The sequence below is a fragment of the Periophthalmus magnuspinnatus genome, chromosome 3 (assembly GCF_009829125.3).
Source record: "Periophthalmus magnuspinnatus isolate fPerMag1 chromosome 3, fPerMag1.2.pri, whole genome shotgun sequence".
Taxonomy (NCBI): Eukaryota; Metazoa; Chordata; class Actinopteri; order Gobiiformes; family Gobiidae; genus Periophthalmus; species Periophthalmus magnuspinnatus.
Genome location: NC_047128.1, coordinates 34,529,406 through 34,648,650, shown reverse-complemented (window position 1 = coordinate 34,648,650; position 119,245 = coordinate 34,529,406). Strand labels below are relative to the sequence as shown.

The following is a 119,245-nucleotide window of genomic DNA, read 5'->3' as shown; positions in this document are numbered from 1 at the left end:
CGTGCACCTCAAACATGATGAGGCAGTGGTCTTCTCCAGCCTTGTGTTTCCATTGGTCTGGGCGGTGCTCGTCTTTTGTCACGCTGGTGTTACGCAGAGATCCTTCACTGAGCACCGTGGACAGCTCACGTGTGGAGCTGTGTGACTGTGGACACGGAGACTGTCAGATGTTGAGAAAACACACAGTTTACTCCTGGATATCGAAAGGAGCATTAACATTTGAGTGAAGACTGTGACATGACATTGGATAATTGTGACTGTTAGGTATTTTCTTTGTTCAAATTGTTCAACTCTACTTTTTCAGCCCTACTGCATCATAATATTTCCTTAATTTAGTAAAAGAATATGCTTAATTAATCATTGTCTAGATCATTCTCACTGAAACACGCTGCAAACGAGAAGCTCTGGGCTGAAAATCCAGTTTGAACAGATGATTTATCGTCCATTAATGTTCATTTTCATCCATGTATTTTTGATGAGCGTTTCCTTCACCTTCTGACATTGTGGAGGAAAAGATGGAGGAGAGGAAAGAAGGGAGAAAGAGGTGGAGGAGGGTGAGGCTCTGTGCAAATCAGGACTTTATTTATGAGCCACAAACATCATCCTCTGGGGGGCGAACCCAAACAGCAGCAGCTCAGCCTGGAGTCATTAACGAGAGGTTTTTAGTCATGTTTTCCCCCCCATCCCCGTCCACTCCCCACGGGCTGTGACACACCTGCCCCACACCTCCATCTAAGACCGCAAACGTATGCATCCACACGCTATATTTGTCCCCGCTAATTCAAACGGACACATTAAATAGTGTTTAAGGAGCGGTCTGCTGACGTCTTTGCTGAGGATCATGGGATAAAATGTCGTGCTGTGAGATCTCGCGAGACAGAACTGCTTCACGGTTGTGCACACGGGAGGAAAATGATCTTGGGAGATTTATTTTCCAGGTTTTTTGCATTTGGGGTGGACAAAAATTGGTGGAGAGTTGCAGTTTTTGAGAAGATATAGTTCCAAAAAACTGCAAAATAGTGAATAAAGCAGTAGATAAAGCAAAATTGTCCTTATACATCCTGTTTCGTCCCACTCCCAGGAGTCTTTGCACACATGCCATGGCTTTCATCAGGCTAAAGGAGGGGTAGGTTTAGAGGTTTAGTATTGTAATATCACGCTGACGGTCACGGCGAGGGCTATGGGTCACCGCCCTCGCTCGCACTTGCGTTCGGAGGCCGGTTATGGCTGGTTGACTGTGAGAAAATAACATTTACGGGGTGGGCTGGGGGGGCGCGTTTATTGAGCCTGTCAAATTAACAAAAGCAATGAGCTGGCCCGAGACAAGAGTCAAAATAACAAGCGTAGAGAAAGGAGGGGGCAGGAAACATGTTTGGAACGGCACATCCACAAGTCGGGCATCAATCAAACTCTGCTCCGTGTCACCTCGGGTTTGACGTCAGCGAGGATGGAAAAGACAGAGTGTGGTGCAATCGAAGAAAACACAGGGGCGGGAAGGTCAGGATCAATGTGGAAATGTGTTTTTTTTGAAGTGTGTGTTAAGAAAATGCAATAAAAACAGATTTTTGTATTGAAATCACACTGAATTGTTGTATCCTGTGTATCTTCTGTCGTTCTGATCAACTTTGTGCTTTACACCAGATGTCACGGGATGAAGGGTCGACTCCTAAATCAGAATTACACCTCCAAATAGCTCAATAAGTGCTCCTCCTCCTCTTCCTCCCCTCGTCTCCATTAAGAGGTTAGAGAAGCCGAAAGGTCCTGGCCAATCCTGGAAACTCACCTCATTGATTTTACTGACAGCAAACGAGAGCTGTCATTAACTGTGCGTTTCCTCCTCTCTTTCTGGGATTTTTGTAGTAAAAGTAGGTTTTTTTTACACCTCATTTGCACTTTTCCTGTGTAATTGAAACCTGGAATCAACAAAAGAGTCAAACGATGGTTTTCTTTTCTCTTTTTTTATCAAAAGGGGATATAGAGTATTTCATTTTGACATCAACAAACCTCTCAATTTACACAGCAACAGAAGCCATAAAATCACACTGTAACTCCAGAGGCACAAAACAGGAAACTTTGAACTACTTTAAGTTGCACAATTGTTGAAAATGGACAATGGCCGGTTTGAGGATAGTGAGCGTCGAGGTCGTGAAGGGGAAAAGTGGGAACATTTGGTTAAGTCAGGAGCTCGAGATGTAAAACCTAAAGTGTGATGATGATGGAGGAGGTGAGGGGCGAGTGAGGGGGGAGTGGAAAACAGAAACAAGAACATGAAGAAGAGCAGCCGTTTTCACACGGAGCTCTTTTTATCATTCTCATCTGGTGAGCAGCCCTGTCGCAAAGTCAAAGACCTGGTCTGAGAGCTTTGTCTAGGGCTCTATTACTATATATTTTACATATATTTTTATCTTTACAAGTGTCTTTTCTACATTTGTTTTACACAAAACACCACATTTAAACAAATGCTTCAAAGACATAATAATCATTCATGATGTTTGACCAGAACTGTTACTGTAGGTTTATTGCTTTGTACACTGAGTTATGTTCAGAGTCTTCTGCTCATGGAGACTCCACACTGACCACATTCTGTTAAAACCAGCTGAACTCTACACCTTTGGTAAATTGTGCAAAGAAATCGAAGCATAAGTAACAGTTTCTGAGACAAAGACCAAAAAAATATAATGCAAAATAATAATGTTGAAAATAAACATAAAGACACACGTTTCACTTTGTTCCATGCATAAATACACACACATTTACATTGTGAAGTGCTGAATGAAAGTCTGCACAGACAGTGGAAATGACATTTGGCCCCTTTAGACCTTAAGTGCACGATTCGTGTGAAGATGTGACTTCACAAACCCACGGCTGCGTTCATCAGCTCTTGTTGTGATTGCCCTTTGTGCTCAGTGTCTCTGTAGAGAAATGTTCATGACACAAGTACAGACACATGTAAACATTCAAATACTCTATGCTTTTCATTTTTGTTTTTTAAATCTGAAGCAATGTTTCTGCAGTACTTTTGCATATAAAATCATATACATCTAATATTCTAGATTATTTAATGACGTTATCTTCTTTTTTCTCTAGAAGCTAAGCTGCCATGATGAATTTAAAATCCTGGTAAAATTGTCATTATTTATTCATTCCCACTAGATTGTTTGGAAAACATTGATTGATAAATAAAATAGGCTAGTATTTAAATAAGATATAAAGAGAGGCATCGTTTTAAAGGTTAAATGTGGGATTCTTCATACTGTCGGGTTACTCTGTCACGTCTGAATTGCACAATCCCCTCATAAGGTGGTGAGTGAGTAACAAGCATTTATCTATAAATCTATGTCATTTATGTGCTTTCTATCTTTATATTTGCTTCATATATATATGTATATAAGTATATATAGTATATTTTATTTAAGAATGCATTGGTACAGCTAGACAGTGGACTGGATGGCTTTTCTCCACACACTGTGTGACGGATGAGACTCTCACTGGAGGAGGTCTGTGTGTCATGGAGCAGATATTTGTCAAACTTCCTTTTTACTCTTGATGCTTTTCTCAACATTAAACACAGCTCAAAACAAAACATGTCAAAGTGTGAAAAGCTCCAGACCTGAACATGTCTGGACACAAAGTGATAAAGTCAAAGTAAAGACCATATTGTGCATTTAAAGGACATGACTCCAGTGCATTCAGGAGTCCAGTAGAATCTACCACGACAGTGTCTAGGTTCTGTTTACGATGCTGTGCAGTGACATATTTAGTATTATACATTGGGTTAGCTGGCTCGTACGATGCACTGTCACAAGAACCACATCTTTTATACGGTTTGGCGCTTATGAACTGTTTCTAACCTCCAGGCTTCACAGCCGCGCTGATGAAGTGGAAAGATTCACATTTACACACAACTGCACTCCAAGTAATTATACCTATTATCAATATTAATACATGTACAGACTGCCAATCGGATATGCATTATACTGCCATGAACTGGTATATTTTTATATGATTTAGCCATTTTACATCGAGTTGATCATTTTTTGTGATTTTTTTCGTTTGTGCAAAGAACACAAAAATGGATTGGAGTTTGTACTTTTCATTTGCTGATGTACAACTAAATCGGTACACGCACTCATGAAAAAAGTCTACGTTTGTGCTAGTGATGTGTGCTTTTCTGTTTTGGTCTAGGAGTATCCTTTGTCCCGGCTGTAGCCGTAGCCTCCTTCCTGCGCTCCCTCTTGGACGTACTCCTCCGTCTTCTCCCAGTTGGCCTGCCAGCCTCCGTTCACCTGCGTGGTCGCGCCGTACGACTTGCCCGCGGCTCCCCCGAAGGCGCCGTAGTTCTGGGTGATGTCCCCGGTCTCTTCCGCCAGCTCGTCTTCATCGATGAAACCGCACTTCTCCTCGCTGGTCTGCTCCGGGTCGGCCCACGGCTGCTTCTCTCCAGAGGCAAAGATCCCGTAGAACACCACCCCTCCGTAATGCACCAGGGAGGCTATGAGAAACACATACTGCCACTCCTCCCGGGTCTACGGCGGGAACGGGAGGCAACAACAACAACAACTGATGAGTAATTTACTTTAATTTACTTCATATTCAAACTATGCAAACATTTAATTACACTGGACTGTTTCTAAATCTCTATTAATCTGAATAAACATCCCCAAACACTGTACAAACGTGTAATCTTTATTTACCTTGTGTTTTGTCATAGCGCCGACGATGAGCGGACACACCATCCCCGACAGCGTCCCCACGCCGTTGGAGATCCCCATCAAGATACTGGCGTAACGAGGAGCGATGTCCAGGTGATTCACATTGAAACCTGCAAACAAAAACATGCAGAATTTTACTACTTTGTCTGTAAAACTGCGTGATATTTCCTTGGTTTATGGCGGCTCATGAAAGAAACAGAAATGAGAGCCATGTTCAGCCTCCTCCCCCACTCCGCCTCTGACAGCCTGAATGAGGAGTGCCCTCTCTGGCCGCGGCTGCCTGCTGCCTGCTGGCACGTCCCTGGAGACAGCCAGCACTGAATTATTGAACACTCCACAAGAAAGAGCAGGGACAATAGGAAATAGGATTTGGAGCGCAGACATGATCCCTGCCCGATAACAGCGGCAGAGTGTGTCTTTCAACGACTCGGATCTATCTGTTGAATGAGGATTAGACACGATAAACATGTTTTTTTTTAGTTACGTTAAAGAGGTTTGACTGGAAATAACAGAATTTACACTCAACATAAATACACAGGACTGTTTTTGACCAGATTAACTAAATGTTTCGACTAACCTGATATAGCAAATCCACTGAAGCCGACAGCCAGCACCAGGAAAGAGATGGCCACGCCTTTACTGTGTGAATATCCGACCACCAGCAGCAGCGTGGCCTCCATGCCAAACCCTGACGGAGACAGACACAAGGTCACAGGACCAGCTCGGCGCAGCGCAAAAAACCCCACGGCTGTTGGCCAAAGCTCAGTGCCAATTGAATTAGAGATGATTCGTGGACCGCACTCAATTACGCCAGTGTCAGATACGAGATCAATGCTCACAATCACGGGGCTCTAAACATTTTTAAATCAGTTTTGTAAAAAGCTGTTGGTGCACATTGTTTCAGAGTCTCCACACGCGTCTCGAAAACAAAAACAGTATGGATTTTAACACCTCTCGATTGGGCAAAACGAGAGGTGTGGAAATGTGATTTGATCTGGAGTTCCAGCCTCTCACCTCCACAGTTCATCATTTTCCTGACGGTGGTGGTCGACAGGATGTTCTTGCTGCGCAGGTGGTCCGCCAACTGTCCGCCGATGGGCACGATGATGGTCATTACCAAATGTGGCAGCGCAGAAAGCACACCGACCTAAACCAGACGAGATTTAAAGGGAGTATTTCAAACTCTCTGCCGTCAGATGAAATGTTTTTGAAAAGAGATGTTCACCTTGCTAATCTCAAACCCAAAGACCTCCTCAAAGTACGCGGGCTGACTGATAAGCAGCAGGTAAAATGTCCAGCTCCTACAGAAGTTGGCCACAATGATTGCATAGACGGGCATAGAGGTGAAGAACTTTTTCCATGGGGTTTTGAATTTCTACAACGAGAAATGAGTGTAAGTCGGATCTGATGTGTTTTGGATCCTGTGCTTTTTTTTTTTTTAGGGCCTCACCTCAGAAGGCCCCATTAGCTTGGCACTTTCTCCAATGCTCTCCTCTATGTAGCAGCGTTCCTCATCACTAATAGACGGATGGTCAGCAGGGCTCTCATAAGACACAAAGATCCAGAAACAATACCAGAACATGCCAAAGCATCCTGCAAACACAAATTAGGATCAGTCGCAAACCGAGAAACGACAGTCGCTTCAATCTATGCAACTTATATTTCAAAACAAGTCATTTCAAGTTAAATTTCAGTAGTGAGGCTAAGTTTATCCAGTACAGAGAGACAGACGGGGCTTTAATTAATGCCACAGCAAAACATTAGATGGAGAAAATCAATACAGCCTCCCTCCCCGGATAAATCCATTTGACTTTCACTGGATTTCACTGGACGTTCAACCCAAAGCTCCAGAACACGACGGCTCAACGACGTATAGAGACTGTAAACATATAAAACACATTCTTACCATAAACATAGAAGACTGAGGACCAGCCTGTATACTGCACCAGGATCCCAGCCAGCGGCATGGCGATCACAGCTCCAGCATAAGAACCTGCAGCACACACAGACTCTGAGGAACTGCACAGGAACACACCATTTATACATGAACGTGACGATATTATGAACATTTACCACAGAAAGAAATGGTGGCGAGACGACTTCTCTCCAGCGGAGGAGCCCATTTACTCCAGATGCCGTGGCACGCTGGGTAAGTCACTCCCTAAAGAAGAAAAACACAGATTGAACCGTTTGAACAAATGACACAAAGGCCTTTTCCTGAGCTGTTCTTAAAGAAAATCATCCAGGCAAAACTCAAACACCTGCTGTAAAATGAAATCATGTGGACAAATTCATCTAAAAACTATGTGTAGAATCTATGTTGAATATTTCATTGGATAAAAATCATTTCTTGTATTGTCTGGAGCTGCTGTTTGTCCACAAATCTATAGACCTTTGGTGATGATGTGCTCAGATCGATTAATGTCTTCGGTTTCACTCTCTACAAACAGACTTTACATTTCAGCATCAACAAAATGTAACACAATCCCAGGAGCTGTCCCACTCACCTCCACCAGGCCTTGTAATATTCGCACAAAAATGACACAGCCGTAATGGACTCGAGCGGCAGACGGGATGAACATGTTGAGGGTTGATGTTAAGAAAATGGCTGCACCAAAAACCCTGTGGTGCAGATTTAGATTTAAAAACATTTACAAAACACAATGTGTAAAACTGTCTGGACCATCACTGTGTCCATTTCACTGTGTCCATTTCACTGTGTCCATTTCACTGTGTCCCACATGTTTGAGTCCTCTCATGTCCAGACTCAGACTCATGTTTGCTCTAAATGTCTCCTCCTTCTGTGTCTAAGGCTCTGAATCAAACTAATAATTCTGTTTTCTATTTGGCTTGTTTTTTATTTTTTATTTTTATTTAAACTTAATCATTTTGCTGGAGACAGAGGCCTGGACAGTCTACATCACAGCAGCAAACCCAATGAGACAGGCCTACAGTGTCCTACAGTGTCCTACAGTGTCCTACAGTGTCCTACAGTGTCCTACAGTGTCCTACAGTGTCCTACAGTGTCCTACACGACGCTTAATCTGCCCATTTTAGAAAAGACGCGCTGATGGATTGAACTGAATACATTTTCTTGGCGACACCTCAGGCCCCGCGGTTTAAGCCCCGAGAGACACAGATTAAAGTCCCGCGGGATCTCATTAACAGGTGGCACAGAGCCCGAGGACAAAGACCGAGGACAAAGACCGAGGACAAAGAGAGAGTCCAAGACCGAGCCAAGGACTGAGCCCCGGAGCAGCGTGTGCGCCCCGCCCACAGCCCCACGGCTCCGCAGAGACTCGACTCTCCTCCAGCGGCTCCGCAGAGACTCGACTCTCCTCCAGCGGCTCCGCAGAGACTCGACTCTCCTCCAGCGGCTCCGCAGAGACTCGAGGGCGTGGCTGTGGAGAGAAGGCCCCGCCTCCTCTGGGCCTTTCTCCAGCAGAGATTTAAAAACGGGTTTATTTTTTATTTTTCGCCGAATTCGTTTGACTTTTGCTCCTCAAAAAGACACATGAACTATCAGACTGAGACACTGTAGGCCTACCCGAGAGAAACATGAGTCCTACCTGTTTAATCATGAGTCCTACATGAGTCCTACCTGTGTAATCATTAGTCCTACATTAGCTCTACATGAGTCCTACCTGTTTGAACATTAGTACTACATGAGTCCTAGTCCTACATGAGTCCTACATGAGTCCTACCTGTTCGCTGCCAGGCGGGAGCAGATGTATCCTCCGGGGATCTGCGTCACGATGTAGCCCCAAAAAAAAGACCCGTGGATCATCCCCACGGTCTCAGGATCCCAACTGAACTTGGCCTTCTACAAAACAACAACAATAAACAACAATAAACAACAATAAACAACAAATAACAACATCACAATGTTCACATCGAGGACTGAGTTTGTTTGGTAAAAAGGCTCATTATAATATTTTATCACCGCAGTTATTTCATTTATATGATTCATCTTGTATTTTCGGACGGTATCTGTTTATATCTGTTTATATTTGTTCATTTTTGTTCATTTTTGTTCATTTTTGTTCATTTTTGTTCATATTTGTTCATTTTTGTTCATATTTGTTCATTTTTGTTCATATTTCTTCATATTTCTTCATATTTGTTCATATTTTTTCATATTTGTTCGTTCATTTGTTCGATATATTTGTGTAAATGTTTTTACATAATCGACTCTAACTCATTTCATGATGTGAATATTTTGAATCTCACTTTTATCCGCTCTGTCTGACGCTGTGACTTTGGGCCTTTTCTTTATTTTGTCTTTTTAAAATGTTAAACTGGGCCTTTGTTTTTCAGAGTTAAAGTCTGAACAAACTAAAGGCCCTGGACTCTCCGCTCAGGTCTGATTCTGTTTAGACTCAGTGAAAAATCATCTGTTTATTTCACTCATTTTATTCATCAGACTGAGCGCGTGTGTGAGCGCGTGTGTGAGCGCGTGTGTGAGCGCGTGTGTGAGGTTTGTGCGCGGAGTGGAGACGGAGGGTGGAGGCTCAGACTAGAGGCATGCTGTGTGTGTGTGCTGTATACTGGATGTGTGCTCTGTGTGTTGTGTGTGTTGTGCTGTGTGTTGTGTGTTGTGTGTTGTGTGTTGTGTGTTGTCTGTTGTGTGCTGTATACTGGATGTGTGCTCTGTGTGTTGTGTGTGTTGTGCTGTGTGTTGTGTGTTGTGTGTTGTCTGTTGTGTGTTGTATACTGGATGCTGGTTGCTGTACGTGCTCCGTGCGTCACGGCGCACGGCGGGGCCACACCTCTTTGACGATGATCTTTCCGTTCTGATGGATGGTGCTGTTGTTGACCATGCTCACGATGGCCACGCCCAGATTACAGCGGATACCGAAGGAGATGCAGAAGCCCAGGCCGCTCATCATGGCGATGATGTAGCGGCGGGGCGCCCCGAAGCACGTGCAGTCAAAGATGGGAGGCTTCTTCTCCGCGGCCTCTTTAGGCCGGCCATCTTCTGTCAGCTCGATCACATCTCCAGTGTTCTGCTTCTTCTCCATGGCCCTGTGGACAGAGCAGAGGTGTGTGTGGAGGGTGTGTGTGTGGAGGGTGTGTGTGGAGGGTGTGTGTGGAGGGTGTGTGTGTGTGTGTGTGTGTGTGTGACTCTGTACAGTGAAATCACCTGTGCACATTTTTATTCTTGAGTCAAAGCCTCAGGAGGCCGCGCTTCATCAGAGACATTTTTAAAAAGTAAAAATGAATGAATCAAACATCAGCAGCTCCAAACATCTCTGTACAAATATAAAGACTCCAGCAGACCCTGGAGCAGTGACGCGGCGCGTCCCGGGCCATGTGTTTGTCTAAATCCACGGACATCAGGCCCGTTTATTTTATTTTGACGCGTCTAAAGTGAAAAGCCCAGAGCTGCTTGTACCGCCGCATTGCAGCAGCGTCTTCCTCTCATTAACATTCACACAGCTGCTCCACACTCTGGGCTTTCCTCAAACTCTTCCTCCTTTTGAGGAAAGTCACACTCGATGTGTCCACCTCAGGATCAGACACGTTTAGACTGAGAGAAAAGGACGCGCACGTGTGAGAAGCAACACAACTGGACAAAATCACAACAAAAGAGACAAAACAGAAACATGAGACTAAAAGAATAAAACAGCCTCATTTCATCTGAGTCCAGCGGCTCTGTGGGCCTCACCAAAACAACAAACAGAACAGAACACGCCCTGAACCCTGGAACATGAGCAGTTTAATGTGTGAATGTAAAACAGGTTTGTAAAAAAAAAACACAAAACACAAAACACAAAACACATTCTGACATAAAGACACAGCTTTTTATTTATTTTTTTATAAACTCAGGGTCTCAGCGCGCGCATTAGAGGATCATAAATGTGATAAATGTGATTTAAATGTGTTTTAAATCAGATGTTGGCTGAACTTGAGGCTGCAGAGGGTCGCGTGGCCTCCAGGTCCAGGTCCAGGTCCAGGTCCAGGTCCAGGTCCAGGTCTCTGCTCTGAGACCCACGAGGCCCGTGTCTGGACGTGGACTGTCCCTGTCCCTGTTCTACTGTGGAGCATCTGGACAGAACCGCGCCACAGCTCCACGCACTGCACGCGCTCACACCTGCACGCGCTCACACACACATGCACACACACACACACGCGCGCCTCAAGGCCAGTGCGCGCGTGCTTTATATGATTGCATAATTCCCGTTCAGCGCAGTGACCAGTTTGATTCTCTGTTTCTTTAAACGTGTCTGATCTTTATTATATTTATTTATTTTTTCCATGTTCTCATAAAATCCCGCACATTTCCAAAAGCGGCTGCGGTAATAATCCTGAAGCAGCCCTGTCCCCCCGCAGAGGTCAGCTGAGGAGACCGTGAGAACCCCGTGTTCTTACCTGTAAACATGGCCCAGGGTCTTCCCCGCAAACTCCTTCACCCCCGCGGCGGCTCTGCTCTTCACTGACTCCATGTTCGTGCGCGTCGGGCCTCGTGTCTAAAGCCTGAGAGTCATGATCCGAGCGCGGCACCGACTAAAACAACGACCCTGATTTCAACTAAACGCGCCTCAGTCTGGACCAAAAGTCTGGATGATCCGCAAAAAAAAGAAAAAAAAAGAAAAGCCTCGGTTCAGCGCGAATCAAACGAGCAGCGCGCGTCCGTCCCGCAGCAGCAGCCCAGCTCGTGCGTCGCGTGCAGTGGCATCACCAGCACCAAAAAAAAAAAAACAAGCACCAAAAAAAAGCACCAAGAAACAAAAACGTCGATGTGGAAAAGGCACTGGACGTGAAACGACACGAGAAACGCGTAAAGAAAAGGCCCAGTTTTACAGACGTGGCGTTTGGAGAAGCGTGAGTAAAAATCAAAGAGGAGTGAGGCGGGCTGTGTCTCCCGTGGCGCGCGCAGGTTTATCTGACGTCGTTCAGCACCGAGGTCAGCTCCACGCGCCACATCTGGACCGTGCACGGGCCACTGCGGGCCACGCGGGACATTTATCTGTCTGTGATCTCAAATAAACACAGTAGACTTATTTAAGAGACGTGTTTTTACGCGCGGAGGAAAGAAATAATCCAAACTGCAGCGTTTCACAGCGGATTTTCGTGGTTTTTATTCAAGTAAACTCATTTATTTAAGGGCGAGTTTGTTTTTAAATGTGTATGTGTGTTTTTTAATGCATAAGTAAAGCGTTAAAGGGGAATCTAAAAAGGCTGCAGATCTCTGGAGGGCGGTGCTATGGAAACCAAGTGAGCGGGAGTGGATTCCTCCTTCAGCATCAGCCCCTCTCCACAACTCAGGAATCCATCAATAATTCAGTCTCCCACAGTCTCTCCATCCACAGCCTCCACCCACAGTCTCTCCATCCACAGCCTCCACCCACAGTCTCTCCATCCACAGCCTCCACCCACAGTCTCTCCATCCACAGCCTCCACCCACAGTCTCTCCATCCACAGCCATTTAGGAAACAATCACGTGATTATTTAGATACAGAATATATGACATTTTAAAGGCTTTTTTTTGTCTTTCTCTTCTCCCTTTTCTTAATAAAAATAAATAAATAAATAAATAAATAAATAGTATTAATAATAATAATAATAATAAAATAATAATAATAATAATAATAATAATAATGTACATTTTTTATAATTATATTTTGTTGTTGTTTTTTTTTTACATTGTTAAAAAAGCAGATTGTGCAGACTTGAGCTGTCACATTTTATTTGTGGGTTCCGTACGCCACCTGGTGTTCAGAACAAGAACAGCAGCTCAAACGTTCTGTTGTTTTCCTCTCACTGTGAGTACTTTAAACTTATACTTTACACAGTATTTGTTAAGTAATAAGGTGAGTTGTATCTGATTTTGTATAAACCAATGTGTTCAGCAAATGAGAATGTCACTGTTTGGGGAAAAGTGTTTCTTACTGAAGTTATGAAAAGATTTGAATCTCTTAAATCTTTTGCATCTAACTCTAGCTCATTGTTTATTATTTTCATTTTAAAGATCTTTGCTCTAAATATGTTTGTGAGTTAACATTTCCAGTTCATTTAAAACACAGATAAGTTGTAATTTGTGTTTCATGGAGGATGTTTTTGTTTTTTTTTGCATTTGAACAGATAAAAAAACAACAAAAAACAACACGATTCTTTTTGGCATAAATTTAATTCAAATATTCCACATGTACATTACACTTGGCAGCAGGGAGATTTACTTCTGACAGATTTTTTTCATGCTCGACACAAACAGCTGCAACAGTTTTTAATAAAGACTCAATACAAAATGATATAAATACAAGTAAACAAGGACGTTTAAGGCATCGGTTTAAAGATTTCATGCCACATCCGTGACCTGAGGTATGAGCGGATCACACTTTTGATTCTGGATCTGGGAATATCCTAAAAAATATGGTTTATTTTCAGCATTAAACTGTTCAAATTAGTCCCAAACTCTGATAAAAAATAACAAAAAATAAAAAAAAGAACTGTAGCCCGTGTACAGTGAAGCTTTTATAACGAGCAGGAGCCTTCACACTGACAGACCGGCTCATGTCAAACCCACAGCAACTATAATGTCACGCTCCAACACGCACAACAAACACAACAAAACGCACAACAAACACACAACAAACACACAGAGCTGTCAGATCTGAGAGTCTGAATGAACAAAACACGGTCGTCCTCACAGTCCTTCTCACCTCACATCATTAGTTTGCGCAGTAATCTTTAATGTACTGACACAAATTTAGTTTAAATAAGTCTAGAAACAGTCCATAAATGAATTATAACATTGACAAACAACCAAACAATAAGCTGTTTTAAGCCAAAAGCGCCACATCAACTGAAATAAATAAGAAAATTCAGTTGCACATGATAAAACCTTTGACTGTGTTTCATCGTAATTATAAATATGTTGTTTATTTTGACATCTCTGCGGCAGAACACACTTATATTTTTAGTAATTACTCATTTTGAGGTATATTCCGGTGAGTGAAATGGGCAAATTTGCTGTTTGTATGACATAAAAAAGCAGTAGAGTCTTTGAAATCTAAAGTTTAAGTAAGTGTTTAAAACTTTGCAGACTTTAAACATAACCATAGTATTTGTTTTAACATGTTAAACATCAACTTTTTTACAATGATATGACCTTTTTTCACCACAAGGATCCAGCATATTCGGACCAGTTCACACGTACATGTACATTTAGCTTCATTTTCAGCAGTTTAGTCCTTCATTTTGCAAGCGTTTAAAGCAACTGCATGCAAGGAACAAAGTACAACGACGATCTTAAAATGAAAAGTGGGTAAAGGGATATGAAAACTCACTGTGGCTCACCTTTTTCAGTTTAGATACGTCTTACCGTTCCGTTTCTTACATGTAAAAGTGCATCTCAAAATGAAAAATATGTAGATTATGTAGTTTCTGTAAAAATTATGCAGGATACAGTACTGAAATATGATCATTTATTTGCAGAAAAAGGATTTAAATGATGTAAAATCCTATATTTATCATAACTACAGCAACTAAAACGAGCAACTTCTGCAAAGACAGTATTGATATTGTGGGAAAAGGTAAATAATTTCAGTCGTTCAACTCAAAATTATTGACTTTTTCCATGATATTCTACGATTTTGAGACGCACCGATACGAGACATTCACAGATATGAAATGTAAAACTAAACACGAATGATCCTCACGTCCTAATGTAGGATTATGATCACGGCGGTTAGTTTTGGAGAATGCCGTTATTTAAGTTTAGTTTGTTATTTTTCTACAGGCCCTCAGACAGGATCTCGTGTTTGTCCATAGACGATGACATTTCCGAGGGAGGTTCCGTGATGAAACTGGCGCTGAGCTGCAGTTTGAGCCGCTCGACTTCGTAGTTATGGAGGTACTCTTGGACCAGGTAGCGCTCTCTTTTGATACGGGCTTTCACATCTGATGGGACGTCCGGGATCATCCAGGCCACAAAGAACTTTACGACAAACACGACATGCTGCGGGGGCGAAAAATACACGTCAGATTCATGCACATATGTTTTAAAATCAAGTAAAAAACAAAACAAAGGTGAAACAAACCTCCATGATGATGATAAACGCCATTTTAGCTGCTAAAATATGCCAGAACTGCATCGTGTGAGTGTACTCTTTCTCGTGTCCTGGGGGATAACGGTAATCTCGGTATCTGAAAAAACATCAGAATGAACTGAATGTACAAGACAAAATGTATATAAGTATTTGAAGTACTACGATACGATAAGAAATGCCAAGCTCAGGTTAATGAAAATGTCTACATCTGTCATTTATTCCCAAATTTTGCAGCATCTCAACACCTTTTTCCACGTGGCGCTCCGAAAATAATCTGCACTTTATCTTTTTCCTTTTAGACGCACGGTTGTCCCTCGTTATATCGCGGTTCAGTACAGAATGTGTTCAGACAAATTTACATAAACGTTGGAACGCAGTGTGACTCTGAAGTGCTGTACGTTTGCGATTTGTTTTACTCCCCGACAAAACCCACAATGTCGATGAAACGTTCTGCACCGACGAAAAGCGCCAAAGGTCGAGGAAGACGCTGACCATCGCAGAAAGAGTTGGACTTCTGGACACGCTGAGGGAAGGTAGAAGTTCCGCGGCTGTAGGGGGCGCCATTACGGAATAAATGAATCTTCGGTTTGAGGAAAATAACACAAAGACGACAGCAGGAATAAGTTTGAACGAGGAGCAAAAAGGGTTGAAACTGCAAGAAAACGTAAAGATGGAGTCTGATTTAGCTTTGAGGATCAGTAACTGCAGGAAAAAGAACATTACAGGACATTACAGCGGAGACAGGACGAAGAGGCGGAGTCAGAGGAAGAGGCGGGGTCAGGGGAAGAGGCGGAGTCAGAGGAAGAGGCAGAGTCAGAGGAAGAGGCAGAGTCAGAAGAAGAGGTGCGAAATTTGTTAGTGTTTCTAAAAGCTGTCATTTTTATTTGCTTTTTTTTTAAATCTACGAAGGTTTGAACTTTGAGAGAGTTTAAACGAGAGAGAAATGTGAGAAAATGTTAACGCCTGTGTGAGAAAAGTGTATAAAGTGTGTGGTGAGGGGTTTTACAGACAAAAACATAGAGAATAATGTAAAAAATAAAGCTGATACTGCGCAGATTTCACCTCTTGCGGGTTATTTTTGGAGGAGGTAGATTTTAAAAAGTACTGAAAGTTTAGATGACATATTGATACTGGAGTCACACAAATATATTTTAAGTATTTTGAACTTACTGCAGAAAAACTCCCTCCTCGTCGTCTCTGATTTACGCATCATCCTAGTCTTTTTTCACATTTCGTACCTGCAGTTGGTGGAGTTGTCGAACCAGCCGCTGTGCTCGTCTGGCATGTTTGAATCTGGGATCTCAGAGACTTGATACACGGACAGACTGTTGTTAATGTAGCCCCTCATCGACGCCTCTCCGCTGTAGGCGTAAAGGTAAACCATCCGAGGAATCATGTCCGAGGTGAACGCCATGATGAAAGCCTGAGGAGCAACAGAAGACGTGTTTGTTTTATTGTTACTCTGATGTCTACAGGTTTTTTCGACACGTTTTTGCTCCATATTTGCACACGAGCTAGTCCTTTTGTTTTCCTTCAGTTGGTTTGGGGCTGAGGATATTTATAAAACTCCATCCTCAGACCCAAATCGAGTAGTTATCTCCTCCATTCAGACACATATGAGGCAGTGTCCAGCAGTGATCTGACCAGAACGTCCACAAAGTCGTTTAAAGTGGTTTACAGAATAAGAAAGACATTAAAATAACACAACTCAAAACAGAAATAATCACAAATAATCATAAAATTAACAATAAAGTTTTAGTCCCAGTTTAGTCCCGGTTTAGTCCCAGTTTAGTCGCGGTTTAGCCCTGGTTTAGTCCCAGTTTAGTCCCGGTTTAGTCCTTGTTTAGTCCCAGTTTAGTCCCAGTTTAGTCCCGTTTTAGTCCTTGTTTAGTCCTCGTTTAGTCCTGGTTTAGCCCTGGTTTAGTCCCAGTTTAGTCCCAGTTTAGTCCTGGTTTAGTCCTGGTTTAGTCCTGGTTTAGTCCTGGTTTAGTCCCAGTTTAGTCCCGGTTTAGTCCTGGTTTAGTCCTGGTTTAGTCCTGGTTTAGTCCTGGTTTAGTCCTGGTTTAGTCCCAGTTTAGTCCTGGTTTAGTCCTGGTTTAGTCCTGGTTTAGTCCTGGTTTAGTCCCAGTTTAGTCCTGGTTTAGCCCTGGTTTAATCCCAGTTTAGTCCCGTTTTAGCCCTGGTTTAGTCCCAGTTTAGTCCGGTTTTAGTCCTTGTTTAGCCCTGGTTTAGCCCTGGTTTAGCCCTGGTTTAGTCCTTGTTTAGTCCTGGTTTAGCAATGGTTTAGTCCCAGTTTAGTCCTGGTTTAGTCCTGGTTTAGTCTCCAGATAGTGCACATATACTGTATTTAGTAGTTTATTGTGTAATTGTTAAACTATTTCTTATACAGTTTGGCCCAAAAGTCACTGACAGTTGAAAAAAACCCATAACTCTTTTGTTTTTAAAAATTTTTCTTTTCTTTTTCCAGAGCATTTAGAACGACTCTTCCCACATTAATCTGAGTAAATCCAGCCCCGAGGAACGAACCCTCATTGTCCAGTGGAACTTTGAGTCACACGGGTCAAACTCGACATTTTAACACCAGAGACGCCCCGAGCGTAAACGCCATTAAAGGAATAATACGTGTTTTTCACAGACAGGGGGCAGTATGTGATCTCCACAGACCTGACTCGTCCTGATTTCTTCCTGTGGGTCGATCTTAAAGAAAAGGTGTTTGTGAATAAACCTCAGACGACTTAATAAACGACTTAAAACGTGATATCGAGGATCAAATAAGAGAAATACGCCGGAAATGATTTAAATGTGACGCAAAGTGTGTGGGATCGGGCTGTTCAGGGACAAACACAAAATGGTGGACACTTAAAAAACATAGTGATAAGTTCAACAATTATAACCGTTTATATCGCCAAACATCTCGGGAGGTTCAGTTTATCTTCTGCTAAAATTTGGTGAGTTTAATTTAAGAATTGTAAGAGATATTAAAGATTTAAAAGTGTCAGTGACTTTTGGGACACGCAGTATAATTCAGAGTTTGGTGCCTGTATTGACCAAAATTACACCGTTTTTAATTTAGAACATCACGAGAAATATTCAAGCTGGTGTTTCTGAGCCTTTCTACATATCGTGTTATTCCGTAGGTGAGATTAATGCATCATAAAAACCTCAAATTAATTAAAATAAAACAGTGAAATGTTCAGAAACAGCTCAGAGAAACAGTCTGTGTTTAAATGTAAAACGATCACATCCACTTACATTTGTGACAACGGACAAAATGGCCACCGCGTTGAGAATCTCTTGCCACGATCCGATGTTTCGGGCTTTCGTGGCCACCGGGCGTTTGAACTGAGTCGTAAACTTCCACGCGTCCACTCGGATTTCCAGGATGTTGTTGAAAAGAGCGAGAAGCGGAGCCAAAGGGAACGACGCCACGAAAAGAGTGATGAAACCGAACTGTATGACTGTGGGAAAAAGAGGAGTCAGGGTCGTTTATGTGAGAAGAACAGGGTAAAGGAGACACATTATACATTTATGGAGGATTTAGAGTTAAACTAGAATATATTTAACTATTTTATTTACATTTTGATCATTCTAAACCGTAATATTCATCTAAAACTGCTCAGCTACAGAAATAGACTCTTGATTTTCTGTTGGAGATTTCCCACCTCACAGACCTCACCCCTTCAGTTTAATTTATGTGTTTTTATTCAATTAAATTCATTTTTCTTAATATTAATCATTCTTCAAACGGACGAGGACAGCGACAAATCAGAAATAAACAAAAACAGTAAATATTTATGTTTTAAAAAGACGACCAGTGTCTCAAATTTTACACTGAATTTTATGTTTGTGACGTTATTTTATTTTCTCAATTATCCAGCTGCAAAATAAAACGTCTCGGCTGCACTGGACCTTCAAGAGCACCCACAAAGAGCACCCGCAAAGAGCACCCACAAAGAGCACCCACAAAGAGCACCCGTAAATAGAGGAGCACCCCTAAAATCATCATTATTATCCATGTGCAGCTGTAATAAGTGCAGAGGTGGAAAACGATGCACAAAATCAGAATAATATAATATAATATAATATAATATAATATAATATAATATACTGTTTTTTTAACCTACACAAAGTACTATTTTTTTTTTTTTGAACAATCACAAGCGCAGAGAAGTGGGCGTAGACAGGGGGTAGGTGAAAACGGTAATTTTCTGAGCCCTCAAACGCAGGAATATACAGGATTATTCAAAGATCAATGTGAATACGATGAGAAAACGCTGTTATAAAAAGTTAAATGTTTCTAAAACGTCTCCTTTAGTGAAAATAACGTCTTTGGTCCTGACCCATCTCCAGATACTCGTAGAAAAGTCCGAGTTGACTGAAGTTCAGGAGCACGTGGTCCTGTTCCCACCGACTGTAGTGCGTCTCCGGGTGGCGCCGTGTTTTACGACTGTTCCACCAGTTTCTCATCACCCTGAAGAACGACAAAACAACCGGAATAATCAGGAACTGGAAATGTACAGTTTTATTCTTTTTACTCATTTTATTTTATTTTCATTCTGTAAAAACGAGACAAACTAAACATAGAAATTGTGTTGAGAAATTTTGAGCAAATATCGGGATTAAACGTGTAAAAAATGAAAAATAATAAGGACTAAACCAGGACTAAACTGGGACTAAACCAGGTCTAAAACAAGTCTAAACCAGGACTAAACCAGGACTAAACCAGGACTAAAGCAGGACTAAAACAGGACTAAACCAGGACTAAACCAGGACTAAACCAGGACTAAACCAGGACTAAACCAGCACTAAAGCAGGACTAAAGCAGGACTAAACAAGGACTAAACCAGGACTAAACCAGGACTTAACCAGGACTTAACCAGGACTAAACCAGGACTAAAGCAGGACTAAACCAGCACTAAAGCAGGACTAAAGCAGGACTAAACAAGGACTAAACCAGGACTAAACCAGGACTTAACCAGGACTTAACCAGGACTAAACCAGGACTAAAGCAGGACTAAACCAGCACTAAACCAGGACTAAACCAGGACTAAACCAGGACTAAACCAGGACTAAACCAGGACTAAACCAGGACTAACCATTACCCATAACCATGAATGATTTTAACGGTTTAATCCGAGCAGTGGGACGACACTCACGGCAGAAGAGCTTCCTGAATGTTCCCACACATTTGTTTTCCTGCCATGACGATGACCAGCTGAGTCGTGAGCTCGATCAGGCAGCCCCCGGGGTCGCACTGTCGCACACAACACGACACACAACACGACACACAACACAACACACAACACAAGTTTAACACAAACAGCACCTTTTAAATGTATCTGTACAAATGTGAGGAAAACACACACCTCTTCATTTCTCAGTTTGCTGCTTCGGCCAAACATGTAAGTGTAGTGTCCAGGATATCCCACGAACTTTCCCTTGAAGAACGCCACGTAGAAGCAGGACGAGTAGTAGTTTACGAACTGAAACAGGAACATCTTGGTGGTCAGGCGGTTCTCGTACTCCAGGTGAGTCTTTGGGATTTCTGAAAAAGTACACGAATATTTGAGTTTGAACAGATCGATGACGTATGAAATTTACACGAGTTTGGATTTTAGTTAGAAAAGGTAGAGCCAGGACTAAACCAGGACTAAACCTGGACTAAACCTGGACTAAAACAGGACTAAAACAGGTCTAAACCAGGACTAAACCTGGACTAAAACAGGACTAAAACAGGTCTAAAACAGGACTAAACAAGGACTAAACCTGGACTAAAACAGGACTAAAACAGGTCTAAAACAGGACTAAACAAGGACTAAACCTGGACTAAAACAGGACTGAACCAGGACTAAACCTGGACTAAAACAGGACTAAAACAGGACTAAACCTGGACTAAAACAGGACTAAAACAGGACTAAAACAGGACTAAACCTGGACTAAAACAGGTCTAAACCAGGACTAAACCTGGACTAAAACAGGACTAAAACAGGTCTAAAACAGGACTAAACAAGGACTAAACCTGGACTAAAACAGGACTGAACCAGGACTAAACCTGGACTAAAACAGGACTAAAACAGGACTAAAACAGGACTAAACCTGGACTAAAACAGGTCTAAACCAGGACTAAACCTGGACTAAAACAGGACTAAAACAGGTCTAAACCAGGACTAAACAAGGACTAAACCTGGACTAAAACAGGACTAAAACAGGTCTAAAACAGGACTAAACAAGGACTAAACCTGGACTAAAACAGGACTGAACCAGGACTAAACCTGGACTAAAACAGGACTAAACCAGGACTAAACCTGGACTAAAACAGGACTAAACCTGGACTAAAACAGGACTAAAACAGGACTAAAACAGGACTAAACCTGGACTAAAACAGGACTAAAACAGGTCTAAAACAGGACTAAACAAGGACTAAACCTGGACTAAAACAGGACTAAAACAGGTCTAAAACAGGACTAAACAAGGACTAAACCTGGACTAAAACAGGACTGAACCAGGACTAAACCTGGACTAAAACAGGACTAAAACAGGACTAAACCTGGACTAAAACAGGACTAAAACAGGACTGAACCAGGACTAAACCTGGACTAAAACAGGTCTAAACCAGGACTAAACCTGGACTAAAACAGGACTAAAACAGGTCTAAAACAGGACTAAACAAGGACTAAACCTGGACTAAAACAGGACTGAACCAGGACTAAACCTGGACTAAAACAGGACTAAAACAGGACTAAAACAGGACTAAACCTGGACTAAAACAGGTCTAAACCAGGACTAAACCTGGACTAAAACAGGACTAAAACAGGTCTAAACCAGGACTAAACAAGGACTAAACCTGGACTAAAACAGGACTAAAACAGGTCTAAAACAGGACTAAACAAGGACTAAACCTGGACTAAAACAGGACTAAAACAGGTCTAAAACAGGACTAAACAAGGACTAAACCTGGACTAAAACAGGACTGAACCAGGACTAAACCTGGACTAAAACAGGACAAAAACAGGACTAAACCAGGACTAAACCAGGACTGAACCAGGACTAAAACAGGAATAAACCAGGACTGAAACAGGACTAAACCAAATCAACCCGTCGCGATCTGCCTCAGCGCTGCGTCTAAGTCTGTTTTTAATCCTTTTTGACATCGTTTCATCCGTACTCTACAGTCTCACATCCAAACCCCGCACTCGTCAGCGTCTTTACCCATATCAGTGATCCACACCGCCACCCGCTCGTACAGGAAGTTGAGGATCATGATGATGACGAAGTTGATGCAGGAGGCGGTGACAGACGTGGCGAGCTGCGGAGTGATGAATCTGCCCACGAACTGGATCTTCCTCATGGGGTCTTTGATGATACTGGCGAAGGCGGCGTACACGGCCAGACGATAGGCGATGACTCCGATGATGCACGCCACGATCAACGACATCTGTGTGTATAAGAGGTACGCACACACACACAGAGGTAAATATAATGATTACGACGAAGACGAGGCGCTTTATAATCTTTGAATCGGTAAATATAATTTACCCAGAAGAGAACAGTGGCACCGGAGAGGCAGAAACGAGCGCACTTTGTGGTGAGAGGAAGATATGGCTCCATTTCCTACAAAAAACTCAAAAATATCACTTCTGCCAAACAAGTATAGACAAAAACAACCTTTAATCGTACACTTAATAATAAAACATCATCAGGATTAGTGTTTTTTGTGTGTTTTTGTGTGTTTTTTGTGTGTTTTTTGTGTGTTTTTGTGTGTTTTTTGTGTGTTTTTTGTGCTCTTCCCTTCTGTGTCTGAGCCAGGAGATGGGCGGAGACTGAACCAGGACTGAACCAGGACTGAACCAGGACTGAACCAGGACTGAACCAGGACTAAACCAGGACTAAACCAGGACTGAACCAGGACTAAACCAGGACTAAACCAGGAATAAACCAGGACTAAACCAGGACTGAACCAGGACTTAACCTGGACTAAACCAGGACTGAACCAGGACTAAACCAGGACTAAACCAGGACTAAAACACTTAATAATAAAACATCGTCAGGATTAGCGGTTTTTGTGTGTTTTTTGTGTGTTTTTTGTGTGTTTTTTGTGCTCTTCCCTTCTGTGTCTGAGCCTGGAGATGGGCGGAGACTTTGGCCACACCCCCGCACACCTGATCAAGCAACCACAGCTCCACCCGCGGAGGACTAAGAGGCGGAGGATTCTTTCTTTCACTCGGGGTCAGAACGTTTTGTCGTCTTCGGTATTTCCACAAGTCGTCCTTAGCGTCGTGTTCTGGCCAGATCGTCCGCCGACCCCGCCCTCCATCTCGTATAATCCTAACTCATAATCGTACCTGAGTGATTTTGTTGAGTCTGCGTCCTGTGCACTGGATCTCAAACTCGGGCCTGGTCTGAAGTTGCTGCTGCTCCTCCTCGAAGTCGACCAGGTCCCACTCGTACTCGAGCCGGGCCTGGCGCCGCTTCCAGAACTCGAGGAACAGCGTCACTGCGGCGGACGGGACAAGGTAAGTACAGTTTTTACACACGTATGAGGTTAAAAGCAGAGATTTCATTATTATCCAGGTCACATTAAGGATTATATTGTGATTTTTAGAAGATTATGACACTTTAACTTTACTTTATCATTCAGAAAGTTTGATTTCGTAAAGATAATAACAGATAAAACGAATGACAGTCTATTAAACGATGTGAATGAAGTGGATTCTCTCAATAATTATAACACAAAAATGTATAAAAGTCCCACTGTTTTATGAAAATCCTTTGGACATTTTTGATAATTTCACCTCTGAATCATTACAATCTTTAAAAAAATCATTTGTTTTTAGGTTTTAGCTCACGACACTTACCCCAGATCCCCATAAATATGGCAAAGAAAACCGTCCCCTCGTTGTCAAAAAGATGCGATTGCTGAAAGAAACAGGACGACAAGACAAACTGACAACATCCTGCAGCCATTTTACATCTATAGTATTTATTTTGGACTTTTTAACGTTCATTTTTCAGTATGAAACGCTCGTCTTACCCAAGAAGAAAGACACGTGGAGTTGAGTTTCCAGAAAGGACACTTTTTATCGCACAGTGGACACATGAGGATGCTGCCCCCGATATTTGGATCACATATTTCTTTACTAAAACACAAGAATAAATCGATGTTTATGTAAATATCTGTGATTATTCAGTCAGTTTAATCCGCACTGACCTCGTTATGTTGTCGTCGTAACTGAGGAGTCCATAGACAAAACAGATAACTCCCATAACGGCCGCAAAAAACAGCATTTCTGTGTAAAACCCCAGCCACGCGAAGTAGATCCCAGTCTTCTCTCCGTAGTACTTCCTGCCAGAGCAAATACTATTAACAATGTGCGTTTTTTTAGTAATATTTTGTGTATTTGAAGCTGACCTGATGAGGTTGAGGGGCTGCTCTTTGTAAAAACTCAGAAACCTCGCCCAGTTTCGGTATAAGTTGTATCGTTCACTCTCACAATCGGGATTTCGGCCTCTTTTCCAGTAACGGCACTAAAAAAAAAAAACACAGAAGCACAAGTTTGTCGTTTGCAGATTCGAAAGTTGGATGTTTTTGAAGTTCGTTGGCGTAGTGTCGACTTACATCGTGAAGTGGAAACGCGGCGGTGTAGGTGCCGTTACTTAACAGACGTTTGATCCCGGTTTTGTCTTTGTCTTTTATCTCTTTATAATATGGACATCGAGACAAGATGTAGTAGACCTGAAGGGAAAAACAGGAAGAAAACTGGGTCATTTTCGATGCTGTGGTTTTGAGATCGGCCTGTTGTTATTGTTGACAGGTTTTGTGGTTGTTTCACTTTAATTTATGTGCATATTTTTAGTTTTTCTGTTTGTTTAGACGATGAAAAAGGGGTAAATAACAAACATTTTGCGCTAAAAAACCTTATAAATCTGCTGCAATTTGAAGTGGGTCAAGACGAGAACATAATTTAAAGGCAAAAGAAAAAAAATAATGTGTCAACTGGGCAAAACGTTGTAAAAGTGAAGACTAGTTTTGGTCTGTTGAGCTGCTTTAAGTGTGCACTGTGTCCAACTTCACATAGTCATTCAAGCCCCTAATGAGTGATTTCACACCTATTCCGACGTTTTGTCCAGTTGACAGATTCAGTTTTGTTCTTTTGTCATGGATTCGACCTGAACGACCGAGAGATTACACAGAAAAGTTAAACAATGGCCCTTAACCTCCAAGGACAAGGACATATTGCACATTTTTTAGAAGAAGAAAAACAGCGACGATGCAAAACAGTTCAATTCAGAATGTTTTTAAGAGTTTAGAATGTTCAGAATGTTTCTTTTTTGTAAAGGCGCCTGTCTGCAGCACTTCACATTCTTCTCATTTTGTTTTTTTTGTCTTAATAAATAGTTTTTGCAAATCATTATTCAAATAACCAACATCCTCACGTGTGGACATCATTTTTCTCATAATGTAAAACGATAATCCTTTGTTTTTTTACTCTCATCAGGTCCAATTAACCCAAAAAGCAAAGAGAAATGAATAAAGTCATGAAAGAACTCAAGTCTTAGGAGGTTAAAGAAGTAGTAGTATTAATATTTAGACGTGTTTTATTGTTACCTACTCATTTTTCTGTCCCTAAACAAATCAAAACCAAAATATCATAAATGTAATATCTCGTGTTCTTATTAAAACTCTTACAATTCTGTTTCTCGTTGACGGTGAAAAGAAAGTGTCTTTGTCCTGGATGAGGAAGAAATCCGCCTTATCTTTGTTAAAGGGGTAGGTGAAATAATCAGGGACCGGGTGCATGATGTTGTCCGGGAGTCGGAACGGGAAGGACAGCCAGTCGAACGCAGCATCACGTCCGTGCGGGATGTCGCTGTCTTTGAAGGGAACTTTGACTTTTAAAATGTCTGCGTACTTCGCCAGCACTTCCCAAGGAGCGTGGACCTTTAAGAAGTAGGTTTTTTGGTCTTTTGACTCCTGGAAAACAGTTTAAAACAAAATATTATAGCTTTGGAATGAGAAATGTCAGGCTTTAGTGACAGCACATCCCTTTAAGATGTGGTCAAGCTGCATGTTGTGATTGCGTGTCAAATCCACTAGATGGCAGAATAGGTTTGATTTCTTACAGATTTGTCTTCAGTCTCCAACTCAAGGCCAATTTTTTCCAGGTTGGCTTCAAACTCTCGCCTCCTTTCCTGGGAAAAACACACACACGACATCATTCTGAGTCCAACCGTGAGTCACAAAACACTCAGACGCGTAATTCAGTCCTGACTTCATGACGAGGAAACTTAAACACGCTTCACTTTGTAGCAGAGTCGTACAGTTTTATCTGTGGCTGTGGTGAAACAATGACGTGGAAACATAAAGTAGCAGTGCAGCAGAAGTGCAGTAGGTGCGGCAGAGGGCACTGACACAACGGCTAAATTTAGAAATACCCACATAAGGCATTAATCCGTAATAATGAACACAACGGACTCCGTGGACCCGCTAGGTAGAGAAATATCATCACTAAATGCAACGTAAAAGGCAATTCATACGACAAAATGGGACGTTTAGGGTGAAAAGTGAAGGTAAAACATCCTCGACTACAAAACAACAGCGTTTTATAGGATTAGGATTACTCATCAACAGTTATATTAATGAACTAATTCTTCTACTATTCCTATTCTGCTATAAATTCACTCACAGTTCTTACTTTTTCATATAGTTATTTTTAATTTCTCATCTTCGATCGACAAGATGCTTAGTTTTATTCATCGTTTGGGTCTGAAAACATGAGCAGACGCAGTGGCTCTTGTGCAGTTTAGATTAAAGGTTAAAAATCAGACACTCACAGCGTTTTCTCATTTCTCCAAAAGATATAAAAGTATGTACTAATGCGCAAACTGTAATAATGTTTCAGGCGAACATTTATCTACATTTTCCTGCCTCACATAAACAGACGCCTGGTGCTGCGCGATGAAAACAGACAGATAAAAGCACAGATTATCTCTTCACTGTGGATTGAAATTATGATTAAGAACATTTTATCTTTGACTTTGATTTGTTAAAGCGGGAGAAATGTTAGAATGTGTCTAACAAGGGTAAAAGTGCAAAACTAGACAACTCTCTCTTTTGAAACGCCTGTTCTGTCATCGTTTATACTGTAAAAACACACAAAACGATGTCAAAATTTGTGAGATTAACCTGGATTATGACCAAAACAAGTCTAAATCAGGATTAAATTTGGCTCAAACTTGGACTAAACCAGGAAATAATCAAAATGCGTGAGGTAAAGACGTGCAAAAGAGCTCAAAACTAAAATATAAAGTGTTTGAACTATAATAAAAATACAAAAACTCAACACAATGCCTCATTTGTGAAAGAGAAAACGTAGTTATTACTATAAAAAAAGGGAAACAGTTATAGCTCCCTACGTTTATGGAAAAATAATTGAGCTCATTTCCTCTTTTCATTTCTGTTGTGGATTCATCTTGTGTAATAACGTCCTGCCCGTGTCTGGAAACGTCACAAACACAAACGCTGACCGAGTTATTATTATTATTTTTGCACCAACCTGTTTCTTCTCTCCGTCTTTATCGTCCACGTAAGACAAAACAAAGTCGATTCTCCTCAGCCCGTCCCTGAAGAACACCGTGTCTTTGTTTGGGTGTAGCTTTTCAGTCTGTGGACAAAGATTATAAATATTTGATCAGGGCTGGAGACACAGAAATAAGACTTTACGTGACCAAAAGTGTTTGAAAGTTATAAAAAATGGACGGGATGATGCTATATTTTCAAACATAACCACAAAACTACTTTAAATACTCGTTTTATTATTGATTTTTGGGGATTTTATGCACTTAAATCCAACTTTTTAGACATTTTTTTACTTATATTTTTGCTTCTTTTGCACGATTCGCCTTATAGAAGTGTCAAGTTCGTGCACAATTGTGTTTAATGCCACTGGAGAAGATAAAGACGTGTTTTTGTGTCGTAAACTCCACCCATTTTGTTTATCTGACTCGTGCATTCAACTACCAAACGTCCTGTGACAAAAAACAACGGTTAAACATCAGCGAGCGCGTAATGGATGCAATTTGGCACTAATGAGAGCGAAGTGCATCCTCTTTGTCGTCTCTGCTGCGATAAAACTTGTAGATTTGATGTTAAAAGTCCAGTTTATATGAATCTACAGTTCTGACATTTGCATTTCTTGTTGTAGTTCGCTGAGATTGCACTTTATGGTCACGTGATGCACCATTTCAAAACGATGAGTCAACAAAAGAGGTCAGAGCTTTACTCCTACGAAAGCTTTTAAAACTAAAAAACCCGACACGTTTCACTTTCTGTAACACGTACCTCTCCGGGCAGCGTCCGGTCAGACATGGAGCTGAGGCCGTTCCCGTTGTTTTCATCTGCAAAAACGAATAAACACAAGAGAAAATGGTGTTTATTGAATAATTTGAAACGTGGACTGTGTTTTTTTATAGGTTAAAACAATACAGGAAATGGGAAACAGCGAATGTGGAGTGAAAAAAGGGTCAGTCTGAGGGGAAAAAGCTGCTTTGCCAAGTACAATAACGTCTCTCGAACTCATTTAACGCAGGTTTAGCTGAATATAAAGCTCGTTATTGCAAATCTGTACAGTTAAAATCATTAAACCAGTACCGTCTTTTTAACTTTAAACCTGAAACACTATTTAAATAACACACCGGACTAAACGTGTGACCGTTGTCCGTCTCGCATTATCACCACTTCAGCTGTAAAAGGACGAAAACGTAAGATCTCAGGAGCCATTAGCGCGTCCCCAGAGGTCGTTTAACGGACTGGACTGTGCTTTTTATGAGAGACACGGCAGGATCTTCCTCAGAAAAGAGAAGAAACCATCAGACCAGTCCACGTCCTCACATCTGCCAGCGCACGGTTAGTGAAATGAAGCTTCGGGTGACGCTATTCAGTCATTTTTCTGCGTTTTTTCAATCACAATTAGAGCTCGTTAAGTCATTTTTAAAGTTATAAAATGAAGTTTCAGCTGAACTACACGCTGTAAAACTCCTGACTTATCATTTATTAACTTCGTCTGACACTTGACACTGAACGTTTCTCTCTTTTATCACCTCGTTTAGATATTAACATTATAATTTTGCATGTTCTTTGCGTATAATTTAAATATTACCGTGCACAAACTCCAAGTCTGACTGCAAGAAACAGACACAGGAGTAAAACAAATGTGATATGTCCGAGCGAGAGTCAAAAATGTGTCTTCTGAGCTAATCATTTTACCAGCTGAGCCTCCGGAGTTTTTGTTAGAATGATCAGCAAAACGGTCGCTCTTAAAGGGCCACACGTAAAATAAATGCAACTACCGGTACTTTTTTTAACTCGTTCATTAACCATCTCTGTATTTATTTTCTTATACATGTCCCTAGATGTTAAAAAAAACGCTCTACAACTGTATTTCCAGATAAACTGACATTTTAAGACAGTCAGGACAGTTAATTTATCTCGTTGTGGGCCACATAAAATGACGCGGAGGGCCACATTCAGCCCGGGAGCCTTGAGTTTGACACATGTGGAGTAAGTCAAACAACAAAGCGCCATATTGTGTGGGAAGTGTGGGAAAAAAAGCACATTATGGCGTCTCTTTGCACCACGTTTTGGCACCGAACACACGAGCAGATGCCGTGAATGTTAAGTTTGAGCTCAGATTTAGTCTTGAGTTTAAAAAAAAGACAAAACTGGGGTTATTTCCAGTCCTGCGTAAAGTAAAACACAACAACACAACAAGTAATAATCACGTTTTTCATCGTTAACGCCACAGAAATCTTATATTGACAGTTCATACACGCTGTTGTGATGTAACTGGATGTAATTGGCTGTTTTTTAGCTGAATAATGAATAAATCCTTCATGTTTTTTCCCATGTACCTGGTCCTGAGTACATTTCCGTGCAGAGTATATGTGGTATGCAACATAATAACCAGGTTTGCAAAGATACTGCCCCTTTAAGAGTAATTAGCAAAGCTCTACAGTTACAGCCACATGGTTTTGAGACCAAATCCGACTCGAGTCCAGTAAAACCCGTCTGTTCATCCGCACATCTCCGTGTCGGTGATTAGATCTGCGGGAGATAAAAGTCCCGACTACAATAACGACACACCACATTCCTTTATTTCCCAGCGTGCCGAGCTTTGCCAAAGGGAATGTGCACCGCTATGCTCCTCTTTTATTCGTGAGCGGTGGGAGGGTGGCACTTCCTGTGGGGGAGGCTGCGGAATGAAGTGAAGGAGGAAAAGAAAGGGGCGGAGTCTGGAGCTGGAGACTGAGGCTGAGGCTAAAGACGGAGGTTAAAATAAAACAATAAATGGTTGTAATTAGGAAAGTGCATTGTCCAAATATAATTATATGTCTCTGTAAAGTTTTATTATGTGTTTAGAGCTCTACAAACATGTTTGTTTCTCTCTTGTGTTCAAAATGAGCACCATAAACTTAATATTTACTAAATTAAACAATAAAATAAAAGAAAACAAAATGAATAATAAATAAATAAATAAATAAATAAATACATAATAATAATAATAATAATAATAATAATAATAATAAATAAAATAAAATAACAAAATAATAATAATAAAATAAAACAATTAAGCTGTTTGTTTCTCTCTTGTTTTCAAAATTAAACAATAAAATAAAAGAAAACAAAATGAATAATAAATAAATAAATACATAAATACATAATAATGATAATAATAATAATAATAATAATAATAAAATAAAATAACAAAATAATAAAATAAAACAATTTAGCTGTTTGTTTCTCTCTTGTTTTCAAAATGAGCACCGTAAACTTAATATTTACAAAATTAAACAATAAAATAAAATAAAACAAAATAATAAAATAAAATAACAAAATAATAAATACATAATAAATTATTATTATTATTATTATTATTATTATTATTATTATTATTATTATTATTATTATTATTATTAATAATAATAATAATAATAATAATAATAATAATAATAATAATAATAAAACAATAAATGGTTGTAATTAGGAAAGTGTAATGTCTAAATATAATTCTATGTGTCCCTGAAGTTTGATTATGTGTTTACTCTACAAACACATGCTCTTAGCTGTTTGTGTTTCTCTCTTGTTCAAAATGAGCACCATAAACTTAATATTTACTAAATTAATTGCAGCGTAAAAGCCTTTTCCATTTGTGCAGAGATGGAGACGTGCTGGGCTGATGCAGAAAGTGCTTAGACTCTTATGAAACACACACTGAAAGAGCCGTTACACAAACCATATCTCAAAAATATAATTACAACTAAACACGGAAAGCCATAAATGTAATAATGTGTTTACTTTGTGTTCGCTGAGAGCTCCGTGTCTCTGTGTCTCTGAGTCTCTGTGTCTCTGTGTCTCTGAGTCTCTGAGTCTCTGTGTCTCTGTGTCTCTGTGTCTCTGTGTCTCTGTATTTTAAACACTTTTATGGTAAAGTCTTGATTTAGGGGCTTCATTTGTGCCTTTTATTTGCCCCGGGACAATGAAGCGCCTCTAATTACACAGTGCACTTGACAGACAGCTGCGTGAGCCAATCAGAGAGCGGCGTGGGGGTATGTGGGCGTGTCCAGGACGTGTTTGAACAGTCACTGCAGAGGAATTTCAAAGTGCTGTATCAGAGCTGAGGAATCTCAGAGGAGAAATGTCTGTGTCATTTCTCCACCGGGATCGTGGGAAGAGAGAGTCGTTACAAATCTGTGTGTGCAGCCCCTCCGCAGAGTCGACTCGGCCTCGTTTGACTCCACGGATGAGTAAATAGACGGATATCACAGAGAGGGCTGAGCAAACGACTGGAAAAGACACACAGTCAGTGGTGATACAAGAGAGAGTGAGACAGGGAGAGAGTGAGACGAGGAGAGAGAGACAGGGAGAGAGTGAGACAGGGAGAGAGTGAGACGAGGAGAGAGAGACAGGGAGAGAGTGAGACAGGGAGAGAGTGAGACGAGGAGAGAGTGAGACAGGGAGAGAGAGAGACAGGGAGAGAGTGAGACGAGGAGAGAGTGAGACAGGGAGAGAGTGAGACAGGGAGAGAGTGAGACAGGGAGAGAGTGAGACAGGGAGAGAGAGAGACAGGGAGAGAGTGAGACAGGGAGAGAGTGAGACAGGGAGAGACAGGGAGAAGCAGAGTGAGACAAGGAGAGACAGGGAGAAGCAGAGTGAGACAAGGAGAGACAGAGTGAGACAGGGAGAGACAGAGTGAGACAAGGAGAGACAGAGTGAGACAAGTAGAGACAGAGTGAGACAAGGAGAGAGAGACGGAGAGAGAGAGAGAGAGAGAGACAGAGTGAGACGGGGGCTACTCTTTTCTAAGTTGGATGTTTTTTTTGCTCCTCGTCAGATCCTGCTCAGCTCCTCTGCCTCTGACCCAGTTCAGCTCGACAGGTACGAATGACCTCATCTCTGACCCCGCTGCCCACGATCTACTCGAGTACTACTGCAAACAACCCCGCTCTGATCCACCCACCTTCATCTGCACATGTCAATCTGTAAATAACCTGTTAAACTTTCCCGAGTTCTGAATCTTTGGTGTCAATCGTTACAACAGAGACGTCATTTTCACACCAGTCCAGACCTTAACCCCAGTGAGAATCTTTGTTCTGGAGAAGCTTTGAGCAGCGTCAGACTCGACCAGCATCAATGCAACAGGTGAAAAATTAATGCAACACTGGATGGAAATGAATCTGTGACGTTGCAGAAGCGAAATCGAAACAACGCCACAGCGAATTCAAGCTAAACACGGTCAAACGAAGTATTAGAGTGTGGGACCTTCTGGTTTTGGTGGTGGCTTTTTTCCTGACCTGGCAGTGTATTTTGTTTTTGTTCAGGGAAGTTCATGTTCATATGGACGAAGACACATCCCCTGCATCATATAAATATAAACTGGTGTTGGTTTCTCATGTTAGACCCACGATTTAGGAGAGTTTAAGAAGAATAAACCAGCCTCAGCTCTGGTTCTAACGCTCCGTACGACTCCCGTTGTGTTTGATATCCTCACAGCGGCGGAAACGCATTTAACCAGAGCCGAGGTCAGAATCGTGCAAGGATCGTTTGCAACTTAACTCTAAAGAATCACACGTGAAGCCGACAGTGTGAAAACTGTAGAGCTTTTCCTGAACGTTCCAGTCCTTACTCAATACGGCAGAGAGATTAGGTTTGACCAGTTGCGTTGAGTTTATGTGACGCACAAATTCTCTCATGACAACAATTATTCCATCTGAACCGACTTGTTGTTGTTCTAAGTGCCTAAAGAAAGTGTGCGTGTCCAGCGTCGATACGATTAAATGAAACCTCCGTCCAGTGCAGAGCTACAGTTTATGGTTATCGATTATGTGTCCACTTCCTGCTCGTCTTTCACGGTCCAGGCTTTGTGGGTTTAAGCTCAAACAGTGTCAGCTCTTCACAGTAGAAAAGCTTTTGAGTTCTTTTATGCGTCATGTTCTGCAGGAGAACACGTGCTGCTAACGTGCACAGGTAATGACTTCATTTAGAAACTACAATACCCTCCTGAGACCTGGTGTCCTCATCTGTGGACACATTTTGGGTTGTTTAGGCCACAGTGTAAATTTTTAGAAGAACAGCAACAAAAACATGTTCAATTTTGAATATTTCTAGGAGTTTAGAATATTAATTTTTATTTTTTTATTTTTATTTATTTTTATTATTTATATTTAATATTATTTTTTGTATTGTATTTAAATTTATTTATTTATTTTATGTATTATTTTGTATTTTTTTATTATTTTTTTTATTTAATTTAGTTTTTATTTAAATTTTTATTATTTTGTATTTAATATTATTTTTGTATTGTATTTAAATTTATTTATTTTATGTATTATTTTTTATTTTTTTATTATAATTTTTTTTATTTTTTTATTTAATTTAGTTTTTATTTAAATTTTTATTATTTTGTATTTAATATTTTTGTATTGTATTTAAATTTATTTATTTATTTTATGTATTATTATTTTTTTAATTATTATTATTTTGTTATTTTTTTATTAAATTTAGTTTTTATTTAAAGGCATATGTCAGCAGCACAAATGAGACACATTGTTCCTAGAGGCACAATTGTTTCTCATTTTGTTTCTTTACACCAAACGTATGTGTTCAAGCACTTAATAGGTTTTGCAGATAAAGTCCTGCAAGAGCTCGGGTCTCAGGAGGATATATAAAGAAAACGGAGGAACATGTGCCCGATCTGAGGCCAAAGTGTGAGAGATTCCCACTGCAAACAGCACCTGCCCCGGGAGACCAAACATTACAGCTAATCAGAGGCTCAATAGTCCAACTGTATGATGCAACGTGTATTTGTGTTGTTTGTTCAGACAGTTTTATAACTTTATTTCTAAACAGAGCTGCAATCGAACTGAAATCGCAGTTTGATTCATTACAATCATCAATCGCAAAGGCTGGAATGTATTAAACCTCTTAAAAACAACGAAATATCTGGTCTTATTGTCTAAAAAAACTGCTTTCTCTGGACTTGAGACCTCTACAGATTTGCTCTGAAACTGTATCTTGTTTGTTTAGCACTGTTTTTTTAAGTTAATGCTCCTGGACTTGTTTAAAATGTGCACTTTACAACTATTTAAAAACAAATTTATCATCCAAAAATCGTTTAGCCCGATCAGTTTACCTTCAAAAGTCACATTTCATAGCCGGTAAATCTAACAAAAAGTGATATAAATGTATAATTAAACACACGGCTCACTTATTACAGTTTAACACATGTAACTCTGCTCAGATCACACCTCCATAAATATAGATCAGAGCTTCATTTGGAAAAGACTCTGGAGACACAATCAGAGGAGATGCACGAGGGCAGACTGGGACGAATCACAAATACACAGAAATGATACAACAGAAGAACATGCAAACAGAACAGAGACTCAAGGACAGAGTCTTTGTGGATTATCCTCATGATCATCTTTAAGTGAGCTATAGAACATTTACTAAACGTGGCACATATCACAAACAGTCCTTTATGCCCTTAATATGTGTTTGTTTCATTTGTTTTTGTCACATTTTTCATCTTCTTGGCAGCCTGATATTAAAATTTTGCATATTTTCAAAACAATAATGTTGATGAGATCATTTTAAATGTGTTTTTCCCTCGATTCAAGGATGTTTTCATGTAAACACAGCAGGATGTTCATCTGCAGCCGTTGCCTTGAGCTGCATCAGTCGAGACGAAACAAAAGTGGCTTTAAAGTTTCTAAATGTCTCCTTCAGCTTTTCATTTCCAAACACAGAGCAAACTACACACAAGTTTCTCATGACTGATTCTTTGTTTCTCTCCAAATTTCTCCATAAAAAAACATTTTGAATCATGTAAATACTCCCTATAATGAATATGTTATATTTTCTTTTAGTTATGCGTCTGTGGCACTTATGTTTTTTTCTGCTTCATAACAACAAACCCACAACATCCTGGACACGGTTGCCGCCAACATCACGTTGTTTCTGTCTGGCTTCCTGCAGATCTACAGTTTGCTGTGAACTGATACAGACATTTAATCTCAAATGTACAGAGTTTACAAAGGGACAATGTGTCACAAATGGACTTCCCTGTTATCTGGACATGTGCAGATCCAACGGGAAACAGCTGAGGCTAAAGGGAAGGGCGTCTAAAAATACTTAAACCGTCTGATGTCATCACATGATATTAAAGTTTTGGCGTTACATGATATTAAAGTTTTGACGTCGTTACATGATATTAAAGTTTTGGCGTTACATGATATTAAAGTTTTGGCGTTACATGATATTAAAGTTTTGGCGTTACATGATATTAAAGTTTTGACGTTACATGATATTAAAGTTTTGGCGTTACATGATATTAAAGTTTTGACGTCGTTACATGATATTAAAGTTTTGGCGTTACATGATATTAAAGTTTTGGCGTTACATGATATTAAAGTTTTGACGTTACATGATATTAAAGTTTTGGCGTTACATGATATTAAAGTTTTGGCGTTACATGATATTAAAGTTTTGGCGTTACATGATATTAAAGTTTTGACGTTACATGATATTAAAGTTTTGACGTTACATGATATTAACGTTTTGACGTTACATGATATTAAAGTTTTGGCGTTACATGATATTAAAGTTTTGGCGTTACATGATATTAAAGTTTTGGCGTCGTTACACAGTATTAAAGTTTTTACGTGCTGTTCTGAAAAAGACACTACAGGAGCCTAGAACTTTCAGGAAACTATGAACTGTGCACGTACAAAACTTGGCAGTGGTGGGAGAACTTTTTTAAAAGACAAAAGTCTTTGAGTATGTAAACCTCTGCCAAGAACATGGCCTTATCTGACAATGGTGCAGATAAAGAGCAAGGGCAAATACTTTTCACATTTAATCTCAAAACATGAGCGTGTTTTATGTGTGGACTTATTTTGTGTCCATTATAAAAAATATAAACAAAGAGAAGTTCATCTTTGCTTCGCTCTAGTCAGAACTAAAATGATCTATGTCTGATTTCAAGTCTTTGGTCAGACTTTACTCAGACTTTAGTGATTCTGATGAGCCATGAGCCTTAAAATCGAGATCAATCAGTGAAATCTCCTGAGTCTTTTTCACGTCTTCAGTCTGAGCTGCAGACTCAGACACTGAACAACCAGCGGCCTGGAACACATCAATAAAAGATTATTTAATGTTTTATTATTTACTTTCCTATGCGTTGAGGTCAAATCTCTGGCCTGTGGATTCTAGGATCGCGCGTCTCTCAAGGCACTAATGGCGTCATGTGACTGCGTCTCCATAGAAACCCTTTGGCTCCGGTTCAAGTCAGTGAAAGATGACTTCATGATCTGCAGATACTGGAGCGATACTGCCTTAATATGGACACAGTCTTATTAAATTATGTCTGACCATATCCGGCCTCAGTACCTGGACCTGTTTGTCAAAGCCAGACACAGATTTCACCCAAAGTGCGACACAAAACACAGCCTCAGTCCATCTGTGGAGCGAGCGCTGCATCAGGCCAGTGCAGCCTGTCCATAAATCAGTGTTTGAGCAGCTGGGAACAATACTTGGCTCCGATATAACGAGGTGAGGAAAGACCTTTTCCTCAAGTGTCAATACTTCCTCCTCTTTGTCGTGAAACCACAGGACAGAGCAGATAAAAGCCTAATGAAGCCACAGGCAAAGAACAGACTGAGCCTGCGCCGAGCAACAAACGACAAGACAAGACACTGGACACGTGATGAAGAATAATCTGATAAATCTGGGGTTTTATACAATTTCTGAGATAAAGAATTAGAGGAACGTTCTTTAAATCAGTGTGTTATTATCTATTATCTATATTTCTCATTAGAAAAAAAAAGAAAATCCCATGTCAAGTGACCCAACAAAAAACAACAAGCACATTTATGACAACAAACCAAGTGCCTGGTTCAATTACATAATACAGTTCAGTGTCCCTAATGAATACACTCTCCCACTCCACGCACACATCACCAGGCTTCACGTTAGTACTTTGTGTTCACAGACCTGTGGGAGCCTTAATGCACCACAACAATAACAACAACAACAACTGGAAAAAGACAAAGTGCAGCCGATTTGTCTTCATTCAGACGGACGTCCCTCCAGAGAATCCATAAAAAACAGCCAATAACTGCGGGACAACGCCGCCTTTAAGTGTCTGATATTATATAAAAGCAGAGGTTATAGTCGCTGCTCCAAAGGTTACACACTTAAATGAAATTAGACTGACAGATGATTGTCCGGACGACCTTTAATAAGAACGGCTGTTTACTGCAGACGTGACAGAAGAAAAACACAATCGTTAATCAATCGACTCGTGTTGTCCAGAATTATTATCACTGCTGCTAATAATAGTTGTATATTATCATGTAACTACAGCTCCAGGGACAGTCGTGTTTCTTTAGACCTTCAGGATGATGATTTAAATCTCGTTTGGTCTGTGTCTTTGTGTTGAACATGAGCAGACTGCAGATGTATATGTAACAGTTAAACACTAAAGAGGATTTGTTCACTGGGGGCACATGACACTGGCTTAGAACTGCTCTAAATGTGTTTCCAGTTTCACTTTATTTGTCTGTATATTCCAGTGTGTGACCATACGGCAGTCACATGATCTAAAAAGACAAGAAATAGACCCACATTTGAGCATTATCTTATTATAAATGACACAGTTTGACCTAAATTTAAACATGTCTTTGTATCTAACACGCGCACTGATGTTTAGAGCAGTTATGGATTTAAATCAGATCAATTACGTGAAACATCTTGAGCCAGGACTGTCCCAAACTGTAATCCTCCTTCCATGACGTCATCACGCAGCCTCAGTGCCACTTACGCACGACTAGAAAGTAGCAATGAGTTAAGTACCTGAGGTTTGTGCTGGATGTGTGTGTGTTGTTTCAATTTTATTATTAAAATATGAATAAAGGACACTCCTCAGACACTGGACAGAACAGAGGGTCAGGTTTGTTTGTGTCCACTGGAGAACGGTCCCGTGTCACATCTATGGAGTGTCATATCTGTGGAGTGTCACATCTATGGAGTGTCATATGGAGTGTCACGTGTCTGGAGTGTGTGTGTTTTCTTACCTGTGGCCTGTGAGTCCGTGGTCCCCTGCAGCTCGATCAGAGTTTCATCTTTGCTCTTTCCCGTTATTCGCCTCATAGCTGAGCCCAGGCAGAGCAGGAGCACGAGCACGCCTCTTTTCTTTTACCTTTGGCGCTCGTGGAGCCGCTCGTGGAGCCGCGCGTGGGGGCAGAGAGGATGCGGCTCGCGCGCAGAGTCCACAGAAGTCCAGGCTGTGGGTGTGACCGCCGGATCATAGGTCCAGATGTGTCGTTTTCATGGTGGGATATGATATATTCACAGTGATCCTCAGAGGAGCAGGAGCCACACTGCCCCAGAGCTGCTCCTCTACACCGCACATAAAGGGGAGGAGCGCACTGGAGCTTTATGCGTCGGCCAAATGTCAGACACTGAACGGGCTTCATGATAGAGAAGATTAAATACTGGACTTTTAAATGCAGGGAAATGATTAAACTAAGTGCAGCAGATCCTCACTTTGTCAGATCAAATAAATGTCTGTCTAATATTCTGTGCTGTTGTCTGTAGTTGTTAAAAGCATGGCAGAGCAGCGCGTGCGCATCCGGGAGAAGACTCTGTTTTAAGGCGACATCCTGTGGCCATTTTACGCTACAACAGCCGTAAAAAATAAATAAATAAATAAAATAAAATAAAATAAAATAAAATAATAATAATTTAAAAAATAAATATAACATGTAACAAAAATTAAAAAATAAAACAAAACAAAACAAAGGGAAATTAAATCAAATAAAACAAAACAAAGGGAAATAAAATAAATGAATAAATGAATAAAAAATAAAATAAAATAAAATAAAATAAAATAAAATAAAATAAAATAAAATAAAATAAAATAAAATAAAATAAAATAAAATAAAATAAAATAAAATAAAATAAAATAAAATAAAATAAAATTAAATTAAATTAAATTAAATTTAAAAAAAATGAAATGGTGTCCCACAGTTTAGAAGACTCACTCACATGGATGACAAAATCGGATTATAACCTAATTTCTGGATTTTTAAGAATATTTAGAGTATTCAGTGGGACTATGATCAGAAAGAAATCAAATGTTTTTGCTGTTTACATGTCATTTTAATCTTCTTATAACTTTAAAAATGTAATAATGTGAGCGTGCATGGAACCACAGACACTGAAGAGATAAAGCTCTCAGGATGTTCATTTCTCAGCCGGCCAATGTTAGACTAACTACACCAATATTTTATGATTTATCTTTGCAGTTGGTGCATAAATGCCACTGCCAGAGCTGACCACTCTGCAAACAAGGCAGGAGATGTAGAAACTATAGAACTTTTTGGAAATTCTACTATAAGACTCTACTTACAGCTCTGGTTTTGTGACCAGATGTGACTTCAGATATTCTTTATAATAGGGGAGATATTTATTTACCACTAAACAGGGAGGTCATGTTCTGCTCAGTATTATCAAAACTTAAAAGCACGATATGTAACTTTCTGGAGGTGCACCTGCATGAGTCCATGGAAATAGAAAGCAAAAGACTCCAGTTTCAGCCTTTAATGGCCCTATTCAACCTTTAATGGCCCTACTGTTGGTCTTATTTGTTTCTTTTGTTAGTTTTGGGTCTGAGGATGGAATTATAGATCTGTGAGAGATGATGTCTCAGGTCCCCATCCCTGTTTAAGGAAGGATTGTCTTTCCTAACAAATATTGCTCTCAAATCATGTCTTTTCTCTGGCTCAGATGGAAATAGAAAGTTAAAAACATAAAAGGTATAATATTTCAGTGGAATCAAGCAGGAGCAGGTTTTTGGAGATGGAGTCCAGCTCATAAAAAGGAGAAAATCACTGCAGTTAAAACCAAACTGTAGCAGCACGTGGGGAGTTTGTGGTGCGCTTGGTGTTTGTGTCCACTAGAGGGAGCTCGTGTACCTTGTTTAAGGAGTAAATCCAGTTCACACATTGAGCACAAGCTGACAAACTGCTTTTTTTTTTTTTTGATCTTACGTGTCGTTTCTGTGTCTGTGTCCTTAAAATACCCAGTAGCATCCTTTTGTTATGTGAGCACTTTGATTTAAACTATAATATTATACACAACACAGTCCAGGCCTACTTTAAAAAACAAGCTTAATGAATAAACCCACTCATTTTGGAGAGATTTACCCATTGTATCCATGCACTTAGTCTCTTTCCTTTTTATTATTCTTCTTTTAAATGTCTGATGTGACCAATAACACTCCACACTCTCAACCCAACACTAAACCCACCTCTTTATCCTTCCTCCTCTCTCTCCTTCTGTGGCTTTGCTGTTCTCTTCCCTCAAACTCTGCTGAGAATCCCAAGACTCTTGTTGTAACTCTGAATTAATCATCTCACCAGAGCTGCGGGCGTCTACTTGGAGACTTGGCAACAACCGTGGCTAATTACACTTGGATTTGTACTGCATATTACCTCAATTATGATCTTAATTGGTGATTAGTTAATAAGCACGATTAACGCAGAGTGTATGTGTGTGTTGGCCGCTAGGGGGCGCTCGGGTATAGCCAGAACAGTGAGGCTTTGTTGTAAATGAGAGTTGGGGGTTTGACTTGTTTATCATTCCCAGGTTCACTTGTTCTGAACCATTAGCTTTAAATAAACATGTTATTTGTGTTTTACGCGCGCGCTGCTTGTACATGTCGTGTAGATTTCATGGAACATTTACTGCGGTTTATTTTAATTCATTCTTCAATTTGTATCTTATATTTTACGACCAGCTTTGAATCACATTAAAAAGAGGACTGTTAAGTTTATAATTACCTCCATTATTCCTTTCCGTTGTCCCTGTATATGACACTATGCGTAATTTGGCACACTTTTACGCACGGCCCAGATTGCATCATTTTTGGATTATTACATCATATCACATCCAAAACATAAACACAACCGCGTGTTTAGACCTGATTGGCTTCTCCTCTTATGTATATACCTGTTTTTATTGATTATTCTCTATGCAAAGGTTGAGTCCAGTCTAGTTTGTTAGTGACACAGTGAAATGTTTTCGCAGGCTCCTCATGCGTAAAGGTACAAGTAGTCAGCAGTCGGCTCTTTTGTTCCGAGCGCGTATTGAGTGTGTGAGAGAGGGAAAGAGAGAGAGAAAGAGAGAAAGAGAGAGGGAGAGGGGGAGAGAGAGGCGCGGACGGATGTGGAGGCTGGCTTTGGGAAGCAGCAGAGTGAGAAGGAGAGACCGAGGCAGAGCTGGGATGCTGACAAATTCCTGATAGATGGCTAAAATGGCGAAAGCTTGTTCGACCCCAGTGAACCTCCAAACTGTAGCGCGTTAGCTTTGGAAATGTGATATCTTAAAGCTGGATACGCGCTTTTCTTTCATTTCCACGCCACGTTTTTTAACCTCACGTTGCTTTGCTTGGATATTTCTGCGGGGAGGTGTTTGTTTAAATGGCATCCACAAGGCACCGCCGCCTTGTGTTATGCTTTTGGGGAATACTCCTGAACGCTTTAATAGGTAAGTGCAGCGCGTTTAACTTGGTGCAAAGTGGAGCGGATGGGGAGAGAAGCAGCGCGCTGAGGTTGGTGGTCTCTAAGCCGGACCTGGTGCACGCTGCGGGGGGAACAAAAGTGTGCATTGCTGACCACCACAGCCCTGAACTTGGCCCCTCTGCTGCCTGGAGTGTGCGCGGTGCGTTTGGAGCGTGTGGGACACAGTGGACATGCAGGAGGAAGCTTTGTGGTTACTGTTAAATTGGAAATAGTAGAAGAGATAAGGTTTGTAAAGGGGGCGTAACAGCCATGCTCACACGTGGGGCTGCAGTGCTACTTTGATTTATTATTATTTTTGGAGTAAACACATTTTAGGCACGTGCCATGTAGTAAAAATAGTGGTAGAGTTGTGCTTTGTTTAGATGAAGATGCTAAACTGGTGCTGAAGTGCGTGGATTTGCAGTTTGGGCACGTTTGGTGATACATTAGCTCCTTGTTTCATGGTTTGTGATGAAGCTTTGGAAACATGACGCATAATCTAATCTGTTTTGATGTTTTATAGTTTGCAAAAAGAAAACACTGGGATAGTTTTTGTGCTGTGTGCTAAATGTACTTCCATGTAGATAAGAGAAGTGATGGAAAACCAATTTGGGGATGAGTTAGTTTGACTTTAACACAAACTTAAACATGTTTTTGGATCATGTTTTTATCATGAGTCACAACATCAACTGAAAAAAAGCACTTTATAGCTGCACATATTAGTCTAAAACCATTTCTGATTTACGTGGCTTTGCTTTCCCATGCAGTTTTGAGGCTGATTCATTGGTTTTGCTGTATATTAAGCTATGGGAATTCTGTCACCAGTGCACAGCTGTGAGAGATGACAGTTCTGGTTAATCTAAGTACTTTCATATTGCCTGCTGGGGCGTATATCTGTGCAGATGAAATGTCAACACTGGCCCTTTTGTCCGCCACTATTTTTCATCTTTTATTCCTCGCGAGCACAGGATATTTTCTCATGTTTGTGGCCCCTTGAATTGAAAAGCAGAGGGTCTATTGAGTATTTGCAAAGGGTATAGCCCGCAGAGACTGACAAAAGCCCCCACTGGTCCAATAAAGGATAGTACACCGTGGTCCGTAACATGTTTCGAGGCTCTGCGCTTTGTGATGAGCCTCTTTTTATAAAATGAATCTCTTTTAAGTGCTCATCTTCCTCTGAGATTAGATTCAGTGGGGATAAAACCACTTTTATGACATTCAAGTTGGAGTTAGTGAGAAAAAGAGCGGGACTATCGGCATTAAGATCTCTCACACTCAAGAGTTCAATCTCACCAAAGTGCACTAGATCACTGAGGAATCTGAGAGGAAAGCGCTCATCTGAGGGCACTGTACGCTTTCAATGACCCGGCTTTAGTGTCTAAGCATCTGCAAACCGATACTATCATCTATAGACCTCATTAAAAAGACAGCTTTGTGCGCACTTCAAGGGTTTCTCCCAGTTGCAGTCGCTTTATTCTCCATTTTGCAACGTTTAAAGTTTGGATTTCAGCTCAACTTTTCATACAAGTTATTCAAAGAGACCAAATTGCTTCGTACCGGTTTCAAAACGAACTTCTCCTTAGTTTATTTCATCGATAAATTGCACAGTTTGATTCAAGTATTGTCACAAATATCAGTCATCACGACACATTGTTCAGAAATCCAATACATTTCATCAGGACACATTGGCTTTTTGAACAATGTGTCTTAATTTGAAATGAAACGCTTGATTTTGTCAGTTCGCTAACACATAAATAACACTACTACGGCGAAAAACAGCAGTCAGGGGTCGTAATGTTATGCTCGATCTGTAGAAGTTTACAACAGTTTGTCTGGAAACATTCGTGATTGACGTCGTTTAATGCTTTTGAACTGATTTCAAATCCAAATCACGTGCTTTTAATGCTTTTAAGCAGTCACCTGGCAGATCATTTATCAAACAGAAACCTTTATCTGCTCTCGATCGAACAAAGATTGCTTTTTAAGTTGACGTCTCAGGTTGATAAAAAGAGGATTGCAGCTCCACTCAAACGCTCATTGATATTGGCGACAGTGATCCACGAGCGTTTGATGTGAAGAGAAATTTGCAACTTTATCTGCGCATATGCTCTGAAGACTCTTTTCTGGGGGGGGTACTTGGTAATCCCTGCCTTACCTTTGCCCCTTAAATAGTCATCACTCATGTTGTGTGGAGCAGTAGGTTTTCATTTGAAACTCATGCATCAGGCTCAAGCTTCAATCTGCAGCTCTCTGAAAGAATCCAGTGCATTGAAATTATGAGTCTCCTTTTGACTTTATTGCCACACGCTGCATTTATGTCCTTGGAAGAAAACTATAAAGCACATTTTTCTTCAATGTTTAATCAGAAACTTTATGAATATACTGTCATCGTGATAACTTTCAGGCACATCTCAGGCTTTGTGCCACAGATCTATCCGTCTATGTTTGATGGAGCTTGTCATATACATCTTCAATTTGAAAGAATAAATCGCTCTACCGTGGCAGGATTCCACTGTGTAAGCGCCAGATAAGTGCACAGATTGTATTTGAACCTCTTAGTCCATGAATTAGTCCCTTATTGACTAATTAAATACCAGTTTTTGATCACTAATTGTTTGTCTCATATATGAAAATGTTGCTCCTGTCAGTGAAACTTTCCATCCATCCATCCATAACAAAAAAACAGTAATCATAAGGCTGAATTTCAACTCAATCTTTACTCCAGAAAGCTGTCATAAACCTGGTTACATGTCAATAACTGCGAATAACTTGATATTCCTTCGCACATACTGTCGTTCTGGATAGAAACCCAAAACGTTTTGATTGCGAAAACAGCGTCCAGATGGCCACCGTTGAAATCTTCTCCACAATTCTCATAAAATCGTCCCTCAATTTTATTTATTTAGCACTTTAAAAATGGCTTCGGCTGCCTCAAACGAGAAACAAACGCACAAATAATACAAAACGCTAATAAAACAGCAAGATATTCTGCTTAGCTTGTATTAAACGCCAGGGAGAAGAGGTGCGTTTTCAGTCTCTAATTTCCAACGCTGCCTCTAACGTAGCTCAAACAGGTCCACACGAGTTTCCTCCACCTCTGTAAAGTCGTCTGTTAATGGACAAATCCACGGCAGCAGCTCTGAGTCTCACTGTCAGTGTTTGATTCTTGGATTATCACATTGTGTCAGTCACTCTCTCCTCACACTCGCTCGTGCCCCCGGCTGTAAACATGCGGTTGTCTCTGCTGAGCTTCTGTTCTGAGTGAGTTCTGCTTTACAACATTAAACCTCAACACAACCAGGTGACCAGCGCACTTTTCCGTCAGTTTAAACCAGCGCCCGGGCCATGTTTAGTCCCATCTTCTGTCTTTTTTCGACCGCCGTGAAAGTCTGTAACGTAAAGATAGTGACTGAACAGTTATGGGCAGATGTAGTTGCGTTTTACTGACATGCACTGGGATTATAAACAATTTGAAGAAGGAGAAGAAGAAGAAGAAGAAGACAGCAATATGAACGGCTTAATATGAAAATCCATGCATTTCAGAACATTTTTGCAGAGCGGTTTTAAACATATTAACACAAACGTTTTAATTATATTGCAGTGAAGTGGATTCGAAACAGTACAAATGTCAGTTCAGTGAATCCCTAAAAGGCTCTACACTTTACACATGCACTACTTTAAATAAACTTACCTTAAACTCTTGCACAACCGTTGTAAAGATGCGTTATTCCCTGCTGTATTGATGTTGGGTCAATCTTTCAACCGAAGAATGAAGCGTTCAAAATAATTACCCGTGTTGTGACCTGAGCTTGTTCATAACCTTCACCCTGTATCCTATTAGAGCGTTACATAAGAAGAGAAGACGTGGAGGGCTTGGACTGTGCAATATCTCACTCAAATAACTTAAAAATAGACTTTCCATTGCATTTTATTGTGTCTTTCTGTGTTATATTATAGTCAGTAAACAATAAACACTTTTAATCTTTGCCGTTTAACACGAAAATAGTGAGATTTCTTCGCACGAGGCTGAACTCTGCTCCAAACCGCGTGCGTTTACTGATGAGAAATACATATAACTGATTAGAAATGACTGAATCTTGATCTTGATTAAAAGAAGAACGTAATCTGGACCGGCGCAGGCAGAGATCCATACGAATCAGAGATGCTTTGATACCAGTTTATCCGGGGCGCTCTAAATCCTGTTAGATAAAGCGTGATAGCATTGATCATGATATTTTAGCACGCTACGCCACGGAACTGTCAATACTGAGCTTATATTGCAATACAGAATTTAAGTTTCATTGTTCGTCCAGGCTCTTCCCTCGTTTCTCGCAGGTTCTCGTTGTAACAAACCATCTGCCCCCCATCAGTCAGTCATTTACATAATTAATTTGTCATAGGTTCTACTCAAGATGGCCTCCTGTCATCACCATTTCCACTTTCCCAAGCTCCGTACGCAGACAAAATGTATATTGATTTAGTCCTACACCCCATGCAGTTTACTACCATCAATAGTGAGTCGCTCTGAGAAACTGCCAAATGAATATTCAGAGTTTTAAGTGATATTTCAGGACGTATTGTAGGAAGTTCACTACTAAAATATAATGTAATAACAATTTCCGTGCATAACTAGTGACTTAAGAGCGAAAAACTTCTTGCTTTTAAGTCATAACCCTCATTTCCCCCCTCAATCCTCTTGCTACTTTGCTTCTTGCAGAGTAAAGAAAAAGAAAAGGAGTAAAAACAGCGAGGCTAACGAAACGACACACATCAAAACGAGAGGAGTGGAAATGTTTCTTTGCATTAGGGACCATTTGTGATCCAGGGGAGTGTGTCAATGCGCTCCTTGTCTTCACCTACAGCGGGGAAGTCTTTCTGGGGCAGGAATTTGAGGGATGGAGCGGGAGGTCCTCTTTTCTGACCCCTGCCCCCCTTAGCCTCCCCCCTCCGTCCCACCAGATTCCTGGGCCTGGGGCAGCGACTGGTAGTGCTTAGTCCATCAGCAGTTGTAACATGATATGCACACAGCCCGCTAAGCCCCTCTTTTATAGTCCCAAGCTAGGTCAACGTGTTTACATCCACTGTTTATTGTCTCAGGCTGCTCTAAAACCAAAAATAAGACAATCAGACCATTAGAAATTTAACTTTGCGCTCTTAAAAGCTTTTGAGCGCTGCTTTATTCAAATAGGAAATCCCAGATGGTGGTGCCACCGTGAGACGAGGCCATGCACGTGTTCAGTTTATACAGGTACACTGAGAATACTCCTACTGCATAGATCTATAGACCGTGTATTCCCCTGAGCCTGTAGCCTGGAGGTAGCTCAGTCAGGCCTTTTAATTCATTAGCCACAAGAGCTAGCTCACTGTGATATGACATGAAGCCAGTTTGTTCAGAGGTAAGCAAAGGAAACACACACCTTTGTCAACCTTTGCTGTAGAAAAACAGATGATCGTGGAATATTTGTATGATGGCTCCCAAATAATGCCTGGGCTTGTGTTTGGAAAACTAAATCAAATTCTCCTGGGTTCCTCAAACCTTTCTACTCATTGTTAAAATTATGCAACATGTCGTTCCAGATCCATGTAATGAGGCTTTAGTGGCGTCGTTTCATGTGCAGTGTCTGATGTGTCTGTGTGTTGCAGGCGTGACGTGTGAAGCGGAGCTGTCCTTCACGCTGGAGCCCAGTGACATCATCGCGGTGCAGGAGCAGCCCCTGATGCTGCACTGTCAGGTGGTGGGCATCCCCCCCATCACCACACACTGGAGGCACAATGGTCTGCTGCTGCCTCAGGACCAGGAGCACACCACCTTCATCAACGGCTCGCTCCTCATCGCCAATTTCCTCAAGACCAAATCTGACGGCACGTCCGACGAGGGCGACTACGAATGCATGGCCCAGAACTCGTTTGGGCTCGTAGTGAGCCGCAAGGCCCGAGTACAGGCAGCGAGTAAGTACGACTGCTCCAGCGCTGTTAACAATCATCTGTACACACAAACATGATATTTCAAATGAACCTTTGTCTCATCAGAACATCACTCGACCTTTGACTGTGAAGGGTTTAGCAAATGTGTCCACAGGAAAACTTCACTAAAATATCATGTCATAATGAAGTTGTGTCGTCCTACAGAGCAGCTCTGGCCTTTGAGTTGTACATTAACAAGCGCTCACACTGAGCTCTGAGCCGTTATGTGTGAGAGCATTAAACTCAAAGTCACCCGGCAGCCATTTTCAAAGGCATCAACAGAAATATTCTGTGGCTCGACTCAAGTCTCCAGTTTGAAGTCGTTCTATTTCAGCATCTATGTTTCAGCGTTGTGTCCAGGCTCATTAGACTGGGTTTCTCATGCTGTAGGAGACAATCCTCCTCGGTCCACTTTAGCTTTAGTGTCTCTTTTGTGGCGGCACACACATGCAGAGGCTGTCTCAGCGCTCTCTAAATTAAAGTCATCATGGCCTCACAGCCCTCTGTGGACATGCTGCGCTCTGCAGCTCTGCTTTATTGATATCAGGCTGTTGCGTGCAGTGCTGACTTAAGACTTTGCAGATCTCCACTTTTATATATTTTCTTACACAGTGATGGACAATGGTTGAGTGAAGCCTGTTGATCCCTGAGCTGTGTGTAGTCAGCACACTGCTGTGCTGTTGTAGCCAATAAGACTTTTCCACCCAGTGGGAGGAGAGGTTAGCACGACGCCTCACTGACCGAGGGGAGAAGTCACTTGTGTTCAGGGCTGCTTCTGTCAAACACATGCAACCTTTTAGGACCCCCTGAAGGGACTTTCTCTCAAATGTCAGCTCTATCCACTACTTTAACACATTTGTGTTCAAGCTGAATCAATATTAAACTCCATTCTGCATATACTGTTCATTATTTGCACACTACTGTATTTCTATATGAGTCTTTTCTATAGTGCCTTGGACTGTAAACATTGATTTATCAGTAGCAGTGTCCTCTTTTAAATTAGAACTGAAACACTTATTTGACTCGTTGGCCAAGTTCAGCTCATCCATGTTGTAATGATTGCATTTGGCTGCTCATATAGATCCTCTGAGCTCCTTGTATTGATTAGCAGAGGTCTGACAGATTACTGAAGATCAGAGTTTGACCCCTGGCCTTTGACCTTTGGAAGCGTGCCGGGCCGTGGTTTTGGACGAGCGCTGAGCGAGGAGCCTTGTTATAATGATACAGTGTTTCTCTTAATGGAGTCTGGGCAGAGGAGCTCCTCCAGAGACGCTTCACAGAGAGGCATGAGAAATGAACTTGTGAGTGTGAAATGTCCCTGTATTATCTGTGTGTCCCTGCGTCCCCGTGTCCCTGTGTCCCTGTGTCCCTGTGTCCCCGTGTCCCTGTGTCCCCGTGTCCCTGCACTAGCACCAGTCGCTTGGTAATAACCTCACTGGGGCTTCCTTCTGACTGATGCTGCTCCTTGTTTGTTTTTTCATTACACACATTAAAGCCCTTAGATAAATTGACTGTTCGTGAATATTTGGGTTTATTTTTTTGCAGGTTTTGCAGATTTTCACTGTCCACTTGGATTAGCATCACCCTGTAGCCATAGCGCTCCATATTACCAGCTAAAGTCTTTCATTTGAGCCTTTGAAAAGCCTTCTTCTTATAAATAAGCTCATGCTGTTTGTGGCGTTTTATCTTCCTGGCTGCACCACTGCGCCCAAAACTCAGAAATGAACATAAATAATTCTGAATGAAGTCCCTCTCTTTGACAGAAATAGCCCAAAACTTGAAAAGACTGTAACTAATGTTTGCGTTTGCTTCTTTCCTCTTTGTATTTCTAAGCTCATTATTGCAGCGTTATGCTCCTCGCCGCATCCCTCATTTGAACTTTTGTGATGTGCGATGACGAAGCCTTTTCTTTTGTCTTTCATTAAACCCAACCACCTTCTCATCCCGCTCCTTTCATAAATCCACTTTTTATTTTAGCTTGACAAGCATTTGTGTGAGCTCGCCACTGGGCGCTTATGTTGCGACCGACTCCCCGTGGACCTGCTAAATCGGTGGCCTGTCCAAGAATTTGCTTTTTTTCCCCCTTTTTCTTCCCTTTAAATATTATCTCTTGTGCTGTTTTTTTCCGCTCTTTCCCCAGTTCGCTTTCTCTCCGATCTCGTTATTAGCTTAGGTTCAGGAAACTTTTCATCATGTGGCTGAATGACAAGGCTGCAGTGGACCCCGCTCGGGCTCGCTGTCGCTGTCGTTCTCCCCTCCCCCTCAGTTCACCGCGCCGCCGTCACCAGGCAACGCTCTACAAAGGCCCCCTGTTACAAAATAGCTTTTTAGGATCAATTGAAATGACTTGCTTTTGTCTTTTTTGTCCGCAATTAATTTGAAAGAGTTGATGCTTTGTTAATAAATAATTCATTTTTCTCCCGTTTATAAAAGGAAGGAGGTAATTGACACCGGAGACTCCATTTAAGAGTAAAAATAAAACGTTTGCAAACACGAGATGAAGTGAGATTCAAAAAAGATGCAGTCAATGAAACAACTGGGCTCATTGTGCAGCTTTGGTCCGGCCGTTTCCTCTGTATCTGTGTGGAGGCAGATGAATGATGATTGCTCCTTGTTTAGTCTTCATGTTGTCACGGCAAATTGTACAGTGTTATAATGGCGAGCTTCTCAATGAGACTTTAATGAAATCGCGGGACCCAGGGGGCTGTAAGGGATGGAACAGGAGGAAGATGGAGGATCCCTGTAAAAATGTCTGACCATAAACACATGCCTCTCCTCTGTGTGAATTTAAACCCTCTCACGGGTCTAGATGGAAATTACGACCATTTATTGCACAAAATGGGAGTCGAGAGCGCTGGGTTTTGTTTGGTAAATGGTTTTTTTCATAAGACTTTTCCATTAAAGAACAGCAGCAGATTGCATATTCTTTAGCGCGGTCGTTTTCATTTGCTTTGACGTTGCTTTTGTGCTGGATTCTGCTTCTGACATGACCCTCTCTCTTCACTGTCACGTGGCATTTGAACCGTGGGAATCATGTAAAGCTAATTAATTACTACTGTGACCATCAATAATACGACAATACACAGCAGAATAGTACTTTTTTGGGATCAATATTTATCCTAGTTGCTTTTTTCTTGCACTAGTGGGAAAAGTCTGGTTGTTTTTCTGTAGAGAGTTGAATTATGAGCTTCTATGATTCAAACTACTGCAAGATTTTAACAATATTGTACTTTAAGAATACTTTTTGAGGGATAATTCTGCGTTATGGTTTAGTTTATTGTCAATATTTACGCTACTTGCACATTTACACTTCGAAATGTGTTAATGTGACAGGCCTATACGTGTTACAGTTTGATATTATGGGATTACTGTATATTTAAAAAGGTAATTACATGTTAAAATACGTTAAATCCAAGCCTGGTGCAGGATCAGGAGATGGGTCCCCAAGTGCTGCTCTGCTCCTCACAGGTTGTTCCAGCTCCACACTAAAGACTGGGTCAAATGCAGAGGATAATTGAACATATTGTATTGAAAATAAACGGCACCTGATCAAATGTCGCCAAGTCAAGACAAATTTCCCTTTTAGGACAATAAATGATGCCTTTGACTTGTTTTTAACGTGATTTATCAAAGAGCTGCTGTCAGTTTCATCCTATTTCTCTGCCTATATCGATACCACGTTATAACTACACCTTAATTAGCCTTAATAACAATAATTAACACCTTTAATTAACTCCCATAAATCACTTAAAAGTCTGATATTACGCAAAACTGACTCTTGTATGTTCTAATGCTGTTTCCTCCTCAAAAACCAGAGCTGGAGTTGTGTTTTATTTCATTTTCGCTCACTTTATTATTCGTCCGTTACATCTCCAAAGCTCAAAACACTGTCCCACCCTGTGATGTCATCAAGTGGTAGTTTTCACGTTAACTCCTCCTCCTTTTTACCTTTAGTTCAGTACAGATTTGCGAGGATTTCCAGGGTTTGAAATGATACAAATGATTCTAGAAATGAAGGTGTGTGGAGTTTAAAAAACACAGCGGAGCACTTCCTGTATCACCACACGATGACATCACAAGGTGGAACAGGGTGTTTTCAGTTTGAGAGAAGAACTCGGCCGAAATCTGCGGGGTTTGTGCGTTAAAAATGTGTCAATGAAACAAAAGACAACCCCAGGAAACAACAGACAAATATAGGCCCTTAAAGTAACATTATGCTTTAAAAATGTGGGTATTATAAACGTTTGCTCATATATCTGTATTTTTTCCATCATCTCTCCATCCTGTCCTCTTTTTCCTGTGCATCCATCCCTCCTTACACTGTAATACTGCTGTGTGGTTGTGTTCTACCCTCTGTGACCCCTCTGGGACCACCCCGAGCCTCGTGGCCTCATGCCTGGGCAGCTCTCTCACATCTTCACATCTCCTTGAGCTTCTCTTTGTCTGTCAGCCAAGCTCCGCCCCTTTGCATGCCCTCCACCCATCTCCTCCAACTCCTCCACTTAATATAACCTGACATTTAAACATCACGTCTCATTTCTACATTTTAATCCTGCAAAGTTCATGTGAAATCCGTCGAACATGTTTGTCTTGTAGCAATAATCGTAAGTGAGATAAAGTGTATTTGCAAATGCTTATTAGTGTTTTTCCGCCCGCTGTGTGGTCAGAGCCTCCATCTGTTGAGCAGCATAAGATGTTTATTTTTAAATGCATATATTTCTTTATTTTTTTCATCTTGCAGACCCGCAGAAGCAGTGTAATTACTGCACACCTGCACAAGTAATCTTCACATGTTCCTGCCAGCGCTCACATGTACAGCTTTATTTTGAAGGACAGTGGTAGAAACATGTTAATGTAATTCGTATTTTCAAAGTGACTGGAGACTTGTTTCTCATTGGCTGTTTGTGCTGGTGCTGGAGGAGATGGATAAACACAGTGAAATCCCTAATGAAAGCTGTGCATATTTGCCTTGCCACACGGCGCACACTGTCTCCTGTGGATTCGTGTCTGTTTATCCTGATGCTGACATGTCATTGACCTTGAAGCCGTGAAAAGCATCGAGGGGCTGCTCATAGTGGGCCTTTTGTCTTACATTACTGATTACTCTTATTGCACTGTCACAATGGCTTTCACTGGAGGAAACATTGTTTAATGGAGTCTCATTCAGAAACACTGAGGAGTCCTCATTATATAAGTAACTGATGGATGAACTGGCTCTTCATTAATTTATAATAGCATTACCATACATTAGCGCGCTGTGCGCCGCTTTGTTGATGCTCATGATAGGTATAAGATTCCTCTAGGTGCTTTGATCTCACACTAACTGCATTGGTTTATCTTAAAAAAATCAAAGTAGAATTGAAACCCAAGTGCAGCGCTGCGTCTCAGTGGTGACATGAGCCACGTGCTCTGCTCCAACAGGCAGCTGCCATCAGAGCCTCAGATAAGACTGATGCTGCTCCACCCAGAGCAGACACCATTATCCTAAATATATCTGTTGTGTAAACAGCCAAACGGAGGCAAATCAAGCAGCTAAACTGAGCTGAGAAGAAGAAGCTGAAGAGCAGCTGGTTCAGAATATCCAACAGCTCAGACGCATTTTCCCTGTTCCTCCAGGCGACAGTCGTCACGCCAAACATGCTCATAATCTACTTTGTTGTGCTTTAAATCTCTTAGTGAGGAATAACAAGTGGCATTAGGTTTACATATGTGTCAGGCTCAGATATGCTTCACTCTCACATCAAATCAACATGCACATGAGTACATATGGTGTGTGCATTATCGGCCCGAAACACTTGTGCATTTGCCCAAAACAAACATCTGGCATCTGGCTTTTGTTCAAAATAGTCTCCACGAAGCTACGACTGCTATGACTTCAGCCGATATATCTTACATCAACAAAAGTCAACACATTCATTTTCAGATTCAAACTTGTGCTGTGGACACTGGACTACCCCTCGTCAGTCCGTGTTGTCAAAGACACTCGGGGACAGTGTGCAGTTGGAGTGAATTTGGGGCAGAGTCTTAATAATGAAGTCTGAGAGCGCTTGTGAGCTGGTCCTCCGGATGTCACTGGACCACCCGAGCTATTCTCCGACAAACAAATGAAAAGGGGGCCAAAAATTCCTAGTGGCTGCTTTTAGGGCTCCTGGGAGGAATTCTTCAGTAATAGAGGGGAAAGGTGAAAGGAGCCGGAGCAGAGGCCAAGACCAAAGGTGGCGTGGGGCGGACCGGTCTGGAGTCTGGCTTTACAATTCACTCTCCCATTAACCAGGCTGCTTTACACCAATCCAGAGCGCCGAGTATTTAGTATGTGGCATGTTTTACTATTGCAATTATCCCTTCTTCTTACAGGGGATTAGTAATGTGTACATACAACATGGGCTATAAAGTATTGCGGGGTATAAGTTAAGCTGCAGGTCAATGGAAACATGGAGGATTTGAGTGTTTTTGTGCGCGTGTTGTGTGTATGTTGTGTGTTCCTACGGCGGGGAGCTTATGTTGTGTGTTGGCTGCAGAGCTCGGTGCTGCCCAGTCACCGCGCTTCACTAAACTTAACACAGCCTTTATGGCCAGATTGTGCAGTTAAAAGGCTTTACAGGGTCCGCACCGTCCACCAATAAAAACGCACCAAAAATCCACCACTTCCTGTCTTCTCCTGTGGAACATGTTGAAAGGAGAATGACCAACAGCTGCGTCGGAGAGGTGGTTTATGAGCATTTTGTTTGATTGTTGAGTTTGATGATTGTATTTCGTGATTTGTTTGTGTTTGTGTTGTCATCCTGATGTCAGAGAGTCGTTTTTCCGACAAGCGTGACAGCGAGGGTTAATTACGAATATTGTTCCTTTTAAACAACAGGAGAATTAACTTGACGCTGAAGTGAATCGACATCAGAATAAACACGAGAATCTCACGCATTTCTGAACGTGTTTGTAGACTACGACTTTATACCAGACTTTTTTTTTGTTTGCAGATCACACGAAAAACAACAGCGACGTTTTTATTTACTAATTGCAGCCATTTCAATTATAATTTCAAGTCAGTTATTAGAAATCTTGATCAAACAACTTTATAACTGTGGCGTTTGAGCAGAAACTAATGAATTAAAAACATGACATTCTTAAAAAATGACTCAAAATAAAAGCTTGTACACGTATTTTCCTCATACTTCAGTGGCTGTGTTGGTTTTACGTCTTTCTAAACCTTGAAATTTACCTTAACATTTTACATGTAGATCATGTATTCCACTATTGACTGCAGAAACGAAAAACAGGATTATGTTATCTTGTGCAAAGTTATTCTCAGTCACACACTGGGCCTCTGTGTGGGTGTCTAGTTTTCCATTTTGTTTAAGCAGGGATCAGGAAATCTTTCTCTGGTGGCCAATAAGCAGAAGAGTCAGAGACAAAGAGCAGTCAGTGATGGGCAGGCTGCAGTGGTCCGTTGGGCCCCCAGCCACCTCTCGCCTCCCTTTGCTCTATGTGTGTGTTTATGTGCGGGGTCCCTCTCTCTCCCGGCCTATTGTTAGCGCTGAAAATGCGGCGCAGTGGAGTGGCTGGGAACGGGCAGGGGCTGTGGGGATGTGCACAATCTGGTGGCTCTGTTTTGTGACCGTGGCCTGTAGCGTTTGTTCTTCGTGACCGGCGCGTCTCGTCCGGGTGGGGGCCTCTGTTTTTTTGTCGCCGCTGACTGCATGCGTTCCATCCCTGCCCCCCCCTCTTTCTATACTCTTGCGCTAACTTGAAAATACCGGGGTCGTAGGTCGTGGGGGCTCATCGATGGAAGAGCCCGGCTTATCTGGGAAACGGTGACCTTTCTGTGTGCATTAGGGCAGAATACCACTCCCCTTGTTTTATGCTCCTCTCGCAGAGCGCCCCACCCCCCCTGCGCTCCACTCTCTCACTCCCTCTCTCTCTTGGTGTGGGACCCCTGCATCCCCCCTCCCCTCCCCCCCTGGTCGCTTGGCCCCGGGGCAGTGGCAGTGACCTTGGCTTTCGCAGTGAAATAAGGTAGAGCCGCAACCTGCCCTTTTCCAATCGTGCCACGCAGCAAGTTACAGCACAAGAGCCAAATAAGCACATTTTGAGTAACTCACGGAGGACCGGAATTTATCTCTGTCAAATCGGATTCTCCTCATGGCTTCCTTATGCTGCGGATGTGACTCGCGGTGCCGCTTTGCCTACAGTTAAATATGTTAATGCGATTCAAATGTAAATAAAGGGGCGACCTCAATATCGGGTCATGCATGATCGCTTTAGACTAACAAGCACGGCCCACACCGGCTTTCCTCCAGTGAGTAAAATCCTATTAGTTATACTATATCACCAATTAATAAAAATACACAAAAGTACAAATTAATTGCGACTTCTTTTTTCAATAGCTGTCAGATAGAAGCAGTTTGAGGTTATTGGCCTGTCTGTGTGTGTGTGTGTGTGTGTGTGTGAGAGGGAGAGCAACCTCTGGGGATGAAATAACTTCCACTGGAACCAATTAGAAGAGGTTGCTGTTGGCGTTGGATAAAACATCTCGCAGAAGGCCAATTTCCTCCTGACAACCGGTGTGCAGTGTCCATAGTTAGAGATACCAATTCTACTCCAATTTTATTCGAACAATTCTGCCGCCAAAATCAGGACAAACAGCCACTTGTTCCGTCATATTGTTCAATTGCTCAGGCTGCGCTGCATTAGAGCTGAGGTATTGAACTTTAACAGCGATGTTCTGTGGTTTTCTCTCCGTTAGGGATTCAACAATAACCGCTCGCCAACTTTTCTTTATGAATATATTTATAAAACTGAACGAGGACGTGCCCTTTGAGAGACGACAGCCCTGACAGTCGTGTTGACTCTCTGCCAAAACGCACATAACGCTATGACACAATTGTCACGTCGCATTGTGCAACAAGTGCTGCTAACTGTGACATTTCTAAAAATAACACACATATGCAAATGAGACCACGCCGAAGATTTAAAGTTAAACTAAAGCTACGAACAAAACGGAAGTGGTTTGAAAACAATGGCACGTTTTAGCTCAGGAAGAACCTAAAGAGCGTAAATATGAGTGCGAGGAAATGGATGGATTTGAGCACGAACGGCAGCACTTTTAATCGACTTTATAACATCACAAGAAAGAAAAAAAACAGCTGTTGTAAATGTTGTAAAGACGATGACGCATTTGCTTAACATAACTCAAACTAAGTGCGACTCTTAAGCTAATATCTCGCTCTTAAAATGACAAACGGGACGCTTTAGTGCTTTTTAAACGTGTATATTCTTCTCTTTGTAGCGGAACGCGAGGTAACGAATGCTTTAATAACCTTCTTGAAACATGAGCATCACCACTCAGCATATTTGAAAACACTTAATGAGGAAAAATCCCTTTGAAAGAGCAGAGTTGACCCTGCAGAAGAGGTTGTTGACTCAATGCCAGGATGCACATAATGGCTGAGACTCTAGTAACACATTTGTCACTGCTCTGTGCCAACATGTGCTCTTAGCTGCAACTGTGAATCCTCTCACAATGGGGCACGCTGCACCACAATGCTCAGAACCATTCGGAAAAACGTCTAATTATGACTTTGCGATTAGAACGTGACAGCTGTAACATTTCAGACGCTGCAGATATATTAATAACTTAACTAATAAAAGATTTGCACGCGTTTCAGAACACGTTTGTCGTAGTTTTCGGGGTTAGACATTTTTCTGACAAGCATTAAAAGTGTGATTATTGTTCATTTTAAACATGTCCAGCAGCGTTAAACAGACAACAGGCTGAAATATGAGCTGATAAATGAACACAAGAGTCAAATGCATTTCAGAACGTGTTTGTAGAAGTGTTACATAAACCTGTCACGATCATTACTGCGTCCACTTATCGTTCGACACATGAAGAACAATCATTTTTGGAGGTAAATATTCATTGTAGGTACGTTTTCTTTTCGTTAATGAGGAAATGTTTATTTTTCTGTGCTTTATTTTGAGATTTGAGCTGTAAAAGGTTCAATATATGACTCACTACAGAAACAAACTTTAGTGTTTTAACGGGCTGTTTGTTTATTGCAGGTCACGATTTTAAAGATGTCTTATGTTTAGAGTTTAGAAAAGTTGTTGATGTGAACAATGAGGTTCAATATTGTTACGCATCTGTACTTTTTTCTGCAACATATCACACGTCAAAATCTGTTTTCGTGACAGGTCTAGTGTTACATTAGACGGGCTGTTTGGAGTTTGCATGATGTAGTACCTAAAAAAAAAAAAAACTATAATAAAAAAAAAAAAAACCCTAAAAATAAAAAAAATAAAATAAAAAAATAAAATAAATAAATAAATTGAAATAAATTAAAAAAATAAAATAAAATATAATAATAATAATAATAATAATAATAATAATAATAATAATAATAATGCACATCTGTATGAACAAGTAGGTTCAATATTATTATGCATCTGTATTTTCTTCAACAATATATTGCACTTCAAAATTTGTACCTAAAAATTAATAATAATAAAAAATAAATACTAAATAAAAAAAATAAAACAATAATATTAATAATAATATTAATAATAATAATAATAATAATAATAATAATAATAATAATAATAATAATAATAATAAATAATAATAATAATAATAATAATAATGCTTTTTTTCAGTCATTTAAATTGCAGTTTTGATTCAGTGGTGATCCATCTTGCAGCTGTACAGTGCCTCATAACTGTAGCGTTTTCGCAGGAAGAGGGCTCCTGCGCGGTAAGTAAACTCTTGCATGGTTAAACGCACCGGGACAGGGCTATGCAGAGCTGTGGAGCATGTGGCGGTGGTCTCTTGTGATCTCTGGGCCTCTCTGGCTCTAGAGGCTGGACCTTGAACCAGGAAGGAACATTCCATTCCGATGCTGTGCTTTGACCCCGTGACCCCCGCCAGGCTTTGTTTCAAGGGCAGCGTTTTTGACAGGCAGCTCCGAATGCGAAAAGTGACGCCGCGGCCCGGGACTCGCTCAGCTCCAAGAAGCACGCCTCTGCCATTAGAACCTGCCAGAAAAGTGCTCCCATGACCCGCACCTCGTAATTCATCACTGTAACATGAACATTACCTACGGTTAACATCAAATAAGCCGAGACAGACGCAGACTTGAGCCCCCGCATGGTCACTGACTGTACAATCCGCCGGAAAAAACTGCTACTACGTCCCACGATACGTCTGAGTGAGGAGCAGGAGAGGTCAAGGCTCAAACTGTGCCATGGGTAATACCGCATTTTCACACTAAATGAACAGTTTTGTGTCGTTTTAGTGTCGTTTTTGCTCTGCGTACTCTTGATACAGTAGTTTTAGTCCTGGGTTTGACTTTTCCGTTGATTCTGGTTCAGATGAACAGTGTTTTTGACCTGTTTGTGTTGTTTTGTCGGGCCAGTAAAAGCATGACAGGGTTTGTAGTTGATTTCAGACTTTGGTGGATAGAAATTGAGCTGTTTTTATCTTGTTTATTGTGTCTTGTTTATGTTAATACTTTCAAATGTATTTTATTTGTTTATTAAAAGAAAAAAATCCAATTAAAAATCAATCAACACAAGGCAAACACTTGAATTTTTGCATCCAGGCCGAGGTTTAGTCGAGGATTTAGTCTAGTCCTGACTTAATTGTGTTAAAATTGCACTAAAATTGTGACTTTTCTGGTAGAGTCTCCATGGAGATGTAATTTCTTTGCCTCCAAACAAAGTTACAGGTCAGATCTGTGGAGAGCTGACCCCGTTTACAGTGAGCGTGCTTGTTTTTGATGGTATTTATGAAGCGGTTTACACAAAATTAACAAAATGCAGACGAATTCCAGACAAAACGATCATGTCTGCGGCGTAGTTCACCTTTAAAACCATCGACTTATTTATTACCGTTCATTTTTCATTGTGGTTTCGTCGCGTCTGTGTAAAACCTCTGTATTCCGTCGTGTTTCCTGCACTGAGCTTGCACAGCACTAGTGTGATCCTCTGTATTGGCTGCACAGTTAAACGCCGGCGCTTGCGGTTCTTCACACTCCTTTTTCCCAAAGCCGCAAAGATCTGTTTATTTGATAATCATATAAAGAATTTGCAACATCCGTCTCGCCGCGGTCTTGTATCACTTTTATGTGTGTTTTTTTATGGACGTGCTTGTGTTAGTAAGTCGTATAAGGCGTACCATTTCATTGCCCGGGCGTGAAAAGATGAAACATGATGCGAGTAGTGTAATAGGCCTCTCCATTTGTCGGCGTAGGCATTATTTGTGAGCGAGGAGACAGTTTTAGAGGGTTAGCGGGCTGATGGCAGGTTGGAGCAGCGTATGATATGTGCTTGTGTCTGACAGTGTATAGTGCTTCTCTTCCCTCGCCGCGGAGAGAGGAGAGATGAACTGACAGGCCAACTACAGGTTGGGCTGAGAGCGGAGTCAAGGATAAGGGTCATTTTAACTTTAAGTACATGTTGGAGCCGCAGTGTGACTTTGACCGCAGAAATATAACCTCACGTCTGCAATTTCAAAGCATGTTTATACCAAAATGTGTGCAAGATGCGTAAGTCTGTTGGATAACGGGCGTAGATTTAGCCTTAACGTTTAAAGCGGGTCAGAGATTTTGTGGTAATTCAGAAAAACTAAAGAAAACGCGGTACGTTTTTGTTTTATAATTTGTTAACGAGCCCATTTTACGCAGTTATAAAGTTGTTTCATTATCAAAAAACACGTTTAACGCGCAAACAAACCTGCAGATTTACGCGGAGTTCTTCTCTCAAACTGAAAACGTTCTGTACCACCTTGTGATGTCATCGTGTGGCGATACAGGAAGTGCTCCGCTGTGGTTTTAAACGCCACGCACCTTCATTTCTAGAATCATTTGGATATAATTTCAGCTTCTGGAATCGCAAATCTCTACTGAACTAAAGCTAAAAACGAGATGTTAAGTTGAAGACTAACACTTGATGACATCACAAAGTGGAACAGACCCTTTTGAGGTTTGGAGATGTCACAGACTAATAATAAAATGAGTGAAAATGAAATAAAACACAACTCCAGGTCTGTTTTTGATGCGCTAACAACATTCTAACATGGATTAAAGCTACAAGAGACACTTTTAATGACCTTTACTGTCCAACATGTACTTAAATTTTAACTTTAAGTACATGTTAGAGCCGCAGTGTGACTTTGACCGCAGAAATATAACCTCACGTCTGCAATTTCAAAGCATGTTTATACCAAAATGTGTGCAAGATGCGTAAGTCTGTTGGATAACGGGCGTAGATTTAGCCTTAACGTTTAAAGCGGGTCAGAGATTTTGTGGTAATTCAGAAAAACTAAAGAAAACGCGGTTTGTTTTTGTTTTATAATTTGTTAACGAGCCCGTTTTACGCAGTTATAAAGTTGTTTCATTATCAAAAAACACGTTTAACACGCAAACAAACCTGCAGATTTACGCGGAGTTCTTCTCTCAAACTGAAAACGCTCTGTTCCACCTTGTGATGTCATCGTGTGGCGATACAGGAAGTGCTCCGCTGTGTTTTTAAACGCCACGCACCTTCATTTCTAGAATCATTTGGATATAATTTCAGCTTCTGGAATTGCAAATCTCTACTGAACTAAAGCTGAAAAACGAGATGTTAAGTTGAAGACTAACACTTCATGACATCACAAGGTGGAACAGATGTAACAGACTAATAATAAAATGAGTGAAAATGAAATAAAACACAACTCCAGGTCTGTTTTTGATGCGCTAACAACATTCTAACATGGATTAAAGCTACAAGAGACACTTTTAATGACCTTTACTGTAGTTTTATTGTGACATAACAGTTCATCTTTTTAGTTTTGCATCTGTTTCGCCTTTTTTTTCTTCAGTTTTTAGTGTTTTGTGATAGCTGCAGATGGTTTATAAAGTGCATTTGTTCACACTCGAATGCTTAATACACCTAACCTGAACATAACTAACACGATTAATCATTAATGCCGATTTTAATGCGGATTTGCGAGTGCGGCACTAATACTCACACTCCAGTCTCTCCAGGAAACGTTAATGTGAAAACACTGCAGTTCATTCATATGTTAAATTGTATTCCGCCCAAACAGTGTGGAGGTAGAAACCACATCGTCCCTGCTCTTACTTGACCTAATAATACGTGCATCAGCTAACCCAGCGTGTTAATATTTAAAATAAATCTTGACTTTTGACTCCGTGTAACTGCTGCATTTTAATGTGCAATGGAAAAGTAACTTATTGACCTATTGTTCTGGCCCCCAGTGGAGTAATATGTCATAGAGTTACACAAACGCACCACATATTTGCAAAGTTATCTTACGTATAAGTCACCTCTAAACACGCCGTCCCGTTGTCCTTTAAGGAAACGCACCCTGATGATTATCTGCGTTTACTCAAATCCTCCGTATCGTTTGGTTATCAGATGAATTCTTGTAAACAGTGCGTTCTTTGTCCTCTGGTGCTGCGTAGGTAAAGGCAGCTGAGACAAAGGGCCTTCATTTCTCACCCACTGTCATGTAACGCTAAGTGCTTCTGACACGGCCTTCCCTATCTCCTCCCGCTGTGGCTTTATTTGCTCTTATATCAGCGCGAAGAACAGTGTGGCGCTGGTGTGTGTGGGGGGGGCGTGGCCAAGGAGAGCGCACATGTGCCTACAAAAGAGATGTTGGGGGGTTGCTGCGCGCTGCATATTATCATGATCGGGGCAGAGGGCGGGGTATTGAAAGGTGGTTGTAATATCCCCGGTGACCACAGTCAGCTGGTCGCATCAATGGAGGGAGTGAGAAAAGACGAGCGAAAAAGACGGAGCTGCAGCTGTCAAAAGATGGGACGTGCACCAAACAATGTTCTGTCTGGAATTAAGGCAGATTTTGCCCTTTGACCTGGCCGTTTTCTTTAGCTGTTAATTCTCACATAACTTCATTAGTCATCGCTATGTCCGTCGTGGCACTTTGTTTGCCAAACTAAACACAGAACTATAGAAAGTCTGAACAATGCATAATAGAACCTTATGAATATGCACATTTTTATCGTCTTAAGTCTGTTTTGTTTGCCGTTCAGTTTAGTTGGATTTGGTATTTTAACGCCAGCACTAGACGGACTGATTTTGATTAATGTTCCTCATAAAAAAAACTATTCTATCAACTTTTTTCCTGTTTCTCTGCTAGAAAACATCTGCTTTTACTGACTGACTCTTGTTTAAATAGACCAGGGGTGTCCAAACTACGGCCCGTGGGCAAAATACGGCCGTCAGAGCAGTTTTTTTCGGCCGCAGACCTCGTTCTGAACCTGCCCAGTCGATCATAAGCCGCACTTTTAACAGGAAATTAAACTATTTCTACCACTGCAACCTCAAACATCACGCTGCAGTGAGATACAGACCTAAAATGAATGTGTTTAAAGTTTTATTAACACACAGCGGCTCTGTCAAATCTGTGTTTAAAGTCAATGTTTTGAGATGTGGCCCTCGATTTAAAAAAATAAAAATAAAAGTTTGTCCATCTCTGAAATAAACCCAAGCTCATCATGAACAATTAGAGAAAATCTGATCAGTGAAACAGCTCTACTTCTGTCTTTTACATCTTTTTTTTAATTTATCTTCTTTTTATCTGCGTATACAACAATGCTAACCGTGCACTTACTGATATCGGACAGTAAAAACACTTTGGATACAGGGAATTTAAATAAAACACACGAACAACCGGAGTTAGCTCGTGTTTTTAAAGTTTTAAATGGACTGGAAATGGACTTTAAATGTTTTTTTTGTTTGTATTTTTCTATATTTTGAGCAGAACATCTATGAAAAAATGGATCTACTTGTTGAAATAAAGATAAAACACATTCTCAACATTGCATTTTTGATTTAATTACTCGTAAAAATCTAAATATTCTGACCATTACTCCACCGTTTGCCACACGTTTGAACCTCCGCACGATTTTCCGCTAATCCCTTTGTCCTTAGGTGGTTTTTTTTACCGTTATTTTAACCGAATCTCTTTTAAAAAAAACGTAAAAACACACCTGAAATGTTGTAAAACGTATTTAAGTACAGTCCCCCCCACAACACTTTCCATTTTAATAAAGTTGAAATGTAAATTGAATCCGATGAAACCTGTTAACCTGCGCGGTGTGTTTATTTAGCGGTTCAATTTCACGAGGCTGCTTCTCACTGACAGCCACATCTCCATCTCATTTCTGGTGATTGATGCTCCGGCTTCTCTCTCTTCGCACTAACTAAGCTCATATTTACAGATTAGAGCATCTGCCGCACTCTTGGCTTTCTCCTCCTCTGCACGCTGATCCCGCTCCTACAATAACCTCGCAGTACGACGCTTTATTACGCCGTATTATTACACTTTTATGGTTCTTCCCAGACCTTCCTCATCAGAGTCTTTACGTACATACCCTCGTCCGTCGCTATGTGCTGCTGCGGCGGTCCCCGTTGCCCCCCTGCGAGCCAATGTCTGTTTGCCACACATGTGATGGCACAGCGTTGCCCGGGATTGTGATTAATGGCCGCAATTCAGGCTGAAAAATTCCCTTGAGTGGGTGCCAGTTGGCTTGCGCGGAGAAGAAACTCATTACGGTTGTCAGAGGAGCTGATGGGGCAGAGAGGGCCCTGACTGATCCTCCGTGCGGTTGTGGCGGACGGGATGGAGCGAAAGTCATTTTTGCGCGTGTCAGTGAGTGGGAGCACCGGGCCGTACCTGCGCCACGTCGGATCTGCGGAGCGTGGATAAGTGGGCCCACGTGTTTGACTGGTGACCGCTTTTCTTGAGAGCCGTGGATCATTTCTTTAAAAAAAATAAATAAAAATGAATTAAACGATTCCGATTTAAACGTGGGGTCGGTGGAGCTCGACGACTCCCTCTGCTTACCCAGACGGAGACGTGAATGTTTCATGGTAAAGCTTTAAACTGCTCGTAATGATAACGCGCGTTTTCATGATTTCCGAGCGATAAAAACACACCGTAGTCGCGTTAATCGAACGTGGAAGCGAAGCAATAACATCTTCATCGACGCTAGTAGTGCTCTATTCAATTTAAGACTGTTTCTACTCCTTTTTAAGCGCATTATCGTACTATTTTTCATAAAGAACAGATCCAAACTGACGCAGAGTATAATTTAGTCACTTCAATAAAGATATATAAGGTTATGTAATAGGGGCGGGTGGCGATACTGACAGAAACATCTCGTTTTTCATCTTAAATGTGCGTAAAAAAGTGCTTAAAAGTGTCTGTACATGTCTTGGCAGAGGTTCAAGTAAAATTAGCCAAACAAGTGAAGAAATATCACTGTATAACCTTTGGAAAATGACATTGCACCGAGTTTTTATCACATTTTTATATATTTATTATGATCCAGTGTTTTACTCATTTCAAGTCGCACATTCACACACACATTTTGCACAGTTTTACACATTTTTTGCCGCTTTTATGACGTAAATCGTAGTTTCTTTAGTTGTTTAGATGCATTACAGGCTGTACTGAATCTACATAATGAATGAGTTTCCTTTCCGTTTAGACAAAACATCGACTTTTTCCAAATTATTGTATTTTATGATGATTTATGACGCACCTGGATATAGATTTATTTCGCACTAGGAGAAATTTTCCAAGCTTGTATTTGTGCAGAATCCATATTATAGATGCATTATGCTCTGAATAGTAAAATAATTTATCTTGTCCAGAGTATTGATGTGTGGCTGCATTAGTAGTAGTAATAGTAGTAGTAGTAGTAGAAGTAGAAGTACAGGGCAGGTGTTATGCTCCGCACTGTTTCCATTTACTAGTCTTATGTAAAAGAGCATTCACACACGCCCCGCTAATGGAAACATTTTCATTTTAAAGGCGGTAATTGACAGCTCGTGCTTATTGTAGATTAGGATCGAGGTGCAGGGGCCAGAGGACAAAGAGGGACGGGGGAAAGCGGGCTAAAATGACAGTTGGCCTGCCTGAAGCGGATAAGAAGAGAACAGTGCTATTCAGTGGAGATACTTATCTGCATTTACAGCCAACATTTGAGAAGCAGCGAATGGGTCTCTGCTGCACTGTTTGATTCAATAGACATGGGCTGCATAAAATTCGAATTATTGTGTATTCAGGTTCTGTTCACAATAGATTTATGCCTCGTCGTACAGAGCTGTATGTAAATCAAACACACGTCCAGCTGTTTAAGGCTAAACTTTGACACAACGTGAATAATGTCAGCTGTGAACGCGCTGTAAATCCGCACGAAGGCGAAAAAGAATCTGAAACGGTTCGTCTTCGGCTGATGTGCGTGACCCCGTGGACGTCTCAACATGTGAACTGACTCAGGGAAACTGCACTAAACTTTATGTACGCGGACATTTTGGAAAAACTTTGGCGTTTGTGAGTAAAAGCGCGACACGTGTTCATGTTTTAGTTTGTTTTGGACGGAAATTGATGGTTAAAAATGGGGAAAAATGTCATTACTGCGCAGAAATTTTGATGTTTTGCGTGAGTGAGTTTGTCGGGCGGCGATTTTCTTCTTTTTTTCAAATGAATAAACATATTTTCATGCAGTAACAACAGCGTTTCCTCAGATTCAAGCCGTAAAATATCACCAGACCAGTGTTATTAAAGGGAGTTGTAATAGTAGTAGCCGTGGATCGTTTCTTTAAAAAATACAGTACAGCTTTAAACGTATTTATCTCCGTCATCAAGTCACAGCTCAGTTCTTACCTGCTCGTAGTAAAAATGCAGGTTTTCATGATTTCTGAGCGATAAAAACACCCGTAGTCACATTAATCGAAGATGGAAGTGAAGCAATAACGTCTTCATGGAGTCTAGACCCTTAATCAGAAAAGTTATGTGGTGAACTTTTAAATTTAAGACTTTTTCTACTCCTTTTTAATAAGTCCTCCATAAAGAACAGATCCAAAGTGTCCAAAGCTTGTGACCCAGAGTATAATTTAGTCGTTTCAATAAATATATAACATTTTGTAATAAGGGCGGGTGACAATATTAACAAAAAATATCTTTCTTCTATCGTTTTTCATCTTAAATGTGCTTAAAAGTGCCTATAAATGTCTTGGCCGAGGTTAAAAATGGTGAAAAATGTCATTACTGCGTGAAAATTTTGTTGTCAGAGCTTAGTTTTGCGTGAGTGAGTTTGTCGGGCGGCGATTTTCTTCTTTTTTTCAAATGAATAAACATATTTTCATGCAGTAACAACAGCCTTTCCTCAGATACAAACCGTAAAATATCACCAGACCAGTGTTATTAAAGGGAGTTGTAATAGTAGTAGCCGTAGTACACTGTTTTTTGACCTTTTTAAAGTATCTGTCAGCCCCAAACACAACTTGACATTGACCTTGAGTCTGCGTTTCGCCTCAGACCAGATCAGACCCGAGTTCCCGTCTGTCCCAGCTGAGGACCACCCTCTCTCCGCTCACATGTGGGCCAGACTGAGTTGAGATTTACACAGCCATTTGGGACATTTGGAGCGTCCTGTTTTCTGGGTGCTGTGAGGTGCAGTGGAGCGCACCGTCCCGCCCCGCCTCGCGGCTTTCACTTGTCCCGCGGGAGTGCCAGATGTGGGGTCATCCATCTCGTCTGGGATCCCCCCCCCAAACCTGCACAGAGCCACGGTCAAAGTCAAACTCCAGACAACCTTCAAGACTGTTGGAGGATGCAAATATATTTAGATTTCGTGTCTGTGTTTTTTTGCGCAAAATTTGATGCAGAAAAAACAGAAAAATCCTAAGTTTTTACGAGGTCCTTAAAGCGGCCTCCTACCAAACAGTTGTGCGTTAATGAGGCAGAAGTAATGTGCGGAGAAATGGGCAGAATTGTGATGCCAAATGTCCGTCGCGGTTGTTTTTCAGTGTCACTTCTGTCTGCTGGCCTCCCTTATTTTAGCACTAACAAAACAAGAGGCGGAGACCTGTACGACAAGTATTTAATAGCATTTCCATTTGAATATACGTGTTTTGATTTAACCCCAGATGTCGCTGAGCATTCATATATATTTCAGGCAGAAGTGGCACGGCGGGACGTAGGTCTTTGTCTTTTACGGTGAAGGAACATAACTTAGTCTGATATAAGCTCGTGTAATGTAATGGGAACAGGGACTAATTTGAATGCATGCGGAGGTATTTTGTGATATTAATTAGATTTGTGACTCCTGGGCAACCGCAGCGAGGCATTGTGGGTTGGGAGGGAGCTGTGGGAGTGGGGAAAATGAAGGATGTCAGGAATCTTGTAGCAAATGTGTCATAAAAAAGTGGAGTATTGGTATTTTGATGGGGCTGTGAATGGTTTTGCGAGAGTGAAATAATCTTGTCCTACAGTTACGTTGTTACATTTCATGGCTTGTTAAGAAAATTGTTGGCTATAAAATCAAAATAAATATGTAAAATAAAAACTTTTGGTAGTTTTTCAGCTATGAGACTGCAGTAATAGTTCATCCATCTGCTCATGCATCTGTCAGCAGCTCATACGTTGACACTTTCCCAACAAATTAGTAATATTATACATCGTAATCTACTTTTGCATAGTTTTAAGCCATTATTTGCCCTTTCTAACACATTTTCCCTTCTGTTTTGTTAGGGCTAACCCATAATTAAACATTTCTGCGTATTTATTTGGCGTTGTTTTGGTTTTCCGTCCTCATTTTTCCCAGTGCTCGGGGCTCACATTGACTCGTGGACTCTTGTAGGTGGTTTGGAGATCATTGACTAAAGCTCGCTCATTGTAACGTTCTAATGTTACACGAAGAATGATGAAGTTGTTCCTTTCAACCTTCAATGTTAATGACTACAGCGCAACAGGGCAGCCCCCTTTTGGCACAGCGGGCACAGTTTTGGTTGAACTATTTGGCTGCAGCACCGCAAACACTAACGGCCTTACGCTGACCTGGTTGTTCCTGTGTGGTTAATCTGAGTGGTTTTGAAGGATAACATTAGCGTACCGTGCGCTCGTCTGCTTGTCCTTCGGGTACGTCCTTAAGGGGGCGCCGCATTATGCACAGGATGAACCCTCGTGAGGCCGCGATTGCCCCAAAGGACTGGACATGTGAACGCATCAGTAACAAAAGAGTAGTATCCTCCGTGCACTTAAAATCCGAGGCACACCTGCTGTCCAGAAGAAAGACATCTGTGTCTCTACGCGGGGCCAAAGATCTGACAAGACGTTGAGAAACTGTCCCAATAGGTAAAGAAGAGAGAGCTCCATTGAATACGGTTATATACCTTTGAATACCTTTGAAAATCCTTTCTTTGTTACTGTTTCGTTTCCACGCTAAAACATTTCTGCTAATTACACAGACACAGAAGCAACAAGTCCAACACGAGCTCACTCTCGTCCCCGTTGGTTGCACATATCGCTCGTATACATTAATTTTCTAGCTTAATTTGTCTGTTATTTTACCACGTCCTCTCTCTTTTGTCCTCACTCCGATCTCACACTTTCGTTAATCTTACCCACAATCCCAGGGTGCGAGTGATTTAAATAATCCCTTAATTTTCAGCATCTGTTGTGCTTTAATAGCCCCCTCTTTAATTAGGGTGTGCACGCTGAAGTGACTGTCTGGGGCTTAGTGTCGAGATGTGGGGCGCAGGGGCCGGAGCAGAGCGAGGTCCCGGGTAGAGGAGGAGGAGGAGGAGGTGGAGGAGGAGGTGCTCTGGGGGGTAAGTGGGTGTGATGTGGATAAGGGCGTTTGGGGGCGCTGTTGCGTTTGTCCCTAAAGTGTCTGCTGAGTTGTCTGAATAATAGTAATATTAATATTCACACGTGTGTTAATTTATCAGATTATCTTTGATGCATTTAGGACGTGATGTCGTTGTTTGGAATGTTAAATATTTTCTGTAGGGAATGTTTTGTGAAGTACACTGTACTTTATATTCCAATACAAAGTATAACCACAATTTCAGTTGGGGCAATTATCTAATTGCAAAGGCTGCTATTATTTAGACAACAGAACTCCACTCTATACGGCAAATTGTCCTGTCTTTTTATTAAAAAAAATAAAATCTATAAACATGTCCTGAAATGCATGATTGTTGTGCTCGAGTCGCTTTTCTCTTTGAGCGATCCAAAACAAATCTCCTGCCTTCTCGTGGTTTAAATAGAAAGAACCACGGCTGTGTCAGATTTCAGTGAACGCTAACTGGATTATTATTAGTCAGAATGTTTATAAATCAGATTCATTCAACAAATTAGCTGCGATGTTGATGTGATTTGTACGGCGACACAGACTCTTAAGGGGCTGTTTTCAGATTGTAAGATTCAGAAAACTACCAAAGAGGCCAATTTGTTTCTATTGACTACAGCCTCCAGCGATATTTTATAAAAGCAATTACTTTTCAAAATGTCTTTATAATTAGAAGCACGCCCAGGTATGTCTAAATCTTCGCCGGGAGCCAATTGTCAACTTAAAGCTTCTCCAGTAACGAATTCAAATTAAAAACAACCTTGTTTTGTGCGAATGCTTTGACAGTGGGGAAATAATGCTTTTAATTTTGCTCAAAGGGACACTTTTCTTTACTGCGCTTGCAAATAAAACAAAACACATTTTTGTGAGCAATAACTGCAGCCTTGTTGCTTCCTTTACCTCGACTGTTCGGCCTAATAGCAGCCATCAATCTCCCCGTATTTAACTTAGTCCACAGTGTCTCTCGTATTGATCAGCCCGATAAACTAAAGGACAGTCACATCGCCAGAAAGTCTAATGCAAACCAGCCTGAACAAAAGAGCCTATTACAACAACGGGCTCGTGAAATTGTACTGATATATGAAAGTAAAATGGGCCAAAGGGCAGAGAGGATTTAGGAAAACACTGGAAATGTATTCATAAGAAGAACCAAGCCATTAATTGAAGTCGGCAGATTGTCTGTGTCCTTTGGTTGACATTTCGCTGATCTGTGTGGGATAATGTGCCATTTGTTACGACGCAGAAAGATCACCGCAGTGACGTGTGAGTCCGGGACGCTGTGTTTGTGAATACCATTTCTGAGAATACATGAAATATGCATCAGAATAATGTCTCATGGAGCGCTCCCCTTCACAGAGTGTTATTTTTAAACCAACACCGGGCGCTCGTGTCTCATACTGCAACTTTTATCGATTCAGATACTTAAGGCGGATCTCTCACTTGTGGACGTCGGTGTGAACATTGAGAAAGTGACATTGAATTATGAGACTGCAGAGGAACTATGCGATAAACTGTAGAAAAGTCATGTACTTTATAGAAAACCTTATAGAAAAGATGTGTCACGATAAACTTTGAAGTGAGAGATGTCGTTACACAACATTTCATGATTAGGATTCATCATATTTTCATCTTATTTTGATAATTGTAAGTGTTATCTGGACAATACAAACTTTATAATGTTTTTAAGACACATATTCTTTATTTAGAAGCCTTCAGTCATTATACTTCAGCGTTTATATGAATATGGTGAACATGGACCAGTGGATTCACTCACTGCATCAACAGATCAGTGTGTGGAGGAAAAACAACTTTCTCCAGATAAACTCAGACAAGACTCAAGTTCAAGTCATCATCTTTGTCCCACAGAAACATAAAGTGTCACCTCCAGTCTCTCTCTCTAAAACCTTCAAATCAGGCGAGAAATCTAGAGGTAATAATGGACTCAGACTTGAACTTTAACAGCCACATCAAATCAATAACATCTGCAGCTTTTTACATCTAAAAACATGTCAAAAATCAAAAGTAAACTGTCCAAACCAGACTCAGAGAGACTTATCCTGCATTTGTGTCCAGTAGATTAGACGACTGTAACGTCCTGATCACTGGACTCTCCAAATGAGCCACAGAACAGAACATCCAGAACATCCAGAACATCCAGAACATCCAGAACATCCAGAACATCCAGAACATCCAGAACACTGCTGCTCGGGTCAGGACTAGAACCAGGAAGTACTTCACACATGTGTCCTGTGGCTCCTGTGGCTCAGAGACAAATAAACTTGCGTTGCCCATTTGTCTGATAATGTATTTGTCTTCTCTGCAAACGACTTTATACCACTGGCACAGTAACCCTAAACGACTAATTTACCATATTCGTGCAATGTTGTTCCGGAAGTAGCCGTGGGAGCCGCCATCGTCGTTTAGTTTGTATTATTTTGCATCGTAACAGCAAATCAGTTCTATACAGAGGCGTTTTAAAGCCTTCAGAGAATCAGTGCAGTGTTGACCTGTTGCTCACACGAACACTGAACATTTCACACAAATCAACACTACTTTATATCAGATTTTAGCGGCTGAACGTTTCTCAAACTCTCCACTGAAATGAATCAGATTCCCACTTAACTCAGAAGTGCCGCCACAAAGAAAGCACAGTTTAGTTGCATTTATTGAGCAGAGAGCAGAGCAGAATAAGGTCAGGAATAACTCAAAGCTTTTTATGATTCAATCTTCAACAGCTCAAATCTTATGGCACTGCAAGAAATGTCTCAACTTTCCCTGTAAAGTAAAGGTATTCATAATAAATACTGATCTTTACATCATTTTGTTCCAGTGGTCAATTAGTATAGTTTTATTTTAACACATGTATGCAGAGATGTAGAGTTTTTATTTAAACGAGCGTACGCAAAGATGTACAAAAACCCAGCTGTCAAACCAAGGTTCTTTTTGTGCCCTATAGATTGAGTTTATTTTATATAAAGAATCATTTTCCACTCAGCACACACAATACGGTAAATAATCCATATCAGCATTCGTGTCTTCGTACTGTCTTTGTTACACGTTATGCCCCGAGACCTTGATATGTTATTGGGGCAGTTCGGTAATGGCTGTGCTTTTATACTGTTGCTCCTGGCAAAGAATTCACTCCACTCTGCGTCGGCCGGTTGGTCTCACTGAAAAGGGTTTTGGCCTTGTGGGACGGTATAGGTTTGATAGTGCGTGCGTTTAAAAGCATATCCATATAGACTCTATTATACCCCCCATATTGGCTGTGCATCTTTCAATCTAAATGATCAGAGAAGCTGTTTGATGAGGTCCATACTGTCATTATTTCCACGTGTGCATCAGCCACCTGAGCCCCGTGCGTCCCAGATGTGCGTCTTCGGCAGCGCTAAGGCGGTGACACGGTGCGATGTCGATGTGCCGAAGCATTAAAAGAGGCGAATGGGAGTGCGGAGGCAAAGACAGAGCTTTCCGTATGCATTTGAAGCCCTTCTCTTTCTGCAGGTAATAAGCATCACGCACCACCAAGCAGGAGATTGATCACACAAGTGCCCATGGCTTGGATATGGGCTGGTAGAGTGGGGGGTGTAAAGAGGTTGGAGGTGTGGTGGAGGGTGTAGAGGCGAGCGAGGAGCCAATAAAATATCACATCTGCATTAAAATACCATCTCAAGGGTCCTGGTACAGAGCTCGCTATTTTAGGGTGATGCCTGTTTAAAGCCTGTTGAAGTGTGCGCTCGCCACGCCGGAACAGCACATCGCATCGTGCCGGGGATCTTTATTATTTATGGGCCGCTATCTACTGGTTTACCGCGACACAGGGGGGAGGTGGGAGAGAGAGCGGGGGGTGGGGTGGTCTCGGCAATCATCACCGCTGTTTGAACAACATGTGCTTAATGATGTCACGGGCTTGAGAGGGCTCGGAGGGGGGCGGGGCCTAAGGGGTAAAGAGAGAAAACGGTTGAAATGTACTCGGAGGGGTGGGTTTGAGGGGGGGCGGGGGTGAGTCGTGTCCTACTGGAGGGAGGGAGGGCAATGACATTAGAACATGGGGTTACTGGAGCTATCCGGAATAGCAGCAGGTTTGAATGGTGCTGCGGGATGTGTGGCCCTTCTCCTGGCATCATTACCTCTGTCATATCAATGAATCATCCGCGGCGCAGAACAACACGAGCACACGAGCGCGCTTTGAGGAGAAAAATAAAAAAAAAAGGCCCTCGCCACTCGATGGGTTTCATCTGACAAGGCAGAGTTGTCACAGACATTATCTTGATTGTTAATTATCCGCAGGTCCGTGTGTGTGTGCGGGAGTGTGTTTAACAAAGCTATAAAGAAAAGGATCATTACTTTGGAGCTATTAGGCAAAAAATAATTCAGAGAGGGTCATTCAAATAATCACCGTATAATCTACAGTTCTTCATTAGATACATGAGCGGCTGCGATTGGGGAAGGACGCGGGCTTGTTGTACATGAGCAGTAGTGTGGAATTGAAGCATGGGAAGATTCATCAATATTGACTGGCCTCAAATCCAATAACCAGTGATTATAAATGTGTACCCACATTAATATTTCAGCCCTGTGTCTCCGGGGCAACACGCCGCGTACAGCACATCAGTTGTAGTTGTTTTGTCAGTGTTTGGGTTGCACGTGATGGGAAGTGCATCTCACTTGTTGTCTCTTATTAAATGCCCAGAGTTGTGTCTGATTTACAGTGAGGCTCTCTGTCTAAATCACCACGCAGCACATTGGCTGTCTCTGACCTTCCCTCATATTACTACATCGCTCATTCTTCTTTTGTGCTTGTCACTGAGGAAGCATCAAACATGTGCTGCACAGCCATCTCCTCGCTGTGAACTTGTGTATGGATTTCTTTTTAGTATGCACCCCAGCCTTTCGCTCCCTTATTGCAGTAATTAGACGTGCTCCATTTAAGCCAGCAGCGTCATGCTGCTAGTGGACAGTCTTTAATCATGTGTGATTGTCTGTCAACGGCTTGCAAAGGAAGAGTGAAAAACAATAGGAAAGCAGTGTTGCAGCGGCTGTGCGGATGAGTGATAGAGCCTCATGTGTGTCCGCCTTCTCCACAGCAGCACGCTGCATCGATTTAGCGCCGTGTTTCTGTTGAAGCAGCTCTTTGAATGTGTATGTGCATGAGCTCTGGCCATCACTTTAAACCCTATAACCCCTTAACAGTAAAAAGCAGGTGCACAATGCAGATTACTAAAAGCTATTTTCCTTTACATGCTGCATTACAACTTCAGTGGCCTCTCTATGTGTTTATCTGCATAAGTAAGCCCATTGTTATTTTTTCAATTGTGTCTTTGGATGTGCATGTCGATAGGAGCAGGGGTGTGGGCCTCTTAGAGCAGACATGTTTTATGCATGAGTGCCAGGGGTGGGGCCCGTTAGGGGGGCTGTCCATGGACACCATGACTACTTGGCAAAGATGCTTAAGAAAGCTCCTGTGGGTACTGGTCCTCTTTTTAACTCCTTTGTTCTACTGCATTCAAGTGCATTTCTGCCTCTCGCTGCTTGTCCCCATGCTCCTTTGACTGGGCTGTGCAAACAGCAGCGCAGTGCACAGCCTCGCATGTGCGCACTCATGCATGTGTGTGTCTTCATTTACGCTGTATTCCAGGACAGCGCTGTGCTTTGATGACATTAGTCACTGTGAGCCGCCGGTTTCTCTACATTTTGTTATAAGATTCTTTGGATGCCTTCAGGGCTTCAGCTCGGCAAGTGTCTGCCCCAGGCATTGTGCTGCTGCAAGACCAAGAGGATCCCTGCCAACACCTACAGTAGCAAAGAAAAACAGCCAAGGGATCGTCTTCCTCCCATTATGCTCAGCCCTGAATATATTCACAATGTACTAAGTTGTGGTTCGGGGTTTCTGGGTTCATTGCAGCAGGGAAGCACTTCTCATGTCAGACTCAGGATGTGCTGCTCGACGTATAAAATATGGTGTACTTTGTAATGTTTCCTCTAGTGTTCTGTGTGCGGCCTAAAACACTTTATGGCGGGGCTGTGAGTCCCATGTGGAGGAACGGGGCCCTGGAGATCAGCACTTAAACTCAAATCTCTCCGGTGAGACGATAAAAGTACGGCCTCAAATCACAAAATACATGTGCTGGATTTGAGACGGTTTCGGGACTTGTTAGAAGGAAAAAAAAGTCTAATTGGATATATATGTGTGTGGTGTGAAACAGGAAGAATGGTGAATTAGCATGGTTAAATTTTCATCACACCTTTCCCATACGCTGTCAGAGCTAAGGTCATGTCGTGTTGCTGAATGCTGCGCCTCTCATTAGGACACAGAGTGGCATAATCGCAGTGTTAGACAGTGACCCCTCCCTGCGCCGGAGAAGTAATGGCACTCCAATGCAAGTGATATCTCCATTCAAACTACTCTTTATACACCTTAATGTATTAAACTGTGGAAATCTACATCAAATCACAACATTATATGACTGTTGAATAAAGAAAACTGCGAGGTATCGGCCAACAAATGTCTCGTTGACTCTGATATAACGATCTCGAGTGCATTCACGTCGGACGAACCGCAAGGACGTATTTGTAAATAAGCTTTGCGCTGCCCGACTGTACGCGTAGCCACCGGGAGGGACAGGAGGTTATGAAATAATAAGGGGACCATCCTTCTTGTTATGCTAACTGTGTTCAGATGAGTCCTTCGTTCGCTCATTTAATTACGGTTGACATTTAAATAAGCGCACTTGTGTTGGAGAAGGTGTATCGCAACTATACGCCGGAAGAAGACTCTCTGCCTAATTGAGTTTGTCGTGGACTCCACCTCGCGCGCCGCCTTTGTTGCACAGGGGGCTTTAGTATGTGAAGTGCAGCCGGATGAGCGTTGCTTTTCTAATACAAATACTCCTGCGCGGGCATAGATGCATGTGTGAAGAGCGAGTTAGCATTTCAAAAACGAGTCGTACATCCATCACATCTCTATAGTTTCATTGTTAGTGATGGGAGATCATATGTGTCCGTACATCGTAACTACATTCTGCCAAGGACGACATCCAGCTTTACTATAACGAAGAGAATGTGCTCTGGTGACGGACGAGATAATACAACATGTGGAAATATGTCTTTAAAAGTTATCTGAAGGTTTTCGAGTGAGACTATTGGACTAAAAAGAAGTATCGACTACTTTTTAATGTACTTAATTCATATAAAAGGCCTGATACAAACGGCGCGCTGATACAAACCCGGATTAGATTAAGTCTTAAGTCCAATTATCATTCGTTCTATTGGCGTTCAAACCTTTAAACCCCAAGCTGCAATAACATAAAGTTGCCACACGGACGTAATAAAACCGGCGTACGTGTACTCCGTGTTGCATTTTGTGTCGGACAATCATTTCAGAGCGATGTCATCGGGGTCAAGGTCACACACGCATTTCTATTGACGTGCTTTTCATTTCCAAGTCAAAGGAATATTCTAGTCAAATGGGCACAGCTTATTGCATTAAATATGTCCTTCATTCAGGAAACAACGATTGCGAGTTCTTTCGGGGTTTTTTTCCTTTCTATTCTCCATTGGCACCTGAGATTTAAAAAAAAGAAGAAAAAAAAGGATTTGTCTCTTTAGCGGACGAGTTAGCTGTATGTTTGTAAAATAATTAAACTGCAAACTATATTATGTCCCAAATGAACTCAGAGAAGCGACTTTTTTCCGAAACTGGTTGCGTCTTTTCTAGTTTTCAAAGGATGAGATGAGCTCGTCTTGGCAAAGTTCCTCTCACTGTATCATGTTTTCTTGTTTTGATCCGTCTCTCCGTCACATTTATATGCATTGTTTCAGAGCGTCACTTACTGCCACAACAAATGCACTTTCCAGCAGAGATAGTTAAACCCGATATAGCTTTCTATCTGAAAAATACAAGCCGACGAACAGAACCGCTAATGCAGTCCCACTCCATCTGGGAAGATTGGATTTCCTTCTAAGATTAGACCAGGCTACGGGGAGGTTATTTAGGGAAACTTTTATTTGCAGGCGATAAATGTAGTCTCTTTTACATGCCATAAGTTTACGCTGGCTGCAGTGTGTTCTCATTGTGTAAACTCATTTGTCTGGGAGTTAAGAGAGCAGCGTGCACTTGCAGAGATGAGAGTCGCACTTTATTTCAAGAACCATTACCGGAGCCCCGCATGAGCCGACTATACAGCAATTTTTAACCAACCTCATTTTAGCCAGTCAGTATTCACACGCTGAGAATCATCATCCCTTATCTCCACTGCCTGGTGTAATGTATGTTAATAAATGCATATACGCACGCGTCAAACTGTGTCCAAGCGAAGCAATTTCACTAGCCCCCCGCTGACTAAATTAATATGTGTTTGAGGGCAAAATAAACTTGTTAGGGCCATTGGTTATGTACACTGTTTTAGGCATATATATATTTTTAGACTGAGCTCACGCGGCGATTGTAGTTGGACTCTGATATTTTTGACCTAAAAACACTCTCTCCTCTCGCTCTTTCTTGCAGCTATGGCGGACTTCCACGTCCAGCCCGAGTCAGTGCAGGCAGAAGAAGCTGGAGTGGCCCGGTTTCAGTGCCAGATCCACGGGCTGCCTGAACCGGTCATCAGCTGGGAGAAAGACGGGCTCCCTGTGGACACCGGCGACAACAGGTGAGCTCGAAGTGAAGACTCAGACAGCACCGAGACATGGACTTAAAGACGTACTGTGCTTGAGCAGGCTGTATAATTATAATCTATGACACCCGTGGATCATTATGTTATGATTTACACATTTGAAATCGCAATATTTGTGTAAAACGACTTAATAACGGAAGTGAGTTTGCTGATTTTCGCGTTAGAAAACCACGGTGCCCAATGGGAGCTGACGTTAACGTAAAACGGCGTCAGAACAAAGAGCTGTGAAGTTGTTGGCACCTCCGATAGACAGCTGCAGATCACGCTAGCAGATTTTTTATCATTTGTACCAAAATAACTACGAAACATTGCAGAATCAGATGTGTATCACTGAAGAAGAAAGTAAAACTGGAGAACAAAGTGCGTACGTCACAGTGGGAGTGCGCTGGCGGCGGTGAAAACGGTAATATGACGTCTTGAAATGTCGCTCAAACATGCACAAATCTCAATACAACTATGAGAAGGTAAACTATGAGAAGATGAAGCAGCTACAGCATGGGTAAAAGCTCTAAAAATATCTAAAAATATGTTACTGTCATTACGGTCATGTGCTTACGTCGCCCTCGAAGACGACCAATCAGAGCGCATCAAAGGAAAAATAAAGATGCATATGTAAAATACAGGAAGTTGTGTGAAAAAAAAAGGTAAAAGTACATGATGATACTTCCTTTAACTTGATTTTTATGGCTAAAAAATGAAAAAAGTCTAAGGATTAAAGGGTTAATCACTTATCCTAAACACGAAGAATTTAATAATAATATAATAATGCATTCGTCTCATACTTTTTTTGTGCATTATTCATTTGCTCCATATTTTGTGGTGGTCGCCTCGGGGTAAAAATACAAAAGTGAAGCTGTCAATCTGCACCATTAACACCTCCAACCAGCAGCACCACTCACTCCACTTCACTCTGTGCATGAATCCTCTGCTCTTATGTAGCTTTAAAAACATAATCATTTTACCATCTCCATGCAAACAACATGTTTTTCTTCGTTCTCTACAATCTTACTTCTAGAGTGTGTTTATTATTCAGGCTAAACTCTCGCCTTGACATTTAAACTCTCTCGGAGACAGTTGTGAGAGCTGTAAACTAAAGAAATCCTTCTATAACGTACACCAGGGCTCAGACTTTTTCAGTATGTGAGCTACTTTAAAATGATCGTGTCTGAAAGATCTACCACCTAATACAAAAATGTTACATATATTTATTTGTAAATGTATTATGAATTCTTACATGTACAGTGCATTTTCATGTACTTTGCACAACGTCATGAGATAAAACTGCACAACACAAGTGAACTTCCTACATGTTCATAATTAGTTGAATGATGATTTCTGCTCTGACACTGAATAGAATCAGTGAGGGATGCAGAGTTCAGGCAGAAGCTTCTGACAGACAGGAGTAAAACTGCATTTTTCGTTTGAAAGTGATAACAGAGATAATCATGTGGATTATGGTTTTGTCTTTATAGCCATAAAAATCATGGCTATAATCATAAACGAAGTATCAGAATTTACTGCATTTTCACACAACTACTTCTATTTTACACATCCATCTGTATTTTTTCTTTTACGCATCGAATAAATGAGTGAAAATCCCCACAGCCCCGCGCTCTCATTCGTTGCCTTTGAGGGACAACAGAGGCAGATTTACTGTAATGATGGTAAAATATTGAGATAGCCCCATGTCTCCACTTTGAGACGCCGTTTGAATTTACATGAGAGCACGACTGGGCGCGGAGTTACGCTGCTGGAAAGTCCGCAACCGCGCTCTATCGGCGACGATAGGATCCGACGCTATAGGGTTAAACTAACTCGCGCTTGTTTATGCAGCGCCCATGATGTGACCTCGGGTCAGGTGTAATCTGACTGTCCTGTATATTAGTCATGTGACTGGATGGATGACGGGACGTGATCTACACAAAATGCCTTCTCGATCGACTGGTAGATCGCGATCGACGTAATGAACACCCCTGACGTACAGTATTTGACAACATATCTGCAACTGCAAAAGCAACAAACTACAGGAAACACTGCGTTTATATAAAGACAGATTAAACGTGTGAATCATGAGTTTAATCTGCCTTTTTGTGCATGAAATAAATATAAAAACTGCAGTATCTTCAGCTCATTCACTCACTCCTTTCATTTAAATCCTTATAATCTAAATAAAATGATTGCTAACGATCGACTACTAAGACACCATCAACTGATTAATAAACGAATAAACGGACTAAAGGACTGTGACCCTAGAAAACAGTAAAGGATCATTCGTTTATTGCGTTCTAATTGATTTTCTAAAGGATAAATGCATCACTTTAAGCCACAATAATACAAACACAGGTCCACATGAGATCGTAATTAGATTCCACACGGTACACCTTGTTTTACTTTTTCATTTAAACGGCTCAAACCTCTCCGCTGATAATAACCGCGTTGTTGTTGTTGCTGTTGTTGCAGGTACACGCTGCTGCCCACGGGCGTGCTGCAGATCACAGGGGTGCGGGGGGAGGACAGGGGGAGGTTCTGCTGTGTGGCCCATAACAGCGCCGGAGTGAAGCACAGCACAGAGGCGCTCCTTACTATTTCAGGTACGCTCAATAAAAGCCACACGAGTCTTACATACAGTGCATTTCATTTACAGTTAATAGCGTGTGTGAATCAGCCTTGAAACGCTTCTGTTCTCTCGCCATCATCGCAAGAATACAGCGAGGTCCATTCTTCTTCTTTATCTGCTACAGCATTTTTTCCACGTTTCATTGTTGGCCTGTCCGATGGCAGAGATACAGTGCACTGAGTTAATGCTCTGTGAAGAAATCCAATTAAAGCATGCCCTGCACCAAACTCACCGCTGTCGTGTCCACTCCTGTGTCTGCAGCCTCACAGTCCGCCGTGTACAAAGAGCCCATGATCCTGGTCGGCCCGGAGAACCTCACCCTCACCGTGCACCAGACGGCCATTTTGGAGTGCATCGCCACGGGATACCCTCGGCCCATCGTGTCCTGGAGCAGACTAGGTATGACCGGCGTTGTCCCTTGTGTGCGTTTTGTTTCAGCGGATCAAGTGGCGATGTTTAAATCCACATGAAAATTTGATCATTTTCTCATTTCCGGTGGTTTTTGAAGTGTCGTGCGAGCAGTGGTCACTCGTTTATCGGAAAATAACCAGCGAAATCCACAAAGTAGCGTTGTTTTTCACGTTTTTTCTATATGTTTTTGGCTGTAAAACCCCTCACCACACACTTTATACACTTTTCTCACACAGGCGTTAACATTTTCTCACATTTCTCTCTCGTTTAAACTCTCTCAAAGTTCAAACCTTCGTAGGCGTCTTTGTCGGTGCAGAACGTTTCATCGACATTGTGGGTTTTGTCGGGGAGAAAACAAATTGCAAATGTACAGCACTTCAGCCAATCAGGACGCAGAACACAACGGTCTAGAGTTCATTAGCCAATCAGGACGCACAACACAACGGTCTAGAGTTCATTAGCCAATCAGGACGCAGAACACAACGGTTTAGAGTTCATTAGCCAATCAGGACGCAGAACACAACGGTCTAGAGTTCATTAGCCAATCAGGACGCGGAACACAACGGTCTAGAGTTCATTAGCCAATCAGGACGCGGAACACAACGGTCTAGAGTTCATTAGCCAATCAGGACGCGGAACACAAAATGCACACTCATACGCTGTAAAAAAACAAAAAAAACATGCAAAATCATACTAAAATTAGCTGTACTTATAACTGAAAGGTTTTTATTCTGCCTCTTCTGTCTTAATATCAATTTTATGATGATTATTTATGTTTTGATTTGTGGGATTTTAATATCTTTCTTATTCTGTAAAGCACTTTGAATTACTTTGTGTACAAATTGTGCTGTACAAATACACGAAACAGTGAGACCGTGAAAGGTGAAACGTGAAATACTGAGAGACAACTGTACTGCAAATAGATAAGAATAGATAAAAACTGAAAGATTTATTATTGTTATTTTAAAATTCACTGCACATCCAGCAATAATTATTCTAAAATCTATCACTCATTAACTGACATCAGGTGTTTTTTGACGATCATTCCTGTTGTGCACGTAAAGACACACTAAAAAAACAGATTTAATTTCTGGTTTATATGGTTTATATTCTCAGTATCTGTATAAACGTACCCAGCGTCTTAAAGCCTCACAGTGTGGCGTCACCAACGTGCACCACGAGAAGTCCTGGGGCGAAACGACAGTGAATATCATTACGGGTTGGTGTTAGCTCAATAGCAGGGTTAATGTAAATGAAAACGAAAAGAAATAGTAGTTAAATGCTTTATATTTCAGCAGAAGTACTCAAGAATACTACACAACACCAATTATGAAATGATAATGATGCTCGCACTCACATTAAACCCCGTAATTGCGTGGTTTTAATTTAATAGAGTGTTTTCAGAGGTAAATCTAAACATCTTTTGCAAATTTACTGAGCTGTAGTTGAACAAACACCTACTTTTTCCTGCAGCGAGGAGATACAATTGAGTCATTTAGTGCAATCAGCCATAAGCATTTGACGCTATGTACGCCAAATGAACGCGCTATGAGTGGCCATTACCGAAGGCTTGTCATCGCTCTCAAGTCGTCTACTTAATGGGAAAAAGCGTTTATATAATGTAAAGACGATGGAACTATTGCCAAGTGTGGGCTGCACAGTTGATCAGATTTAAATTGAAATAGACGTGTTTTTATAGTCAGTGTTAACTTTTTTAAATCGAGGTGTACTGTTATTCTCATGTCAGTAAAAAAGAATGTGATTTGTTGCAGAGACTGACTGTTTTTAGTGTTAAATGGAAATCTTTACAAGTGTGTACGGTGTTCCGTCTTTTATCTTGGGGGTTATGTTAAAAAAATACCCTGCAATAGGGAAATCCGCGCAGTAGAAAGCTTTATTTTTACGATTATTGTATGTTTTTGTCTGTAAAACCCCTCACCACACACTTTATACACTTTTCTCACACATTTTCTCACATTTCTCTCTTGTTTAAACTCTCTCAAAGTTCAAACCTTCGTAGATTTAAAAAAAATAAGCTCAGTATTTTAGAATAAAACCAAATACTTTTAGAAATACTGTAACAAACTGAATTCTAATGATCAAACTACAAAGTTGGACACATAAGAAATGATTAATAGTGACTCAGGCGTATTTCGATGTTCCTCTGACCACGCCTCTTCCTCTGACCGCGCCTCTTCCTCTGACCGCGCCTCTTCCTCTGACCCCGCCTCTTCCTCTGACCGCGCCTCTTCCTCTGACCGCGCCTCTTCCTCTGACCGCGCCTCTTCCTCTGACCACGCCTCTTCCTCTGACCACGCCTCTTCCTCTGACCACGCCTCTTCCTCTGACCGCGCCTCTTCCTCTGACCACGCCTTGCTGCACGTGTCTTTTTCCGAGTGAAGAACATAGTTAATTTCCGTGCACAGAATCACTTTTGAGTCCAAAGCGTTTCTTGAAATTTGTCAAAACAACCATTCCCTTGTTGGCGTTAAATGTTCTTGGTGCGTAAAAACGGCTCATCGATGGCGTGGGTTCCACATCGTCCTGCTCTCGCTGTCAGCAAACGTTTCATAAAGCGTTTCATCCTTTGCGCGGATCATGTTCGTATTCGGCGTAATGTTGTTTTCCCTGCAGTCACTGATCCTCAAAGCTAAAGCCGACTCCATCCTCGCGTCTTGTTTCTGTTTCAACCTTTTCCTGCTGTCGTCCTCGTGTTATTTTCCTCTTTGTGATGAACCCATGATTCATTTATTCTACAATGGCGCCCCCTACAACCGCAGAACTTCTACCTTCTCCCAGCGCGTCCCGAAGTCCAGAACTTTTTCTACGATGTTTAGCGTCTTCCTCGGTCTTTTGGGCTCGGACGTAGGCGCCTTTGACGGTGCAGAACTTTTCATCGACATCGTGGGTTTTGTCGGGGAGAAAACAAATTGCAAACAAGCAGCACAAAAAACAACAGCACTAAAAAACTAAATCTGCGAAACAGCGAGACCACAAAAGATGAACCGTGATATCGAGGGACGACTGTACGGCTTATCTTCACGAAATTAATATTAAAAATCATTTGGATTTGTTTACAATAAAATCAAATCGAACCATAAGATTATTGTATTCGCTTTTTGTCATGTTACCCATCGCTAACACGTTTGAATTTCACATTTAGCGCGTTGATTAATGAGTTGTGCGTCCGGTGAGGAGCATTTACACGACTGTATCCACATGCCACTGCTGCATCTTAGCAACAGCAATCTCCTGAACTAATGCACCGCTCCCAAAACGCTCCCGTGCTCAAACTTCCAATTGTGTATACATTGGATGCAGCATTGCGCCTTGGGGCTTAGCGCGGTGTTTGCCAGTGTGTTGATAAATTCATGCTTCACGTGGTCATGAAGTTAAAGCCACTGCTGAGTAATAGCCACGAGGTGCAGCGACAGATACAATGAGTTTTCTGCATTTCCTCCCTTGACTATCACTCACAGTCTGTCGTGACCAATTTTTCAATCTGCTATCTATTTTCTTTACCTATTATCCAATCTTATTTGCTGCACCGAATGTAAATTGCCGCCCCTCCCCCTCGCAGTAAGGCATAATCAGATTGGGGGTATTGCCTTACACAATGTTGCTAGAATGAAAAGCTAACACGATGGGATTTGTATGAATTAGATTACAGCGGGGAGGCTGGGATAAGCTGCATAATGAATCTGATAGTTTCACATCAGTCACTCCTTAATGCCACAGTTTGTTTGCTGCTATTCATCGAGTAGCACAGCCGCCTGCGCTCACTCTTTTCTGGCACTAAGTTAATTAGCAAGGCCCAACTCTGAGAAACTGACGGAAAAAGCTTAAAGAAGAATGAGAAAATGTTCTTATAAAGGCAAGGAAAGAACAAGCTCACTTTTGTTCCGACAAAGACTTCCCTCTCGTGTCTGAGATAATGGAAAACGCATACATTTCGATAAAATACAGGCGTGTCAGACGGTGAAAGCCACTCTGCCGCCAACAAGATGTGATTTATTTCATCTCAATAATTTGTCACAATTAATTATGAATATGTGCCTCTTCGCAATCTATCACCGCGGATTACAATCTGTCCGACCAAACTGCAGTATTTTTCACGTGAGACAAAAGCTCTCAGCTCGACCCGGCTCCACAGCGAGGACTGACATTCACCTTTATCGATTATGTCTAAAGGATTTAATGGGCGCTTTGTGAATCGCACTAAGGAAGGCTCTGATAAGGTCTCTTTATCTTCTGTTTTGAGCTATAGTTAGCCAAAACCAAAGATAAGACGCGTAATTCCTTAAGATGTTGGTTGTTAGAATCAGATTAAAAGGAAGTGAATGTGAGATTTTGATTTTAAATTTCATAAACATGCTCTAAAAGCGTCTCCAGATACGAGTTAAACATGTCAGAAGTCAAATACACTTACTGATAACGACTGTAACGCTGATTTATTCTTATTTTGAGAAAACTGGACATGGCGAAGTAGTTTATGTCATAAGTTGGTGTTTTAGTTCCCAGAATGATTATCCAGTCAGAAAGCAAAGAGTATTTCATTTGGGTTGCCAGTTTTAATGGTGAAATCCACTCAATTTGAACCTAAAACGGCTGAGATCTGTTGCACTTGAGTCCAGTTACACGCAGTTAGTAACTTTACTCAAGTGCAAAACACAAAGAACACAGACAAAACTACTTGTATTGATGAATACAACAGGTTTATTAGAAGCAAACGCAATCTGAACAGAGTGAGAACATATAGGCTAAACCCCTGATTAGCAAAGGAACGTGGGAAAAACAGGGAGGCAGCAAACGAGGGACCGGAACAGACTGGGAAATGAAACTGGACTGGGGATAAAAAAGAAAAGAGGCAGAACTGTGACAACTCCAGCACCTGTAGCCCGTCGTTAATCCGTGCTAGTGCAACTTTCGGACCACAGTTTCAAACATAGTCCAGAACTGAAAATGTATTACACTCTGTTCAGCTTTCATCCTTTATTTGCACATCCTAAAATGAAGTCTGGAAGTGCAGTACGTGTGTGTGTGTTTATACTTTTGCAGATAGCCTCAATATCAGAAAGCATACATAATGTTTTGACATGTTTTCACCCCGGCGCACACCATGCATTAAACCATATTATCATGAATTACATTGGAGGACATAAAAGCCTGCCCACTATATGTCCAGAAATCTCCCATTCTCACACGCCCAATCGGCAGCACACAGCTCGCAGAGGCTCGGGGAAGTCGGAGATGGGATTAAATTGCCCCCTTGGCCCCACAGCTAATATCAAAAGCAGAGCCAAGTCATTGTTGTGTGCGCGATGGCAGATAGGAGGCAGAGGAAAGTGTGAGTTTATCATGTAAGTACAGAAGCAGCCAGGATTGTGTGTGGAGATAAGAGATGAGGAGTAGTGGTTATAGTTTGTGGTCTCCAGTGACTGCTCAAGCGTCCCCTGTGTACTGTAACTGGATGAAAGCAATCTACCTCCACACACTGTTTGTTTTGAGGTTTAGCTCAGTTTTGCACCAGGGCTACGCAGAGTTAAAGTAAAAGCAGAGCAGTTTTTATTTGTATTTGGTAGATTTACAGTAAATATTTGGAAAATGTACTTTCTCAGGTCGTATATTCCAGTTTTGCGTCTCTGTCGGAACCAGCGTTTACTTCGTTCGACGCTCAGCTGATGGATTACCACGAGCGTTTGCCATTTGCTGCCTCTCCACTGTTCTTCTTGTATTCAATTATTTTACATCTAATAACTCTGAGTCTGTTCTTTTGATTAATTGACTCAAAGCTGTACAGTTCCTACAACAGCTAATTAGATAGACGGTGATAAACTGATCACGGGAAAAGTGGCGCGTTCTCTTGCGTTCCCTCCGCACCTGGGGCTCTTCGCTCGTCGTCGTTGTGCGTCGGTGCAGGCCTCACGATAATTGTCAGCTGCAGTTTTTGCGTTTGACCTGGTGGAAGCCGCTGATAAGGTTAATTTGGGGACGTTTTTCGGTTTTAGGTTAGTGATTTCTGCACCGGGTCGAGCTGAGAGCTTTTTGACCTGGCGCTGCGTCGTTTTGTCCTGTTTGGCTTATCAGGTCCGCCTTTCATTTGTTACTTTGTTTGGGGCGTTTTAAAGCAAATTAAAATGAACTTAAACTAAACTATTTCACTTTTCGTAACCCGTTTGACTCCTGCGTCGTCTTAAATGTGTTTAATCCACCCGGGTCGCAGCGATCTTCAACAGCCAGTGGACTATAAACAGACAAACCCATGTTGTGTCCACCATCTGCTCGTCTCCGTGCAGGTGTCGGACCCTCCAGAAGATTTATAATACGTAGTTCGCCTTTTAACGGGCAAAATGTGTGCACCCTCCGCTCATTTCCGCTCATCTACTGCATGTAAATCTTGTGCAGATCATCCAGTCTCACTCAGAAAACACGCTCCCTGCCGATCTGATCTTCTCTCTCTTTGTGTATTCTGGGGCAGATGGCCGTCCCATCGGCGTGGAGGGCATCCAGGTGTTGGGCACGGGGAACCTGATGATCTCCGACGTCGGCGTGCAGCACTCAGGGGTCTACGTGTGCGCTGCGAGTAAACCAGGCACCCGAGTCCGCCGCACCGCTCAGGGACGACTGGTGGTTCAAGGTGAGTCCAGGAAAACAAGTTTATTATGGAATCGATTGTAGCTGGTGTGAAATGTACAAGAAGTGACAAACGGATGCAAAAAAGAAAACATTTTCAAGAACCTGTGATCAATAGGAGCATTTATGACCCGTTTACGTATTAGATTTTCAGCTAAAAGAGTGTGACTAACTGAAAAACTGTTGGTTAATGCTCGACTGTGATTTAATTTGACAGGACCTCGTTTATAGCTCACCTTCTGAAGTTCCAGCTCAGTTCTTTCAGGTCAGATTGTGCTAAAACAAGCTCAGATTAAAGCCTAACTTGCGTAACGGAGCTTAAAACCGAGCCGTACCTACAGTTAGCTTCACCTCCTTAAGGAATATCGAAGATCATCAGCTGAAAAGTACGATGTTTTCTGCAGAAACATCAGAAAACATGCGTAATGTTACAGCTTTGGCACCCTCAGCCCTCTGCACACCGCACATAAAGACGTATTATCGTGAAAATACATCGGAGGACATAAAAGCCTGGCCGATATGTCCAATCTCCTTTTCTCACACACCGGTAGCACGCAGCGAAGTCAGAGATGGGATTAAACTACCCCCTTGGCCCCACAGCTAATATCAAAGCAGAACAGAAAGAGATCAACTACCGAAACTCCTCTATACATAGAAACCATAAGCTGTATATATAAATGCATACCCTGCTATAACGTACAGTCTGTTTTTTCAAGTTTTTTCTTTCCAAAGGGTTAAAACGCAGCGTAAATGCACTGAATACGATTTTACAACTTTTCCTCGTGAATATTTCCAACTAAAACTGGATAAAAGTGCTGAAAGTTGCTAAAAAAAATCCCCAAAACCCAGTAGATTCTCAGTTCAGATCTGCAAAATCTCTCAAAGAACTTTTTTTCCAGAGAGTAAAAAACACCCTCTGCGCCAGTATCTTTCCTCGAGTGCACGTATTAGATGAATTAACTTTTTATCCGACTCTTTTTGGCATGCGTTTTGTTCGTGTGGGTGGTGATTAAATTCGCTGTATAACTTGGAAGTGGTGGGAGGTGCAGAGCTGAAAGACTTAAAGGTTTTGCATAAATTTAACCTACTTTATGCCTTCTCTGAATCACGGCCGACAAAAGGGCAGCGTATTAAAATAATGTACGTTTTGGAAGTGCGTTTTCTCCTCGCGCTTTGGGGATGCCTCTAGCCAATGTTGTAAAGGGCAGTGTGAAATCATCTTAATATATTTGATAGTTTTAGGTCATACGAATAACTTAACTGTAACATTAAATTTGGAGCAGGCAAATATTATTATTCTACACTTTAAAAGACATTAATGAAGTATTAGCGGGAACATTTATTTAACACAAAACACTGTCCAGGTCGCACTCCGCCCTCAGTCTTCAGATACAAGCTCCAGGACGCACTACCGAAGAAATCCTTGGTCAAATAAATGTCCCGTACAAAACTTTATCGACTAAAACGGGGTGCAGCACCGGTAAAAAGCTCCCAACGTTCTCAGGATCTTGCAGAAAAACAACTACCATAAATTTCGGACTATAAGCTGCTACTTTTTCCCCCCTGCACTTTGAACAACGGTGCGGCTAATTTATAGATTTTTACTGGCTATCGGCCACCGGGGGGCGCTGTCTAGCTCGAAACGCAAAAGTGAAAGATGTGAGGAAAGATGATGCGCTAAAGAATACGCTAGATTTGATTTTGAACTGTCGTTTTGCGCAAAAACAGCCAAGGACACTGAACAAGATAAAATTAGAGAAGGAAATAGAGCCACTGCGCGTAAGTTTAACCATAAAAGAAGGAAATAGAGCCACTGCGCGTAAGTTTAACCATAAAAGAAGGAAATAGAGCCACTGCGCGTAAGTTTAACCATAAAAGAAGGAAATAGAGCCGCCGCGCGTAAGTTTAACCATAAAAGAAGGAAATAGAGCCACTGCACAAACGTTTAACCATAAAAGAAGGAAATAGAGCCGCTGCACGCAAGTTTAACCATAAAAGAAGGAAATAGAGCCACTGCACATAAGTTTGGCCTTAGTGAACCGATGTGACGTTGGAGGCGGCAGCGGGAAGAACTTAAATGAGTCGATGTAAAAAGACGACAAAAACTTTCAGAGGGAATAAAAGCAGATGGTTCGTGTCGGTGCTGTTTCTTTTTCTAAACCTGCAGCTACAGTCTGTTCATCCCGTCATGTTGGTGCCAATTTTCAGGTACAGTTTGAAAAAAAACACGTCTTAAATTAAAACTAAAAAAAACAAACCTCTGTGTACCATCTTTCTGTGTAAATATTATATTCTGTGTAAATATTATATTCAAGTGCAGCTTATATATGTACAAAATTTACAAACGGGTGCGGCTTATTTTCAGGTGCACTCCATAGTCCGAAATGTATTGTATTTGTACAGAGAAGTACTAGTACACAGTGGTCTAGTCACTCCCAACGCCGCAGTTAACTCACTCCACACTGGAAAATGATTATAATCCCAATAAAATAATGAATGAAATGAAATATATAATACAAAAAATGAGGTGAATGGAGACTTTAATTATGGAGAAACATCGGAGTATATTTCAGTTCACACTCACCACTTTAAAACTGAGTAAAAAAGTAAACAGGACTAAACTAGAGCTAAACCAAAGGAGCAAAGCAAGTCTAAGTAAATATAAACGCACAGGCTCGGATTAATCATAAAGTTACTGTCGTTATTCACAGTTTTTGCATATTTATCATTGCTTAATCATGAGATGTTATCGAAAAAAGGTCTCACCAAATATTTATATCTAACTTACGAACAATTCCGGATAAAACTGAAGACAAATGTGCAAATAAAACCATGACGTTGCCCATCGTAACTCTTTTTATCGTGGCCTTGTGACCCCAGCAGTCTTCTGATCTCGACGCATTAAATCATTTTCTCTTTCTGCTCGTTCTCCCGTGACTTCTCCACATGTGGACTTGATCTTTGATGAATCTCAATGAGCGGGCTGATTGGTTCGGACGTGTGCGCGGGCTCAGCTGTGGGTGGCCCCCGCGCGTTAATTGTCACCAAAGAAGGAAATCTCGGGCGACTGATTTTCTCTCATATCGATCAGAAAGGCCGCACTTTGCCTGGGCCCAGAGCTGCACCGATCCTGATCAATAGTTCATTTTATCTGCCCATCAACTCACAGACAGGACCCTCTTCCAAGCGGCTACAAAGAGGACACGCCGCCGATGTTAATTAGGCGCTAATGTCTTTGTTTTTGTTATTGATGTTTCCACACAAAGGCCGTACAGTTCAGTCATAGAGGAGCGAAATGGAAAACGCAGAAGCTTGTGTGAAGAGTTAATAAAACAACTTAAACCGTGAGCAAACGTCACTCGTTACGGTTTATTTATATGCAATTTTCAAATGTAAAACTGCTGGAAATCACAGTCTGGGTGAAGAACATTCTCTAGAGGACATTTTGCGCGTGTTAAAGCCATGATTAAAAACAAAGAAGCGTAACTATGGTGCATACAGTCTCATTGGGAGTTATTAACATAGAAAGCGGCAAAACGGTGTATTTTCTAAAGTCTCTAGAATCTACAAAGAAATAAACGTACTTGATGACGTTTAGCAATGGTTTTTGAAAGTTTTAGAAGTCTCGTTAAGCCGCTTCAACCCAAAACAACGCGCAATTTTTGCTTCTAAAACTCGACTCGCTTATAAAACTATCAAACGTCAACTCCAAATGCGACGCTACAGTAAATCAATTAGGTCCATTTCTGTTCTGATGTGGAACCAGAGCCAGACGGGTGAAACAAAAGCGCTGGGAGGAGCCGACTGGGCCAAAAGAGAAAAAAACAAGAGTAAGATGGATGGACTGGTCTGCTGATCTAACCCAGAGCCTTACAGGTGCAAATCAATATCCTCCCCTAGCTCCCCGTGACCTTCACCTTTGAGACAGGCCTCAAAGAACAGAAAGACACGCTGAGAAAACCAGAATAAAGAGGGAGATAAATGAACGAGCCATCACACGGTGTCAGCACCCTCCATTCAGCCGCCTTAGGGCCAACGGCGCCGGCCACGCTGGGACAGCCCGAACGCTTACATCGGAAAAGTGTCAGGGGCCATTTTGTCTTTAGGGTGCGGTGGATGAAGAAGGACAGAGGAGCAAACAAGAAATCATGTGATGAATTGATCAAGCTGTCCATAAAAGAAACTTATTTGAGAGATACGATCGGATTGGTTTGTTTGTGGAAACGAGGAGCTGCAGGTGTGTGTCAGTCACAATTCAGACCGAGATCACTAAATAATTAACCCTTTAAGGACTGACTACATTATAGCTCGCCTAGTCTTTTTTTTTTCGTTTTTTAGCCATAAAAATCATGTTAAAGGAAGTATCAACATGTACTTTTGCCCTTTTTCACACAACTACCTCTATTTTACAAATCCATCCTTATTTTTCCATTGACGCATCAAATAAAAGTGTAATACCAGTTTAAGTAGAAGAAAAATATAAAAACGAATGCACTTTTGAGTCACTTTAATGCAAGAAAACAATGAAAATACTATCTGGCCAAATCAGAAACACTTTAAATTACATATATGAACAATAATCAACATTTATACAAGAGATTATGCAGATTGTACTTAGAGTTAGGTTTTTACAGCCCTTTCTATAAAAAAAAGTCAAGCGTTTTTGCAGCTAAGACATAGGTCATATTTTTTGGAATGTCGACTAAAGAATATCTGAAGTTCTGCAGCTTATGAGTTTGTATCTTTGGTCAAATAAGTAACATATTTAAAGAGCGTCATGCCTCCGCTTTGAGACGCCGTTTGGATTGCGGAGTTACGGCGATGGAAAGTCAGCAACCGCGAATCTATCGGCGCGATAGGGTTAAGTTCTCTAGTAGTATTCAGCTATAAAAGTGTGCGTAGATGCATGTATTCCTTTATGTTACAGGCTTAAAACGAATTATTCCTCATCGTAGTTATGGCATTTACGCAGCTGTTAATTTTACAGTGTTAATTTATCGTACATTTTTTGCAAATAAAAAAAAAAAAATGTTGTTGTTGTTGTTTATGCAGCGAGTCCAAGGTGATAATAGCATGAATTATCTTACGGAAATGCAGTACCGACAAAGAAAACATGGTATAATTACACATACCGCGTACACTTCACCTTGCACAGAAGTTTGAGTCCTGCAACACGACGACACTATGCATAAATTTACCTTTTAGTTACATAATTGTGCATCAGCAGTGTATAAAAGTGTGATACCAGGACCTAGAGATATTCCTGGGCGTATGTGTAATCCTGTCTTGTGTAATACGTGTCGTAGCAGAGGTCGTGTTATTGTTTCTATTAAATATACGTATATACATATCAGGTATTACATAACATTTGTTAAAAGGTCATGGACAAGAAAAGAAAGAAAACACTAGTATGAAATTATAAGCTGAAGGATGGAGCTCAATGGTAAGAGGCCGAGAGAAAAACATTAAGAAATCCATCATACGCAAGCGGAAATGCCACTATGGAACTTTATTATTCCAGCCGTGTATTAACATTTAAGGTTCAAGGTGAGTCTATTTGTACTTGAAGGTAGAGTACTTTTGTAGAGGAGTCAGACGTAGTATCTAGGGCAGAGCGATATGTCAAAAAACAAACATTATCTTGGTATAAAGTGTGACTCTGAAGTGCTGTGTGTCGATGAAACGTTCTGCGCCGTCGAATTTCAGAAACGCTTCGGACTTAAAAGTGTTTCTGTGCACGGAGAGGTGAACAAATTGAAAGCGATCGTCGAGGAAAAGGGGTGAAATGTACGAAGGTTTGAAGTTTGAGAGTTTAAACGAGAGAGAAATGTGAGAAAATGTTAATGTCTGTGTGAGAAAAGTGTATAAAGTGTGTGGTGAGGGGTTTTACAAATACAAATACATTTTCCCCCGAGGGCCACATCAGCAAAATGATTTCCCTCAAAGGCCCAGATGTAACTATAAAATAAATACAACTACTTGCAACTTGTTAATTAACTGTTTCTGAATGTATTACTTACTCAAGTTACAAATATTGCATATGCATTTCCATTCCAAAAAAAAAAAGGCTGTATAACTGTAATTGTAAACTGACATTTTAAGACAGTCATACCTTTTAATTTACCTTGTCGTCGGCCACATAAAATGACACGGCGGGCCAGATTTTGCCCACGGGCCTTGAGTTTGACACATGTGATATAGAATAATTGTAAAAAATAAAGATACTTCGCGGATTTCACCTATTGCAGCTTATTTTTTAGAACGTAACCCCCACGATAACCACTGTATTGATAAAATTGACAGTATCTTTTAGCTAACGCTGCATAAATACGGCTTTTATAAAATCTGTACTTGTTTTTTGTTTTTTTTTAAGTTATAGCTAAGTCCTTCTTCCATTTCCCACGTTTTATTTTGTTTCTTTAGTGTTTAAGTCGGTTTCTCGGTGGTCGTAATCAACCATAATCTCTCAAATATCAAAATATCTTCCTCATATACCGGATATATCACCAGATTTAGCTCGGCCCTAACGACAAACAATATGATAATAACAAAAAAAACGCTAAATAACATGCATTTTCACCACAGCGGGAAAGCTATTCTCCTGATACCAGTTGTTAGCGCGATGAAAGATATTACTCTTTTCCTGGTTAATCTAAACTGCCCTCGAAAAAACGCTTTTTTCTCCCAGCAGCATCTGTGTTGAAGCAGTGATTTCACAATTAGCTCGGAGATGCTCGGGCTGACTGGCTGCTGTCCAATCTCTACGCTCACAATCTTTTGGCCCAGGCTCCTTCATAGTGTCTGACGGCGCCAGCTCCTCCTCTCCCTGCCCTCCAGTGGCGATTATTTTAGAGATATCTTAATTAACATAACATATTTCCGCAGCTAATGTGGGCATGCATAATTCAGCTTATCAAATCACTGATAACCTCTGGGACAATAATGAGTACAAAGAAGATGATACAGTTGGTCTTTTGTCCGTCAGCTCCAATAAAGGTGCAGAACCGGGAATTAAACTTCATCTGATGTAGCTCTAATCACTCTGTCAATGTGGGGATCTCTGCATTAAAGTACCGGCTGTTCGCACTAAACCTTTTCTTTAAAAATGAGCTACTGTTGCTAATCGACGCAGCTGTGAGCCTCAAGCCAAGAATCATCAAATTTATTTAGTGACCGATTCATGTCATTTCACTTTCTAAAGGTATTTTAGCATTTTACAAAGTCTGCAAACGTCTAAGTCATGTTTTTGCTCAGGTTAAATGGGGAAACTTGAGCAGAGGCGGAACATATATAAAAAAAAAGTGAAATATAGGAAAGTGTTTTGCAAAATTCCATGTTAAAGTCAATAATAAAACAAACCTGCAGTGTAATCTTTCAAATAAAGGTCTATATCATACACCTTTGAATGTATCCAGTCAGTTTATGTTTTGTTTTTGTTTTGTTTTTTGGCTCTACTGGTTAAACTTGCTTCAAACTATTTTAGAAAAAATAAAATAAAGTTCCTATTCAGAGTTTCACCATATTTATTTATTTATATATATATTTTTTACCTATAATGCTTGAGCACACATCAGAAGCTTTGGACACAGTTTTTGGGATTAGCAGTGACATTCTCCTGTGTTTGTGTCTCAGCTCCAGCAGAGTTCATCCAGCCTCCTCAGTCCATCGCTCGGCCCGTGGGCACCACGGCCATCTTCACCTGCCAGGCCCAGGGTGAGCCGGAGCCTCAGCTCACCTGGCTCAAGAACGGACAGATCCTGGTGCCGGGCGGACACGTCAAACTCAGGAACAACAACAGGTAAGCACTACGCACAACTCACAACAACTACAGGTACGTGCTGGACTAAAGTACTCTACAGGAAAATGTATTAACGGACCTGAAAAGGCCCGTGTGAGTGAGACGGCCACAAACTCGGCTCAGTTACACCAGTTCTGTCGGGACGAATGGGACAAAACTCCTGCCAACTATTGTGAGAAACTTGTGGAAGGAAATTCAAAATGTTTGACCAAATCACACAGTTTAAAGGCAATGGCACCAAATACTAATGAAATGTATGTAAACTTCTGACTTTGAAGAAAGTCATGAAAAATTGTCCAAAAAATCTCTCTCTCGTTATTGTAGAATTTAGCAAATAGAAAAAAATGTGCTAATCCATTTGACCTAAAGCAGGAAACGTTTAGTCAGATTTCATGTCAGACAGTGAGAAAAAAAATAAAATAAATAATAATAATAATCTGTGCCTTTTTGCATCGTGTAAACCTCTGTTTTCAGGTTTATGTTTCTTTACTCTCTCTCACTTTGTAAACATGAGAGCCTCGGCCTTGAATCCTTGGGTCTTGTCCGGTTGTGTCTCCTTGGAGAAAACGGTGAAGAAATGGCCATAATTATATTGTTTCCCCTAAAATGAAAATGTGGCACATTTGGACAGATGCTGAAAACACTTAAAATGATGGTTTAATACGATGTAACTGCTATATCCATATTCAATTATTTAATTAATGAATCAATACATAAAAAAACACCAGGCCATTGATAAGCTTAATCAGAATCAGAATCAGAATCAGAATCAGAAGACTTTTATTGCCATAGTCTGTGAACACAGTTCACAAACTAGGAACTTGATACGGTGAAAAAGTGCAACATAAACACACTGAATAAATACAAATACAAATAAGAGCATGCACAAAGTTAAAAAGATATGCTTAAAAAATCAAATGTAATACTTAAAGGGAAAAAATATGTACAATAGCAGCATCAGAACAACAGTGCAAAGTGGCTTATTAAAGTGACCGGTGTTATAAAGTGTCCAGTTTAGTGCAGATATTATAGAGTGTTCATGAGACAAACAGCAGAGGGGAAGAAACTGTTCTTATGGCGAGAGGTTCTGGTCCCAATGGACCGTAGCCTCCTGCCAGAGGGAAGTGGCTCAAATAGTCCATGTCCAGGGTGAGAGGTGTCAGCTGCTATACGGCCTGCTCGCCCCCGAGTCCTGGAGACGTACAGGTCCTGTATAGATGGAAGGCTGCAGCCAATCACCTTCTCAGCAGAGCGCACAATGCGCTGCAGTCTCTGTCTGTCCCTGGCAGTGGCCCCAGCGAACCACACAGTGATGGAGGAGGTGAGGATGGACTCAATGATGGCCGTGTAAAACTGCACCATCATCTGGACTGGCAGCTTGCGTTTCCTCAGCTGCCGCAGGTGGAACATCCTCTGCTGGGCTTTCTTGATGAGGGAGCTGATGGTCGGCTCCCACTTGAGATCCTGGGTGATGCAGGTGCCCAGGAAGCGGAAAGAGTCCACAGTGGTGATGGGGGAGTCCGTCAGGGTGAGGGGAGGCCATAGTGCCATAGAGGCCATAGAGGGGAGGCCATAATGCCATAGTAGGGAACATACTGAGCCTCGTTTAGGACCAGTGCAGACAGAAAAGAGCCCCTGGTGTTTTCAGGGATTTAATATTGAGTCTTCCATGTGTCATAAACAACATGTACGAGAGCAGAGGTTTACTTTAAAGAAGAGCTTTATGATTTAACATGAGACATTTCCACATCATTAACGCACTCGCTGCCTCCTCTGCTCTGACTCCTCCCCCTCCCTGAGCGGGGCCTGGACCTCTGCCACTGATACGGCGTCTGGGTCAATCGCTGCTGCTTTGATCTCTTCATTGGCATCATCCATGTTCTCTTCTTTTTCTCGCTTCTCCTGACGCGCACATGCTCTACAGCTGTAACAGGCGTCGGTAATAATGTTGCCAAGACATGAGGCCCTGTTTATCTGTGCTTTTGTGATTCGCACTGGCTATTGACACCGTTGGACGCTTTCCCACGACAGTCGACAAGAATGTGACACCGAGCAGGAGCCAGGAAACAAGCGGTGCATTTTCTTATGAATAAAACACTTGAGGTCGCGATTTGTTGTACTATGTGGCATTGAATTTGTCTATTTCCATCTCAGTGAATGCACATATAGAGAACACACATGGTCATGGTCATCGCTTCTTCATCTTGTATTATTTTCTCAACTTGGTTTCAGGGATACAATGTACATATACACAGGCGTAGTACTATCACGGTATGTAGTTGTGTTGAGCTTTTAATCACGTTTTCCTTCATCGTTACTGCACCGAGAGTCGTATTGATTCGTGCATTTTTGCGTAATCCCGTATTGTTCTGCATTTGAGGCTCAAGTTTGCACCTACACCTTAGCTCCACCCACCGCTCTGACGTTAAAAGTGTTTCAAAAAGTGCGTGCGTGAATATCTGAGGCGTGTCACAGTGAAATAACATGAGGAGATGAGGCTTCTCGTTATGCAATGGACCAGTTTAGATCAATAATACTGGAGTTTGCGGTGAACAAAATGAAAAATCACATTGTGCCGATGTTATAGTTTAATAAACGTGGGCTTATATCTTTATATTTTCACTCAAACCTTGTTAGCGTGTTCACGTAATTCAATAATAAGTAAATCAGTAAAGTTTGGTCAGAGTCTGGCGTCTGTAGAGTCTGAATTTGGCCTATTTCTCTTACGTCAGATGCCCTTCCCTCCACCCACTGTGTTAATCTTGGCTTGGGGGTAACTCTGGCATGTGACCCACAATGCCTGGATTAGTTTCTCTGTTTACTCTGTGCCAAAGCAGTGCAGTATGGGTAAAATCACCAGATAAACTACAGCAATGTCTTTTCGAGTGAATTCCACAATGGATTACAGCTCTCTAAGTATTTTTCCCGTTGACCTGGGCCGTAAACCGTCCGTGCATGTTGTTATTATTCACAAAAGCGAGATATGAAGTAGATCTATTAAATTATGTAGTTGGAAAATCAATACTTGCACCCGGGCGCTCTGAGTGAAGCGAAGGGAGACACCTACATCAGTCAAACGCAGCGTCTTCCACTCCCACTGCTGCTAGTTTAGATTAGTCCGAGAGATGGAGCAACAGTCTAACAAAGACGGAGACAAAAACAGATGAGAGGCCAGACGAAGCTATTAAAAAACAAGCGAGGAAAAAAATGTTCAAAAGAGAAATGATGAGTTAGCGGGATTGACAAATGAACAGAGGAAGAAGATCGAGGGAGTAGTCATGGCATCACGGCGCTTCCACTCCGAGCCATTAAGACAGCGCGACCCGTTATAATATGGACCTCATGCATCAAGAATCGCGGGCTGTGATTGGTTTAAGAGGCAGGCCACCGGCGCGAGGAGCTACCATTAGCTAATTAGCTCATAAACCGGGCTACAGTTGTTGAGCAAATGCGGTTTGGAGAACAGAATGGTGGACATTACAGTGTGATTCATTGTCACAGCTTTGGGTGCATTATCTGTGATTATCTCCAGGGTCAGAGGCGTTTAAAGACGGGACGGATTCACAAAACAGCCGCACAGATTTGCTTCTTAGTGTTGAAACGGTGTAAAAGTGTACAAGACAACATTTTTAAAACATATATGTGACTTCTGCAAGGTGTTAAGGAGCCACAAGACGCAACGGGAATCAACTTTCATCTTTTCCACAAAACTTTAATAATAATAATGCATTTTATTTATAAGTGTATTTCAAAACACCCAAGGATAATGAACACGATGAAAAATGAGATAAAAACATGCAAATACAATAAAACATGACAAAAAACTGATTGATAAAAGACGTGTGATTGTTACAAAAGGTAGGACAGTCTGAACAGGTGAGTTTTGAGTCTGGATTTGACGAGTGAAGAGAGTCTAAGGTGCAGAGATCAGGAGGGAGAGAGTTCCAGAGTGGCTCAAAGCCCCGTTCCCCATGGTCACAAGTCAGACAGAGGGGACAGTGAGCTGGACAGAGGAGGAGGAGGAGGAGCGGAGAGGCAGGAGCAGCGATGTGGAGGAGGTCAGATACGTGTGAAGGGGCGAGGTTGTGTGTCGCTTTGAAGGTGGTGATTAGTATTTTGAAGTTAATTCTCTGTTTTACGGGGAGGCAGTGGAGTTGTTGTAGGACGGGGGCGATGCGGCGGACAGTGGGGGTCCGTGTTATATCGCATAAGTGGAAATATGCAGACCGGAGTGCCTACTAGGAGGACTTTACGTTTACGAACATGTCCCCCGTCGTTTCAGCGCACACTACACAAGAGAAGACAATGGACAAAGAAAACGGAACAACACGAGCTCGATATTAACTTAAATCCAAATGAAATATAAACACAGACGTAAACGAAAGCAAAGATAATTACAAGAGGACGATCTAACATTACTGATGATACTGATCCGCAAAGGGAAGAGGCAGGAGTCAAACCGTGGATTTATACCAGAGACAAAGCGAAGAACACACGAAGAAGAAAGAAAAACAGAGAAGAAGTGGCTGCACGTAAAATTAAACACCAAGCGTGAACAAAACTGCATAAACCGGTTACATATAGACCAGTAAGTTTTATGTTTACAGCATTTTCTTTGAGTATTTAAAGGTGTTTTGTGCAGTGGACGTTAAATATGAAGCATTACTCCAAAAACTTACTAATCCATTATATCACTAACATTAAGGGCAGTAGAAATGAACTTTACTCGTGAGGGAAATGTGGCTATTACCATGTCAATACTGTCAATACTGGCTTTGTGGCTCCAGAGATACAGAGACACCCCTGAACATGATTGATTTCTACATGGTATTCAGTTCCTAGACGTTCTATGTGTCTATACGCTCAAACGGTTCTCGGTATAGACTGTGTGATTTGATGTGTATAGCTGTACGGGGTTGGTTGATAGCTGTTTTTCAAAGATGACACCGCGCCATAGACTGATGCACGTTCTCGGAAAGTCTATCAAGATGATCCATTTTCATATTTCCCTGAGCCGTGAGGCCTGTGCGTTCTGATAAATGTGTTGCGCGTCAGAGTTGTTGTTGTTGTTGTTGTTGTTGTGGCGGTTTGTTTACCGTGATAGGCACAGCTGGGCGGGGTTTAGATTTGATTAAATAGCGAAAATGTCAAGGTCAGTCAATCGTGTTTTTTCATACCAAGCGCAGTCACCGCAGATATCACAGCGTTTTTTCCATGATTTTTCACAGATATAGAGCGGGAAGAACGCGTTATCGAAGAATTTTGGAGCTCACGTTTGTTTATATTAGAGCGTAGAAACAAAATGGCGGCTCTGTGATGTGTTGTAGCAAAAAAACGATACAGGAAATACCATGTTTTTCACAGCTGACCCGAGTTAAACTTGATTTTGTCAGCAGAGAAACTTCAAACCAAGGATGCGCCGCTTTGAATACGAGCGCACGGTTCCCTCTGGCATTTGTCACAATGTCGCTGAATCTAGCTTTTCCTGCAGTTGTTTTCCTGAACTAGATAAATCCTAACAGAATTATATGCTCTTTTGAGTCACCTGCTATCTATGAACCGCGCTATATTGTCTGGAAAACCTTTTACCTTAATGTTGTTTATATTTAAATGCAGCTCAGGTGGTGAAATATATAGAACGAAATGGCGTGGGGCGTTTTTTCACCTCCTGAACTGAGCCAAAACAAAAGTATAATGCCATGCAAATGATATTCAGGCAGCTCCCAGCAGCACAATAATTCTGCTCTTAAAAATACATACATAAAGGTGCGGCTGGATGCTAATCAGTTTGCGTCGGGTGCGTGTGTGTGTGTGCGCGTGGCGAGTACACACAGGTCGGCGGAATGGTCATCTCTCACAGAGCTGACCTTCAAGAGCACATCGGACAGGGGCAGGAAGGAAGCAGGGGATCGATTGTACATTTCATTCTCGCACATGCACACGCTCACGCATTAATCACAAAGCTACTCAGGCCGGAGCAAACAGGCCATCATTCACTTAGCGCGCACACGTAATCAAATATGAAAATACGTAAAAACAGCAGCGCTATTTTTACATAAATATAGGCAGAAAATGCACGCGAGGATTAAAGAGAACGGGCTGCCTTTTTGTGGCTCATTTGTTCTGATTATTTTCATACGTTTATGCAGAGGTGCTGTCAAAACACCTCGTCAAAAACACAAAACAAAAAACACAACAGACCTTTTTTTATACCGATCTCAGTCTACTTTGAATATCGCAACATTCAACGATTATCTATCATAGTTTTTCCAGTGTTGGCGCAAAACATCCAGTGAATCACATCCGTTTAAATTGTGTTTTCTGTTTATTAGAACCTAAAACAACAACTATACACCGTCCGCTTTCAGTAGCAGCCACAAATATAGTTCACTGACAACTGTTCTCTCGTTCCTTAACACATATTTCATAGTAGAGTAACACAACGCACGAGGAAGAGCAACAACCCATCACACTACGCACTCAGAAGTGTCTCTGTGTTTGAATAATCTGCATTTAAGTCTTTTGCGCTTCAGTTTTTGCGTTATTTGTTACAGCAGGTTGCAAAGTGCGTCCAGGTTCTTCTATAAATATGTTTCTATAATGAATCGTAAAATCTGATAAGCGTTTGTCCGTTAATCTAAAGTTGTGCGTGTGTTTGTGCGTTTGTTTGGGTTTAGGAATGACGCAACGAGCGCATTGTCCTGAAACTGAAGCGTAAAGTCTCATTTTAATCAGAATCCGATGACTTTTATTGCGACTAGGAACTTTTTTCGATGATAAAGTGCAACGTAAAACACCGAATAATACTAATAATATAAAAAAAAGTTGAAATATAGTTATTATAAATACAAATAAGGGCGTGCGTAAAGTTAAAACAAAGAAATACTTAAAATAAAATAGTCTTAGAGGTGGATATGTGCAACAATATCAGAACAACAGTGCAAACTTCGACTTATTGAGTGAGGTTTTTATAAAGTGACCAGTTTAATGCTACGTTTACATTCAACTAAGACAAAACCTAAAGACTAGACCACGCTATACCAGAACTAGAACAGGACCAAACCGACCCAGGATCCAACCAGGACGAGTCTGAACTCAGCCTTATTGTTTCCCTTTGTCGTACATTAGCAGCCGGTCTGCACGTGGCACGAGTACAGGACAGTTATTCACCTGGTAACAGCGGCAGAGATGACCTGATTGGCTGCTCTGATAAACACATGTGGCTCCTTGTAGATGTTCATATGTCTCCAGCCAATACCGACACAGCGGCGCACACACACACACACACACACACACACACACACACCCTGTTGGCATTATTGTTGGGCCATTCATTACAGTGTCTTTGCTGAGCTGGCGGCGAGGAAAACATGCTATGGTGGCTATTTGAAGCGTATTAGTTTAGTTTTAAACAGGCGCGTGTAATCAGGGGCGTGCAGCGCTGATCTCGTGTTACTCTGTTGTAATCGTGAGAATGGAAATCAGTACGTTGTATTATTTTTTTAATGTGGCGCTGCTGTAGATTAATTGTTTTATGAGAATTAAAACGTCCCTGTGGTGACTCGCGTTAAGCATTTAATGAGCATTTTTCTAATTTGGACCAAACAATAAAACGTGTGTGAGCTTTAATATCGAGACACAAGAGGATTTGGGTAAACAATAAAGAAAAAAGGCTGCACGGCGTTGGTTTACACTTAAAGGAAATTAATTTTATAGAAAGATAGTGGGTGGTAACGAGGTCAAAACTGCAAATATCCCAAATTATTAAGTAGATTTTTGAGTATATAATGACAAAACCTGCACTGATTTGACTCAAACAGCACTGGAATGATCTGGTGGTGCCGGTTTGTATTGTACATTAATTAATTGTTGTGTTGAAGAATTGTTAGAAAACCCTCTGCGTCACTTTTGTATGGAACATCGCGGGGGTGTTTTATAATTAATGAGCGACATCTGAAGCTGCCGCAAAACTAGACATTTCTAGACACATGCAAAATCCTTTCAAACTGCCTTCTTTTTGTTCCTTTTCTTTCTTTCAGCACTACCCCTCTGTGGGTGCCCCATATCCCCCCGTCCTGCCCCCTTCGCCTGGGCATTGGCCTTGACCTACGACCCCAGCTGTAATCAGTCATATCCCCGGGCCCGTCCCTCTTCTCTGGCCGCAGACAGCTCCCCCTTCGCCCTGCCTCTCTCTCCCTCCTGTTCCCCTCCTTTGTCCCCTCAGATTCTCTTTTTTTCTCCCCGATCTGCACACCCGGATAGTCGGGCTTGGCTCAGGTTGGCAGCAGAGGGGGCTGGTCGTTCTGCCACAAGACAACAGCGTGTAAACAACAGACTAGCGGCCTCTCTCTGAGCCACTCCCCTGGCCCTGGGCTCTATCCATCAATCTGGCAAATGACCTTGAACTGATGACTAAATGATGGTGTCAACATGTCAGGGCTGGACAGCTTGGCCCGCTGTTTTTAAGACCAGTAAAGAATCCCCCCCGTACAAGCAACAACCTCCACCAAATTTAAATTTCTCTTCCGCTTCACAAACATCCTCTTTGTTCCTCTTCGCTTGTTGTGTAAATCTTTGTTGGCCACCCTATTTGTTTGGATTATGTTCAAACATTTATGCACGCAAAGGTACATTAAATTGTCAAAAACACCTTGTCAAACACTGCACCTTGTTTTATCTCAGCCTGTTTTCAATATCACAGCTTTGTTCTGTTGTTCAGACTAAAGTCCTGCTGTGTTGGCACATCGCAGCTTTAAATGAATCATGTCTTTTCTTACATTGTGCTCGCCGTTTACCTACAGGAGCTTAACAACCACGGACCGTCCGCCATGACGTAAACACGAGTCCGAAAGAAGAGAAAGAAGAGAAAGGAATCATCTGACAAAGGCTTTTACCCAAAACGTTATCAGGAATAAAAAGTTTTGAACATCTGCCCCGTGATTGTGCGACGTCGTGTTGGCGCTGGACAGTTTGGCTCGCTGCTTTAACCTTCCCAAAAATTTCAATTTCTCTTCCTCTTCACACACGTTCCCTTTGTTCCCCTTTGCTCATTGTATAGATCTTTGGTGGCCACGCTCAGCTGTTAAATATTTATGTAGAGTGAACGAAATAATACCCGCTGTAAGGTTTCCTCTGCAGAGCGCACTATCTCCCAGGAACATACTGTCGGTTTAAAAGGCGCAGTGCCGAGGTTTGTGCGCCTCTGTCATTTTTTAATCTCTGAAAAGAAATTTATGCTCCAAACTGCTGGGGATGCCTTATCTCTAAGGATTTACCTCAGTGAAACAAAAACAGGCATCACATGTGTAAAAAGGCTGCATACATTTGAAAGTGTTGTTAAGAGTTTTGACAAAAAGCAGAGAAAGGACACGCACTATCACACGACTGCGATCTGGGCTTTGGGGACGACGTTCAAAAAAAAAAAAAAAAGTTAAATCAAAGTCTTTTTCAATCAACCAGGAACGCACACACACATGTATCCAAGCAGAGTTTTCCTCAGCGGATCAGGAAGACAAAGACAGAATGTATGCGCACACTTAAATTTCACTTTAATTTCTCAAAATATATGAGAACGTAAAGCTGGAGATGGAGCAGATCAATTTATAACATCATGATTGTGGTTTTAGGGTTGTGAAAATGTTAAATATTAAGTAATCTATGAAAAAATGTATTTAAATACCTGCAGAAATGACTGATTAACACTCAAAGAACAGATATTTGCAGTGTAATCTTGCCAAAAATGGTAAAAATAATAAAAATGAGATACCTCCCACACAGTGATTACACGTAATTTATGGTTATTAATGCAACCGATGCTTAAATTACTGCACATATGTATCAGATTATCGAAGTTTTTGACTATGCCGTACTTTACCACTGTTTCTTTTCTGCAAAAAAGTAGTTCCGGTTGCGATTTGGTTTGATACGAAGCGTCGACTGGGGTTTGCTGGTTTTAGACGGTTCCCATCACAATTAGACTCAGACAAACGGTGAATTTGAACCGTTTTATATCATTTTAAAGTGTTTTCATCTGAACTCGCAGTGCCAGTTTGTGTGAACTTTTGAATCACCAGTCCCCCAGCGTCATATTACGACCCTCTGTCTGCTCCGTCCTCCAAAGTTTCACTGTATCTCTCCTGGAGCCTTGACAGCAGCTGTGAAATCTCATATAATGTCCCCCCCCCCGTGTGTGTCTACGTGTGTGTGTAGTGTACACATGTCTAGTCTACTGTGGAATTCCTCTGTAGCTCTTCCTGTTCCTGTGATGAGGCCCAGGGGCATCGGGGGGCGCTCTATCCCCAAGGGGTGCTTTTGTGCGCGGTGACTGTGCGTAACGGCTACCTGTCTGCCTGAAACACTCCATCCATTCCGCTCTTGAAAGGCTGTCAGAAGATCCACGGTGGAGTGAGTGAGCTAAAGGGGCCACGCCGCAGCCACCTCAAAGGTCAAAGTTCACGTTGACTCCGGGGAGACGGGGGGAGCCGATAATTATCCAGATTGAATCCACCTGGCCTACTGTATGTGGCGAATAATGGCTTCCTCCAACCTCCGCGCTTTGCCTGGACGCTGACCCAGATTAGTGATGGGGTAATTTTAAGATATAACGCATCAATTTTGCAAAAGGAAATGGAATGATTCACTCGGCGGCGGCGCTGCGACCTGACCCCGTGAGGACTCTTCCCTGTCCGTGCAAATTCGTGGTAACAAACCGCACTGTCGCCGCGCGTTACGGGGTCACTCTGGCTGTCCGTGTTGATTTGCCGTGTTCTCATGTCCAATTTCACAGGTCTAGAAGGTGGGCTTTCCCTTCTACCGTTGCATGTTTCTTTCCAGTAAGCTGATTCGGACGTTTCTTAATACATTTTTGATTTAATACAGTGCAGATTGGAGCTGTCAGTCACAGAAAATGGCAATCCCTTTGACGGGTTTTGTAAAAATGGCTTGTGACAGATTAGCCTAATGCTGCGGGATACACTTAACTCCTGGAGCAATTGGCTATGCACCTTCGCTTTGCATAAGATTTGGAAACACAAGGTCTCAGGCACTGGCTCGCCGCGCTAAGATATGGCCGTAATTCCCAAGGTATTCATTATGTTTATGCTGCATATTTTGTGCACTTAAAATTCAGGAGACATGGCCTTGTCGTGGAAAATGGCGTGAAAAAAGTGTTCTGCACCATGGGGCCTCATTTTCATAGTATGTTAAATGTTTTATTTTTCCTTTCGCCTTAGGATGAAAACTGTGAGAGGAAGAGGGCCATACATCCCAGTTTAATAACTCCTACTCAACAAACACACATATATCTAGACGTACATATATTTATTTATATCCACTGCCCGGTCTGTTGTTTGTTGTTCCGATGCAGACAGCGATGTGGGAGGCGAGGCAGAAGCTAGGTAAGTGGGGACAAAGAGTTGAGCAGCAGTTTCTCTTAAGAAGACGCGAGAAACGCTGGTATTTCTGCGTGGGAGGCTGAAATTGTGTCTATTTCCTGAAAGTTAATATGTTTTATAAGCAGTCAACAGATGATTGACACTTGCAGAAACACCGAGTCAAACCAGGCTTGATCTGACAGTTTGTACTTGTCGTTTTTTGATCATTTTATGATTATAAGTCCATACGATTGAGCGATGTTGCAATCAAATGAAATTACAGGTTATTCTCTGAAGTAGTTTCAACTGTTCTGTTTTATAACTTCCTGCTTTATGAATATAACATCACTCACTGTAGATCTTTTCTTTTCTTTTTTTTTTCCAATTATTCAATCAGTTTGTATTTCTTGAACGTGTGATGGAAAGCGTATAACCTATTATTTTCTCATCACGTAACATTTCACACAGCCTTGACTGTTTTGTATAAGGGTTATAGAAGCTGCGTGTAACTTTGCTGCAATCAGACCACTTCTGTTCCCCGGGGTTTTTTCCATATTTAATTCTATATAATATTGTGAGCTTTGAATTCTTTATGATCCCTGTTCATGTAACACACGAGCGCTGTACGGTATGTTCCCTCGTCTTAAGATCTAACCTTTTTTTGTCCTTTTCTTCTCACTTTTTCCTCCACAGCACGTTGAGCATTTATAGTATCAGCGAGGAGGACGAGGCCATATACCAGTGCATCGCCGAGAACAGCGCGGGATCCACTCAGGCCAGCGCGCGGTTGACGGTCCTGTGGGCGGACGGTCTCCCCGGCGTGCCCAGCGAGGTCCAGGCGGAAGCGCTGTCCCCCTCCTCCATCCTGGTGTCGTGGAAGGAGCCTCAGCAGAACACTCAGGACATCATCGGATACGTGCTGCACATCCGAAGAACGACAGGTAAAAGCGCACACGGTTTCTCTGATTGACGTGTTTTGTAACGACATATGGACAGGCGTAACACGTGTGCGTCGGCTTTGATTTGTGCCGTCTCTGTAATCTTGCTTAGAGCGCTGCAATAGTCACAACAGACACGTGTTTAATTCGCCGTACGTCTTTCAATAAAACATCATGTGTACAATAAACGTAAGTACATTGTTCCCCGGTTTATCACAGGGGTCACGTTCTAAAAATAACCCGCAACAGGTGAAATCCGTGAAGTATCAGCTTTATTTTTTACAATTATTCTCCATGTTTTTGTCTGTAAAACCCCTCACCACACACTTTATACACTTTTCTCACACAGGCGTTAACATTTTCTCACATTTCTCTCTCGTTTAAACTCTCTCAAAGTTCGCAGGTTTTTCATCATGTAACGTTTTCATATAAAAATAAGTTGTTTTATGTGTAAAAATGACCAAAACTGAACATATTTGAGACATTTTGGTCGTTTTAATTGAATTTGAGAAACACGAAGAGCCTGGTTTGAATTTTTTGCTTCTTTTTGTCGACATATCAGACGCTAAAAATATGCAGAGTGGATTTTGGATATTTTATTTAGTATTTGATTAAAAAAATTGCCTAAAAATTTGCCATAAAACTCAAATTTCACCTCATTTTTTGGAGTTAAAACTTGAATAAATCCAACTTGATAAAATCCTTGTGCACGTTTTGACGGGATCTTGTTGTGTTTAGTGATGTAAAGTTCTTCTGTCTCTATGTCCCCATATAAAGAGACAGATGGTTGATTTAAGTAGCAGAGTTATATACAGTGATCCCTCGTTTATCGCGGGGGTCACGTTCTAAAAATAACCCGCAACAAGTGAAATCCACGAAGTAGTCGTGTTTAATTTATGATTTAAGGCTGTAAAACCCCTCACCACACACTTTATACACTTTTCTCACACAGGCGTTAACATTTTCTCACATTTCTCTCTCGTTTAAACTCTCTCAAAGTTCAAACCTTCGTAGGCGTCTTTGTCGGTGCAGAACGTTTCATCGACATTGTGGGTTTTGTCGGGGAGAAAACAAATCGCAAACGTACAGCACTTCAGAGTCACACTGAGATCCAACGTTTATGTAAATTTGTCTGAACACATTCTGTACTGGACAGGAGACACGGCACGGAGAAGACTGATGGACAATGGTCTACAGTCCAACAGCCAATCAGGACGCACGACACAATGGTCTACAGTCCAACAGCCAATCAGGACGCACGACACAATGGTCTACAGTCCAACAGCCAATCAGGACGCACGACACAATGCACGTTCATATGCTATTTAAAAAAGCATGTAAAATTGCACAAAAACAAAACAGCGAGACCACAAAAGGTGAACTACGACATAACCAGGGACAACTGTAGGCCTAATTAATGAAATAACAGCATCTAAATGAAGTCTAAACACAAAATGATTCATGAAAACTGCCCCGTCTCGACACAGCAGCTAAATTACACATGTATTTGGACAATATTTACATGGCGGAACACACTTTTAAATGCGTAAAAACAAAAATAGTTCATCGTTAACGTTGAAATTATGAAAAGAACACAGCCATGGGACACTTTTGATCACTCTGCGTAAGTTTTGTGTCCTATAATGAGCTTTTCTTATCCATTTCTCATCCATCAACTGTTCTTTTTTGTTATATAAACGCAGAAATCAGATCAACAAAACTATTGCGCAGACAAGAAACTAAATACTAACAGTGCTGTGTTATTGTGAATGTAAAAGACTAAGAGTAGTGCAGGATAATAGTGTAACCAAAAGCATTTGTGTTGAACTCTTCCTCCATAGAGCGTCGCCTGTTGTTTTCAGGATGTTTGCTCCGGTGCTCATGGTGAGACGTGACAGCACAGTTCCCTATGTGCCAGATGCTTTTCTCCTCTGTACTTCTGTCAGATGGCTAATTAAGGACCCGAGGGGGCGACCAATAGGATCTGCTGTAATTACCTTTCCGAGATGCCATGGCCCGACGCCTTAAGAGCTGGAGAAAGATAGTAGTTATGGTTGGGGGTCTTTGGATTAAGAGCAATAAAATGCTCTAATGCATTCAGTGTTACTCCCATTTTTACCACCTTCCTCTTCCTCCACAGTCACAGATCTGCTCCCAGGGCCAAACTGGATTAGCTATTACCTAAGAGAGATGCTTCGATAAAACCGGTGGAATAGGCTATAACCATAAAATAATGACAGAAACCGATCGTATATATCGGCTTTACCCTTCACGCCGCGTCTCGTGGCTAGCGGCGGTACCCTTCTCCTACAACCTGTTTTCCATTTTTATTTCATACCTTGCCCTCCTTCTAACTCCATCCCATCTCTCCTCCTCCATCATCTCTCCGTCAGACCCGGCCGAGATGGAGTACGAAGAGGCGGTCAGCAAGGTGACGCTTCAGCAGATCATCAGGGATCTGGAGCCCTCCACCAGCTACAGCTTCTACGTCAAGGCCTACACCTCCCATGGGGCCAGCAAACCATCAGACAGCGTCACCCAGAGCACGCACGGGGAGGGTGAGGAGATCCGAGCACATCTATTTGCACAGTCTATTTCCCCCTCACTACCGCCGTTTATATTTACACGCGACCGCTGCCGTTGCGTAAAGCAGTTTGTTGCGGTTTATATGCAACATTGAGTCGAAGTGAGTCGTAATTCGCGCTTGAGGGAGAGATAATAGCTCCCATGTTTGCTCTTAGCGTGTCGTAGTCGTGTTGTTTTATCAGGTTGGCTCGGCTCATTCCGGCACGTCTGAAGTTATTCATGCACTCGCTGATTTTTCATACGAGATGATTTTACGTTCGCCTGTTCCGCTTAAAGAGCTCGTGTTACCGTGTTTTCTGATGTGTGTTGTGAGATTGTTCCTCGTCAAAAACAGACCTGGAGTTGTGTTTTTTTTTTTGTTTCGTTCACACACAAACAAACCTGGAGTTCTTCTATTAAACTGAAAACGCTCTGGTCCACCTTGTGATGTCATCGTGTGGTAATGCAACTCCGCACACCTTCATTTCTAGAGTCATTTGGATCATTTCCGCTCTGGAATTTCCCATCTCTGCTGAATAAAAGGTAGAAGGTAGATTGTTAACTTGAAAACTGCTGCTTCATGACATCACAAGGTGGAATGGAGCATTTTGAGCGTTGGAAATGTAAACAGACTGATAATAAACTGTGTGAATGAAACAAAACACAACTCCAGGTCTGTTTTTGATGCGCTAACAACATTATAACACGGTTTTAACCTCACGAGAGTCAGTTTTGTGTAATATATGAGCTTTAAAATCACATTTTTAAGCACATTTATCATTTTTTTATATTCTATGTCTTAAAAAAAGTGTTTCCAAAAGAAGTTAGCATCGCATCGCATTTTATCTGTCATCATTTTTGAACTATGTATACATTTTAGTTGCTTAAGTGTTGAATTAAATTATTTTTTTCAATATTTTTATGCAGAAATTCACATATTTTCAGCGCTGCGTCCTGTTTATGATGTTCATGATTAATCAGTTAAATTATGAATCACTATCATGACCTTAATCAGTTTGAAAACCTCTAGAAATGAATTGTTAAGGTGAAGAAAAGAGTCAAATTACAGTATAATCAGAGAACGGACAGAACTATGGGCGAATAAACCAAATCATATCAGAGCAAAAGACATTTAAAGACGTTTAAATCCGTCGACTGGACAAATCGTTGTAAGAGTGAAGACGCAGACATCAAAATAGTTCATCTTTTTGTATTTAAGCTGCCAATAAACTGCTGGTTTATTGTAATATTGTGACGTGCAGAGCCATAAAACTGACGTAAAGGATAATTCAGTAAACATTTGCACTTTGACGATGTGTTTTTGTCGTTCACATCTCGATCCTGAATGAGCTTATCCCGCCTCTGTACCTGTGTCCTGTACTTTTTAGTGCCCGCGCCCCCGTCCCTTTACACCAAGGTCCTGAACAGCAGCGTGGTCCAAGCCTCCTGGGACCCCTCCTTCAAAATGGGCCAACACCAGGGCTACAAACTCTTCTACAGACGCGCCCATTCTCCCGCCTTCACCGGGCCCATAAGCTTCCCGCGTAACGTCACCCAGTACAGCATCGGCCAGCTCGGTGAGTCTCCAACAACTGTACAATATCCTCTTTTGTTACATCCAACTGCGCTTGTTTTGTTTAATGTTCAGGGTAATTTCACATCAAAGCTCCCCAACATCGAGCGCTCTGATCTTTCTGCTATAAAACGCTTGCATCTGATAATCTTGCTTTGCTTTCATCCAGATTCCTCCCTCGTCTACGAGATAAAACTGCTCGCGTACAACCAACACGGGGATGGGAACGCCACTGTTCGATTTGTTTCGCTCCGGGAAGCCTTGGAGAAATCTGGTACTCCCTTTGCACAAAACACAACCGCACACTAACCCCCTTTAAGCCCCTTTATGGGAGATTTGAGGTAATTTGGCCCCCTATTATCTGCTCTGTGTGTGCGTGCTTCCTATTTATGCAGAAAGGGTGAGGACCGCAATAAAGAAATCTAACGTGAATTTACAAAGGAGGCACTGTTTGAGAATACATTTGTCTTAAATGTGGTCCGTTGTGTTGCGCTGGCACGGCATCATCCTTGAACTGAGGGTCGGAAAGCACAAATTATGACCCCCCCCCCAGCACCTGGAATCAGAGCGTTTTTTTGTTAAGATACAAAGGACGAATGTAATAGATGTGTGTGTGTATGTGTGTGTTGTTTTGAAGCGAACTCAATTAACTTAATACTTTTTTTTTTTTTTATAGGTACAGTAAAAAAAATAAAATAAATAAATAAATAAATAATTAAATAAATACAAAAATAATATAATAATAACCATAATAATATTAATAATAAAAAAATAAATTAAGTAATTACATAAAGAAGACAATAGATATATAATAAAAAGAATAATAATAATAAATTAATAAAATAAAATAAAAGCGGGAGGGGGCGGGGTTCAGGTAACTCTACATTTGCATATTTACCTGTTTGTCAAAATACTCCAGAAACATATCCGTCAAGTGAAAACTCCACATTCCTTTTAGTTCAAATGTATTTTTTTCTAGTTGGACATGTTTCATTATGTCATACAATAGATTCATGTAAATTGGAGTTGTTTTTTTTGTTTCTAATTCAATAAGATAAGTCTCGCCAATAATGTTACAAATTTCATGAAGGATTTTTGTTCATTCCGGAGATTTGCAGTATCTGAGGACACAAACAGAGCGAGTTCAGGATCAAACTGTAAATGACAAACATTTGACAGAGTATGAAATGTTTTTGTCTAGTAGGGGGATAAAGGTGAGACCTGGTCCCGCCCAAATTTTAAATTGCTTTAGACCATGACGGGCGTAAATTGAAGAAGAGTGGACATTGTCTTGGGGTTTAGTCCATTGAATGTCAGTTATATTCACTCCAATGTCCCGTTGTCAAGCGTCTTTTAGATGGTCCAATGTCCAGGCGTATTTTCCAAGTCCAAATCCAACTCCAAGTCCATTGTAAATTTTGGAGATCAAGCCTTTCTTCAGTGGATGTGTAACTTAATTAATTTTGATACCAAAGAAAAGGCTCAATACTAACTCTTTTTTAGACAATAGAATGTCATTTTCATCAGATATAAATATAGTTTTTTAATATCCCCAGGTGGTTTTCTTCTTAGACTGACAAGATTATTCTAAAACTATTCAGAAAAGGTTCATTTTTGGCCTATTTATGTGGTTTGTCTTTGTTTTTTGTCCAGAATCGATGCTTAGTAGTTTGAATATCAGTTTTAGTATCAGTTAGTATCTGAATATAGATTTTTTTTGACAACCTTAGAATCCAGGCAGACTAGAAACATGTGCATTTACAGTAGCTTTATTTTTATTTGGTTGCGTACAGCTAATCCAACAAACTAACCGAAGTCAGGATTATGGCAAACCAGCTGCTAAATAACAGGTCTCAAATAAACAAAACTATAGTTAAGGGGTAAATGCTGTGTTTAAAGTCCATCATCCATGTTTTTTAAAAGCAAAAACTTATTTCGAACTAATTATCCGAAGCAAAAACCTAAAAACTAAAGCACCATCCATGTGCCAAGCCGCTATAATAAATGTATTAGACCTTCATGTGAGCAGTGACACGTCTCAACCCCACACATACCTGCCGTTGTTAAATAATAGAGTTATCCCGTTGTAAGAGGGGCGTCTGTCTTGGTCTATAGTGGGCTGCCAATCAAATGCCAGCGCGGCGCATTGTCTGTGTAATTCCCACGCCAACTTCCCCCGTCTCCCTCCAACTGTGAGTCTGACCAAACTGTTTTGTCCTGCTAGTTCTGGACGACCCGTGCGACTGCGTAAAGGACGAACACGGCAAAACATCCACCACGGGGATCATAATTGGCATCCATATTGGAGTCACCTGCATCATTTTCTGCGTGCTCTTCCTGGTGTTCAGCTACCGCGGCAGGTGAGGAATAAAACATATGGAATAAAAACAGCGAAAAACGGAAAAAAAAAACAAAACCCGTCTACTATTGTGGTGTTGTGTGTTTGTCCGCGCTCTGGCAGGTTAATGATGTGCAAGACCGTGCAGGCTACCCCCCAGGCTGGACACGGCGCGGCCATCGAGTCCTCGTCCTCTTCCCAGGGGGCCGTGGGGCTGAACGGCGCCACCAGAAGGGAAGTGGAGGTCAACGGCAGCGCGGCGGGGAAGAAGCCAGTCGACAGCAACGAGTTAGAGAGACTTTTCAACCAAACGAACGGGCAAGATACACATATGGTAGGTTCTATAGACGGAATTGTTTTGTTTATTAAGTCTTTTGTCATGTCTCGCTTTGCAGCCAGTGTTTTTCTCTTGAGGTGCAGGGTGGCAGAGTGGTTAGCAAACCTGCCTCTTGGTTGTTAAGTGTCTCGTTAGCATGACCCCATTTTTGCACTAGAAACTCTTCAAGTACAGACCTTGAAAAAATCCCAAGAAGTGCAGGTTCTTAGAGCGCGCAGACTTAATTCCATCCAAGTTTCAGTTCATATTTATGAGAAATGCATGCATTAGTGAGTCTAAGATGGCTTTTTTTAAATAGATGTGATAAAAACCTGCCATTAACTGGTCAAGTGTACTTCATCTGCGGCTTTTAGTTGCTAAGGAAGTGTTCAGCTGCACATATCCAAGAATAGAAACAGCATTTTTCTTTTGTCTTTGTAAATAACTAAAATCTCGAATCAAAATCTCGAACTTCACCTCAGACTTTTGTCCCGTGTCGTGCAGTTGAACCACACAGCCTCCTCCGCCCTGAACGACACCCAGCTCTCCACCATCCTCCTGGACGAGTTCTCGGTGGAGCGAGAGGCGGAGACGCTGTTCCACCAGCCCCCCGCAGCCCCCCCAGCACAGCGCCAGGACCAAGGCTGACCGCGTATGAAGGCCAACTCACACGGTGCTCACCAGCGCCACCCTTAGACTCTCACTCAGGTTGACACATGTTTCCTTTTCAAGATTTTTTTTTTGTTTTTTTTGTGTCTGTGCAAAGATTTTTTCATGGTAAGTTAAAGAGGATCAAGTACTGTGTAATGAAAGGGCATTGCAGCAGACCTGTTTATTTTTATTTGACCATTTTGGTTTTCTGGTGTCGGGCAGCGCACAGAACAGACGCCTCAGAATGTCCTTGTTTATACAATGATTTAATTTGTTTAAGTTTATGAAATATATATACAGTATATATATATCTTTATCAACTTTATGTCATAAGTTATTGGTCTTCTTATGCGGATGTCAAAGACTCCTGCTGCCTGCTCTCACCTACCAATGATGACACCTCTGTGCTACAGCAGACCTCAGCTTTTACCAGGGATTCAAATAACTCTCTTCTCTCAGGACTTCATTTCTTCAGCAAAATATCAGCATTTTCTATGAGTTCTCGGCCTTCATACAGGAAATAGACTTGGCTGTGTGAACCTTACGCTTCAACAAAAACCTACCTCAGCCGGAATGAATGTGTTTGTGGGGAGCTGGGGGGGGACTGTAGCTTCCCCTGTGCTTACGGTTATTTTAAAATACAGAGGAACGGTTCGGTTCAACTATGAAAAAGTTACAAGACCAGGTGCCGTACTACCTCAGATGTCTCTCTTCTCCTGCTCGTTGAAGCAAAATGAGTGTCCAACATGAAGCACTTCCAAATGCTGAATTTAATGTTCTACCTCAGATAACAATGTTAATATTGTGGCTGTTGTTGTCGTGTGTCTGTTTGTTGCATAATGAAAAACCCTCTTCACCTTTTGTGACCGCTCTGGTGATGATGTGGTGTTTGTACATACAATGTCAGTACCTCATGCAAGTCGACAGATAACACTGTTGTATGAATTATAGTATGCTAGGATTTGTTGAATATTAATTATCCTGTTCCATTTGACGCCTTTTAATAGTTTTCTATCATTCGATCAGCGTAACACACTCCTTTAGTCTTGATGACGACAGGAGAGACACTGCATTGCTGTTTCTATTGTCAGGGCTATTTACTGCTAAATGAGACATGCCCCATAGTGTTCAATTGGAAATAAAGATGAAATCATATACCAGTGTCATACAGTGTATCTATGAGTGTGTGTACGTGTTTCTGAGTGTGTGTGTGTGTGTGCGCATGTGTGTGTGCATGGTCTCATATATACACTGTATGTCATGTATCCAACAAATCAAGCACAAATTTTACCAAACTATAATATCGGTCCAATGAGAGATAAAGAAAAACATTTATTTTTTAAAAAGTAAAACTAAAACTATATCCAAAAATATGAGCTTTTCCCTAAATCGAATTGGCTGCGGTGTGTTTCTCCCCTGCAGTGTTTTAGCTTTCACCTCATCGTTCTGCCTCCTTTTATAAAGAAGGCGTGCTCTTTCAGTTCACTCTCACCACTCCAGAATCCTCCTCCACTCTGCCCAGTACAAGTGTTTCTCTGATCACGAAGCTGCACGGGACAGGGCCGTTCTCGCTCTGACTCACACTTACACAGGAGTTTGCAGATGCATTATGGGTAACTACCTCAACTCTACCTCAGATCCTGCCTTTGACCTCAGGTCTACCGACGGACACAGAGAATTAACAACAGAGTACACTCAGAAAAATACAGAAAGATATGTCTATGACGCTCGGTTTTTCACTCTGGACAGACACACGGAGGATAAACTTTCAGGGCCTCGGTGTTTTAACTCCTACAGCTGATCATCTCCAAACATCTCCACATTGTGATCGTGTGACTTCTGTTCCTCATGTTCAGTGCTGTTTACGTTTATCGACTGTGGAGTGTAGAGTTGTGAATAGACTGAATGGGAAGATCTAGATGTAAAAGTGTGGGACAATTACAACTCCAGCTCAGCTCAAAGAGACACTAAAGACGATTGGACACATTGAGCAGATCGGTTTAAACAGTTTAAATCAGTCTGGATCATCATGGCTCCTGACACAGCGGTGCCAGAACTGTCACCAAAATGTAAACGATTAACACGTGGATGAAGAAAACACAGACGACACGCTGTTTTCAATTGGCTTTTCTTAACTAATACTGTCCCGTTAGCTTGTGTCTGGAGTGGTACATGTCCCCCGCTGCACATACTGTAATTGCCTGCCATTTTGTGAGTTTGTCCCCACACTTACTGTACGTCCCTGCACACACCCTTCCCCTTTCCCTTTCCCTGTAACTTTTGCATTTGATTATATTTGTCTGAAATGTTCCCGTTGCACCCATTTCCTATATATGGTGTTAATACCACGATGCATTTGCGTGAAAAACTATGGTACTTGTCAATATATCTGAACAAATGTCTCCAGTATATATATATTTATGAATTACTGCTGGTCCAGGGCTGCTCTGCTACCGCCAGTGTTTAACAGGGGAAAAAGTGAAATATCTATGTTAATATGTTCTTTCTCGTTGACTTCCTCTTCCTCAGTGTGATTAAAGGGTGAACTCCGACAGACAGGAAGTAGCCCACAGCCTCTCAGTTAGCTGTGACAGGTTTTAGTGCCATACAGTCGAACCTGATTCACTTGGTGCTGCGACGATCTTGTTTACCAGTGCTTTGACAGGCCGCCTTCGTCCTATTGCTGTACGTTAGAAAGACGAGTGTGATTTAACGGCGGGGTCACGCTGACTGACAGACGCTGTAACTCTTTTAATTAATTACTACAGCGGCCTACACAGGAGCGTTTTTTTAATTAACGGGATTGTGCAAAAGTTTTGGAGAGGTACGGAAGACATAACAAAAGCGTTTTTTTGTTTTAGAGAGTCATAAAAATGGTTCCGTAATTGGTGCAGAGTTTACGTGTAGATTTAAAGCGACTTTTCTGAGATCGTGGCGAGATTTACTCAATAAAAACATGTTTTGCTAGAATTTTATCAAAAGTGCAAAGGTTTTAGAGCGGTACAGAAGACATAACCAAAGCGTTTTTTGCTTTAGAAAGTCATAAAAATGGTTCCGTAATTGGTGCAAACTTTACGTGTAGATTCAGCAATGACTTTTCTAAAATTGTGGCGAGATTTACTCAATAAAAACATGTTCTGCCAGAATTTTATCACAGCCACCAATTATTTATAGTCTGTTCTGTACCATTGTGGTTATAGAATACATGATTGATTCTATTTTATTATCGTGTCTTGCGCTTTAATGAGCTTATAAGACAACAACAAATACGATAAAATACAACAGACGTGCTACAAACACCGACAGACTCATTTAAACAAACTCCTCTGCTGCTTTTTCCAGGTTTTTACAAAGAAATGACGCAAACTTATAAACATAAACTTATAAACTGTTGTCGTCTTTACACCAGAACATGTCTGGGCATCGGGTGAACGTTTAATCAGAGAAAAGATTTATAAATTCATCATAAAATGGACCAATGCAGTAGGTAATCCAGGACCAAAGATATTAAAAGATACACATAAAAGCAGTCAACAAAAAAACCCACAAACAAAAGACTAAACAAAAACACAGTCCTTATATTGTGCGTTAAAAGGAACCAGAGTCTCACTTGAAGTAAAGTGCTTTTTCTCCTGTTGTATTTGACCCTTGCGTCCACATCTGAACAATAATCCTGAGTCTGTGCTCCACATGAAACATTTTTATTCCACTTGTCCAATACTTTTGCACAATACTCTATATTAGCAGCCTTGGATGTCTTCTCCTCGTCTGTCAGTGAGCAGGCCCTGCCTTATGGACGGGAAGTGCTCAGGGACACACTTCAATCTATGTTATATGTCCATCGG

General features: G+C 41.5%; 3 protein-coding genes across 3 annotated transcripts; 1 reads left to right on the top strand and 2 right to left on the bottom strand.

The window, feature by feature from the left end:
* Positions 1–1,967: 1,967 nt before the first annotated feature.
* Positions 1,968–11,579, bottom strand: slc17a6b (solute carrier family 17 member 6b). The gene is made up of 12 exons (XM_033984975.2): positions 11,085–11,579; positions 9,482–9,737; positions 8,417–8,535; positions 7,220–7,334; positions 6,786–6,873; positions 6,619–6,705; positions 6,163–6,305; positions 5,938–6,087; positions 5,727–5,859; positions 5,290–5,400; positions 4,695–4,822; positions 1,968–4,526 (listed from the first exon to the last, which is right to left on the bottom strand). Exons 1-12 carry the CDS (start codon positions 11,156–11,158, stop codon positions 4,182–4,184), a joined length of 1,749 nt encoding a protein of 582 aa, XP_033840866.1. The 5' UTR covers positions 11,159–11,579; the 3' UTR covers positions 1,968–4,181.
* Positions 11,580–12,832: 1,253 nt separating this feature from the next.
* Positions 12,833–38,729, bottom strand: ano5b (anoctamin 5b). The gene is made up of 20 exons (XM_033984963.2): positions 38,393–38,729; positions 28,104–28,159; positions 27,319–27,426; positions 25,886–25,954; positions 25,452–25,736; positions 24,381–24,497; positions 24,174–24,289; positions 23,973–24,107; positions 23,796–23,901; positions 23,620–23,680; positions 23,107–23,258; positions 22,301–22,375; positions 21,974–22,199; positions 20,131–20,309; positions 19,921–20,018; positions 19,105–19,235; positions 18,017–18,222; positions 16,003–16,187; positions 14,756–14,861; positions 12,833–14,673 (listed from the first exon to the last, which is right to left on the bottom strand). Exons 1-20 carry the CDS (start codon positions 38,466–38,468, stop codon positions 14,449–14,451), a joined length of 2,712 nt encoding a protein of 903 aa, XP_033840854.1. The 5' UTR covers positions 38,469–38,729; the 3' UTR covers positions 12,833–14,448.
* A 7,564-nt stretch (positions 38,730–46,293) lies between these two features.
* On the top strand, positions 46,294–115,459 carry igdcc3 (immunoglobulin superfamily, DCC subclass, member 3). Its single transcript, XM_055230013.1, has 14 exons — positions 46,294–46,333; positions 47,459–47,830; positions 78,020–78,164; positions 80,649–80,779; positions 81,067–81,204; positions 87,695–87,853; positions 95,482–95,647; positions 107,713–107,960; positions 110,351–110,515; positions 111,911–112,099; positions 112,265–112,369; positions 114,320–114,455; positions 114,557–114,767; positions 115,254–115,459. The coding sequence occupies exons 1-14, from the start codon at positions 46,294–46,296 to the stop codon at positions 115,395–115,397; spliced, it is 2,349 nt and encodes a 782-aa protein (XP_055085988.1). The 3' UTR covers positions 115,398–115,459.
* Positions 115,460–119,245: the final 3,786 nt, after the last annotated feature.

What these genes read in the sequence shown, in the direction of transcription:
- slc17a6b (XM_033984975.2), bottom strand. Translation starts at nt 11,158, where the DNA reads ATGGAGTCAGTGAAGAGCAGAGCCGCCGCGGGGGTGAAGGAGTTTGCG. An exon ending in TCCCGCCTGGCAGCGAACAG is followed by an intron (nt 7,335 to 8,416) that starts GTAGGACTCATG and finishes TCTGCACCACAG; the next exon opens with GGTTTTTGGTGCAGCCATTT. An exon ending in TATTACAAGGCCTGGTGGAG is followed by an intron (nt 6,874 to 7,219) that starts GTGAGTGGGACA and finishes TTTCTTCTTTAG; the next exon opens with GGAGTGACTTACCCAGCGTG.
- ano5b (XM_033984963.2), bottom strand. Translation starts at nt 38,468, where the DNA reads ATGAGGCGAATAACGGGAAAGAGCAAAGATGAAACTCTGATCGAGCTG. An exon ending in CACGGACTCACAGGCCACAG is followed by an intron (nt 28,160 to 38,392) that starts GTAAGAAAACAC and finishes TCGTTTTTGCAG; the next exon opens with ATGAAAACAACGGGAACGGC. An exon ending in TACGACGACAACATAACGAG is followed by an intron (nt 23,902 to 23,972) that starts GTCAGTGCGGAT and finishes CTTGTGTTTTAG; the next exon opens with TAAAGAAATATGTGATCCAA.
- igdcc3 (XM_055230013.1), top strand. Translation starts at nt 46,294, where the DNA reads ATGGCCTCCTGTCATCACCATTTCCACTTTCCCAAGCTCC. An exon ending in CGTGTCCTGGAGCAGACTAG is followed by an intron (nt 81,205 to 87,694) that starts GTATGACCGGCG and finishes ATTCTGGGGCAG; the next exon opens with ATGGCCGTCCCATCGGCGTG. An exon ending in GCACATCCGAAGAACGACAG is followed by an intron (nt 107,961 to 110,350) that starts GTAAAAGCGCAC and finishes TCTCTCCGTCAG; the next exon opens with ACCCGGCCGAGATGGAGTAC.